General features: G+C 59.7%; 2 protein-coding genes across 4 annotated transcripts; one reads left to right on the forward strand and one right to left on the reverse strand.

Annotated features, from left to right (window-relative positions):
• Positions 1 to 2,235: 2,235 nt before the first annotated feature.
• On the reverse strand, positions 2,236 to 114,146 carry AGAP3 (ArfGAP with GTPase domain, ankyrin repeat and PH domain 3). 3 transcript variants are annotated; one of them, XM_058811518.1, is made up of 18 exons: positions 113,867 to 114,146; positions 72,804 to 72,862; positions 68,668 to 68,755; positions 68,406 to 68,491; positions 68,103 to 68,244; positions 66,631 to 66,765; positions 62,885 to 63,012; positions 55,093 to 55,248; positions 51,291 to 51,383; positions 44,770 to 44,874; positions 39,845 to 40,007; positions 21,334 to 21,507; positions 16,317 to 16,478; positions 5,296 to 5,450; positions 4,768 to 4,858; positions 4,217 to 4,439; positions 2,945 to 3,200; positions 2,236 to 2,702 (listed from the first exon to the last, which is right to left on the reverse strand). In XM_058811518.1, exons 1-18 carry the CDS (start codon positions 114,144 to 114,146, stop codon positions 2,487 to 2,489), a joined length of 2,712 nt encoding a protein of 903 aa, XP_058667501.1. In that variant the 3' UTR covers positions 2,236 to 2,486. The 3 variants fall into 3 exon arrangements, with proteins under 3 accessions (XP_058667501.1, XP_058667494.1, XP_058667509.1); XM_058811511.1 differs by lacking the exon at positions 113,867 to 114,146 and adding an exon at positions 79,969 to 80,779; XM_058811526.1 differs by lacking the exons at positions 2,236 to 2,702; positions 2,945 to 3,200; positions 4,217 to 4,439; ... (5 more) ...; positions 44,770 to 44,874; positions 51,291 to 51,383 and adding an exon at positions 51,737 to 52,782.
• Positions 114,147 to 114,197: 51 nt separating this feature from the next.
• On the forward strand, positions 114,198 to 116,867 carry LOC131564547 (collagen alpha-1(I) chain-like). The gene is made up of 4 exons (XM_058815008.1): positions 114,198 to 115,320; positions 115,749 to 115,869; positions 116,551 to 116,717; positions 116,812 to 116,867. The coding sequence occupies exons 1-4, from the start codon at positions 114,198 to 114,200 to the stop codon at positions 116,865 to 116,867; spliced, it is 1,467 nt and encodes a 488-aa protein (XP_058670991.1).
• Positions 116,868 to 121,634: the final 4,767 nt, after the last annotated feature.

Genomic DNA, 121,634 nt, shown 5'->3' on the forward strand with positions numbered 1-121,634 from the left:
CTGGGTTGTCCTGGCACCTCCCTTCCTGCAGCACTGCAGCACGGGCTTGGGGCCCAAGGGCAGTGCCCGCTCCCAGTGCAGCAGAGCCCGGCCCCAGCACAGCACAGGGACACTCCAGGCACACCTGGAACCCCAGAGTGCTGCTGTGGTGTGGCCTGGGCGCAGCCAGCCCAGCACTGGGGCCCTGCTGCACCCATGGCCACGAGAAGCAGGCCAAGGCAGGGCAGATACACGGCTCCCCGCACTGCTCGGGGTCTGATCCTGCAGCCTGCACTCCTGGCTCGTGTGGCAGCCCATCACTCCCTGCCCTCCCCAGGTCAGCTCCACATTGCCATCCTGGGCACAGGGACCAGCTGGCCCAGGTCCCTGCCCTGCATGTCCCCTCTCCAGCACAGCCCTCTGCTGTGCCCATCTCCCATCCCCAGAGCTGGGCATTCCTCTGGGGCCATGTTCTGGCACTGTCCCTCAGTGACCCAGGCTGGCACATCTCCCCTCCAACCTCAGCACTCTGCCTGGCCCAGGAGCCTGCTCTGGCACAGAACTGCTGTTATCAGAGCCTGAGCCCGAGGAGAAGAGGCTGAACGTTGGCCACTGTGGGCTGGAGAGTCACCAGAACCAGCTGCAAACCAGGGCTGCGTGGAGGCCCCAAAGGCAGCACACTGAGACACTGGCCTGGCAGGAGGTGGGTTGCTTTATTGGCTTTTATCTCCTTGGCTGCAGATAACACACACAGGGCAACTTATGGAAAAGAAACCGTATATACAGAGTGTCCATATAAATATTTCCAATGTACATTTTATACACAAGTGACAGAGACATTCCATAGCAGTGTCCAAAGCCTTGAGGTTCCAGCATTCAGCTAGAGGCTTGACCCCAATGCAGAGAGATGCTCCTCTCCTCTCCTCTTGCTCAGCTGGAGACCAGCCCCACCTGGGCAGCAGCGGGAGCCAGCGGGAGGCTCTGATGGAGACACTGTGTATGGCTTGGAGCTTTAACCTGGAAGGACAGTGACTCTACAGACAGACAGACAGAGCTGGGGATCCCAAGGTGACCATCCTCTTTCCCCTCTAGGTCAGCAGGGAGGCTGGGGAGGCCTTTGTCCAGGGGCAGTGCTGGGGAGGTGCCATCCTCGCATCAGCACACGGGGAGCAGTCTGGGTGTGTGCAGCCCTCCTGCACTGGCCAGAAGCAGAGGAGCTTTGGGGTGCAATGGAGAAACACGCACCTCCTGCTGCCCCCCACCTCAGCACTGCACTGGGGGTGTGGCAAGGCCAACACGGAGGGAGAGCAGGAGGGAAGCGACCACACTGACCTCCCTGAGGGAGCAGGCACAGCCATCAGCCTCCCTGGTGCTGCTGTGCAGGGGAGGCCACACAGCTGAGCTGTCCCCAGCCCCTGCTTTATCTACAGATGTGTGAGGGGAGCAGGAGACACTGCTCCCCATGCACGTACCGGTCACGAGAGCGGGCACCCTGGAGCCACCCCAGGATTGTGCAGGAGCCCTCACAAGCTGCCAGCACGGGCTCTGCACAGCGGCACGGCCAGAGGTGGCTGGAACCAGCGCAGGGGAGCAGACCTGGCTCCCAGCTGGCTCCCCGCCTCTCCTGGCTGGAGCGGGGCTCTGCTGGGGCAGGGACTGTGGGGCTCTCAGAGCCGCTCCTGCGGCCCTGCTCCGGGGCAGGGATGGAGGGCAGCTGTGCATGGCCAGAGGCTGTGCCAGGAACGGCACTGAGCTGCATGGGCACAATGGGGAGAGGGCCGTGCCAGGCTAGCCCGTGCTAGGGCCAGCACTGAGCTCCACGGGCACAGTCAGCAGAGGGCTGTGCCGGGCTAGCCCGTGCTGGGCTGGCACTGAGCTGCATGGGTGCGGTGAGCAGAGGGCAGTGCCGGGCTAGCCCGTGCTGGGGCTGGCACTGAGCTCCACGGGCACAGTGAGCAGAGGGCAGTGCCAGGCTAGCCCGGGCCAGTGCTGAGCTCCACGGGCACGGTGAGCAGAGGGCAGTGCCAGGCTAGCCCGTGCTGGGGCTGGCACTGAGCTCCACGGGCACAGTGAGCAGAGGGCAGTGCTGGGCTAGCCTGGGCCAGTGCTGAGCTCCACGGGCACGGTGAGCAGAGAGCAGTGTCGGGCTAGCCTGGGCCAGTGCTGAGCTCCACGGGCACGGTGAGCAGAGAGCAGTGCCAGGCTAGCCCGTGCTGGGGCTGGCACTGAGCTCCACGGGCACAGTGAGCAGAGGGCCGTGATGGGCCAGCCCGTGCTGGGGCTGGCACTGAGCTCCACGGGCACGGTGAGCAGAGGGCAGTGCTGGGCTAGCCCATGCTGGGGCTGGCACTGAGCTCCACGGGCACGGTGAGCAGAGGGCAGTGCTGGGCTAGCCTGTGCTGGGGCTGGCACTGAGCTCCATGGGCGCGGTGAGCAGAGGGCCGTGCCGGGCTAGTCCGTGCCAGGGCTGAGCTCCACGGGTGCAGTGAGCAGAGGGCAGTGCCGGGCTAGCCCGTGCCGGGGCTGGTGCTGAGCTCCACGGGCGTGGCGTTGTTGTTGGCGTTGGCGTTGCGGCGCGGCAGGCTGGGGGTCAGCGTGGCGGCGCTGTCGCTGGGGCAGCCGTGCTGCAGCAGGATGTCGATGCACTCCTGGCTGCCTGCTCGCCGGGCGTAGGCCAGTGGGGTCAGGCCCCGAGCGTCCCGGCTCTTCACATCCACTCCGTACTGCATGGGAGACAAGCAACTGGTCAATGCTACCTGGGAACCCTGTAGCCACGGGCATGGCAGCAGCAGGGGGCAGAGAGTGGGAGGGTGGGCATGGACAGGGCACCAAGAGAGTGGGGCAGGTCAGTTAAGTGGGCATGTGGGGAAACCACGGAAGCAGGATGGATAAAGGTAGCAGGGAGGTGGGGAAGCACTGGGATAGCACCAGAAGCACTGTGGTGGAGGTGCGGGTTCTGCCTTACCCAGATGAGCAGCTGTGTGAAGACCACATTGGCCATTGCGCAAGAGAGATGCAGCGCTGTGCGCCCGTCTCCGTCTCCGTAGGTCTCGTTCACTTCCTCCTTGGTGCCATGGGCCAGGAGTGTCACCACGAGCCGCAGGTCATCCTCCACCACAGCCCGCAGCAGCTGCTGCCCCAGCGGGATGTCAGACTGGGGCAGAGGAGCCAGAAAGAGCTTCTGCTCATACTTAGCCCGGATCCAGCGCTCCTTCTCCTCCCTGCCAGACAGGACATTGTCACAGTCACAGTTGAGACAGTTTGCCTGGGCCCCATGCACAAAAGGACACGAGTATCAGCACTGCCACGAGAATATACTTGTGTGAGCAGTGAACATCTGTCACACCCAGGTATGTTCTGCCTAGCCCCTGCCGTGCCCCTGTGCCCACAGCTGCCATCGAGGCTCTGTCATCCCACTCTGGACACCTTCTCGACACTCCGTGCCCCTCCTTCAGCTCCCTACGGACACGGTGTGCTTGCAGCCATGCCTGCACAGCAGCAGCAGTGTCCTGCAGCCAGCCCCGCAGCTGTCCGTGTGCAGCTCCGGCTGCAGCCCCTCACCCCCGGTGCTGTGGGCCCGTCTGGGGCAGCTCGGGGACCGTCCCTGCCCCAGGCCTGTGCACGGGCCACGGCCAGCAGCAGGAAAAGGCCAGCGCTGCACACGCCAGCCCAGTGCCACGGGAGACACCTTATCGCTGCCGCCGTCCCGGCTGGTGCAGACAAAGGCTGTGTCCGCGTCCGTCCCGCCGGGGCGGCGGATCGATGCGCGCCGGGCCCCGCTATCTGCTGCCATTCTCTCCATCTGCGGCGGGCGGGCGGCCATCAATGGCGCGGCGCGCATGCGCGCTGCCGGCGGGCCTGACCCGCGCCCCGGCGCTGATAAGCGCAGAATGGGCTCTTGTCGGCCTGAGTGACAGGAGAGCGGCGGCGATCGGCACAGACAAGGGCTGAAAGGGACAGGCCCTGGGGACCCGCACCACGCCGCCAAGCCATCTCTCTTAACCCCTTCGGCTTCGCAGCCGGCCTCAGCTCTCGGAGCCACGGCACGGCTGCCGTGGAGCCCCAGTGCCCCGCCAGGGTGGCAGGAGAGGGTGGCCAGTGCCTCACGGGCAGGCAGGAGCCCCACACTGGGGCATCTGAGGAATCCTGCCTGCCCCAATGGCTGCTCCCAACCCCTGCAGTGTCACCTTCTGTGCGGTTCCCAAGAAGCATCTCTGGGGTTCACCACCTCCCTTACCGACTGCTCTCAGGCGTGGGCTTGGGGTAGCCCTCCACCATTCCCTCCCAGACAGCGTTTGCGAGGGCGTTGCCGATGGCCGTCATGACCATGAGAAGCTCGCTAGGCCAGTCATCCAGGTCCAGGGAGCGCACACGGGACAGGTGGGTGCCCAGGTTGCGGTGGATCCCGGAGCACTCGATGCACATGAGAGCACCCAGGTTCAGGCTGGCCCAGTCCGGATCTGAGGGCAGCAGGATCAGTGTTAATAACCTGCCCAGACTCACCAGCCCGTCTCCTGCGGCTCAGACTCGTATCTGCAGGCACCAGCCCAGCAGAGTCCGTCCCAGCTGGGTGTCCCTGGAGAGGCCAGGCCCTCAGGCTGGCCCAGGAGGGGTCACAGGGTGGCAGTGAGGGCTGAACCCCACCCCGAGGAGCAGCTCCACTGCAGGACAGGGCAGGACAGACACACAGAGCAGGTGTCTCTGGGCTGAGACAGGGGGTGCCTGGTGCCTGGAGCCCCCTCCCCTCCCCTCCTGCGTGAGCCCCCCGCCCAGGGTGCCATCTCTTACTGGGAGCGTCGCAGTCCACGCAGAAGCTGTTCCCGCGCGCCGTGCGGACGGCCTGCATGGCCTGCGCGTCGCCCTGGCTGCCCAGCCGAGCCTGCAAAGAACCCCACACGGCCCTTCACTGCAGGCCAGCCCCCTTACCCGCACCCTGCACCCCTCCTGCCACGCCACACCACGCTCCAGCAGGCTGGCCAGCATGGCAGCTCTGACAACAGGCACTGGAGGGCCAGAGCAGCAGGGGACAGCGGGCCGAAGTGGGGAGGAAGGGCAGAAATGCCCAGGGAGGGAATGAACCATGCAGGATCCAGCCACATGGGCTGAAGAGTACTCTGTGGGCCAGAGCCAGGCAGGGAAGAGGTGACAAGAAACCCAAGGGAACTGCACAGTCCCAGGGACAGGACTGAACTCCCACTGGGAGGAGAGGGATCCCACAGGATTCCACATGGACAGACAGGCCAGTGTGGGACATGGAGGAATGTAGCAAAGCAGATGCCAGAGAAGACAGAACAGAAGCTGGCCAAGACCTCTTACCTTGTTTTTGCTGCTCTCACAGCCCTGCAGGCTGGCCAGGATCTGGCTCTCAATGGCCTGTACCCAGAGCTCCCGTTCCTCTGACGTTGACGCTTCAAAGAGCCATGTCTGGCCCGTCAGTGACACGATAATGAACTCAAATGGCTCATCTGGTTCTGGAAGAGAAAGGCGTGCCTAACGTGAGACTGGGAAGGAGGAGGTCTGCCATGGGACAGATCCTGCCATCGCACATGGCAGAGTTGAGGGAGCAGCAGAGCCCAGCAGGCTGGGACAGGCAAGTCCCGGTCTCCTCCTGCAGAGAAGAATGAAAGCTCTGTGCCAGCCCTGCACCTCACAGCTCCACTGGCTTGTGGAGCTCTCCCTGCCCTGTGTCCCACCCTCAGAGAAAGCTGCTAACCTCTGGAGCAGTGCAATCAGCTCCTCCACGGGGCCGGTGCCTGCAGCCAGCCCCAGTGCCAGGGCTCAGTGCCCGGCCTGGACGGGCCCTGCACACGGAGCGAGAGGCCAGGAAGAGGAGCCTGTGCAGCGGCTCGGCGGCAGCTCCTCACCAAGGCTTACGAGGTGTTCTGCCCTGCTGACACCTGCCAGCCTGGCTCTGCCTCACACGGCCCCCCACGGGCACAGTTCATGGGGTGTCGTGTCAGCCTCACACCCAGCACCAGCATTTACCTTTTATTGCCAACTTCAGTAGTTAGTGCAGTAAATGACTTAACTAAGCGGGGCCTGAATGGAATGACTAATAAACGTTATGTCACAGCACACGCTTCAGCTCATAGCAAAATGATTTGTAATTACCTAATTAGCGTTATGCAAATAACACCCTCATCTCCATAATGTGCCTTCCCAGCTCTCTATTAAAAGCAGGGAGTCAACTGCTCAGCTCCAGAGACAGCGCGGAGGCCGAGGGGCCTCTGGCCCACATCGAGGCAGAGCTGCGCTGGCCTCAAGCCTGGCAGGGCCTGTGCACACCGGGCATGACGTGGGGAGGTGAGCAGGGGAGTCTGGAGGGGTTTGAGGGGGATCCCCCTCCTCTCCCTGACTTCTCTGCCGCACAGAAGGCTCTCACTGCACAGGGGAGCAGCAGAAAGGCAGGCACTGAGGAGCTGCACAGCCCACAGTGACTGGCTGCAGAGGCCCCTGGCACGGGGGGTGAAGGGCACGGCTGAAGGGCACGGCCACCTTCAGCTACTGCGGGGCCTCCTGGGCCCACCTGAGCCAGGCTGTGTCCACAAACATCCCCAGAACACGGTGCAGCCCTGGGAAGCCTCCTCAGGAGAGCCAGGTCCGTTGGGCACGATGGGAGTGCACAGCCCTTGCTCCAGGCTCGTGGTCAGCACCTGCACGGACAAGCACCAGGCCTGGGGACCACCAGTGCTCGTGAACTGGTGCAGGAGCACAAGGCTGGGTCTCCACGCCATCCTGGCCTGGAGAGGATGGAATGACTCCAGCATGAGGGCTTGGCTTGTCCTTCCCAGATAGGAAGGCAAGGCTCTTTTACTCATTTCACCCTAAATCAGCCTGGGACTCCTCCTCTGGGGAAAGATGTCTGCAGCTGTGTGTGTCCTGCTGGAATGAGAGACTGAGCCCTCAGGAGGATGACAGACTGCAGGGAGGGGGTAGCTAGCCACGCTGCTGGACTCTCCCCTCTGTGATGCACAGATGTAACTGGGACATCCCACTTGTCCAACACTTTCCTCCAGCTCTCAGCCACAGGAGAGACCCCACAGACATCAAGTCCCAGCTCAAGAACAAGATTCTTGGAAAATATACAGCTGCCAGCCTGTGAATACTGGGAGAGGAAATAACCAGGCAACAGCCAGGCTAACAGGCATTGCCTCCTTTGCTTGCTGGCACCAGTCTCTGTGAGTGCTGCCAGAGCCCAGCACGGGCAGGGAGCCTCCAGAGGGCAGGGGAGCCAGGACCATCCCCCCCCAGCCCCAGGGCTGCTGAGCACTCCCAGCCCCAGCAATGAGCAGCAGCTCCCTGGACAGAGGCTGGCCAGGTGCTGCAGGGAGCATCTGCCGACAGCGCTCCTGGGGGACCCTGACACATCGCAACAGGCCCTGTTCTCAAACCTCGCCCTGCCTTGGTCTGAGCCCCTGTGGCTGCTGCTGTGCTGCTGAGCCTAAGCCAGCTGCCTGCACTGGGGAAGCACTGGGTGCACTTGGAGTCCTCCTCCTGCTGCTGAGCCACTCCTGCACAGCAGGACGAGGACATCACAGTCAGCAGGACACAGTGAGGGCTCCTGCTGAGGGCTCACACAGCTCCATCTTCCCTGTTCCTGTTTGCCCAGCACCTCCCCACCAAGCAGGCAGGCAGGAATCCCAGCCCCAGCCTTCCTGCACCTGTACACTTCCCAGGGAAGCAGATGTCAGCCCTGCCTGCCCAGGGCTCTGGTGCGGGGTCACTGCTGCTCCTTGAGGCACCACGCTCCCAGCACTCTGCTCAGGACATTCACAGCAGGGCAGGAGCTTCCCTCCTTCCGGGTGAGAGATTTCTGGGGCTCCAACCTGACTCAGACAGACTTTGCTGCTGTCACAGCTGAGGGACATTCCAGAGCCCTGGGGCTGCCCAGTGCCAGCCCTGGGAGCAGTCCCAGGCCAACCAAAGCCCTGGCACCAGCTCTGCAAGACGCAGGACCTCCGTTCCCCTCCTGCTTTGTGCCTCCTGGATTCCAGCTTCACGCCAAACAAAGGCCCTGTTGCTCTCGGAGCCCAGGAAGAGCTAACAAAGGACCACAGCTTTTCTGCTGTGCTGTGGCCAATTCCCCACCTCAGAGTGTAGGACAGCACTATGGGGCTGGATCTCTCTGGAGGCCTCAGCACAGCATGACTATGACAGAAGAGCGTGGCACTGCAGGGTCACACCCTGCAGGATTCACACAGGAGGACCAGCACAGTTGGGAAGGGAATCAAGGACTTGCAGCAGCTTTGAACACTGTGCACACCCACCTCCTGGGATGGTCTAGGACCAGTTCCCGAGCTCCTCGGGGCACCCATACAAGTTGAATCAGCTGTTTTAGGGAAAGCACTGGGTATTCTCAGCTTCTTCTGGGGAGAGGTACAGGTTTCCAATGTGGCAGGACCATTTCTGGCCGGATGACAGGGAGGCACCAAGCAGATGACATAAAAGAAGGGTTTAGACTACCCCTGCTGAAGCAGAACTGGCAGAACTCCCTCTCCTGCCCCATACATGGGCACAAGCTCCTTCCTGGAGGCCAGAGAAGTGCCAGCGCTTGCCAGCTCCAGCCTGACTGGGCTCAGACCTCAGAGGAAGCCACTCGTGCAGGAGCAGGGAGCCCTTCCCAGCTGCCTCTGAGTGAGCGGCTGCCCGGGGGCAGATGGCAGAGCCTGGCCCCCAGCCCTGGGATGGCAGAGCCCCCAGCCCCTCGATGGCAGAGCCCCCAGCCCTGCGATGGCAGAGCCCCCAGCCCCGGGATGGCAGAGCCCCCAGCCCCTCGATGGCAGAGCCCTCAGCCCCGCCATGGCAGAGCCCCTAACCCCGGGATGGCAGAGCCCCTAACCCCGGGATGGCAGAGCCCCCAGCCCCACCATGGCAGAGCCCCCAGCCCCATCATGGCAGAGCCCCCAGCCCTGCAATGGCAGAGCCCCCAGGATGGCAGAGCCCCCAGCCCTGCAGCTGCCCCAGTGTGCTGGTGGGAGCCCATTACACCAGATCCATTAGAATTAGTGGGCAGTGGAAATGAATGCGCTGCCTCTCTCTCTCTCTTGATGATTTTTTGATGATGTTTTAAAGACTGAGCTCCGTGAAGAGTTGCTGAGCAGAGTGGTGTGAGCCGGCTCTGCTAATGGGTGTTAACCCCACGACCCCCTCCCAACACTGCCCCAGAAGCAGGGCTCTGAGCAGGAGCGGGATTAGGAGGGCATGGCCGGACAGCAGGGCCCCGTGGCACCCAGAGCCCAGCGGCAGCCAGGAGCATGGGCAGGGCCGGCAGGGACAGGAGCAGCCCAGGGCAGGCTCCCTCCCTCTGCCAGTACCCCAGCCCTGGGGCAGCACCACGGGGCTGCCAAGAACGAGGGATGGAGACATCCTGTGCAAGACCAGAGGGACAGCAGGAGGGTATGCACTGCCCACCAGGATGCAAGGGAGCCTGCACCTGCTGCCCAAGGCAGCCCTGGGGCGAGGGTGCCCAGTGGAACAGCGTGTCCCACTGACACCTGTGGGATGCCAGAGAGGAAAAGGAAGGGGAGCTGCAGTGAAACAGAGTGCTGCCTTCACAGCTCATGCCAAGCCCCCTCTTTAAGCTCTGAGTGCGGGGAAGTACAGCTCGGAGCACAAGGGGTACACTGGGGAGCTAAAAACACCTCAGCTTCAATACGGGGCTGGGGCAGAGCTTGGTCCTGCTCTGCAAAGGGCGCTGGCTACACCCTGCACTGGTGCCCAGCCCAGAGAGCCTCCTGTAGGGACCCTGACGTGGAGCCATGGGAGCAGCAATTCCCACCTGCACTCCCACGGACACCCTGCTTCTCTGTGGGGTGCACGTAGGCAGCGTGGGACAGGCTGGGCCCATGCCTCCCCCCTACCCCAGATGCCCCCACACAGCTTGGGGCAGCACTCTCAGAGCACAGGCAGCAATAAGGGGGGCTGCTCCCCTGCCCCAGAAGCACCAGGATACGAAGCAGCTCTATGAGGACAGAGGACGGAGCAGTGTCCCTCTGGTCTGCATCAAGTGCAGCAGGACTGCGCTCCCAGCATTTGGACATGGCACAGCAATTCCCTTTCTACACAGGGCACTGGGGAGAGCTCCCCCACGCCAGCCCAAAGGCCCAGGGCAGCACTTTCTTCCCTCGTGGGAAGGGAGAGTTCAGCACAGGGGATGGCAGGAGCATCTCCATCCCAGCACACCAGGCAGAGAGCCTTCCACGCCAGACAGCTTCCCAGCAGGCTGCTTCCCGAGCAGATGGGGAGCAGGACAGTGCAGGACACCTTCCCTGCAACCCGACAGATCCAGCAGAGAGGAACAGGATTCCACTCAACATCAGCAACACAGGAAGCAGAGTTGCCACTGAGCCCCACTCCTGAAGCAGAAGTTTCCTCTGTCAGCTCTGCTCTTCACCATCTCCCAGTCACATCCAGCCTCTCCCTGCATGCCGTCCTTCTCCCACTCCCACCCCTTCTCCCGCTTTGTGCTGGCTCCCTGGAGGGAGGGGATGCAGGGAGGGGTGGGGGCACGCCTCCAGCATGTGGGGCACAAGGCAGGAACCAGGGCAGGTCCTGTCAGACATGCAGGGAGACCCTGGCCCGCAGCTCTGCTCTCTGGATGCCAAGCCTGTGGAAGGGTCCTGGAGCAGGGCAGCCGGCAGCCCCTGGCCTCGGGCGCTTGTTTGCAAGCTGCGACTGTACCATATCATTATGAGGTGTTTGGGATATCAACAAATTAGCAGGCGTCTGGGAAGAGAAGGATGCAGCACCATTCGTAAATGTCAGCTCGCTACCTCCTCATTTTGCAGATCATTAAACCCAATATTCCCAACCTGTATTAGTGCGACAGGGACAGGCCCTCCGCGGGGACAGGCGCCGGGAGAGCGCAGCAGGAGCAGCGCCGTGCAGAGCCCCCAGTGCCCTGTCCCGGCGCCCCCAGGGCCCAGAGTGCCCCAGGGATGGCGTGGGGCCGGGGGCGGCAGCAGCGGGGACGCGAGCGCAGAGGGGCACACTGAGCTGGGCCAGGAGGCATACGGTGGGGTCACAAACGTGTGCGGGGAAGGACAGTGTGTCAGGAGGAGCAGGTGCTCCCAAGGGACGCCACAGGTGCACAGGGGTGTGCAGGGGGTCACGCAAGGGTCCAACAGTGTCGTTTCTGTGTACGTGGCAGGGAGGATGCAATGTGGGGTGCAGTGTGTGCACAGGGGGGACAGGCCTGGGGGTGGCTGAAGGGCCGGGGGGTGTGTGCAGGTGTCAGGGAGGCAGGTCACAGGAGGGAGGGCACAGACAGCATGGGCTTCATGGTGTGAGCAGTGGCTTGTGGCAGGGTCAGGGGTGTGCACATGAGGGTCCCTCAGAGGGGAACACAGAGCTGTGTAAGGTCCCCAGGAACCACAGACTGAAGGGGTGGGACCTGATGGAGACAGGGGACCAGCTGAACGACAGAATGCCCAGCACAGGCTGCCTCCCTCCCGCCAGGACTGAGCAGGGAGCTCCAAGGTCCGTAATGAGCTGGAGTGCCTTGTTAGCACTGAATTAAGAGGCTTGGTGGAAGGAAGCTCGGGTGACAAAGCTGTGTGGGGCAGGCGGGAGCTGAGCGATAGCAGCTGGAATCCCCAGCAATCTGGTGAGCACGGCTCAGCCTCACACTCCTGCCTTGCCACGATGGGCCTCGACAGCCCCTGACAGTTGGCATTAATCACGCACATCGCCCCAACACAACTCTTTACTGGCCATCAATTTCCTGTGGGTTTTAAAACTAAAAAACAAAGACAAAACCGCGTCGTTTGGCCGCCACTGAGAAGCACATTAAGGGGCTGTCAGCTTCTCGCCATGCACCCTGCATCACTCTTTAAGCACATGAGAAGTTCATTATCCCCGGAGCTCTGGCAGCCATGGGGAGAGTGGAGCAGGGAGCGTCGCAAAGGTGCCGCTGCCCTCAGCCGTGTCTGCTGGCTCTTGGGCCCTCCCGGGAGCACCAACAGGGGCCCAGGGTCCAGGCAAACAGGAGAGGGGCTGCAGGGGGCTGTGGGCTGCTCCCCGCCAGGACAGGGCACTCCTGGCCACAGAGCCGTGCTGGGCTCTGATAAGAGCAGACTTTCCCAATGGTCCTTGCAGGACGACACTGCACCTACACCAGGGGATGAGCATCCCTGTCCCCTGACAGCCTGACACGCGTTTGCCAGCCTGTGGGTGCTCCCTGACAGCCCGAGCTGCACTCCCCAGCTCGGTGACATCTCCGGCAGCCCAATCCCACGCCTGCCATAGTTTGCGGATGCTCCCTGGCAGCCTGACACAGAGCTCTCTTTAACATGAGCCCATGTAAAAAAGCAACAGCTCGTTTGATTTATGATACTTCAGAACAACTAAGATTCAATTGCTCTGCACGTCCCTGGCTCTGATTACCTCCTAAATGAGATAAACTGATGGCAATTTATCCCCAGACCTCACCAACTTTCCCAGGATGCTAACCTGAGCTGCTCGTGCCTGGCTCCCGGCGTGGGGCGGGTGGAGGCAGGTGCAGGAAGCCCGAGCACAGCCCAAACGTGCTCCCTCCATAGCCCCAGGGCTGCTGCTGCCCACAGGGACCGCAGGGATGCTGTCACCGAGGCTGAGCCTGCCTGGCCCCTGCAGCTCCTGGAGGGTGGGGAGTTTGGGGGTGTCCCTCCACAGTACTCCCCACACCAGTACAGCCACACTGAGTGAGCTAACAGAAAGCAGGGCTGCTCACTGGGCTGTCCCCACGCTCCTGCCAGGACACCGAACCCTCCACAGAGGGACGAGCACCACGAGGGGACAGCAGCTCGGCCACACGGGATGGCAGCTCTGCCACAGGGCGCGACAGCCCGCTCCTGGCACAGCAATTTCACACTTTCACCATGCTGACTATGCAGAAGCAAAAACCTCAAATTACCCTGCTCTGAAAAAACTGCCATAACTGTTCAAAGCAGCTAAAAAAGATTCAAGGGCGTATCAGTCATACTTATGGACATCAGTCCACGACACAATCCACTGGCCATGCCCATGGTGTGGGACAATGCTCAGCCCAGGGTTCACAGCTGGACCATTCAGACATTGGCTCAGCATCTCCTCATGCTTGTTGCCAGGCTCTGATTGGCATGCAGGACAGTGACCCATCATGGGTGGCACCTGAACACCAGTCCCAGAGTCACTCACTCCTCTGCCTTTGCCCTGCTGGTCTTGCTGATGAGCTACCACAGTGTCCAGAGCTGCATCAGTTCTTGGAACAGTCCCGGAGCTCAGAGCAGGAGAGAGACCAACCACATCAATCCCAAAGGCACCAGGGCAGGAGCTGTGCAGCAGGCACGTGGCAGGGGGGAATGGAAAGGATGTGTGACCCAGCTCCATAATTCATACTGAGCACAGGGGTGCACATGGTCCTCTCTTGAGGATGTCCCCCTCATGCCAAAATGGGGCACACAGCTCATTGCTGCTGGCACTGGCCAAAACCAAGCTGGGAAGCTCAAAGTGCAGCAACAGTGGCTGCTCCCGTGGACTCAGAGCATGGTTCTGCTGGCACAGACGCTGCCCACAGCAGCAGGTCCTGTTGATGCAGGGCAAGCTGGGAGCACGACAGAACTGACCCAGCCTCTGGAGCTCCAATTTTGCAATTGGATCAATTTTCCAATATACTGGTTAAAAAAGAAATGTGAGTTCAGTTTGTCAATAGCTGACCAGAAGCCAGCCACCCACCCTGCAGCAGCCCATGGCAGCACTGTGGCCCAGCACAGGTCTGGGAGCAGCTGGTTGTGCCAGCTCTGCCCCAGCAGCACTGAGTGGGCAGGGGCTGCACCCACTCCCCTCTGGAGAAGGACACAGGGGCCTGGACAGCCTGGGTTCACACTGGAGACGTGGAGGATGGGCTGCCTGTGTGCCTGTGGGTTGTGCTGTGCTGTGCTCCCCTCACTCTGCCATGGTGTTTGCACTGCTCCTTCCACTGCAGCACTGGAGGACGGGCTGCCTGTGTGCCTGTGGGTCACGGGTGCCCCCTCTGCTGTGCTGTGCTCCCCTCACTCTGCCATGGTGTTTGCACTGCTCCTTCCACTGCAGCACTGGAGGACGGGCTGCCTGTGTGCCTGTGGGTCACGGGTGCCCCCTCAGCCCCAGAGCAGCTCAGCCGCCTGCTGCCAGCACTGTGGCACCAGCAGCACTGCAGAGCACACACTGGGGGCTCCTCCTGCTCCCAGTACTGGTGCCAGAGGTTCTGGCAGCACGAGGATCCACAGCGTGCAAGGTCTGTGCAGTGACAGATGAAGTTTGGCAACTGACACTGGTAAATGAAGTTCTGTGTTGAAAAATGCCGAGGAAGGCACGCTGTAGGAAAAAAGTTACATTGCTAAAACACCTGATAGGGCTCTAAATTAACTATATCAACCTGAGACACTTCAGGTAAGACAGACCTCTGCCCAGCTCACCACCACAGCCAAGGACCAGTGCAGGAAACAACAAAAATACTCTGATGCACTCATGCTTGCCCCATGTCTCCACCCCCATCACTCCACCTTCCAGGGATGCTGCCAAAGCAGGAAGGACAGAAAGAGCGACCATGTGTCTGAAGAAATATGCCGGTGAGATGATGGAAAACCTGGGATTGCTCAAAGACTCCTGTCCTGGGCACACAGGAAGGGTGACAGCCCTCCAGCCTGTGCATCTGGGAGCAGAGGGCTGGGAATTCTGCCAAGCACGCATGTGTTGTTCAACAGGAACTAATCAAATTTTAAGACTTCAAGCAGTGGTTAGTCCGTGTTACTGCTTCATAAAAGTGTTCCCACATTCAATTCCCTTTTCCACTAGGAAATGGCATCCCATTCTGTGTAAGGTCAGGTCCCAGCCTCTGCACCTCCCACACTCCATCAGCTGAGCGGCCGCAGGACCAGAGCTCCTCTGCAAGCACTGACACACCAGTCCTGTGCTTCCTGGCCTTTGCTGTGCTCAGGTGAGAGCCCTCATGTCCACATCACAAACCCAATCACCACAAAGGTCAGCTTTGGACCTCCTTTACAACTCCCTTGGCATTTTATTTACAGGGCAGGACACACTACTTCAGCACATGCTTTCTCAGTCTCACGTGTGGGGGTGCAAAACCATGCCCTCCTTCACTGCCCCACTATTCATACAAAGAATGAGCCTCTCCTCTTGCCCAGCACTGGGCTGAGAACTGCAAACCAATCTGGGCAGGGCAACAGTGGGTCTGAGGAGGTGACACACACACAGAGCCAAGAACAAAGTGCAAATACAGGCAACGTTTCTTGCTATCCATGGGACACCAGTTTGACAGACTCAAACGATGCTCAAGGTTCCTCAATCCACTACCACAGAGGGGAAGCCTGTCTTAGACTTGTGCATTTCAGATGCAGACAACTACAACAGTGAAAAAACCCAGCAGAGCTGCCCAACTCTGCACATCATCAGACGATGATCCCAAGAACAAGAACTTGAGCTGCTCTGCTATGGGACACCTGGCTGCTGGACTGCAGGCAGACCGGTGATTCGGAGCAAGGCGCCAGGACAGGTGCAGCACCTTCAGGTACAGACTAATATTTCCTGGATTGCTTTGCATCAATTGTTAGCTTCAAACACTTGTACTGAAACTTCCTTCCCTGTGAATTATATCTTTACTTTGGTTCACTGCAGAAGCTTATTGAGTGCTGTGGGACAGGATGACCAAGAATAAAGTCACATCTCACTTTTCCAGCAGCTATATCATGATGCAGGCTTTAGAGAACAGGACTGCCAGGCTCATCTCCACCTGGACAAATCTGGGGTCTTCCCCATGCCTTGCAGCCTCCCTGTCAAGCTTTGGGTCCCTCTTCAGCAAGCACAGACACCAGAATTTCCCAACACAAACCCCATCAGTTCTCTGAACATTGGGAAAGCAATGCACATGCCTTCAGGGGTCCCCTGAAGTAGACCAGCTCTTCCAAAAGACCCTTGGCTTGAGGCAGGTGCCCACCACAGGTCTTCTAAATCATAAAAGTCTGGACAATTTACAAGTCAATGGAATTAGGTCCCTGCAGTGGGAAGTGTCTGAGAGCACACCTTAACCATATGGTGTACTCTCAGGTCTGCTGCTACAGTTAGCAATTGTAATTACCAGTGACTGTCTGAGCACACACAGGCATGATGGTGGTTGTGCAGGACATGTGGGAAACGGAGGGAAAGGCAGATCAGAGAGGCTGGTAGCCCTTTCCTGCCCCAGCCCAAGCTGCTGGGACAAGGAGTGCTCTGAGCCCCAGGTCACCGCTGAGCCCTGCATGACGAGCACCCCAAGCCCCAGGCCCCAGAGAGCACCCAGGACCCTGTGAGCAGCAGAGCTGCCCCAGGCAGACCCTTCCTACCTTCTGCTGCCATGCTGGGGCCATCCAGCCGAGTTGTCCCTGTGCTCTTTTTCCGGCGATGCTTTTTCCTGTTGGCATGTGGTGACGGAGGCGGCTCCAGCTTTGGGCTGGCAGCACTGGAAATGTTTGGGCTGGAGCTGAGGGAGTCGGCAGTACCGTTAGCTGGGGAGAGAAATAAGGCAAGTCATGCACATGGGACAGTGACACTCCTCTCCCAGAGACACCAAAGCGCTCTGGAGCCAGCCCTGGTACTTGGCTGGCTCGACCCACACAACCCCATGAGACAGGCCAGGACCTGCAAAGCCCCATGGCACAGGGCCACTCCCACACCCACTGCAGCTGAGGGCTGGCAGATCCCACAGGGGCAGCCAGGCTGTACCCCCTTGGCACTGGGATCCGTGCAGAACGATCCCACAGGGCAGCCAGGCTGTACCCCCTTGGCACTGGAATCCATGCAGAACGATCGCCCAGGGCAGCCAGGCTGGGCCAGTCTGCACTGGGATCCGTGCAGAACGATCCCACAGGGGCAGCCCCAGCACCCGCGCAGCCGGACACGTGCAGCAGCACCCCTGCAGCAGCCCGGGGTCCCCAGCGCGTGCCCCTGGGGAAGCAGTGCCCTCGGGCAGTGCCCTCACAGGGCTGGGAGGCGTTTTGGGCAGGGACAGCCCAGGAGGTGGTGTGGCTCTCGGGGCAGAGCCGGGCCCCAGAGCCCGTGCAAAGCCCTGCCCTCCCAGCACTGCTCTGCCAGACGAGGTGACTGGGGCTGCCACACTCAGGAACCTGAGCGTGATGGGCTCAATAGGCTTCCGATACGGAGCTGAAGAAGCTGCATCCCCAGCAGCAACGCACCAAATTTATCCTCAATCATACTGTTCCTTACAATTAATAGCAGAATTAGAAACAATCAGGGAGCTGCCTAATTACTGTCAATTAGAGTGCGCTAATCAAGCTCCGATCACACACACACACGCTGCCGCTGCACTCACCATTAAATGTCAAATTTCATTAGAGACCAGCAACAAAATCAAAAGCCTGACATTCAATTTCAGCAGCACACACAGCGCAGGCTTCCAATCAGCATAAAAATGCAGACTCCGGGGAAGGCAACGAGGCGCAGGAGTCCTCGCTGCACTGTTAACCCTCTCCTAAATCCACTCCTGCCTCTCCAGTGTCCACCCAGCCCAGGGCACAGATGGCAGCTCCACGCCCAGGACCCCTGCCCTGGGCAGCTTGCTGTCCCCTCTGCCACAGCCCAGTGTCCCCCAGCAAGTCCTGACTTCCCATTTCCCCGTTGTGTGGCACCTGGAGTTAAGAAAGGAACCACAGCACTGCACAAGGGCAGCAGCTCCAGCAGTGGGATGGCAGGGACCTGCCAAGCCCTTCTCCCACCCCAGCCCATCCTCTGCTCCCTTGGCTCATCCTGGTTTGCTCAGACTGGTTTTTGGGGCTTGGTGGTCTCGACAAACACCAGAAGTGGGGTGGAGAGAGGCACAGAGGGTCAGAGGCAGCAGCTGCCCCAGCAGGGACCGAGGTGCAGCTGGTGTCCCCTCACACAGCTCAGAGAGGCCGCAGCCTTGGAGCTCTCCCAGCTCTGCTTTCTCCTCACTGACACACACCAGTAGGGTGTTTCTGCTGCTATTTATCCATGGGGAAATAGTGCACCCTTGACAATTAAGACAGATAAATCTAATAAAATCAGACTCCAGTTTTCTAAATATAAGTTACTGATCCTGCTACAGGACCGTGCTTAGAGCAGGTGTGAAGCACCTTCAGCTCCCAGCCATATGTCACAGGGGACCTGAACTTTCTCATGGCGCTACCATGCCACACGTGGTGCCTCCATCCTCCCTCTCCTGCCTACCTGCTCACCAGGATGCTGCCCGGGCCCAATCCCACACCTCGGGCACCCTGCCCCGCTCCAGGCTCAGTGACAGGGTTGCACATTTCTGCACTCCTCTCCTGTGGCCTGCTGAGAGCCTGGCAGCTCCTGAGGGAACCTCACCCACGTCCCTGCTCTCACTGCCCAGCAGCCAGCACAGAGCTGGGCACTTGCAGGGCCCCGTGGGACGGGGACAGGGGGGCAATGGCGTGGGGGCAGCACACGGAACACACTCTCTCTGTTAGATCAGGCATTGCTCACTCTGTCCTTCCCCAGGAGGGCAACTGAACCCCTCTGACCCACACAAAGACTTCCAGAGCCCCAGATCACCAAGGGAACCTCTCACAGGCACACCTGGGACCTGCTGGGCCCTTCTCCAAAGCAGTCAGCCTTAGGGGGGCCCTGGGACCCCACAGGTGGGCTGCAGAGCTCCCACACAAGGGACAGATACAGAATGTGCTGGAGCACGTTCGTATGACTGTCTGGCCCCATCCCACTGCTCCTCCATGTACTCTCCAGGACACAACCAGAGCAGGCAGCCTGTCCCCAGGAGCTGGGGAAAGCTCCTCACCTGCCCTGCCATGCGGAATGGAAGCACAGCAGAGAGCCTGGCCCTGGCAGAGCTGGGTTCAGCTGTGGGCAGGGCAGCCTCCCCCAACTCAGCTCAGTTCAGCTCAGCTCCTCCATGGAGGGAGGGCTGGCTGCTCTGCTCTGCTCTGCTCAGCTCAGCTATGTGGGAAGCACTGCCCCCACAAGTGCCCCCTCCCTCAGCACACTGAGAGCCCAGCTCTGCCAGCTGTGCTGTGGGAACACAGAGCAGGGATGGGGAATGCCTGGGGCCCCTCTGCTGTGCTGTGGGCCCTCCAGAGCAGCTGGCCCCGTGCCCAGTCTGTGCAGCACTGACAGGGCTTGGGTGGTGGCACCTGAGAGGGGTGAGCCGCCACCAGCAGGCAGGACAACAGTGAGCATGGGGATGACACCCCATCCCTCCAGGTCACTGGCAAGAGCAGCAGCACAGAATCACAGAATGGTTTGGGTGGGAAAGGACCAAAGCTCACCCAGTGCCACCATGGCAGGGACACCTTCCACTGCCTCAGGCTGCTCCAAGCCCTGTCCAACCTGGTCTGGGACACCGCCAGTGATCCAGGGGCAGTCACAGCTGCTCTGGGCACCCTGCTGCTTCACCACCCTCTCAATAAAACATCTCTTCCTCATATCTAGTCTAAACTCACCCACTTTCAGTTTAAAAACATTATTCCTTTTCCTGCTACAACAGACCATGCAGATCAGCTCTCATCTCAGTCTTCAGTTACTGTGCACAGAAGACGCAGATAGATCCAGGCGCTGTCAGCACAGACAGCTCCTCCATGGACAGGAACAGAAGGACAGGGGACAGAGGGATGGGGGCAGAAGGACAGGTGGCAGTGAGATGGGGGACAGAGGGATGGGGGCATGGGCTGGCTTGCTGTCCTGCGCCATCCAGGGAAGGACAGGGCAGGGCAGAACAACACGCAGCACGGCCACACCAGCCCCCAGGTCTGCAAAGGGAGGAAGGCTGAGACGTGCCAGGCAGCTCCGGGTGCAGGAGGGAACTGGGGCAAGGAGCTGCTCTCCAGAGGGCTCACGGCACAAAGCTGTGCCAAGGCAGTGCCCCGTGCGGCGCTGCATGAGCGCACCGGAGCTGCTGCTGCTGCCGAGCACGCCGGGCACGGAGCTCCCGCGGGCCGGGCCAGGCGCCGCCTGGGGGGACCCTGCCCAGCCTGGGGACCCTGCCCGGCCCGGGACAAGCCCCAGCCGTGCGCAACCCAGGGACCGTTCCCAGCCCGGGAAAAGCCCCAGCCGTGCCCAGCCCAGGGACCGTTCCCAGCCCGGGACAAGCCCCAGCCGTGCCCAGCCCAGGGACCGTTCCCAGCCCGGGACAAGCCCCAGCCGTGCGCAGCCCAGGGACCGTTCCCAGCCCGGGACAAGCCCCAGCCGTGCCCAGCCCAGGGACCGTTCCCAGCCCGGGACAAGCCCCAGCCGTGCCCAGCCCAGGGACCGTTCCCAGCCCGGGACAAGCCCCAGCCGTGCGCGGCCCAGGGACCGTTCCCAGCCCGGGACAAGCCCCAGCCGTGCGCGGCCCAGGGACCGTTCCCAGCCCGGGACAAGCCCCAGCCGTGCGCGGCCCTCGCAGCGCTGCCTCCGGCCGGCCCTGTCCGAGGCCGGGCTGCGGCACATCCCGCTCAGCGCTGCGCCCTTCCGCTCCCCGCGCCCGCGCTGCCCCATCAGCAGTAACAGTCTGATTAATTCGCTTCCAGCAGGGAGCTGATGGGGCCAATGATGGAGCCGCTGCATCAGGCGCGCTGAAATTGATAGTTTTTCACAGTTACAAATGAGGAGCCTCCTCAGCTGCAAATGGCGCCCGCACAGTCGGACTCCGGTAATGATCATAAAGAGGCTCCTTTAAACTGCGAAAGCCCCTGGGAGCGGGCGGGGGGGCGGCTGCCGCGCTAATGAGAACTACAAGGGGCGAGCAGGCATGGAAATGGCTCCTCCACTCTTGATGTGCATTTAACTGCTTTTTTAGTGCGGCGGCAGAGCCAGGAACGAAGGAGTGATGAATGCAGCACAAAAGCATTTATTTTCCAATTCGGCAAAGTGGCTACGTTGGGAAATGTATGAATTATTTTAATTCACTCAACTGTCCTGAAACATCACTGAGAGCGAGTGAGCGTGGGGGGAGGGGGTGGGCCGTGCTCGGTGTGTGCTCCAGAGACAGGAATCACTCCTATTCCTTCAACTGCCCCGAAATGTGGGACGGGGGGGTGCCAGCAAGGTGCAGCGATGGGGGAAAGCAGCGGCACGTACCCCAGCGCCCCAGCACGGAGCTCAGAGCAAGGTCAGAGCACAGGGCTCCGAGCCATCCTGCTGCAGAGCAGGGGCCCCTGGCTGGAGCTTCTGCATGCCTTGCAGGACAGCTTCCTCGCCGGTGGGACACTGCCAGCTGACCCGCACCGAGGGGACAGCCCAGCGAGGCCCGAGGCTGTGTCTGACACCCAGGAGCACACTGTGGGCTCACAGCCGCAGGGCAGAGCTCAGCCCGGCCCCACGGCTGTGGCTGAGGGGACAAGGCCAGAAGGGGCTGGGGCAGCTACTCACAGGGGTTGGGGCAGCTGCCGGGGACGGCCACGGCCTCGTTCCACTGGTCGGCACTGGAGACAGAGTAGGAGCGCTGGTGCATCCCGTCCGGCTTGGAGCTGAAACCCACCAGGTTGATGCCGCTGATGGAGCGCTCCGAGTGCAGGGACGTGCTGCTGGTCGAGTGGGGAGCACCTGCAGGAGAGACACGAGCACGGACTGACTGACTGACTGCTGCCAGGAGCACGGACAGACTGACTGACTGCTGCTTGGGACAGCCTGCTGCCCGGGAGCATGGACAGCCTGCTCCCTGGAGGCACTGGGGGAGAGAAGGCAAAGCTGTCCCGTACCTGATGTCACATTCCTTGGGTGGCTCCACACAAGGACAGGCTCTCCCTGGCTCTCCTCTCCCAAGGGGTGCTTGTGCATCACCCCAAAGGTGCTGATGGAAGAGCCCAGCACATCACACCTCCCAGAGGGAGCCCAGCTCAGTGGGCTGCAGTGCAGCACCCTGGGATGCACAGCTGGGATTCTGGCACACAGCTTCCCCACAGCTGGAACTCACAGTCATGATTTTCACTAGAGCCTCTGGCCCCTGGCAAACCCAAACCCAGCCCACAACCAGCACAGCCACTTTCTCCTCTCAGCTTCACTTTCCTGTGTGTCCCTGGCAGGAAATCCAGCTATGCTGAGGACACTGGGAGAGAGTGTGAAATCATATGGAGGGTGCAAAAGAAACCAGCAGATGTCTGTAAGGTGGGGGTGACAGGTGGAAGCTTCTTTTCCCACAAGCTCAAAACTGCTGCATCTGAGCCCAGAAACCTGAAGCCCATAGAAAGGAGTGATTTTGGGACTAGAGATTGTCACAGAGGACAAGATCACTCAGTGAGGCAAAATGGGTCAAGTGTTCCTGGATTACAGGAATACCCAAAATGCCCAGAATAGCCAACAAATGGTTCTGACAGTGAGCACACAGCCTCCCTCCCGTTCAGTCTGCAGGCAATGTGCCCCAGAGGACACTTGCCCGAGGGATCCCTCTGCACCTGCCCAGCACCAGCCCCCTCCCAGCTCCCCTCAGGCCATTCTGCTCCAGCCACTGCGCAGCCAGCGCTCTGGGAGCTCAGGGCTGAGAGAAGGGGCCCTGTCCCTGCTACAAAGCTCCTGCTCCTCCCTCCCTGCCCCGAGGCACCGACACTGAGCTGGGACTCTCAGTGCAGCCCACCTGGCCATGGCCCAGGGCAGGGCATGAACAGCTCCAGGTGCTGCACACCCACAGCTCCTGCAGCCAGGATGAGGCTGGGCTGTGAGGAACCACTGGTCTGATGGGGCTGCTGCAAGTGGGAGCCTTCCAGGGAAGCAGAGGAACACCTGTGGGAGCAGGTCCTCAGTGGGAGCTGCCACAGCCAGGACAGCTCACCTGCCTTCCTGTGGGAAACCACATGCACTTGGCTCCCATGGATCCCAGCATGGCTGAGGTGGAAGGGAGCCCTGGCATCATCCTGTACAGCCTGGGTCAAGTAGAGCCCCCCAGAGCCAGTGGCCCTGGACTGTTTCTGATGAGTGTGGAGCATCTCTAAGGAGGGAGATGCCATAACCTCCCTGGGCAACCTATCCCTGTGCTGTGCCACCCTCTACCAAGAGCAGAGCTCCACAGAACCCCACGTGAAGCCCCAGAGCTCATACATAAATGTATTTTCTGTCCTTACAGTTTCCATGAAAACCCAAGTGTTGCTATTTAGATATGTAGCATTGCCAGGGCTGCCAAGTGTCTGACAGGACAGCTCAAGAGTCCAAACACCCCTGGAAAGGTAAGTGCTGAAAGGAGGGGTGACGTGGCCACCAGCCCTGCACCAGGCATGGCTGCCACCCACCGTCACCACCACCATCACCATCATCATCACCACCACTCCTTCATCACAGCACGGCATGTACCTCCCACCCTCCTCTTCCCTGTGCTCATCCTGCACCAAAATGCACAGCCCTGCATGGCTCCCCTGTGAGCCCCCCTGCAGCCCCCACCTGCCAGCAGTGCTGATGGAGGTCGTGCTGGGACACGGCTCCCTGCACCTGAGCTGCCAGGACCCTGCAGTGGCCTGCACCCTGTGCTCCCCAAGCTGCCAGGACCCTGCACCCCAACGTGCCAGCCCTGTGGCCTGCACCCTGTGCTCCCCAAGCTGCCAGGACCCTGCACCCCAACGTGCCAGCCCTGTGGCCTGCACCCTGTGCTCCCCAAGCTGCCAGGACCCTGCACCCCAACGTGCCAGCCCTGTGGCCTGCACCCTGTGCTCCCCCAGCCTGCAGGGCCCTCCTCGCAGAGCCCCTCCACACTGCCTGCCTCCAGCCCGGCTGCTGCATGTTCCCCCTCCCTCCCTCCCCTTGTTCAGCGCCACAGAAACACGTGTAAAACCATGACACTGACTTTGCCTCTAATTAGCCCTTAATTTACAAGACACACTCGGAAGGGTAATTAGCTGGCGCTCCGCTCCTGACTGCTGCATCCATCTCCTCTCTGCCTCCTCGTGGGAGGGAGCCTGCTGCTGCTGAGGCAGGGACAACGCTGCTCTCCTGGGATGGGATCAGCTCGGGCCTGGGAATGGGGATGGGACGGGATGGGATAATGGGATGGGATAACAGGACGGGATAACGGGATGGGATGCTCAGAGCTCAGACAGTGTCTGCCAGCACCAAGCCCCAAGTGCCCCCAGCCCTGGTTATGGCCACAGCCACGGAGCAGAGGAAGGTTATTGGAATATGAATCCCAATATTACCAGTTGGATTGTGCCTGGGCCAGTCTGACCCTCGCTGCTGGGCCAAAGGCAGCAACTGCGGTGTATCACCCCAGAGATACCTTGGCTTGCTGGAGATTGCAGCTGGGCACTGAACAAGTCCAGGCTTGCCAGGAACTCCATTTAGCTCAGGAGGAATGGCTTCAGGTGATGGTGAAGAGAAAAAGGAGAGGATTCTGCTGGAGGGTTTAATGTCCAGAGTTTTATTCCATGGTTACAGAGGTCTGAACGTGGGCAACTGCTCCAACAGAATCCCAGCCGCATGGTCTCATTCACCTTTTAAGCTCAGGGACAGGGGGAGGGGGGGTACAGGTGAGCCACCAACCAGGTGAGAGGGGCAGGGTCTCAGGGGGGGATGACACCCAGTCAGGCCAATGACCTCTGGGCATAGGGGCATCCTTTGAACTTGACCAACCACACGACGCCTTGCTGGAATGATAAACCTGATTGACAGGACTCACTCAGCATGGGGGCAAGGGGGAAGGGAGAGAGGTATAGGCACACGTGGGGAAGTGACCTGGAAGTGTAAAATGGGACATTACAGCACACCACAACAAAGGTGAAGAAGGGAGAGCAGAACCAGAGGGCCTGGAAGAAGCTTCCCCTGCAGAGGGGAAAGTCCTGCAGGAGTCTGGGCAGTGCAGATGTGACCCCTGCTCCCTCCCCAAGCCAGGCCAGGAGCCCCAGCCCAGCAGGACATGCCCTTCCCTCACACTTCTGAGGAGCAGCACAGGCTGCCACGAATGCCAGGGTTCCATTTTGAAAGGAGCAGCTTCCACCAGCCCCTGCAGCCCCTCCAAGCTGCCTGGAGTCACCCAGCTTGGGGAGCTCCCTCTCAGCCCAGCCATGCTCGCTCACAGACCCTGTGCTGTGCAGCTCCTGCCTCTCCCAGGAGCTGCTGGGGGCTCCAGCAAGGCCAGAGCTTTCAGGATTGCATCCCTTTGAGGTGACAGCCTGGCAGCTGTGGGTGTGCTCCCTGTGCATGGGGTGAGGGACAGGGGACATGCAAACCCCTCCTGCCTCTGGGCCAGCGCTGCAGGACTGAACCCCAAACTGCTGACAGCTCCCCAAGCCCCTCTCCCCGTCAGTCTCCTCGGGACCCCAAAAGAGACTCACATGGCTCCCTGTGCTCTCACATGGTGCCTTTTCAGTACAGCCCAGCTGACAACGTGGCACTGGATGGAAAGCGACACAAAACCAGAATGGCATGACGTGTGGCAGCCCAAAGGCTTTGGGGAAACACCAGCCAGGACCCTGCACCCCAATGTGCCAGCCCAGCCCTGTGGCCTGAGCACAGCCCTGTGGCCTGAGCCCAGCCCTGTGGCCTGATCAGAGCAAACTGGGAATTCCTCATTAGGGTGAGGCTGCCCAGGGAACAGGATAAAGGGGAGTCAGCCAAAAGAGCACCACCAGTCAGGAAGGATACAATTTGCAGAGTCACTTGAGGATCTTTTTAGGATCTCTTTAATATTTTCAAGAGCAATTTGGCAAATAAAACACAGGGTCTGGTGATATTTCCTGGTGACATTAGGCTGAGTGCTGCTACCAGGCCCTTACAGTGTGGAGGAAACCAATTTTGGCACAGGGAAGGGGCTATGCTGAACTTTCAAGAGGCACCAGCTGGAGGGGGGCTCCCCCTGGGTTCAGGGCCAAGCACAGGGCAGGTGTGTCCCCTGGAGTGCCAGGCTGCTCCCTCACAGGCAGAGGGACCCTGCTGCTGCTGCACATGGGGCAGGGAACTGTCACTGTGTGGCTCAGGGTGGCCATGGAAGAGCTCCAGGATGGGTGAGGCCACCCTGGCATGGAGCAGACCCTGTGTTCTGTGGCACTGCAGAGGCCAACAGCACAGTGCAGATTAATGCCATTAACTGCCTGCCAAATGGTGTCCCAAGGAGTCATCAGTCACTCTGCCCCTCAGCCACTTGTTGCCAACCTGTCATCATCTATTCCCAATAAAAACCAGGATTATTGTGAGTCACCTCAGCACACTGGCTCCCCAGAGCCTGGCTGGAGCCTGCAGCTGAACAGGGCTCAGAGCCTCCCCAAAAGCTGCAGCAGCTCAGGACCCTGAGCAGGGCTGAACAAGCTCCAGCTCGTGGGACACCTCCTCTCCCAAAACCAGCAGGTCCTTGAAGGGAGGTGAGAGCCAAGGCAGAGCTGCCTGCCTGTGAACCCTGCTGCTGGGGAGACACAGCTCACCCCATGCCAAGGAGCCAGCAGCTGCAAGGTGACCGTCCTGGGAGCCCCTGTGGCTGCTGCTCCCAGAGCCTGCCCAGAGCCAGGAGCGCCGTCAGGCTGCTTTCTAAACAAAGCACTGCGTGCTGTCACCTGGACAGTGCCGTGTCCTCCCTCCTGAACACGAGCCCAAACACCCGGGCTGGCTCCCAGCACCCAGGAGCCCCAGGAGGCAGAGGTGCCATTTGAAAGACATCACCCCTGGGCTCTCCCTGGGAGCTGGTCCCCATGCTGAGCACCCACAGAGCTCCCAGGCGTGGGGGGCACGTTCTGGGGTGACAGACGGACAGACAGACGGACGGACAGACAGGTGTTCTTTGGGTGACATACAGACAGGTGTTCTTTGGTGACAGACAGACAGACAGGTATTCTTTGGTGACAGACAGACAGACAGGTATTCTTTGGGTGACAGATGGACAGGTGTTCTTTGGTGACAGACAGGTGTTCTTTGGGTGACACACAGACAGGTGTTCTTTGGATGACAGACAGACAGGTGTTCTTTGGGTGACAGACGGACAGGGGTTCTTTGGTGACAGACAGACAGACAGGTGTTCTTTGGTGACAGACAGGCAGACAGGTGTTCTTTGGGTGACAGACGGACAGGGGTTCTTTGGGTGACACACAGACAGGTATTCTTTGAGTGACAGACGGACAGGTGTTCTTTGGGTGACAGACAGACAGGTGTTCTTTGGGTGACAGACGGACAGGCGTTCTTTGGTGACAGACAGGCAGACAGGTGTTCTTTGGTGACAGACAGGTGTTCTTTGGGTGACAGACGGACAGGCGTTCTTTGGTGACAGACAGGTGTTCTTTGGGTGACAGACGGACAGGCGTTCTTTGGTGACAGACAGGCAGACAGGTGTTCCTCCCAGCTCTGCCAACACTGAAGGTCTGTGTGGAATCCCTGCTCCCAACTGGGACTGAGGATTCCCAGCCCCGCTCCGTGGCAGGGCCATCAGGATGTGCCAGCTTGCACACAGCAGGAGCCATTGCCCGCACTGGGCCTCACAGATGCTCTGGCACAGGGAATCTCCCTCCTCTCTCAGGGCTGCCCTTGCACAGCACGGCTCTGGACATCTGCACGTGCCAAGTGAGTGAGTGACACCCCAGCCCCAGCAGAGCTGACTGGTGTGGGTACAAACCACCAGGACAGGAAACTCTGCACGGTGCCAGTGTGTGAGGGACAGCTGAGAGCCCGGGCTGGCAGTGCCAGCAGCACGGGCAGGGCTGGCCAGGGCACCCCAACTCCCCAGGCAGAGCTCCACACACAGGATGAGCCAATGCCTCTCCAGCCAACACACCAATGCACCTCTGGTTTAGAGGGTGACCGAACCCCGTGCAGCCCTAGAGGGCCCAACAACTGGGGAGCCTGGCATTGGGCACCGCAGTGACGCTGCCCCCACATGCAGTACAGAGAGCACTGAGTGCCAGCCCGGGCACTGCTCAGCTCCTGTGCCTGTGTCCGGCCTGGGCCCTGCCCCAAGCCCCACACAGAGGCACCCCAGCACCGAGGAGCAGCTCCACGGGCAGGGCAGGGGAGCTCTGCAGGGAGAGGCAGCTCCTGGAACAGCAGGGGCACACCTGGAGCAGGGAGCAGCCAGAGGAGCCCCCACAGCCACAGCACAGGTCTGCCCCTCTGCCACTTCTGCCTCAGCAGTGACGGATCTGCCACAAAATCTGAGCCTGACTCGAATGCTGCCCGCGCCAGAGAGATCACAGTGCTGCTGGGTAAGGGTTCCAGTGGTTAATTGCCTTCACTGCTGAAATCTGGGCCTCATTTCTGGCCTGAGTTGTGTTCCTTCTGCCACTGTTACTGCATCCTGGTACATTTTATCTGATAAAGAGCTCTCTCACCAAATTTCTGTTCCAATACAGGTATTTACAGGTGGTGTTGAAATTACCTCTTAACCTTTTCTCCGGCAAGTTAAATATACTGAGCTCATTGAACCTTCCTACAAGGTGATTCTGAGAGCAGTTCCTGGTTTTTATGGCCTTTCCTGTCCATCATTTTTAGTCTCATCCTGTGGACACGTAAATCCATTAACCTGAGCTCTGTGGAAGTCCTCTCCACCCCAAAACTCACTGTTACCATCCTCACCTTGACCACATCTTCTACAACTCCTGAATTAAATAATTCAGCCTTCAGCCTTGCTGCTTCCAACATGTCCACATCTCCTACCTGCTGTTTAATTTGCTGCCTAATTACAGCTGGAATATGAAGAATTCATCATTCTGTGCTGAGATACATCATCTTGCCTCTTCCCAAACAACAATACAAGCGCTCACTGAACACTTTGCTTTTTTCCTTATTAACCATTCTATTATTCCCACACAGTAATGAAAGAACGCTGGGGTTAGGATTCATTAGTTCCTAATACACTTGAAGAAAGCCCTTTCACTGTCTGTCCTGTTCTGCATCCCCCCGTGCAGCCACGGCAGTGCAGGCTCCTGTGCCAGCCCAGGTGGAAGGTGGGCTGGGGAATGAGCTCCTGGGACTGGATCCATCACTTTAATCTGTGTGTTATATGGAAACCCCATGGAACATGAACAGCTGAGGATCAGAGACTTGGTGGGATACACGAGCAGTGACTGTTCTTGTGGCTCAGCCTGAACACTGGATCACAGGGTGACCCAGCACTGGGCAGAGATGAGTCTTTGGCATGGAATGGCGGTGAAGGAGACCAAGACAGAGAGTGCCAGGAGGACACGGGAGCTGCCCTGTGCTCAGCACCTGGAGCAGGAGCTGAGACACAGGAGCTGAGTGTTTACCAAGCAAAGCAGCTGTGAGAGTGATGAAAGAGAGGTTTTCCTCTGGGAGAAGGAACAGAAGTGAAGTGACAGGCTTGTGCAGATGTCCCCAGAATGGGGCAGGCAGTGTTAGTGTCCCCATCAGCTGGGACACCCCTGTCCCCACAGAGGAAGAGACGGGGGCTGTCCCCAGCAGTTGTGCTGTGCTGCTGCTCTCACTTCATCAAATCCCCCATCACCACCATTTGTGCAATGCTGTTTAACCTCCTCCCTAGATGTGGTGGGCACAGAGTGTGATGTGGGCAGTGCGAGGCTGCCCCGAGAGCCCAGAGCCGATGGTGGCACAGCCCTGGTGTGGCTGCAGCCAGGGAATCTGGGATGCAAGGAGCTGGAGCACTTCCCATGAAGGCAGGAGGGTCACTTTGAGGGCTGCTCACAATTCATCACTGCTGGACCAGGAGCGCTGGCACAGGAGCCTCCACCACAGCTCCAGCTGGCTGTGCCAGGCCACACCAGTGCCACAGCCTCCTCTGCTGCAGCTTCCAGCTCCTGCTCAGCACCTACACACTCCTTTATCAGGTTGCTGGTAATGCTATCACTTTTCAGACACACACACAGAGACAGCTGCACAAACCACTGCAGCACCAGCAGCCAGCTCCTTCTCTCTGCTCCTTCCCCTTCTCACTATTGGGACAGAGAACAAACAGCTCATATCTCCTCTCCACCAAGACTGACATATTTTCAAGCAGTTCAACCTTCCTTTTAACTTTCTGGTATCCAGTAAAATATTCTCTAAAAACTCCTAATTACGCTTCACTTTTTACTTCCCTGTTTAAATTCCTTCTCCCAAAAGATCTGGCACGTAATTGCTTCCAGCTTGGTGAAATTGGCTCAGACACATTTTTGTGTGCATGTGTCTGTGCATGTGTTTAATGCTCTATTTGTGATGTGAATTTTACTTGCCTGAACAGCAGCACAATGCAGCCAAGTCACCTTTCCATAAGGCACTACTGAATTTAGTTTGGTGACTGGCTGCAGTGAGGATAACAGTGGTGTTGTCCCTGGGAGCTGCTGTTTGGAACCAGCTTTCACAAAGTCCAGGGAAGCTTTAGTGCAACTTCATAAGGTCCCTCAGGGACTCTACTACATTAATATCATTTACTCTCCAACACGTTACAAAGAATTATCTAAGAGAATCAAGGTGCTGGGAATGAGCAGCAGAAGCAGGTGGAGGAAGCAGGGTCTGTGTTCCAGATCACTCTGCTGCTCTGTGGCTGTGAAGAGAGGTGTCCTTACAAACCTGGAACGACAAGCTGCAGGAAATGTGCAAGGAACACTGTCTAACACACAGCCCAGAGCAGATCCCTGAGATCCCTGTGGTGGTGGTGGCGGGAGAGGGACAGGCAGCACTGACATGGATCCCTGTCCCAGCAGGAACCTGCTCTGAGGCAGAGCTGCAGGAGGGAAGGAGCAGAGCCAGAACTTCTGGGCCTGCAGAGGAGAGTGGAGCTGGAGCAGCCCTGCAGTGACCGACCAAGAACAGCCCCTGTTCCTCTGCCCCAAGTGCAACGGGAAAAGGGCCACTGGGGAGGCTGGAATTGCTGCATTTCCTGCACAACTCCTGTTTCTAGAGCCATTCACTCACACAGGGCTTTATCCACCCCTGCCTGCTTTGGCCACAGAGGCTGCTTGGGGTGCAGCAGCACAAGCTCCTGGGGTGCATGAGTTCCAGAGGATGGAGCAGGCCCCGCTCTGTTTGGAGATGCCTGCTGGTGCTGAGCTCTCCCAGAGCTCTGGGACAGCTCCCTGTCCAGCAGCAGAGCAGGACTCTGTGGCCTGTGACCAGTCCCTCCCTGGCCCCTCTCCCTCCTGCAGCACAAGCCTGGGCTGCATGGATGGGAAAGCCTGGTTTGCTGGAGAAGGCTCCCAGTGCACCGGCCACCCCTCCAGCCCAGCCCTCCTGGCAGCACCAGGCTTACACTGACATTTTCACAGGTGGCCACTAATTACATCCTTGTAGCTTTTCCAGGTGCCCCATGCAAGGAACCCGAGCCAGATGTTCCAGGATTCAGGATGCTGGGAGATACAGCTGCAGCCCCAGGCCTGGCTATCTGCCCCATGCCCACCTGGCTGCCCTGGACACCTTGGCCAGCCCTGGGCAGGGCTCTGATCACCATGGCACTCTGCTGCCTTGTGCTTCTCCCTCCCTGCTCCTCTGCTCCTTCCCTTCTCCAAGGCCTTTTCCCTGCTCAGCCCTCACTGCATGGCTCCTTAGTGATCTGGTAAGGAATATCAACTCCCAGTAATTATCTCTAATTAGGGTTAGTGATTACACTGTTGGGTGGGAGAAAATCAGTCTCTGCTTTCCCACTGGGGAGGGCAGGTAGAGCTGGCTGTGCAGGGGGAAGCACCAGCAGCTCCCTCGTGCTCCCATGCCCTCCATGAGCCTGTCCCTGCCTGCACAGCTCTGGAGCTGCCTGCTCCGAGAGCAGGAGCCCTTCTGAGGCAGCAGGACCTGAACCTGGCCCTGCAGCCCTCTGTGCAGCACCAGAACCAGGCACCAAGCATTGCTGGTGCTGTCCTGCCTCGTGCCATCCCACCTGGCTGCAGCCACGCTCCTCCTCTTCCCACCGAGTCCTGACCATTTCCAACTTCCACTCAATGCAAAACTTTAAACCAGCAGCTCAAGCCTCACATTTGGATTCATCCTCCACCTTCAGACATGCAGATAAACATTCGTAAGAGGTTACTGTATGACTGCAATGGTGAATGTATAATATTTATAATATACATATGAATTTGCAGTATTTTATACATGATTCATGATGCAAAATATTAATTACAGATAAATTTTCCTAAATCTCTCATCTCAGCTTCGTCTTCAGACTACAAACAACCCTTTAACATATTATTGGGAAGGGCAGAAGTCCCACACTAAGGAACAGACAGACCCTCACCCTCTTCCTTTCAGCTCAGCATCCCCATGTCTGAGTTGCAGAACCCCAGTCAGGCTTGGGTCAGGAGTGACCTCAAAGATCCTCAGCCCGCAGCCCTGCCCGGGCCCTTGGCTGAGCACAGTGACCAACACTGGGCTCTCACAGGCAGGCTCTGCAGAAAGCCAGTGAGCACAGCTGGAGGGAGGGAGGGAGGGAGGGGTGTCCCCACAGCTGGCACAGAACCAGCTGTGCACGGGCACTGCCCCCACCCCAGCAGTCCCTCAGGCCGGGGGGCACTGGGGGCCCTGCTCTGGCTTTCCCTCTGCTGCCCAGCTCCCACATCCTCTGTGCTCACAACAAAGAGAACAGAGCATGGGACCCACCTCTGAGCAGAACACAGAGCACGGAACACGAAACACTGAACACAGAACACACAGAACAGAGAACACAGAACACAGAACACACAGAGCACAGAACACTGAACACAGAACACACAGCACAGAACACACAACACAGAACACAGAACACACAGAACACACACAACACAGAACACACAACACAACACAGAACACACAGAGCACAGAACACGAAACACCGAACACAACACAGAACACACAGAACAGAAAACACAGAGCACAGAACACACAGAACAAAGATTACAGAACACAAAACACACAGAACACACAGAACACACAGAACACACAGAACACAGAACAGAGAACACAGAATACAGAACACCAAACACAGAACACAGAACACACACAGCACAGAACACACAGAACACTGAACACAACACAGAGCACAAACACAGAGCACATAGAGCACAGAGCACACAGAACACAGAACAGAGAACACACAGAACACACAGAACACTGAACACAGAACACACAGAACACACAGAACACTGAACACAGAACACACAGAGCACAGAACAGAGAACATAGAAAACACACAGAACACACAGAGCACAGAACACACAGAACACTGAACACTGAACACAGAACACACAGAGCACAGAACACACAGAACACAGAACACTGAACACAGAACAGAGCACAGAACACACAGAACACTGAACACTGAACACAGAACACACAGAGCACAGAACACACAGAACACTGAACACAGAACACACAGAGCACAGAACAGAGAACATAGAAAACACACAGAACACACAGAGCACAGAACACACAGAACACAGAACACTGAACACAGAACACACAGAGCACAGAACACACAGAACACTGAACACAGAACACACAGAGCACAGAACACAGGCGGCAGCCGTGGAGCCACTCATGTGCAGGGAGCAGAGCGGCTGTGGAACCACGGGCCAGTCCCAGGGACACCAGAGCCCATCCAGCCTTCCCTGCCAAGCGTGGAGCACAGGCGTAACTTGGGATGCTCCTGACACACGCCAGGGCAGGGTGACCCCAGCTGCTGGTGGGAGGGGAAGCAAAACCAACTTTGTTTCAGAAGTCAGAGCTGAGCCTTCCCTCCCGAGTGTCCATTTCCATTCTTTTGTAGGAGATTAATGACCCTGCTCTGACCTGAAGAATCTGTTGTGCAGCCACAACCAGGAGAAAGGCAGGAGATTATCCAGCAGCCTCCTGTCTGCCATGACCTGCACCACCCTGCTCTCACTGCTCTTCTTCCCTCAATGTCATTGTCCCCCACGGCGAGCAGCGGTGTGCCAGGGAAACAGGTTTTCCCTTTTCTTTGTTAATTCTTCCCTCATTACATTTGAAATTCCACAATCAGTGTGCACTGTAATTGTCGAATTTGATGCTAATGATTAATGAATTAAACATGGATCCATCAATTAGTCCTCGGAGAATAATTCTGCATAAAGCAGCGGATAATGTAATTACAGTAACAAAGATAATGAGATGTTAACATCGACGGAGCCCGACGTGACATGATCACAGCAGGCTCAGCAACCCCGGCCTGGGGGAGCCAATCCCTCACTCTGCAGAGGAAGAGCATCGGGGGGCACGGGGCTGGCGGGGGGGCTGTGCCAGCGCGGCGCTCCCTGGCACCGGCACCGCGTGCCAACGCGCACGGCCACCCGCCCCAGGGGCCACCACGGAGCTGCCAGGCCCAGCAGGGACCCAGGGAGGACCCCGAGCTGCTGGGGACCCACACCGTGCCCTGCCATGCCGATGTTTGCAGGCCCTGAGGCAGCACGGGCTCCCTCCCGCCGCTTGCCGGCACAGAGGCCCAGGGACGGGCACGGTGCCACGCTCTGTGCACCCACAGCTCCCCGTGGAGCCAGGGGCGGGTGCCAGCACACGGAGCCCAGCCCAGGGGCAGCTGCACCCGCGTCACCTCAGAGCAAACAGGAGCACCAGCCCAGCCCTGCATCCCAGGCAGCGCCTCCCACCAGCGCACGCTCTGGGAAAGCTCTCCTGGAGGAGATGCAGCAGAGGTGCTGCAAAGCAGGAGGAGGAAGAGGACTCGCACTGGCACTGGCCCCAGCACACCTGCCAGACCATGCAGACTGTTCCTCGGGCTGAAGGGAGCTGACCAGCAGCAGTGCCCACCCAAAACCCTCTAGAGCTCGAGCTCCCAGCTCCGTGCTGAGTCTGACTGACCCGTCCTGCTCTGAGGACAAGGCTGCTGTCTGCCCTCTGGCACCACATCCCACGGGACACTCACCGACCTCAGCAAGCTGGAGAATCCCCTGTGAGCCCCCCAGAGTGGAGCAGAACTTTCCCCTTCAGCCTGCTCCCTTCACCCTAGCGCTCTGGTTCCCCCACATTTGTTTCCTTCAGTCTCATCTCTGTGTGCTGCTGGAAACATCTTCAATTGCTGCCTGCAACACAACCACCTCTGCACTGCTGCAGCCTCTTCCTGCACTTCACTTCCCCCTCCACACAGGCTTCCTGGTGCTCAGCTCTCAGAGTCTCTGCCATCCCCGAGCTGCAGAGCCAGCTGCTGTGCCCATGCATGGCTGTGCTCGTGCATGGCTGTGCCCATGCATGGCTGTGCTCTGAGTATGGCTGTGCCCATGCATGGCTGTGTTCGTGCATGGCTGTGCTCTGAGCATGGCTGTGCTCGTGCATGGCTGTGCTCGTGCATGGCTGTGCTCTGTGCATGGCTGTGTTCGTGCATGGCCATGCTCGTGTGCTCTGAGCATGGCTGTGCTCTGTGCATGGCTGTGCTCGTGCATGGCTGTGCTCGTGCATGGCTGTGCTCGTGTGCTCTGAGCATGGCCGTGCTCTGTGCATGGCTGTGCTCGTGTGCTCTGAGCATGGCTGTGCTCGTGCATGGCCGTGCTCGTGTGCTCTGTGCATGGCTGTGCTCGTGTGCTCTGAGCATGGCTGTGGTCGTGTGCCCTGTGCATGGCTGTGCTCGTGCATGGCTGTGCTCGTGTGCTCTGTGCATGGCTGTGCTCTGTGCATGGCTGTGTTCGTGCATGGCCGTGCTCGTGCATGGCTGTGCTCGTGTGCTCTGAGCATGGCTGTGCTCGTGCATGGCTGTGCTCTGTGCATGGCTGTGCTCGTGCATGGCTGTGTTCGTGCATGGCCATGCTCGTGTGCTCTGTGCATGGCTGTGCTCGTGCATGGCTGTGCTCGTGCATGGCTGTACTCTGTGCATGGCTGTGCTCGTGCATGGCTGTGCTCGTGCATGGCTGTGTTCGTGCATGGCCATGCTCGTGTGCTCTGTGCATGGCTGTGCTCTGTGCATGGCTGTGCTCTGTGCATGGCTGTGTTCGTGCATGGCTGTGCTCGTGTGCTCTGAGCATGGCTGTGCTCTGTGGCACCCACAAACTGTCACAGGTGTCACAGAGCACAGGTCCAGCAGCTCCCTGCCCAGCTCCCCTTTGCCAACCCTGGGGCAGGTTGCTACAAACCCCTGTGCAGCAAGAGCCCAGGGCTCAGCTGGGCTGAGGCTCTCCTGCTGACTGATGCTGTCTCTTGTGGCGCCATCTCTCCCCCTCACTGAAGCCCCTTTCCATTACGAGCTGCCCTGGTTCCTGGAGCCAGAAACATGATGCAGCACAGACAAGGCTGGGGGAACGTGAGGAACCAGAGCACGGATGCACCTGGGGGCCGTGAGGGAGAGGGCAAGAGCAGAGACATTCCAGCAGGAAGAGGAGCAGCAGGGATTGGAAGGAGACACAAAGGTGTGCAGTGCCACACCTCTAGTGAATACCTGCCCTCAGGCCACAGCACCTGTGAGCTCTGGAGATCTGCTCATCCCCTTCCTGCCCTCTCCAGCCCAACCACTGCAGTGCTGCCATTGCCAAGGACACCTTCTATGGGACCAGGCTGCTCCAAGACCTGCCCAAACCGGCCCTGGACGCTTCCAGCAATGGGGCAGCCACAGTTTCTCTGGCCAACCAGCGCCAGGACCTCACCACCCTCACATGGAAGAACTTCCTAATATCCAATCTCAACCTCCCCTCCTTCAGTATAACATCATTCGCCCTTGTGCCGTGACTCCAGGCCCTTGTCCAAGCTCCCTCTCCAGCTTCAGGCACTGAAGGGCTCTAAGGTCTCCCCTGGTTAACACCTCCAGCTCTCAGCCCATCTCTGGAGGAGAGGGCTCCAGCCCTTGGAGCATCTCCACGGCTTCCTCTGGACAACGAGAACTCATCCAACCCAAAATAAAACCAAGCTAACTACAGCAAAGTCACGTTTTTGCATGGTTTAAACACTGGGGCACAGAGCCTGCACTGGTCTCACAAACACAAGTCCCTTCCTCATTCCTGCTGTATTTAGCTGGAAGCTGTCTGTACCTGCTTTGGAGTTATTCTGAATCCTCACCAGAGCACTGCACTCATGTATTTCACCCACATACAGGGCAAGGTGAGACTTCAAATTTTTTTCTTCTCCTCCCCTCGATGTCCTTGGTCTTTCCTCACGCCAGGTAAGGACAGTGCAGTGGACATCAGCCAGCCCAGTCACTCACCTTTGCAGAGTTCAGGTGACAGAGGAACCACAGACACTGCTCTGGACTCTAACCACTGGCCACCTGGCTTTGCCCAGAGACTCCTGGGGCAGGACAGCAAATCCCTCCTGTCTCCAAAGTCTGTGTCCTCCTCAGATGAACCTGTGACTGACAAATAACTGCAAACCTTGAAGTGCTTCTTCTCCAGTTCCCAAAATATGTGTCAGATGAGAGATGCCCAGTGGATCCAGTAACAGTCTTATCCACAGTCCCAAAGGTGGCAAAACTGCGAGGTCACTGCTAATTTGAAGCCAGGCAGATTCTCTATCAACCCTAAATCCAGCCCTGGGCATTGCACAGGGGTAAGAGCACATCACCTCAGAGAGTCTGTGTCCCATCAGTGCCCCTGGTGACTGCATGCACTGCTACTGGGCTGGAGGCATCAGAGAGAGATTAAAAAATTGTCAGAAAAGCTTTTACTGATTGTGTACAAGACAAAAGCACCTCTGACACTGCAGGCACAGCCTGAGCCAGGCAGGACACACCTGGGTGTAAAGCTGCTATCCTGGTGTAGCTCTGCACGGACACACCTGGGTGTAAAGGGGCTGAGCCCTGCATGGACACACCTGGGTGTAAAGGGGCTGTGCTGGAGTGAGCCCTGCATGGACACACGTGGGTGTAAAGGGGCTGAGCCCTGCATGGACACACCTGGGTGTAAAGGGGCTGTGCTGGTGTGAGCTCTGCATGGACACACGTGGGTGTAAAGGGGCTGAGCCCTGCATGGACACACCTGGGTGTAAAGGGGCTGAGCCCTGCATGGACACACCTGGGTGTAAAGGGGCTGTGCTGGTGTGAGCCCTGCATGGACACACGTGGGTGTAAAGGGGCTGTGCTGGAGTGAGCTCTGCATGGACACACCTGGGTGTAAAGGGGCTGAGCCCTGCATGGACACACCTGGGTGTAAAGGGGCTGTGCTGGTGTGAGCCCTGCATGGACACACCTGCTCTGGGCAGCCCAGAGCACTGCTCTGCTCCAGGGCCAGGGCACAGAGCCAGCAGGGATCCCAGAGCCACAGACCCTGCATGGCAGTGACCACTGAACCACAGGGTCCCACCATGCACACACACCCAACAGCACCCCAAGCTGCACTAAAGCACAGCTCAGAACAGAAAACTGTCTCATTCTAAAGGCTCAGGCAGTGCTGAGTCCAACTGCTCTCCAGAAAAAGGATTCCAACATTCACTCCCCCCTGCCAGGAATTGCATCTCCTCTCCCGTGTCACTGCTCTAGCTGCAGCCCCACGCTCTGAGCCTGCCCCAGCCCCGTGGCCCAGACTGCAGGGACACTCACACCACACGGGCTCCTGGGCACTGGCTTTCCAGCAGCAGGGATCCAGGTACAGGTACATCCCAGGGACATCCCAGCCTGCTCCTGAGAGGGATGGCCAGCAGGGTCCATCCAGGTCTATCCCATGCTGCTCCTGAGCCCAGCAGGACTGAGAGCACAGCTGGAAGTAGGACACGGTGCTAAGTGAGCACCTGGTTTGACATCAGCAGGAGCTCCTCTGTGGTTTGAGTCCTTGCCCCAGCTCTGACACCTCTGCTAAGTCAGAGCTCAGACAGGCACCTCTGACAGGCAGGCAGAGAAGTGTCCCTGTGCAGAATCAGGAGCTGTCCCCTGCCGGGCAATGCTGAGCGTGGGTGGTGGTGAGAGTGTCAGTGCACAGTGCAGAGCCAAGGCAAGAACAGGCAGAGCTGCACAGCCCTGGTCAGAACTGACAGTTTATCCACACATGACTTCTGACATGCCAAGAACAGGAGTTTGGGTTTGGAGGGCTCACAATGTCCTCCTTGGCACCATGAGAGCAGTGATGTTACTGTGCTCCATTCCCTGTCCATGTCCCCGTGTGGGTGATGCCAAGGACTCCAGCAGCTCCTGCCCCTCAGCCCAGCTGCATCCCAGCTCCCCTCAGCCCCAGGACACTCTGAAGCACTGTGCTGGCAGCACCTGACCACGGGGCAGAGCCAGGGCACAGAGCAGGAGTGAACCAGATGGATGTGCCACCCAAGCTCACCCTGAGTACTGGACTTGGAGGGATTTCTGTGATCAGCAACACCACCAGCACGCCCTCAGCACCCCAAACAGAGCCTTCTCCATAACCTCTGCACCAGACTGTGCCAGCAGCTAGCTGGGAAAAAGGCAGGTGGGAGCTGCCCACCCTGGCAAGGACACCAGCCCCAAAGATGCAGTAAAGGCTCTGGGAAATGTGGGCAGGATGGTCCCAGTTCAACCCCTGGCAGGTGAGACCCTCCCATGGCGGCAGCAGTGAGCAGGAGCATGGCAGGGACTCTGTGAGAGGCGGAATGTGACAGAACCCTGTGAGAGGCCAGAGGGGCAGCCAGCCTCCAGTCTCACCTCACCACACTCTGGGGCAATCTTCAGTGAGCACACAGAGTGATGATCCCAAACCACATTTTCACCATTTCTCCAGGGAAAGGTAAGGAGGAAAGAGGGTCCCAGAACCAGAAAGAAACAGAACACAACTTGTCAGGAACCAAGAGCCTTGGGATTTCCTTTGGTTTAGGGAGCAGCAGCTTCCACCACGTGTAGCAGACCACCAGCCTCAACACTGTCCTCAGGGTGAGGAAATTCCTCAGGGGTTCACACCGCCAGTTAAACCCTTTGACGTTCTTGTGTCCTGGACACCAGCCAGCACAAAATCCTAACAGGATTACCTCTTACCTGTAAAATCCTGAAAGGATTACCCAGGGAGCTCACAGGGACCTGCACAGCAATGCTAGCACCCACCAAAGGGACTCCCCGAGGGTGGCGAAAGCAGGACACCCCAGAGGGGGCTCTGTTACCAGCCAAGGGCTGCTGGGGCGCTATGGAGGGACAGCTACTGCCCTGCGCCCCCACACCAGCTCCTACCTGTGCCTGCTGCCAGCTGGGAGCTGCTCCTGTCCTTGGGCAGCCCGTTGGCCTTGGGGCTGGCGCCGGGCGCGGCCGTGGCGCGGGGCAGCCGCTTGCCCGGCACCTTCACCGTGGTCCGCAGCAGGTCGATCTCCTTGCCGTGCACGTTCTGCATGTAGTCCTGCAGAGGGGCACAAGGGGGGAGCGTCAGCCCTGCCCTGCCACAGAACAGCTCCCCATCCCCAGAGCCAGCACCGAGCCCTGCTGGGCGCCAGGACCAGCCCGTGTGGGAAAGCATGGCCGGGGACCAGAGACCAGATGGAGCCACAGGGCACACAGGGGGCCAGCACTGCCTCCTCATCATCCCCCGCTCAATCTCAGCACTCAACTGCAACAGCATATGATATATGATATGATATGATATGATTTGATAGGATATGATATGATTGATAGAATAGAATAGAATAGAATAGAATAGAATAGAATAGAATTACAGCATAAGCAATGGGATACCTAAAAATTCTCTCTCAGGTCACAGCTGGGGTAAGAGAAACCCAAAACAACAGAACTCAGGTGATTCTGTTGCTCATTCACCTGCAGAGCTACCTGTTATTCAAAACTTGGTGCTTCCACCATTTCTTCTGGCAGACAATACATTATACAGCCAAAAGCCTGTGAGCAGACTGTAACTATCACTCTGATCTCAGCTTTCAGTCAGAATGAGGGTGCAGACTCCCAGTCTCTCCCCTTTCCCAGCATTGTGTCCCTTCCTGTGCCTCCCACCCTCCCTGCCCCTGGGGTCCCGTGGTTCTTCCCCAGCCCTCTGTGATGAGGCCAGCTCCTTCTTGGGCTTGTGCCCTCCAAAGGGGAAGGCCCAACCAATGTTACAGGGGGAACTGTGGGTCAGATCCTGAGGGAGCAGGGACCAACACTGGAGCTCAAGGCTCTGGGAGGAACAGGGAGCTGGGACCACATCCCTGGGTCCTCTGCTGCCATCAGGAGAGGAGCCACAGCTGTCCAGGGAGAGCTTGGGGCTGCTGTGGGCTGCTTGGGTTTACTCCAGTTCACAAGGAGGTCACCCAAAAGATTAACCCAGAGATGGTTCCTGTTTGTTTCCACATCCAGGAAGATAAACACAAGAACAAGCTCAGTTTAAGAGCAACAATCCTCCCATCCTGCACCCAAAAGCAGGTGACAGGGGCTGCACAGGCCCTGCTCTGTGCTCTCAGGTAGCTATTTGCAAGAATCATAGTGCCCCCACAGCACCTTCACACCCTGTCTGAACTCCTCTCTTCCCACTGCCCCCCTGCAGGCACCCTGCCCCAGAGCACCCCAGACCTGGGGCAGCACAGCCCCACGCCCCCAGGCAGCACAGCCCCACAGTCCTGACCCCAAACACCCCAAACCTGGGGCAGCACAGCCCCACGCTCCTGACCCCCATCCTGCCCCAGAGCACCCCAAACCCGGGGCAGCAGCACAGCCCCACGCTCCTGACCCCCATCCTGCCCCAGAGCACCCCAAACCCGGGGCAGCAGCACAGCCCCACGCTCCTGACCCCCATCCTGCCCCAGAGCACCCCAAACCCGGGGCAGCAGCACAGCCCCACGTCCCCGGGCAGCCTGGCCCCACACCCTGGCACTCCCAGCCCCACCCTGGCAGACTGGCACGGCCCGGGCACACAGCACCCGAGCTGCTCCCGGCTGGGGCCCGGCCGGTGCCAGCCCTGGGCAGGAGCCTGCGAGGGCTGGAGGATTTTCCCTCACTCAGCACAAGTGCCGCGGTCGCCGGCTGCCTGCCGGAGCGAGCGGTCACTGCCGCTCGCTTTTATTACCCACCATAAAACTGCAATTTCTTCCCAAGCCTCCTCGCTAATTACCCAGCCAGTTCTCTCATTTCATTTTATTACTGGAATTAACAACGAGTTCAAAGCGTGGAAAGCTATTAAGATGTGTGATTAAGCCACATTCAATTAGTTTCTACAAACAATTTAATTGATGTTGCAGATAGAATTAACAGAAGGTGATTGTGTGAATGGCTCCACTGGCTGCAAAATGGGAGCTGCTTCCCTGGCTCTGTGCAGCGCGGCCGGCGAGCCTGGGCTCAGCCACGCACCTTCCCAGCAGCACAATTCTCTCCAAGGCTTTGGGGAAGTGATGGGAAACTGCACCGGGCTCTTCACACAACTCCTTCTTCTCCTTTCACTGAACACACTCACAGAAAGGCAGAACAGAGATGCCACAAGGAAAGCCCTGCTGGACCCCGGGATCAGGCCCCCAGCACTCCTGCCCCCATGCCAGGCATCCTGCTAGTCCCTGGAACCATCAATGCTCTGGAGCAGAGGCAGAGGTGGCACCTCGGGGCAGGAACCCACCACTGCCCCACAGGTCCCAGGCATGAGTTCAGTCTGAGCTCAAGGCAGATTTGCTTCCCTCAGGGACGCAATTCAGGGCCAGGGCCAGCTCACCAGAGTGAAAACCCAGAGTTTACACCTGACTCCAGGGGAGGAAGCTTTCAAGTTGGGCTGGAGGTACCATGATCCAGATGCAGAAACAGGCTGAGTGATGAACTCCCAAAAGCAGATGAAGAGCTCCACCAGGAAGCTTTGGCTGGTAAAATCAGCACTGAGAGAGCCAGGCCCTGACCTCCATCCAATGGGGCATGGACACACCTGGCCAGATGTGCACTGGGCTGCTGATCTCTGAGGTCCCGACACCCACCCCAAGAGGGACAGGGAGAGAAGGTAACAGAGATGGAAGAGAAGACAAGCCAGGAACTGCCCTGACTCATGCCAGGGAACAGCCACTGGGAACACAAAAAGGGCACAAAAATGCTCTGGGGCATTGAGCATCCTGATGGACAGGGAACACTCTCTTCCTGCAAGGCTCAGTCTGCTCTCAGGGACCCCTTTGCTGCATCCAGAATTCCACCATCCCCAGACACAAGGCAGCACAGGCAGGGAAGAAGCTGGGACTGCCCATCAATGGCAAAAACTGGATGCTGCACATCTCCTTGGCTGCCATTCCATGGTTTGTTCAGGCCCACAGCTCCCCCACCCGTGCCAGCCAGCCTGGGATCTGCTGCTGCTGCCACTCTGAAGGGATTGAAGGGCACGTGCCCATCCCTGGAGCACAGCTCTGCTCCATCCCTAATGTGCTCTGCTTGTGTCACCCTGTGAAAGGACATGGGAGCTTTGCCTCGGGCCACAGGGTGCAAATCCATCCAGCACCTCCTGATTCCCTCTGGAGGATGGGGAGGAGCAGATGCACTGGGACACCCTCCTCCTCCTGGATGAACCCCTCCAAGCAGGCTGTACAGCAGTGCCAGAAGGAAAGGGAGGCAGGGGGGCTTTGTGGATCAAACTGCAGTGGGGCACCATGGTGGGTGCCAGGGTCCTTTCCCCAGCTCCTGGGCCGGTGGTGCCACAGGGCAGCACACCAGGACAGAACCCCAGCCTTGTGGCAGGCAGGCTGGGCAGCCCCTGCTCTGTGCCCACGAGTAATCCACCCTCGCTGTAGGCAAACACAGCCAGCAATCCAGCTCCTATCTCAGGGGCAAGGTTCAGAGCTCCTCCTGGAGCCAGGCACGAGAGGCCAGCTGGCATCACCCTCTGCAACGGGCTGGGGATCACCAGTGGCACCAGCTGGAAGCAAACCAGATCTTTTCCCAGGGCAACGCAGTAATGAAATGAAACACTGAAGTGCAGGATGGAAAGCAAGTGGCATCAATCTCCATCACCCCCTGAGGAAGGAATGGTGAAAAAGGAGAGAAACCTGGCGTGTGGCAGCAGCAGCATCTGAGAGTAGCTAAACAATAGCCCAGAAATTGCTCTCCCTCCAGAGCTGATGGTAATAGCATGGCAATTTCCACGGTGGAAATGTGATAAGCCCATACACAGGGGTGCACAGGTGAGCACACACACAGAGATGGCAGCAGCAGCCGCTCCCTCCTGGCTTGGTAAACTGAAGACCAAAATCTGGGGTTACAAACTTAGAGAACTGCACAGTACATCACAGTATGGGGACTAAGGGCTCTAAGAAAAAGCTCCAACAGATTAGGGAAAGGAAATGCAATGGTTGGGTCTCCAGCCCAAGGACAAGGAGGGTCCAGGGCCTCTGGAGCTGAATAACTGAGCAAGGTAACCCAGGAGTGATGGTGCAGGGTGAGCAATGAGGAGAAAGGCTCAGGACACTCCAACAGCCCACATCTGAGGAGATCAGGGACACTCTGAGGGCCTGAAAACATTCACAAGAGCTGCAGCACCTTGTTCTTCTGCTTGCAGCCCCTAAAGCACTGCGTGCCCCCAGCCACCATCCGTCTGTCTGTCCTGAGGCAGCACGGCCCTGGCAGAGGGGCTGGGCCTGTGTCACAGGTGTGTCTGTCCGTGCAGGCTGCTGCAGCAGCACACTGTGCTCACGAGGGAAGGGGAAGAAGCCATTAGCCCCACAGCGGGGAGGCGACAGAGACGGATGGGGCGGCAGCTGCGCGCCTGAGCCGAGCGCGATCAGCGGCTCCGAGGGCAGCGGGCTCTGCACAGACAGCCCCTCTCCATTACACAACACCCAGCAGCCAGGAAAATCCCTGCACACCCCATGGCACCGGCAGATACACTGCAAGGAGCTCTCTGCCTGCTCCTCACCCGGCTGCAGGGCAGGCCCTGCTCTAAAGGACTGAGCAGGCAAACAGGAGCGAACTGCAGCTCCTGGGGTAACCCTGCACAGAGCAAGCTTCCACCAGCCTGACACTGAACAGCCTGCAGGACAGAGGCTCCTCCAGGCCCTGGTGAAACCAGGTCTGCTGAAAATGCTGCCTGGAGCGGCCAGCACAGAGCTCCTGCACAGGGCAAAGCCCAGAACTTCCACCTGCGACCCAACCCTTCCCAGCCCCTCTGTGCATGGAGGACACTGCGCTGTCCCACCCTGCTCCCTGCTCAGCCCAGGACTCACGTGCAGGCTGGGGTGGTAGGTGAGAACCCCGTTGTCACACAGCGTCACGTACTTCTTCTTCCACTCCTTATTGAGGGACTTGCCGCTGCGTTTGAGGAGAATGCCCTGAAAGAGAAGAGTCAGAGTCTCGAGTGGTGTTTGATGCAGGCACCTCATGCTCACTCCAGCACTGCCCCTTGCAGACGGGTCTTTGAGCAGAAACAACGAGCAGGCTCAAGGAAACATCCTCCAGGCTGGCTTTCCCACATCCCCTGGGCTGCACTCTTTCCTTACCAGCCCCCAGGCCCACAGACAGCCCCTGCCTTTAGGGACAAGGATCTCCACATGTCAGTGACAGTGTTCAGGCCCTCTGAGGGACCCATCACGTTCTCTGGAGTCCCAAACCACCACTGTTCCCTTGCTGAAGGGTAGTGCCCACACGGGGCAGGAGCCAGCCTCCCCACCACAGACACATATTGCTCCCAGACCTTCTCCACCACCCAAAGAGCAGAGGGGTGGTCAAGGCAGGGAAAACTGGGCACAGGCAGGAGCTGATTGAGAAACAGCACTCCAAATACAGGTCTCTCCCAAGGGATGCACATTTCTTGCTTGCTTGTGATTCTGAGAGCTGTCAAACAGAGTAGGGATGTACACATCCCAGAGGGAGTGCAGGGCCTGGGCAGCTGAGAGTCAGGTCATCCCCTTTTCCCATCAGGATTTTACCTGGGAGCCACCCTGCTGTCCCTGGCACCACACTCCCAGGGCCAGGAAATGATGGCACTCAGATAACCCAGACCTAACACCATTGATCTGAACCAAAGCTCACAGCACGACCCTCATCCTCCTCTCCCCACTCATTTCTGCCTCCCCAAGAAATCCACCTGCAGCAGCACTTTATCCTGTACCAGGTAAGGACACAGGTGGAGAGGGAGAAGGAAGCTGGGGAGGACAGCAGGTACAAGGGCTCTGGAGCAGGGAGAGCACATCAGGCACTGTGTCAGCAGGGAGGGAAACACAGCATGGGGGACAAAAGCAGGAACGAGTAACAAAGTCTGGGAAAAAGCTGGCCCTACCAACTGCCAGGCCTGGCCCCTCTGCAAGCGCTGTCTGGACTGACACCCAGACTGCCTGCTCCTAACTTGGCAAAAACCTGGGCAGAAAGCCTCAGCCCTGCCAGCCCTGGCATGCTTGGGGGCCCTGTCCCAGCACCTGGAGACTGAGCTGCCGCTCCTGCAGGGTGCAAAGGCCCAGCACAAAGTGGAGGGGGGAGAGCACTGCCAGACAGGAGCGTGAAATCAGCAATAAATGGTGCACCGCAGGCAGAGCCCCCGTGAGCACTGCAGCTCAGTGCTCCCAGCAAACACGGGGACAAGGAACTACCCTCCACACAGGCAGGCATGGAACAGCAAAGCAGAGTGGCTGGGCAAAGCTCTGTGTGGGCAGGATCAGCTCCCTCGGCAGGATCAGAGCCCTCAGGAGCTCAGAGGACAAGAGCTGAAGGATCAGCAGAGCCAGAAGGTGCTGATGAGAACAGGGCATGGAATGTGGCAGCTGGCTGACAGCTCCTGCCCTGCCAAGGGGCAAGCAACAACCCTGGAATCACAGCTGGAGAGGAGAGGAGAGGAGAGGAGAGGAGAGGAGAGGAGAGGAGAGGAGAGGAGAGGAGAGGAGAGGAGAGGAGAGGAGAGGAGAGGAGAGGAGAGGAGAGGTGAAGCCAATGCCAGCTGGTGCGAACAGGGCATTAGAGGAGCCTGGTTCTCCCTTGGGTAAAACACACTCTCTGATGGCAGGAGTGACTGTGCTGACAAGTGTTTTTAGCTTTCTGTCAGGTCTTTAACTGAGCAACAACCCTCCTCAACACCAGTTGTACAAAACCCACAGAGCCAGTCATGAATGCAATGAGATCTAGCCAAGTGCAAGGTCTCAAAACACACCCATGTCTGAGAACAAGCATGGTTATAAAGGGCAAACCTGTGTCCAGCAGGACTTATAGAGGCCCAGCCAACCTGCATCTGATTCAGACTAGCTCCTCAACGTCTTGCTCAAATGAACTCCAAGAAAACATAAAGCCAGAAAACCAGTTTAACACCCACCAGCTCACCCAGGTAAACGGTGAATTCTCTGTAATTCAGAACATTTGTTTCTTATCTTTCAAACAAATCCTCTCCAGATCAGGCTGAAGTTACAGATCCCACTCAAAGTCACTGTGTGGAATTCTCTGGCTTCTGAGTGTGACAATTCCTCCTGGACACAGTGATCTCTTCTGGGCATGATGATCCCCCTTCTTGCCCTAAACCCAGCTCAGTTCCACTCCAACCCTGACCCTATAGCTCCTCTGCTCCCCTCGATGTGAGTCCAACCTGATGCCCCCTGATGCTACAGAACACTCACTCCAGCCCTGCCAGCCTGCCCCAAACTGCTCTGTGCCTGCAGAGAACAGCTTGCAGCCCTTGGGTCAGCCCCAAACCTGCAGCTTGGCCAGCCGTAGCACAACCAAAGTGAGAGCTGGAAGCAGGGCCCGGCACTACAGCCCCTTTGTGCAGGGGAACAGCCCAGGCCGAGCGCCCACGAGCCGCCGGGCAGGCTCCTCGTGCCCCAGAGCCCTGTGCTGGCACACGGTGCTTCCCTGTCACCCCTGGGAGGACCCCCGGGCAGGAACTCTGCCAGATCCCCTCCCCTGGCACACACACAGCGAGGGGAGCCCAGCACCGCTCCCCTCCCGGCACTGCTCGGGCGCTGCCGGGCCGGGCTGGGCTGCGCTCACTAAAAGCAGCAGCGGCAATATGCAGCGTAATGAAGCAGGGAGTGGTGATGGCCCCCAGAGGACTCGTTTACTCCACAAATCTCCCTTCCACTCACTTTTTGCTAAGAATTTTAACACCAAACTTAATTGTGAAGTCGCGTATTGATTGGAAAATGCAAATGGCAATTTAAATGTAATCTAAGCTCCCAGCATGATCCCGGCTCCCAAGGAGGAGGAGTTGCCCGCCCTGGGCCCCGCTGGAGCGCACGGCCCGAGCAGAGCCAGGCCAGGGGCCAGGGCAGCCTGGGGCTGCCAGCACGCCCCACGCAGCCTTCCCACAAAGAGCTGGAGATGTGCAATCAGGAGCTCATTCCTGCTAACACACAGCTGAGGAAGCTTCCTCTCCCGGCCTCATTAACCCAGATCTCAGACGCAAGTGTCCAGATACGAGGGAACCCTTCAGCCCTGCAGGACCGTCACCAAAAGGACACTCCAGCACACCGAGCTGAGTCCCTGGCACACAGCAGCCCTGGCAGAGGCACCAGCTGCCTGCAGGGTGCGTGGGTGCTGCTCCAGGTGCGGGGGCCCCAACACCCACGGTCTCACCTGTCCCCTTGGGGAGCTCCATCTTTTCCAGATGTGCACAAGGGAGACAGATCAGGTCACCCAGAGGTGCTGTGCTGCAGAAGGCAGTGACGAGTGACAACCAAGCACCCTGCAGTAGCAGCACACATCCCTCCTCAGCCAAGGCTCCCAGTGCTTCTGTTTTTCAGCTCCCAGCCGTGCCTGCTGCTCCCTGGCTCCACGCAAGCCCCAGACCCCACTGTGTGCTGTCAGTGCCTCCCAGTGCTTGTTCTGCGCTCACAGGGAGCAGGAAGGATCGTGGATCACAGGGATTGCAGCCCTGGGTGAGCCTGCTGCCCCCAGCACCTGCTGCCCTCAGCCCTGGGCTGGCAGTGTGAGCACAGCCCAGCCTCCTGGGCTGGCAGTGCCCAGCTCCTCTCCCTGCTGCCCTCAGCCCTGGCACTGTGAGCACAGCCCAGCTCCTCTCCCAGCTCTCCCCAGGTGACCTGCCAGCAGCCCCAGCACCAACCGTGCCAGCCCAGCCCAGCCCAGCGGTGCCCATGCCCAGGGAAGCCAGGGCTGGCCACAGAGCCGGGCAGCAGATCCTGCCCACGTATCACCCACTGCCCCAAACCCAACAGCTGCTCTGCTCCTAGGGCCTAGGACCAACGAGTGGTCTAAGAGGGAAACCAGCTAAAGGCCCCACTGCCCCACTGCCTCTCAGAGACAGCAAGCAGTGAGACCTCCACCATCCTCCAGAAGGGGCAGCTCCATACCAGAGCAACCGTGCCCTGTCCTGAATCTCTGATACAGAGCCACACCTCTGGAGAGTCTTTGCTCCCCTCCCTGTTGGTGGTACCAAGCCATCACTCCCTGTGGCCTAGGGTCACAGCAGGAATGTGCCAAACTGTAGTGCCGACCTCACTATGGACCCCCAACAACCCCTTCCCCACGAGCCACACGTTGGTATCTGCTGGAACAAGACAGTGTGCACCTGGCAAACACCATTTCCCCCATGTATGTTCCTGTAAAAACACTGCCAGGATCTCTGTGGAACCACCTCCAGCAACTCTGGCTAGAAAAGGTGCCAGTCCTGAGCCGAGCATGGACCTGGATGTCCCATGGGAACTCTGCTCCAGGCTCTCCTCGTGAGCTGCTGCTGCTGTGAACTGGTTCCTGTGATTATTCCTGAACCAGGCAGAGGTTTGGCATCTCCTCCTCCTTGCAAAGCCCAGAAAGGATGTACAGAGGTTGTGTTTGCAGCGCTGGGCCTCTGTCGGTCCCAATTCTCCCCATTTCACACAGGGACACCATGGAATGCCTTAATCCCACTAAGCCAACACAGCCTCCAGTGACCAGGCAAGGCCAGGCCCTGTCAGCAGCACGGAGACACAGGAGCAGGTGAAGAATCATCCTGCAGGTTAAGAATCATCCTGCCCTGCTGAGTGGATCCTGGAGAAAGGAACCCAGCAGTCCAGGCACAAGAGGCTGTCAGGCCCCTCTCAGGACCAGCCCTCGCAGGCAGCAGCAGGGGAGCCAAGCCAGGTCTGTCTCACTGAGGGCTCCAGCTGCTCTACCTCACCACAGAACAGCCACCCACCACTTCCCCTCTGCCCAGGATGGGCTGACCCCCATGGGCACTGCCACTGCACACCAACAACAACCCACTGCAATCAACAACCCACCTCATGCTAATGACCCCCACGCATGTAACGACCCACTACAAACAACGATCCAACAATGACTCACCACAAACAGCGATCCAGTGCACACCAACAACTGTTGTATTGCACTAAATACCAGTTCAACCTTACAAACAATGACCTACTGCACACCAACTGTTGTATTGCCCCAAATACCAGCTGAATCTCACAGAGACCCACCCCAAACAGAGACCCACTGCACACGCAGAGGCCGTGTGCTACAGGGAGCAGGGCATGGCCCAGCACGCAGCTGGGCTGCCTCTTGCTGCTGGGGCAGTGCCAAACCTGGGCCCCTCAGGAGCAGAGCCCCCAGGTGTGAGATCCCCCAGCCTCCACCCTGGCACTGCTTCTGCTGTCACTGCTCCCCTGGCTCCAGAGCCAGCCCTCCCAGGGCTGCCTTCCCAACACCAGCCTGCTTTCAGCACAGCCCTTTGCCTGGGGCACCAACAGCCCTGCACAAACCTGCCCCAGGTTTACTCCACGGCAGGGAAGGACAGGAGCTCTGGCAGCTCCAGCACTGAGCAGGGTCTCTCTCTTGTGACCCACCACTCCCCTCCCCAGCTAGCCTGGCTTCACTGCGCCCTTCCCCATGGAATCTCAGCCTGGAATCGTACCAGGCAGCCAGAACCTGGTGGGGATGGAGACTGTACTGTCCTGCCTCATGTCCAGCACTCCTGCAATGCAGGGACACAACTGGCCCTGTGCAACTCAGCCCTGGCAGGGCTGGGGGCCCATGGGGCACAGAGGGGCCAGCAGGAGGTAAATGAACCCACAACGGGGGCACAACATGCAAGGCAGGAGCACAACCAGGCACTGCCAGATCAGTCTTTCCTGTAATGCAAGGAAATCCAGACAGAAACACCATCCAGGCAATCCACACCACCTGGCTCGCTTGGACATCACCCACCACTGCTTGCCAGCGATGGACACAGTGATGGGCAGGCAGCACTCTGGGCTGGATCCCAGCAGTTCAAGCTTCCCTGGAAGCCAAGAGGCAGGAGCAGAATGCACTGCTGCAGGAAGCAGTGCCTCCCTTGGACTCCCAGTGGCTCACAGTGCGGGCACTGTGCTCACAGCTCTCTGTAGGAGCCCATGAACAGGGGAATCCTGAATCCCCTTCCTGTCCTGCCAGGAGCCGGAGCAGGAGTGGAAAGGAACAGGAGAGACTAGCAGCGGAGAGGAGCAGAGAGAGGAGCAGGGAGAGGCTGCGGCAGAGGCTGCGGCGGGCGTGGGGCATGGATGCCATCTGCTGGAACCACTCTGCAGCCGCTGCTGCAGCCCCGGGAGCATCCTGACACTGCCCCGGGAGGGCCCTGCCACTGCCACTGCCACAGCAGGGCCCTGCCACAGCCCCGGGAGCGTCCTGCCACAGCCCCCAGAGCCCACTGCACACCCACCCACCCACCCACGGCACAGAGGCCCCAGAGCACCCCCAGCACCCCTGGGGCGTGCAGCCCCCCGGGCAGGAGCCCCAGGCAGCCCCCCAGGCTCCCCGGAGCCTGCTCTGCCAGCGGGGTGAAGGAACACCGAACCTGCTTCATGGGGATGGCCCGCCCGCTGCCGATGCTGTCCGCCTTGCACTCGGGCACCTTCTTGTCACGCTCCGGGTCGGCGCCCTTGCGGGACTGGAAGAGAAGAGACACGGGCACGTTAAAGCGGGCACGGAGAGCACACCGCGGCCCCCTGTCCCGCAGCTCCAGCCAGAGCACTCTGCTCTCCCCCAGGCCAGCTCTCCCAGCACCTGGCCCCTCTAGGGACACTGGGGACGCTCCAGGCCAGCCCCCGGCAAGCTGTGCTCTCCTCTCCTCTCCTCTCCCCCCAGTGCAAGCAGAGCTGTCCTCCTCCTGGCAGAGCGGGGCTGCGTGGGCCCCCCCTCCCGTGGGGCACACAGGACATGGCGACAGACAGAAATGGCATGGGATGCAGGTGGAGCATGGATGGAAGCAGGAGAGGGTCAGGCAGTGAAGGAACTCACACCTCTACTAATCCAACAGATTTATTCTGGTAACACACTTGCACCATACAAAGTAGCACAGGTCACCGGGCAGATACCAGCCCCTTACAAAAGAGCATGGACAATAAATATCTACCACACGTCTAGAGCGGCGAGAGCGGGACCCACCAGCGCCCAAGGGCCGCAGGGAGAGCAAACTCTGATAAATACAATATGAAATTTACAGTCTGTTGAGCAGAACTCATTCAAAGTGCTTAGGACAGAGGGAAATACCAAGTCATACATGGCATGGAGCACAACCAATACATTCAGAATCACAACAATGGCAGGAGGCAGCGGCAGCGTCTCTCTGGAGCGTCCTACACACCCCCTCAGTCCAGGAGGGCCCCGTGTGCTTTGGATCAGAAAGGGATACGAGCCCCGCGCGCCTGGCACACCGATTCACCAGATTTTGGGCCCAGAACCAAACAAAGAGATCGAAAGAGAAGAAAACTAAAGAGACACAGATGGCTGCTCGGCTGCGAGGAGAAGAGGAGAAGGAGCAGGAGTCCATGCAGGCTGCAGAGGTGCAGGAGGGAAGAAGGAGCGGAGCGCTAGCGGCAGGCGCTGCAGCGGCTCCCGCAGGCAGCAGCAAAGCGTCTTTTGGCCCATCCAGCTCCATGCGCGGCTGTCGCCCGGTCCCGGTGCGTCTGCAGGTCTTCCCATCCCAGCAGGGTCGTCCGCCCGGCATCCCCGAGAAAGGGCAGTGCCTACACAGCATCCAGCAGGCCCAGAAATGTCCCAGCTTAAAGTGCAGGCGCAGGCCGTCTCAGCGCTTCCTAGACTTTACATTGGGGGGATTTAAAAGGCTCCTGCGTGTCTCCGAGAGGGGGACCCATGCTGGCTGGAGGGCGGGCGAGCCTCTAATCTTAGATCAATCCCAGTGCCCATCCCTTATCCGGCCCTGGAGAGGCAATGAAAAGTGAGAGAATTTGTACAGAGGTGCCGTGTGTAACCACCTGGATCTTCTAATTTGGAAGGAGTTGGAAAGGCCTTTTTGTTGATGAAAAGTTGGAAACAGTGGCACATATCTGCAAATATCGAAAGAATAAAGAGTTTGGCAAGTTATACTCAGAACACGGACACGAGTCTGTCAGTGATGGGTGCCAGCAGACAGCACGGACAGGCCACGGAGCGGGCGCCGGCGGCAGCAGCAGTCGGGGCTGGGGCGGGGGCAGGAGGGGCGCGTGGGCGCAGAGTCTGTGTCCACCTGGAGCTCTGGGGCACGCAGACCCCCGGGGGGAATGCGATCCACTGGGGGGCGGGAGGGGAGCAGGCAGGAGCCAGAGCAGGGGAGAGGAGAAGGAGAGTAGAAGAAGAGAGGAGGAGGAGGAGGAGGAGGAGGAGGAGGAGGAGGAGGAAGAGGAAGAGGAAGAGAGAGGAGGAGGAGGAAGAGAAGGAGGAGAGCGGGGAGGAGGGGGAGGAAAGGAAAAGGAGGAGAGGAGCAGAGGAGTCAGGCATAGCTCAGGACTGGGGCTGCAGCAGCTCCCAGAGCTGGGTCGAGCACTGCACCTCGGAAAGGCCTGTGCCCACCTGGGGACCCTGTAAGGACAGAGGCTGCTGGCTACCCCTGTGCTGCCGGCCTGGGAAAAGCTAGTGGCAGAAAACAGCCTGCCCTCTCCTTCCCTTCCCACCCCTCCTGGTCCTGCCCCACTGCGGGAGGTGTCGGGAGCTGCTGCTGCTGCCACGACCAGATGGGTGAAGACGTCAACGTGAGCCATGGATGTGCAGCAGCACAAGAGCAAGCAGGTGAGGTGAGCCCAGCGGTGAGGTGAGCGCGGTGAGCGCGCGGCGCAGAGCAAGTGTGAGCCGGATGAGCGAGCGGAGAGACCGCGGCCGCGCGTGATGACTCCACAGCGAACAAGAACAAGCGTAAGCCCCGCAGCAAGCTGCCCTCCTCCTCCTCCTCCCGCAGCGTGCCCACCCCATGGCACTCCGAGAGTGGGAAGGCGAGCCGGCGGCGAGTCCAGGGGCGTCGGGCAGCGTGGCTGGTTGCTGGCACAGCGCGAGGCCCGTGGCACGGCAGCAAGCACAGCGAGAGGGTGGCAGGGCCGGGCAGGCACCCGCCAGCGCTGCGTGCAGGGCACACGGAGGGGAAGGCAGTGAGGGAACAACCATGCGTGGGAGCAGGGACCTGCTGCGAGCCAGGGGCCGTGTGTGCTGGCAGGAGGGGCTGGGGAGCACAGTCCACCCACCAACAGCACACAGGCAGGGTGAGCGTGGGCCTGGGGGGCACAGAGAGCTGGGGGTGCGGGAGATGCAGCCCAGGGAATACGCAGAGTATTGGGGAGGTAAGCACAGAAACTGACAGGATGCCAGAAGCCAAGGGAGACGGGCACATCCCAGCACCAGGAGTGGGCAATCTGGGATGCCAATGGTGCAGTGAGAGGAATGGGGCACAGGACACTGAATTTGTGTGGTCTGGGCTCGGAGCAATAGCGGCTGGTCACAAGGGTGACACAGTGCAACAGGTACAAGTGCTTTGTTGTGGCTGGCTCCACAAACAGCAGACACAGTGTGCTGAGCAATGGTGGCTGGAAAGCACATTGAGATGGGCAGAGGATCGAGGCCGGAGCCTGCACATGTACACAGGGAACAGAAGCTACACCTGCACTAGACACAGGACAGGGACACGTGTGTGCTCACAGTGAGGGGACACTCATGGCTGTGCTCAGAGCAAGGGTGAGTGTGAGGGCAGAACTGGGCACACTGTGTGGACAGCGTGTGCATGGTGTGAGAGCGTGCAGAGAGGCAGGCTGCGAGGCAACCAGCACAGCTGAGGGCTGCAAATGTACCCTGCTCCACCTGGGGCCCAGAGCTGTCCTCCCTCCCTCCACACCCACGGCAGCTCCACGTGCGCTGCTCAAGTCGCGCAGGATTCAGGAACGGGAGTGAGTGGGGCCCCATGCCAGGTGCTGAGCTCTGCACAGCACCACTGGCACAGCATCACCAGCACCAAACAGGAGGCCCACGGACCTGGGGCTCTGTGCCACGCTCGGGGAATGCAGCCCCAAGGAGGAGATGAGCAGAGTCACTGGTGCTGTGCACGCACAGCTGCGCTCCCTGCAACGAGCAGGGGCTCACACACTACAGACCCCCACGAGTGCACCCCTGCACACTGCCACGTGTGTGAGCACCGTCCTGCTCCCAGATGCTCCCCATGCACGCACACCCTGCCTGAAGCAGCCTGCAGCACCGTGTCCCTGCACGCGCAGGTCCCTCCCTGCCAGCACAGCACGGCGGCCGTGCAGGAGAGCCCAAGGGCTCGGGCTGCCCTGACCCACTGCCTGCTCTCTCCTGTGCTGGAACCCCCCCGAGCTCCTGGGCCCCGTGCTGCTTACCGTGAAGATGTTGGAGCGCCGCTTGGACTGCTTGCGGATGGGGGTGGGCGTGTTGGAGGCAGCGATGGTCTCGATCCGCAGCTCCCGCTGGCTGATGCTCGGGGTGGAGGGCACGGACGACGAGTAGTCACTGAAGGCTCCTCCACCGTTGGTGGCCTGGGGAGGACATGGGTGGTCAGACAGGCCACCTGGAGGCACGGTGCAGGAACACCACCTGTCCCACATGTTCTCATGCCAGGGCAGGGCGTGCAGGACTGGGACTGGGTGACATCCAAACAACCATGGAATTGTTTCGGTTGGAAGGGACCTTAAAGACCATTTAGTTCCAACCCCCTGCCACGGGCAGGGACAACTTTCACTAGACCAGATTGCTCCAAGCCCATTCAACCTGGCCTTGAACACTTCCAGGGATGGGGAGCTCACAACCTCTCTGGGCAACCCAGAGACATTCAATGCCAGGCACTGCTCCTGCTCAACAGAGGGGCTTGGGAAGCCTTCCACCTCTTTCTGCTCTAGTGTTTTCACCAGTAAAATGTTCAAGTTCTGAAATCAAAGAGAAGGGCAGCAAATGGCCAGAGAAACCCAGGTGAAGCCCTTCCAAACACAGCTGTGGAACAAGGACTGAGGCAGCACGGTTCTACGGAGCTGTGCCCAGCAGAGGGGCACAGCTAGGGCACCTCCACTGCTCCCAGAACACAGGATCAGGGTCACTCTCCTTGGGCAGCCATTCCCTTCCTCTGAGCCCCTCAGACATGAGGCTGTGAGGCAGTCCAAAGCCTGCCAAGCCCCAGTCCCACTCATCCATTCCCTGTCTCTCCTGATGCCAGTGGGGATGCATGTCCCCAGGATTCCGCCTTCACCTGGCACAGAGTGCCACACGCCAAGCTCAGCCTCTGTGTGACACCCATCTCTGCTGCTGGTCTGGAGGTCCCTCTGAGCAGACCCCGAGGCTGGCACACCCCTCCCATGCCTGCAGACCCCCACAGCCATGGCTGCAGTGGCCTGTGCTGGGAACACAAGGGGCTTCACCAACCCCTCACTGGACTCCGCAAAAAGAGGAAGATCCAGCCATGCACCCACGTCACCAACACGTCTCTTCCAGACAAGGCTGCTCACTCCCACCCTGGCCAGTGTGGGCAGCCATGGGACAGGGCTTAGGGACACCCCAGGAGCAACACTGGAATGGAAGCATTTCAGGTCTGCAGCCCAGGACATCTCACCATGAGAGGCACGTGGCAGCCCCAGCTCCCTGGCAGCTGTGAACAGCATTTCAGAAACACGGGGAGGAGCTGCCCCTGGAAGGGCAGGGGAGCTCCAGCAGCCCACGAGGGCAGCCTGCCCCCTCCCAGCTCCACAGCCACAGAGTGGGGGCACCACTGGCCCAGTGACTTCTCCATGCTGCCCACTCTGAGCACGAGTGCAGCCCTTGCAGGGGTGACCTGCTGAAGGGGCTCCACGAGAAACCCCCATCCCCAGTGGGATCAGAGCCTTATCCTGAGACAAGCACTTCACAGTAGGGTGAGAGGGGCTGCACAGGCAGAGCAGTGACCAGGACCCACAGCCCAGCCTCAGACAGAGGTGCAACCTTCACCAAGCCCTCATCTTTAACCAAAGATATGGGAGAGGACACACAATAAGAACTTAGGAGAGGGAAAAGCCACCCAAGCAGCATTTCAGTTTCCTCCTCATGAAGGCAGAGCAAGGAAAAGAACTCCATGCTGCGAGCAGGTGTGTGGCTCAGACCATCCCGGCCTGTCTGGAAACAGGAACATTTCTGCAGTCCTGAAGCACAGAACAAGAGGGAACCTGGCCTGGTTGTGCTTTCCCACAAGTCCAAGAGGCTGGGAACTTGGTCTGGGAGCTCCTGTGCAGGGTGAGGAACCCTGTGCTGGACAAGAAGGTTCTGCAAGAAGGGGGGGACCACCAGGGACACAAAGGGGCAAAGCAACCTGTCACCTGCAGGGACTCCTGAGCACTCAACAGAGAGAGCAGAGCTGCTGCCAGGGCTGGCTCCAACACCCACACAGCAGTGCTGTGGTGAAGGAAGAGCTGCAGAGAGCCAGGGCCACCGAGGGCACACAGACAGTCTGTGCTTAACTGATTAACTGATTAACTGTTTCACTGATTCACCACATGTGAACTAGGGCAAAGAAAGTGAAACATTCCAAGGGCTAGGAAGAGTAGAAGGATGCAGCAGCACAGACAACCTGCCCCATGGAACAGGAGCTGGGCATGGCTGTCCCTTGCTGGCCATGCTTGGCATGCCTTGGTGGCCTTGGCTGCACGTTCAGGATGCTGTGACTGCGGGGAGGAGCCAGTTCCAAGGAGGCTGCAGAGTCTGAGCTCCTACCAGAGCAGCTGCAGTAAACCCTGTGGCTGCAGGTGATGGACACTGAAGCATCAAGGAAGAAATCAGTATGTTTTACTTACTCTCTGCAATCCTGTGTGTCATTTCTGTCTGGCAGAAAAACTTTCCTTAGCCTGAAAGTCTGTCTGGTGCTGGAGCCAAGGTTACTGTCCTTGAGTGATGAAGGACACTGGCCTTTGGGCCTCCCATGTCCCACAGACCAAACCTCAGGGAGGGCTCTGGGGCTGAAGGAAGGCTCACACCAGGCTATGAAGGCAAGCTGCCCTGAGTTTGGGGGCAGAGGAGAAAGTCCTCCAAAAACAGAGGTGGCTCAGGCAATCCTGAGCCAGTCCTGAGCTCTGCTGGAGCAGAGAGCTCCCTAACTTCCATGGGATCTAGGGACACAAATCCCAGGGACATGGGAGAACAGAGGGCAGGTCTGGGCTGGTCCTGCGTGTCTGCTATTGTCAGGCACTTTGCTGGTGGGCCTGAACAATCACCTGTGGCCACCACTGGAATCTGAGAGCACAGTGGGAACTGGGAACTTGGGAGGCACCTGTGGGACAAATCCTTCCCATGAGTGTGTGACTGGTAACATCAGCAGCGCCACGGGTGCCTGGGAAGGGCAGAACCCAGCTGAGCTCAGGGCAGGAATTCCTGCTGTAACAGGGCCTGGGGCAGAGCAGGGAGCTTGGGAAGGGCTCTGAGTGCAACGGACAAACAACAAACACCAGCCTGGTGTCTGTGGGAGGCAGGGAGAAGCCAGAGGAGCACAAGGACGATGGAAAGGGCACCATGAGCAGAGCAGGCAGAGGGACACGGCTTCCACGAGGAAATGCCAACGCAGCTCCTGAGCTCTGACAGAACAACGTGCCACAGCAGGCCAGTGAGTGCTGTTACAGCTCAGGCGAGCTGCCCTCGGGCCTTCATTTCACTTGCTAACTTTGACTTTCCACCTTTGCTCTGATCTCTCCCTGCAGTGTGGATGAGGAGGGCCCTGCCAGTGCCCCCCAGCCCGTGCAGGAAGGCAGATGGAGGCCATGGAGAGGAGCCACCATACTGGGCAGCCCAGAGCACAGCAGGGATGGCAGCAGCTCCCAGGGGGCACCCAGTTCCCTCCAGCAGCCTGCTGGGTACCTGCACGGGGTACCTGTGTGACCTCCTGCCAGCTGCTGGGAACAGCTGCCTGGCAGAAAGACAAACTGCCATCCCACAGCAAACACAGCACTGACTCACCCACAGCCTGGGGAACTCCCAAAGGCACCCAGAGGCCCTGAAGGGAGACTGAGAACGGGGCAGCAGAAGTGAGGAAATCAGGTAGAACAACTCTGCAGGTGCTGCAAGCACCCACTGGCCCCAGAACCTCCCATCCCATCCTGCAGGCAAGGGCAGGAGCTGCAGGAGGGAGCAAGGTGGGACTGAGGGCCAGGTGAGGAGTGGGACTCCCAAACCCAACCAGCCTGCCCACTCAGCAGTAGGTGTGGGCAAGGGACAGAGAGGAGAGCCCAAGGCAGCAGGCAGAGCTCTCCCTGGGCTGCTGGCTCTGGGGAATAGCAGGGGCAGACCACAGGGGCAGACCCACATCATCCCTCAAGCTGCTGGGAAGGCCAAAGGGGCACATCTGTGTCCCCAAGGGAGTGCAGGGCTCCAGGGAATGCTGGCCCTGGCTGTTCCAGACTGAGCCAGGGTCAGGGACCTGCTGAGCACACCTGGTGAGTCATGGGAGCTGTGGAAAACCCTGACCAGGACCAGGGCTGACCTGCTCCCACAGCTCCCCTTCCCTCCCCACGGATGGAGCAACATCCTCCAGGCACCACTGCAGAATAACAGAAAAACCACAAACTCCCAAAGGCAGAAATGGAGCCAGAGCCTTTGGCTGGTCCCCAAGAGCATCAGCACAGTGCAAGGAGGCTGGGACACATGCACAGCACCAGAGTGCCAGGAGAAGGGAATCCTGCACACAGGTGGGTAACAGGGAGTGCCTCCTCTCCCAGTACCCACGCTGCACTGCTCCAAATGACAGAGCAGACACGCAGTGGCCATGCCCACAAAAGGTTGGTTGGGCTCAGCCAGAAGTGTCAAGCTGCTTCCACAAGAGTTGTGCCCAGAACAAGAGAAGGGGCAGGGCTGGTCCCAGCTCCCACCTACCATAAGAAGCCCTTTGTGGGGGACTCCTTGTTCCCATTCCAAGAAAAGTGCCTTCTCAGCTGGCAGCTCTAGAGGACAGCACTGTCCCTGCAGTATGGGCCAGACCAGGCCGAGAGCAGTACTGCCAATCCCAGCTCTAGGGGCTCCTCCTGCCCCTAAATGCCAATCCTGGTGTTCCAGGGACTCCCCCTGACCCCCAGATGCATGTACCACTGCTCCAGGGACTCCTCCTACCCCTCAAGGCAGTACTGGAAGGGAAGGAGATCATTCTGTCCCAAGTGCATGTCTCACCTGTACACACCAATACCTGAGGCACAAGGCAAAGCTCCTAATTGTGTTTTTTGTCTGGCTTCTCTCCACCTCATCTCCATGTTAAGTCCTGTGCTCCTAAACTCTTCCTTGAGAGCCTTCTTCCTGTTTTCCCTGTGCCAATTACTCCTCCTTGACTTGCAAAAGCAAATGAGAAACCCTGGTGAGAGCCCTCGGGTATGACAGAGTTCAGCTCAGCTCCACAAACACCTGGTCACCCTCCCACTGTCCTCCCTGGCAGGGTGAGCCGGTGCCCCCCTCCCAGAGCTGCCCCACATGCACTCCCTGCGGGGCCAGGGGCAGGGGACAGACACCAGGGCACTGTCTGTGGGCACCCCCCGGGCATGGTGCCCTCCCACACCTGAGCGTGTGGGCTGCTCTGCCCTGCTCCCTGTCAGAACCATCATTATGGGTGAATTTGCTTCCCAAAGCCACTTGGATTTCCCTGAGGACAGGGGGAGCAGCTCCAGAACCTCAGTTCTGAGCCCATGCAAGAACAGGCAAATGCTTCACGGCACTTCAGGATCACTCACCATTGCTTCACTATTTTGGAGGTGTCCTCAGTAATGGGGAGAGCCGTGCAAACACCAGGGGCAAAGATTGCTGCAAGGGTCACTGGCACCAGCAGGGTTTGTGGGGGGACCTCACAGAACTCAAACTGGCTTTGGTGACCCCTGGGGGACCCAGAGGGCCGAGGGCAGGGGGCAGGGCCCAGAGCAGGCCTGGGGAGGAGGCACAGCCAGCAAGGCACAGCCCCTGTGAGCTGCCCTTGTTACTGCCCAGCACAGCTCCCTGTGTGCCTGCAGCTGAGCAGGAGCACAGCAAGGCACAGAGAGCAAAGGGCCGTCCCGAGCAGGCGGCCAGAGCTCACCCCTACACAGACTGCAGGCCGTGCTGACAGGGGCTCCGAGGGGAGGAGAGCACAGGAGAGCAGGGACCCTCTGAGCACATCCTCACACAGCTCGTGCCATGCACTTAGAAAATTCTCCCAAAATTTGCTTCCCACAGCCAGTCCTAAATCCACCCTTTAGTTCAGTGCTGCCTTTCCTGAAGGAGCTCTTTCATGTCACACTGTGTATTTCAGGTCAGGTTTGGCCAATCTCTGCACTCATTCCTCAGCTAAATCAGCCAAGTGCTCTCTTTCCTCCTGTGTCGGGGTTTATTCTCTCCCAGCTGTTTTTGCTACCCCTTCAGGCTCCATGCACAGTCACTGGAGTGGCTGGATTCCAGCTGGGGAGCCCGGGGCTCTGGCAGCCCCATCCCTCACACAGGAACACTTTCCAGCTTCACAGTAACACCCTGCCTGCCTGGCACAGCCAGGGCCCATGACACACCTCTATGGGGGCTCTTCTCATACTGTGGACATGGAAAAAAACCCTAAACAAGTGTTCAGCTCCCCTGAGAAATGCTGGTCTTGGCCATCAGCCTCTTGCTTCCCTTCCAGCACAGGTGGCCTCTTCCCAACCAGGCTCAAACTGTACACAATTTGCTCATAAAACCCTCAAATTGCCAGAGACACCCAAATCTATATTTCCTTGGGACTTTGCTCTCCACCTTGGATGTCTCCCACTGAACTCATCCCCAGCTCTCTGGACACAAGCACACTGACAGAACGTGGCTATGCAGCCCTCCCCAGCAGCCCACCCACCTGCACACAGACTTTACTGAGCTTGCTGGTGTCCAGGTGACCTGCAGCACAGGAAGCTGGCACAGGTCTCTGCAAACACCTGCACTCACCTACCTGCAGTGCAGCCTTAAAAGCCTCTGCAATCAGGCAGGCTGCAGATAGGGCGCAGGTGTGTGCAGGACAGGCTCCTGTGAGGGGCCCAGAGTCCTGCCAGGGCCGGGAGGCTCTGACACACGCAGGGCTCCAGAGGCAATCCCTCATGGCAAACCCACCAGCCACACGTGCTGTCCTCAGCGACAGGCAGGTTTCCTGCAGCCCTGTCACAGATCCCGTGAATCCACACGCCACTTGTGCAGAGATGGGATCTGCTGCCTTGGTGCCCTGGGGAGCAACGGAGCCCAGGACCTCTCCTTTCCTCCTCACCAGTCTCCCAGCCAGCGTTTCTGTGGGCACTGGGAATGCAGCAGAGCTTGAATGCAGTGAGGTGCCTGCCTGAAGGATTCCCCCTCCCATCCCCTCGCTCACCATCGGCCTGCCCTCCTCAGCTCTGCTCCAGGACCACAGCACATCCCCATCCTCCCACCTTGGCAAACCTCACCAACAGCACAGAGCCCTTCCTGGGGCACAAGGGAGGGAAGCTCCTCCCCTGCTCTGCTTCTCAGCTCACCACTGAGCTCACCTCTCCACAGGTACATGCCCTCAGACGCAGGGGCACATGGACCATCAGCTTCCTGAGCCGGGGGAAGCAGGAGCTGAGCAGCTGTGCCCGCCCAGCTGGGGCTGCCAGGGCAGCCCCTGTCACACAGCCTGGGCTGCCCAGGGCTCCCACACACTGCTCACAGCTCTGCTCTGGGCCTGCCAAGGCACACACAGCCCGGGGACACGAGCCACACCCAAGGGTGAGACATGGAACCTGACCTCAGGGCGAGCACCAAACTGTCACACAATCACAGAACCATGGGGTGCTCTTGCTTGGAAGGGACCTCCAGGGACATCTCACTGCACCCCTGCCTTGGGCAGGGACCCTTGCACAGACCTGGCTGCTCCAAGCCCTGGGACACTGCCACCTGGGCTGGGACACTCCCAGGGAGCCACAGCTGCTCGGGGCTATGGAAGAGGCCCCAGGGTGACACACTCTGCCCTTCCAGGAGCCAGCCAGAGCAGAGGTACCAGTCTGAGGCTGAGCTGAACTGCTGGCTACTGAGCTGGGCTATGGAAGAGGCCCCAGGGTGACACACTGCCCTTCCAGGAGCTAGCCCAGGGCAGCAGTACCAGTCTGAGGCTGAGCTGAACTGCTGGCTACCAGCCCAGGGTGTGGAGAGCACAGGAGGTGCCTGGCTTCCCCCGTGGCCATTCCCCACCTGGTTGATGTGCACAGAAGGAATGGAGGCTGCAGACACTGATGAGTGGCTGGGTGAGTTGGGCAGGGACTTGCAGGGGCCGATGGAGAGCTGGTGCTTCTTGCGGAGAGCCACCACCTTCTGAGCCACTGCAAAAGGGACAAAGGCACAGGGTCAGTGTTCAGAAAGCACTTTCCTCCCCACACAGATTTCTAGAGGGCTCCAGGGAGAGCCAGGCCCTTGCCCTGACTGGTGTGCTGCCTGCACTGCTCAGGCTGAGCCCCAGGGCCATCTGCCCACCTGGGCATCACACAGAACAGCAACTCCCCGTGGGCACCCTGTGAGCCTGGGCCTGCTGCAGGAGAACCCCTGGGCAGTCACCTCCCAGTCACCCTGGGCAGGAGAACCCCTGGGCGGTCCATCACCCTCAGTCACCCCTGTCACCCTCAGTCACCCCTGTCACCCTCAGTCACCCTGTCGTCCATCACCCTCAGTCACCCTGCCAGTCCATCACCCTCAGTCACCCTGCCAGTCCATCACCCCTAGGTCACCCTGTCAGTCCATCACCTGTCAGTCCATCACCCTCAGTCACCCCTGTCACCCTCAGTCACCCTGTCAGTCCATCACCCTCAGTCACCCTGCCAGTCCATCACCCCTAGGTCACCCTGTCAGTCCATCACCCTCAGTCACCCCTGTCACCCTCAGTCACCCTGTCAGTCCATCACTCTCAGTCACCCCTGTCAGTCCATCACCTGTCAGTCCATCACCCTCAGTCACCCTGTCAGTCCATCACCCTGTCAGTCCGTCACCCTCAGTCACCCCTGTCAGTCCATCACCCCATCAGTCACCCCTGTCAGTCCATCACCTGTCAGTCACCCCTGTCAGTCCATCACCTGTCAGTCACCCCTGTCAGTCCATCACCCTGTCAGTCCATCACCTTCAGTCACCCCTGTCAGTCCAACACCCTCAGTCACCCCTGTCACCCTCAGTCACCCTGTTAGTCCATCACTCTCAGTCACCCCTGTCAGTCCATCACCTGTCAGTCCATCACCCTCAGTCACCCTGTCAGTCCATTACCTGTCAGTCACCCTGTCAGTCCATCACTCTCAGTCACCCCTGTCACCCTCAGTCACCCCTGTCAGTCTATCACTCTCAGTCACCCCTGTCAGTCCATCACTCTCAGTCACCCCTGTCAGTCCATCACCTGTCAGTCACCCCTGTCAGTCCATCACCCTGTCAGTCCATCACTCTCAGTCACCCTCGGTCCATCACCCTCAGTCACCCACACAGCAGCTCCAGGAGCCAGGGACTGAACTGCCTCGCAAATAGCACCTCCACCAGTCTGGGCCTTGTGGTCTGTAAAGGAACATCCTGAGCGTGTAGAATCCCTGGTGGGTCACTAGGGACCTCTGCATGCTCTCCTCTGTCCAGACCTGCAGTGCTGGGTTTCTCTGAAACACAGAGTGATGCTCTGCTGCTGGTGTCACAGTGACATGGGCAGGGAGAGCTCAGCTCTGCAGGCAGGGCACATCTCACTGCTTGTACAGCACAGCTCCGTGTGGCAACCAGAGAAACCACAACAGACTGGTGTAAGGGATGGCAGAAACTATCCCAGAACACCTGGCTGATGGTCAGGAAGGAGAAGAGCCTGGGCCTGGCATGCAGGAAGGTGAAGGTCACCTCAAGGTGCCTCATTTCAGGACTGGGGAGATATTATCCCTCCAGTGTGGTCTCATGGTTAATTCCTCATTAGCAGTAGTGGTGTGGGATAACTGATGGGCAGAGCCTCTGCCAGGCTCCCTGCCCACAACAGCAGCAGCTGAGGGCTTTTTCTGGGTATTTCCAGAAATATATTCCCTGGGGAGCTGGAGCTCACAGTGTGCCCAGCTAGCACTGGCATGGGACATTCCCCTGGGCTGGGGCTCCCAGTGTGCCCAGCCAGCACTGGCATGGGGCATTCTCCTGGGCTGGGGCTCCAGAGCCTCCCTGGGAGCTCATGCTGAGCCTGGGCCTGCAGCCCTGTGTTTGAGGGGACAGTGGAGAGCAGCAATGCCACCAGCACCCCAGCCAAGGTCCTGGGCCATGGAGCTGCTGGCTGCCCCCTCCTGCCCTCTGCAGTGCTCAGGGCACAGGAAAGGCAGCACCATGCACTCGGAACATGCAGCAGAGCTGAAGCTCAAGATGTCACCCACAGCACAGCTGCTGTCCCTGCTGTGCCCTGCAGGACCAGGGCTGGCTCACTGCTCCTCCTGCACCCTGCAGGACCAGGGCTGGCTCACTGCTCCTCCTGCACCCTGCAGGACCAGGGCTGGCTCACTGCTCCTCATCCTCCCTGCAGGACCAGGTCTGGCTCACTGCTCCTCCTGCACCCTGCAGGACCAGGGCTGGCTCACTGCTCCTGCCAGGGCCACCTCCTGGCAGGACCTGGCAACACCAAGATCCCATCCTCTCACCACAGAAGTCCCTGTGACATCTGAGGACGTGGGAAGGATGGAGGAGCAGAGTTCCCACAGAGCCAGCAGCACCCCCAGGGGAATCCTGCCGGGACATGAGAAACCAGCAAGGAGGAAGGGACCCCATTCCCTGCCCCGTGTCCTTCTCACAGTGACCTGTGGCAGCCTGAGTGCCCAGACACAGCCACAAAACCCCAGCACATCAGGCACACCCAGCAATGTGCTCAGAGCAGACACAGCACAGCACAGCCAGAGCTCCAGGCCACTGACCAGACACCAGGGTCTGCTCTGAGAAACAGGGTCTGCTGCTCCTGCTGAGCTGTGCTGGCACTGCAGCCAGGGCCACCCAGCCCTTGGAGAATCCCTGGGGCAGTCTGTCTGTCCTGGAGCATCCCCACACTCTGCAGCACCGCGTGCACGTGTGTTTAGAGCTGTCTGTGAACACCATGGGGCAGGGTGCTCGCTCCCTCAAGCTCTCTGCCAGCACAGGGACCTGCTCCCGAGAAAGGTCAGCGGCCACTTGTGGTGGTCTGTGGAGACTGGTCAGTGGCCAGGCTGTGACCCAGGGCAGGGGCAGGGAAGGGCTCTCTACAAACAGAGGGGCAGCAGCACAGACTCCACCCAGCACGGGCAGGCAGGCAAGCTGGCCCTGAGAGCAGCTCCTGGTGCTCCTGCTGTGGGAACTGGACATCCTCCCCAGCCTGGCCAGGACAGCTCTGCTGCGATCCGGGGCGCAAGGAGTCATATAAAGGCAAGTCTGATGGAAACTGGGCTGGGGTGCAAGGAGTCATATAAAGGCAAGTCTGATGGAAACTGGGCTGGGGTGCAAGGAGTCATATAAAGGCAAGTCTGATGGAAACTGAACTGACATGTGAGGCAAGGTCCTCACAGAGTCTGTGACTGCCAGGGCTCCCCAAGATACCAAACCAGCTGCACCAGGAGATCCACCAGATCCCAAACCAGCTGCATCATGTCCCACCAGTGCTCACTAGGAAGAATTCTTACCCACTCCAGAAACACCTCATCCCATCAGCTCCAGGCCATTCCCCCTTGTCCCGTCACTGGAGGGACACACAGTCTCCTTTAGGGGAGTTAATTTAAGCAGACTGCAAACCCCCAGGAGATGGTTGCCTGTGCCCCTGAGCATCACTGAGCTGCAGCCCCCTGTCCAAGCCCAGGCAATGCTCTCTCACATGGCTGCCATGAGGAGCAGCTGTCCCACCCAGCTGTGCAGGGGCTGTTTCCTGCTCCCAGGGTAGCACAGAGCCCCCGGCCATGCCCCACCGCGCCCAGAGCCCGGGGGGCTGCAGTTACCATCCTGGAAGACCCTCTCCACGTTCAGGCCGTAGGTGGCACAGGTCTCGTAGTAGGTGCAGCGCTTCAGGTCATTGGAGAGCTTCCGTGCGCGGGAGTCGTCGATGACGCGCGGGTTGGTGGCACTGATGGCATCTGCAAAGCACAGGGACAGCGGGCTGGAGGGCAAGGGCCTGTCCCACCCACCCAGGGGCCCCAGCACACCTCTGGCCTTCCTCCCTTCGCCACACAGAGGAACCACCTCCACAGCACTGTGCCATAGATGCCTGTGATCACAGAGTCCCACGTTTGTACAAAAATGGATGAATCTCTGTAAATGAACCAAACTCAACTCCCCAAAGAACCCAGCCACCAACACTTCAGCAAGACAGAGGCACAACACCTCGGGGAGGTGTGGGGACCAAGGCCAGGCAGCCCAGCTGCCAAATAAAATTGATTTGTTGGTCTCCAACATTTTAGGGCTCATGGCCAAGCCCTACATGTTAAAGAATCCAAGGGAGAAAGCCTCCTGGTTTAACAAGAAAGTCAACTCTGCTGGGATGTCTCCACAGCCAAGGAATTCCTGGACAGCTCTAAAATACAGGCTCAATTTGTATCCCAGATATCCACCAAGTGCTTGCCTGTTTTGGAAAAACTTCCTCCCAAAGAGGAATCCAACTCCTTAAAGACAAGCCAGGGAGGGCTATGAACAAACCTCCTCAGGTGGGGTAGAACTGGGGCCTGCCCTGTGAGGACGCCCTCCTCCAGCCCTCCAGATGGTTGTGTGCCTGTACCAAGGCCAGGACCTCACCTGGTTCTGTCTCTGGGACAACAATGGCCACTACCCCTTACCTGTCCTGCATCTCCACAGTGCCTGCTGCCACCCCGTCCCTGAGCCAAGATCACTCAGTCCTAAAATTCATTCCAGGATCTCTAAATATCCAAACTTTAACAACTTTGTTCTGCTTTTAATATGGGGGTCTGGAGCAGACCACTGTGACTCCCTCCCACTGCTCCTGCCTGTTTTCCTGGCCTCAGAGCTTCTTCCTGGCCAAGAACTGGTCACACAGTGCTCAGGACAGTTCTTCCCTACATCCATGTCCTGCTCCTGCTCTCTACTGTCACACGAAAGCTCTTCACCCCAGGCTGCCTGCTGCCTGTGCTGGCAGAGCTGGGGGAGGCAGCACCAGGCTATCATGCCATTTCCAGAGGAAAGTGGCTCCATGGGATGAGGCAGCTCTCTGTGGGGAAGCTGAGATGGTGTGAGCAGCAACTCCCTCCTCAGGGCGCTGGGCTAGGGCCCCAGCATTGTCCCTCAGCCCCACAAAAGGCTCACAGACCAGGATGCCCTCTGTGCTCTGGGGCCAGCACCCCGTGCCCACAGGGCCAGCAGGACACTGCAGCAGCGCTCCCGCCCGCAGCTGGGCTAGGCTGGGCTGGGCTGGGCTGGGCTGGGCTGGGCTGGGCTGGGGGCAGCCGGGCGCCATCCTCACCCTGCGTGCCCACCAGCACCATGGGCACCTCGGCGGTGTTCCGGTAGCTGCAGAGCCGCAGGTAGTAGTTGTAGACGGTCTGGAAGCTGATCTCGTCCTCCAGGCTGAAGACAAACACCACTGCATCCACCCAGGCAGCAAACTGAAGGGACAGGGCAGGATTACAGCGTGGACGGACAGACAGACACCCGGGGGCAGCCAGCAAGGGCAGCCACAGCCCGGGCTCAGGCAGCACCACCTCCCCCAGCCACCCTCTCCACCAGGATGGGTGGGAAGGCAGCACAGGGAGGGCAGGTCGCCTACCTGGAGCTCAGGGGGGCCCCCTTCATCTCGAATCAGCAGCAAGTAGCTCTGGCCATCCACCACGATCTCCTTCTTGAACCGGCCACCTTGGGGAGCAAAGCTGCAGGTCAGTACGGGGGGCAAGCAGGGGACACCCCAAACGAGGGCCGGGGGGTGCAGAGCCCCATGGCAGGGGAGGAGGAGCAGGGGCTGGGGGCACCTGCTGCCCCACGGCGAGGAGTGACCCCAGCCCATGCCAGGCACCCTGGGAAGCAGAGCTTACCCTCTGGAGACTCCTCCTGCACGTAGGTGCCGGTCAGGTAGCGGTGCACCAGGGCTGACTTGCCACTGGACAGGTTCCCCACGATGCCCTGCAACAGATGCACGTGTCACCCGTGTCCCTGTACACAAGGCCACCCCCGTGGGGTGACAGCACCAGTGCTGGGGCACACTCTGGTGAGAGGCAGAGGTGTCCCTGAGAGAGAGGACACAGGGACACTGTCACCCAGCCCAGCATTCTGTGGGAGGCACGGGATGGACTGGACTCAGTCAGGCACAGAGCAGCTGAGACTGGGGCACAGCCACCTGGGCAGAGGGCTCTGAGCACTCCTGTCCTCCCCTGAACAGGCACAGCCCTGTCAGAGCCACACCAGCACTTCCAGAGCCCTTCTGCTCCTCAAGGAACACTTGCCATCCCAAGTCAATTCAGTTTTGGGGTGCTGAGCTCTGGACAGCAGCTGCCAGTGGCAGGGGAGCAGCCCCAGCTGGGAGCAGGCCCAGCCTGTGCTCCTGCCTGAGGCACCGGCAGCACTACGTGCACCTCCCAGGATGGGAGATGGTGCCACCCGCACAGAAACACCCAGCACCAATGTTCAATCAACACAGGAGAAAGCTGTGAGCACCCAGTAGAACTGGGTGGCAGCACATCTGACTGCAGCACCCTCAGACTGGCCATGGTGACCCAGGATGGGTCAGTCAGAGCCCTGCTTGGCTCATTGTCAGTGTCCTCCTGACCATCTAACGCTGCTTAATTGTGGGACCAGGTGTGTACTGGAGGATCTGGAGCACAACTCTGATGAGAACTGGCTGAGGGAGCAGGAGGGGCTCAGGCTGGAGAAAAGGAGGCTCAGGGGGAACCTTCTCATTCCACAACTCCCTGACAGGAGAGTGCAGCCAGGTGGGGATTGGGCTCTGCTCCCAAGTAACTAACGACAGGACAAGAGGGAACATCCTCAAATTGCATCAGGGAAGGTTTAGGTTGGATATCAGGTATTCCTTTTCCACAACAAGGGATAGGGTCACCTTCAGCTAAAGGTGAACCAAGTCACTATCCCTGGAAGGGCTGGAAGTGGCAGTTGAGGATATAGTTCAGTGGTGAACGTGGTGGTGGTGCTGGTTGATGGTTGGACTTGATAATCTCAGAGGGCTTCTCCAGCCTTAATGGTTCAGCTGCACTCACATGGCCACACCAGTGCCAAAGACAGGGGGTGAGGAGTGGCTACGAACACTAAAGCTGCCTCTGCCCCCGTGGAAGTTTACAGGCAAACTTTTTCAGGCCCAGGATGAGCCTGGCAGGTGAGTCACCACCGGGCAGGTTCTCCAGCTCACCCAAACGCTCCCGCTGCCCTGGGCCAGGCACGTGCTCCCTGTGAGAAGCAGAGAGGCAACAGCCCCATGGCCTGCGCGGCACAGACCGTGCTGGCAGAGCCCAGGACAGCACCCGTGTGCCAGCTCCTGTGCCAGCAGAGCCAGCACGGGGCACGAGCAGGGAGCACTGATCAATGGCTCTCACGGGCATGCTCTCACACTGCCCCATGTGCCACCCTTCAGAGCAGTGACAGACCCTGACACGGTGACAATGCAGAGAGCACGGGCTGGGCTGCAACCCTGCCCTGTCCCGCAACCCTGCCTTGTCCTGCAGCTGCCTCTCCAGAGCCACGCTGGGCAGGGGCTGCACCTCACTGTGCCCATCTCAGGGACAATGGAATGGAACTGCCCAGCCTCTGCCCGAGCCCTCCCTGCCACTGCACTCTGCCCAGCATAACCACACAACCATGGAATCCCAGAGGGGCTTCTCCTGGAAGGGACCCTCAGAATCATCCAGTTTCACTCCCTGCCATGGACAGGGACACCTCCCACTGCCCCAGGGTGCTCCAAGCCCCATCCAGCCTGGCCTTGGACACTGCCAGAGATCATGAGGCTGCTTCTCTGGGCAGCCAGTGCCAGGCTCTCACCACTCTCAGGGAGAAGAATGCTTTCCATCTCATCTAATTTTCCATCTAACCCTGCCCTCTGTCCATGGGAAGCCATTCCCCTTTGTCCTGTCACTCCAGGCTCTTGCCCCAAGTCCTCTCCCGCTTTCCTGGAGCCCCTCTGGGCACTAGAAGGGGCTCTAATGTCTCCAGAGCCTTCTCTTCTCCAGGCTAAACAGCCCCAGCTCTGCCAGCCTGGCTCCAGAGGGGTTTCAGCCCTCAGAGCATCTCCATGGCTCCTCTGGACGCACTCCAGGGCCATGTCTGTGTACTGCTGGGAGCCCTGACAGGGACACAGCACTCTGGGTGGGGTACCAGAGAAGGTCTCACAGCACAACTCTGCAGAGCCCAGCTGCAGGCAGGCAGCGCAGGCTGCAGTGCCAGGCTGCCCACGGCTCCTTGCCAAGGGAGCAGCTCCTGAGCTGCCCAGCAGCAAGGGTGCCACACCACGCCAAAGACAAACACTCCAGGGGCATTTAGCTCTGAAACTTGGGCAGAGGCTGCACTTACATTCTGTCTGCACATGGTACAAACCCCGAGCTGCATCTCACCAGAATCTTGCTGCTCTGCCGTGTTCTTGAGCTCACCTGGAGCTTCCAAGCAGCCACAGAAGTGACAATCCTGAGGACACACAGCCCCTGAGAGGCAGCAAACTGAACCAAACAAGGTCTGTAAGCCTGTGGGAGCCTCTGTTCCGGGATTTTTGGGAGAACGTGCTGGCACTGCCCAGTGCCAGGTGCCGGGGACAGGCCCTGCCAGGAGGCACCATCAGTGCCCCTCTGCAAGAACTGCCCAGCCACAGCTTCCTCCTGGCCTCCAGCACTGGGAGGGAGCTTCTGGGGGGAAACTGAGGGAGCAAAAACTGCTGAAGGTACATTCCCAAGTACATCAAAATACTCAAAGACCTTGGAGAAAGTATCCTGAATGCCTGGGAGCACAAGCAGGGAGAGCAGTGGGACCCTCAGCTCCTGTGGGAGACAGAGGACACAGAGCTGCTTGAGAATGGGAAGGAAGTGAAATCTGGCAACATTTCTTGCTGGGGTCAGTGTTGGGCCCCTCATGAAAAGAAAGACCTGGAGGGGCTGGAGTGTGTGCAGGGAAGGGAACGGAGCTGGGAAGGGGCTGGAGCCCCAGGAGAGGCTGAGGGAGCTGGGAAGGGGCTCACCTGGAGCAAAGGAGGCTCAGGGAGCCCTTGTGGCTCTGCACAGCTCCTGCCAGGAGGGCACAGCCGGGGGGAAAGGGCTGTGCTCCAGGGAACAGGGACAGGAGCAGAGGGAACGGCCTCAGGCTGGGCCAGGGCAGCTCGGGGTGGGCAGAGGGAAAATCCCTACCTGGAAAGGGCTGTGCAGCCCGGGCACAGCTGCCCAGGGCAGGGCTGAGTCCCCATCCCTGCAGGAATTCACAAGCTGTGCGGATGTTGCACCTGGGCACACAGCCAGTGACGGCCTTGGCAGCGCTGGGGAAGCAGCTGGACCCAAACATCTCCAGAGGCTTTTCCAACCCAACTCTAAACCAGGACTCTGAAAGGCCTCTGGGCTTTTAGAAGAGCTGCTTTGGCCAGATCAAATCCCAGAGCAACAGAGATCCCCAGAGGTCATGCAAAACCTGGGGAAATGGCTGTGCCACTGGAGGAAGAGCTGAGTGCTTTAGGATGGTTTATCTGGCAGCATGGCTCTGCAGCCTTGCAGAACCCCAACATCACGCAGCAACACCCAAACAGCTGTGAGAATGGTTTTAAAATGCATTTCACAGGTAAACTAACGAATATTTGAAGTTTGGTTTGATTCTCACTTAACTGCACATCGAGACGCTGTGGCAGGACAGTGCTGGAATGTTTTGCAAGAAGAATTTTGTTCTTTTGTTTCTTGGACTAACATTGAAAAACGTTAACCTTGCAAAAGCTGAAGGGAGACAGAACGAAGGGCAGACGCCAGGAGCCTGTAAGGAGAGCTGAGGGCTGGCACAGAGAGCACAGGAAGAGCAGAGGAGGAATCCATCACTGAAGCACCTGCAGCTTAACTGAGAAACATCAGCCCTTCCCTGCACAGCAGCAGCCCCAGCTCCCCTCTCCCTCCTGAGTGTTTCCACCTGGCCACACGAAAATGCAGGGTTTTCCTGAGGATTTGGGGATCCAGGGGTATCCCAGGCACACGCCACAAGTACTCACCACCTTCAGCTCAGGCACCGAGCGACTCAGGGTCCATTCCTGGCTGTTCACAAACGAATCTGCAGAGAGAGGGAAGAAATCATCAGGTTAGCCTCGAGATCCCAGCAAGGATGCTGCTGCACCCTCCCTGCAGGCAGATGTATGGCTCTTCCCAGAGACACAGAGCTGCAGGAGGAGCCAGCCTGAGTGTAGCCTGGAGGACAGCCTGAGTGCCAGGGGCAGCCAGCAGCCCCCCTGACAAACCCCAGGCCCCCACTCGCCTTGGCCAGGTCAGACCTTCCATCCAACAGCAGCTCCAGGGCAGGACCCACAGAGCAGCACCTCCTGCACGTGTATCACATACAAACAGAAAGGATTTTGGAGAGCAGCAATCTGCGGGAGCTCTGCGCCTTCAGGAGCCTCTAATAAACCTGCCAAATCTGTGGCCACAGACCATTGCAGGAACAGGAATGTCAGATGGCTCAGAAGGGAAGCAGCAAATCCACCAGACCCAAAAGTGGGCAGCAATCAAACACAGTGACCTGGGCACTGCCACTGCTCCAGTGTCACCCGAGGCCACAGGGAGGGTGGCTCAGATCCGCCCCAGCAGCCCCAACCCCACATCCACAACTCCTAGTGCTGCTCCAGCAGTACCCAAACCACCCTGCCAGGGAGCAATTCCTCATTCCCAATCTCCCATCCATCCCTGCCCTCTGGCACTGGGAGCCATTCCCTGTGTCCTGTCCCTCCATCCCTGTCCCCAGACCCTCTCCAGCTCTCCTGGAGCCCCTCCAGGCCCTGCCAGGGGCTCTGAGCTCTCCCTGGAGCCTTCTCCTCTCCAGGGGAACATTCCCAGCTCTCCAGCCTGGCTCCAGAGGGGCTCCAGCCCTGGAGCATCTGTCTTGTGTTGGGGCAGCACTGGGCCCCACAGCCCTGCCAGAGCCCCCCAGGGCCTGCCCTCAGCCCAGCTGCTGTTCCAGCCCTCCTAACTCCCATGGGGAGGCTGGGCACACAACAGCACCAGCTCTTCCTCCATCTCAGCTCTGCCACCTCGCTGGGCAGCCCACGGCCATGGGGAGAGCCCACTCCTGCTCCCACTGCCAGGGGGCAGGCTAGGCTGCTCTGAGAGCACCAGGCACCAAACCAGGACCTGGCACTGTGCCCTGCTCCCTGTTCCGGGTGCCACCAGCACCCACAACATCCACCCATCATGTTCGAGAAAGGTGTGCACATGGTGCTCCTGCCTGGAGTTTTACCTTCCATGGCTGACCTAGGAACACTCCTTTTCCAGGAGTTATTACAGACAAGTACTCCCCAGGCGTGCTGCAGGGACACCAGGTTATTTATAGCCTTCCTGAGGAATCATTTCTCTGCGGTGTCTTTCACCTGCCCTTTCCTTTTTTAGGCAGAGGTAATGTTTTTATTAGAACAATTCATCAGTCAGGAGGAAAATGATACATTTTTGAGCCCTTTCCAAAAGGTAACAGCACACCTGTATTTCCAACTGCATCACTGGCTCTAAAAATAGCTGTCACCTCCACTTGGGACTTGTGCCCTGCTCAGCCTCTTTGGCAGGTAATGTGGCAGATAAAGCCCCATGCAGGCCTGAAGGAGCAGGCAGCACACTCTCGTGCTGTTTCACTACACACAGCAGGCTTTTGGCAGGTTCTGACTGGAGCACAGGCCACACACACTCGGTGCCTGGCCTTGGGAAGGAGGAGAGGCAGGGAGAGCCCGGCACAGGGCTGGCTGGGCTCTGGATCTGCTCAAGGATGACAGGACACCCTGCCCCAACAACTGCCAGCTGCCTCCTGCACCAACCATCCCAACAGATCCTGGCCTGCTTTCTAACCCAGGTTCGAGAGCTTGCAACACTTTGGTTTTTGACGTGCTGAGAAGGCTCCTGAGTAAAGCTTAACACATATAAAAGCTGACAACACACGGCTGAGAGCACTGTACTCAGCCTCACAACACACCCCGTTCCTCACTCCAGTTAGCCCACCTTACCCGAGCACCAGGCACGCCTGGTCACTCTTCCTTCACCTTCTCTTTGTTACTAAATCACAGAGAGGGGAGCAGACTGTCCATGCAGCAGTTCAACACCTTCCCCAGGTGCACCTGACCTCCAAAACCAAAGCAGTGGGCTCAGGGAACCACTGTCATACCCAGAGCTTCTGCACAGCCCAACAGCATCCTTGGCTCCACAACACAACATACAAGAGGAGATCAGTCCAGACTGGCCTGGGAAAAGGAAACTCAGGACGATTCTGTTACTCCCCAGAAGCTTCTGTTGATGGAGGTTTCCTGGCACAGGCAGCTCTACTGCAGAAAGTGGAAATTTGGGATCTGGGGTGGGCAGAGCCCTGCCACGCACAAGAGCAGACAGGGACATAAAGGAGGCACTCTGTATCTGCTGTCCCTCGGTCAGCTGGCCATCCTGGACACGTTCAGGAGCTACAAACAGAGCCCACCTGTGGGACAGTGCACGGGGGAGGCAGGGTCAGCACCCTCCATCACAGAGCTCAGACACCGTGGCTCCCCATGCCCTGATGGCAGCTTGGAGGGGTTCAGCCACACACCCACAGCTCCTAGCACCCACAGGCCAGGGAGGCTGGCAGGAGAAAGGGGCTGGCCAGCCAAATGCAAATCCTCAGCCCAGCTGCTCGCTCCACGGATGAGGCGCAGCAGGTTCATCTACCCCGTGCTCCAGAAGCGCCAGTGCCAGACTCATCAGCCTCCCCACACAGCAACTAATAATTAACCAGCCCATCATCCAAGCCATGGTGCAGCTCCCTTGGACACTGCACCCCTGGACACTAAACCCAGCCTTGAAACCAGGTCAGAGGCTGTCTGTGCAAACACAGCAGAGGCCACACAAACCGAGGCCACCATGGCCACCACTGCGGCCACACCAATGGACCCACCTGACCACAGAGGGATCAAAGGGAGGCAGGGGCTGTGCAGGCACAGCCACCCCTCCCAGGCCAGGCTGATAAAGCCTGCACCCCGTAATGCTGGCACGAGGGGGATTTCTGCAGGTCAAGGACCAGCACAGGCATAGCCAGCTCCAGTCAGCACTGAGCCAGCACGGGCACCCACTGCAGGACATGGCCTTGGTGAGGATTCTCTCAGCAGAGCTTCAAACACTCTGCAGCCACAAAAGGAGACCATGCTGTGTCTCTCTGGGAAAGGGCACACTTAGGAACTGCCACCCTTGCATTGTCAGCATGCACAGGTGGCAGCAGCCAGTGTCACTGTGCTCTGAGGTCAGTGCAGACTCTGGAAGACCCAGAAACCTCTCAGCACTTGCTGCTCTCCAGCCCCCATCCAAACACTGCCAAAGACCCAGACCAAACCCTGCTGTGATGGTGGGACAGGGTCTGCTGGAAGGGAAAACCCAGCAGAGAGTGGCATGGAAAGAAGGTAACTCAGCCTCCCATCACAGCCCTCTGTGGGGATCTACCTCAGCAGCAAAAACCTGTTCCCAATGTGCCTGAGCTCAGGTGCAGCTGTGCAGCCCCACGAGCCCTGGCAGGGAACACTGAAGGCACAGGGCTCCCTCTCCCTAGGGCTGCCCGTGACTGCAGCCAGACACCTCTGCACACCCTCTGACCTTGTCCTGAGAACTGAGCCCTCCAGAGCACTGTCCCACAGCTCCCTCCCTGACACCCCCACAAGCCTCAGCTTTCCCAAAGTGCAGACACCAGGCTGGCCCCAGCATCTGAGGCATCTCTAACCCCACCACGACACCTCTGCCTCTCACCAACACTCCCAGCTCAACCAAGGCAAGTACCAACACGAGGTGATATTTATCATGACCTACCCAACTCACTATGCAAACTTCACCCAATCCATGAGAAAACAGCCCATGCTCTCTCAGAAGCCTTCCCTCACATGCCCTGCACATCAGTACTGCACACACCAGAGTAAAGGGAGGTACCTTAAAGAACACCAAAAAGCAGGCAGGACACCTCTCTGGGAGAGGGACGTGGCTGTGACCACAGAATCACAGATATCCCGGGATATCCCGAGCTGGAAGAGACCCACAAGGATCATTAAGTCTGATCCCTGGCCCTGCACAGACAGCCCAACAATCCCACCCTGTGCCTGAGAGCACTATGCAAATGCTCCCTGAGCTCTGGCAGCCTTGGGGCCATGACCGTTCCCTAGGGAGCCTGTTCAGAGCCCAGCCACCCTCAGGGGGAAGAACTCTTCCCTGATAGCCAACTAAACCTCCTTGACACAGCTCAGTGCTGTTCCCTCAGATGAGGGATGCCTCCTGAGCCATCAGAGGTGCTGTACCCATCACACAGCCCCTTCATGCACAGGGACAACTCCAATTCCAAAACAGTCCAGTCTTCCCAAGACCATAGCCTCCAGAGAGCCTCTGTGGAATGGCACCAGCCAACACCTGGATACCCAGAAATGCTCTGAACCACTGACCACGATCACCTGGGTCAGTCCAAGCTGGCTGGACTCTGTGTTGACTTTGCTCTCTAGTCCCAAGGGCTGTTGCCCTCCATTGCTCATTACACAAGGATCAGTTCTTTCTGTCTTTTCTGGGTAGCAAGCCCTGGAATCCCCCATCACCTCTGTGTGCGCTCAATGCCAGCCGAAGCCCTCCAGGGCTGGGAGCAGCACTTGGAGCAACCCCCTACCTTCTGTGGGTCTATCTGGATGCAGATGGTGGTGCAGGGTGGGTATCACAGCGTGCCATAAACAAACCACTCCAGGCTCTGGAAACACAGAGAGCGCTGGCTTGGCTCTCTGCCGGGACTCCTACACCCACCCAGCTTTTCCAAGGGCTGATAACCGCAGCTGCAGCTGCACCCCCAGGAGGGCAAGTTGGGGCTGCAACAGCAGCTTTCCCAGGGCAGGGTGGGCAGCGCCCACAAAGAGCATCAAAGTCTGTGGGACGTCAGGCAGGTGTATGGAACACCATGGGCCTGCAAGACTGGAACAGGAACGGGGCAGAGACCTCCTGAGCAGCAGCACTGAGGCTGAGCCCCTCCGGCCTGGCTCAGAGACCCACAGCTCCCATCGGAGGAGGCCCACGGACCAATGCTCTGAGCAGAGAGCAACGGGGAGATGGGGCACAAGAGAGAACAAACAGCAGCTACTTTACTGTGCAGGCTTCACCACTGCCTTTTCACACCTCACTGTCCCCAGGAGGACACAGGGCTGGTGGGTACAGGGACAGTGCAGGCACCAGGCAGGTAATGAATGGTGTTCTTGGTGTGACTGAACCCAGTGTGAGCTCTGCAGCGCCAGGGGCTCCTGCCAGGAGCCACAGTGCTGATGGCAGCCTGGAGAGGTCAATCCCTGCGCTTCTGCCTCCAGCATGAGCCACAGTGGCAAGCACTAATCCCTGTAACAAGCAATGGTCCTGCATGAGCTGGAGGGTATGTACATCCCACCGCTGCAGGGATCCCAAGCTGCCCACAGCACTCCGCACAGAGGCCTCAGCAGGGTCTCCCAAAGACTGATCCAAAGGGAGCTCCTACCTGTCTCATGGAGGAGCCAGGTGAGAGGCAAGGACGCCAGCCAAGTGCTCAGCCTGGGCCGCCTCTCTGGGAACGCTGCTGCTAGCGGCAGGGCCGGCTGCTGCTAGCGCAGCTCCCACTGGAAGCGGCAAGCAGCAACAGGCCCCGCTGCAGGGGCAGGGCCCGGCCCTCCCTGCCCGCATACACCCACATTCCGCAGCCATGAGCGCAGCCTCCTCTCGCCTGGGAACCTCCCGCCGCCCCGCCGGGGCGGCACACGGCCCGGGCTGCCCTGCCAGCACCGCAACCCCGGAGCCAGCAGCACCCGGCCTCGGCCTCACGGCACACGGGCATCCCTGGAGCCTCCAGAGCCTTCCCCTGCCTGGCGCCTCCAGAGCCTTCCCCTGGAGCCTCCAGAACACTCCTCTGGAGCACGGTGAGGGACAGAGGGGGCCAGAGGATGGGGCCCCTGGGCTCCCTGGGCAGCTGCAGAGCTGCTCCGTGCTGATCTCTGCGGCCCAGCACTCCTGGGGAACGTCCAGGCGCGATGCTGCCCTGCACAGCCGCTGCCTGAGGAGCAGCCAGGTTCCTCGGGAGCAGGCGGGCTCCCTGGAGAGCCTGCCAGCCCAAAGACATCCCTCTGGCTCATAAGCCGAGCACAGAGCTGCCTCCAAGCACCCAGATGCAGAGCAGAGCCATGCGCGCAGCGAGGCCCCGGAGCGGCGGCGGGGCTTGGCCCGGCCCCCAGCTCCGTGCGTTCCATGCCTTAAAAAGCTGTGGATGCTGCTGGGGATGCTGCTGTCGCCTCCCGGCCCGCTGGGACACAGGGCTCGCCTGCAGCTCCTTCACAGGGCCCGAGGGGGACAGGGACAGAGGCACAGCCAGCACAGCCCCAGCTGAGCCCCACAAAGCCCTGGTGCCAGGGAACTCCCCACCAACATCAGAGTCAAACCCGAGAGCTGCTGCAGCTGCCAGTGCCCGTTGAATGCCCGGCGCCGTGGGGACCTGTCCCCTGTCCCATCACCGGGAATGCCAGGCCTGCTCTCTGCAGGCTGCCCCATACCCGGGGAGAGTCCCTGTGCTCCCAAACACATGGAATCCGCTCAGCGCCAGGGCAGGACCTTAGCAGGGGTGGCTGGGGCCGAGCGTCCCCCAGACGAGGCCTGGCACCAGGGAGCCACTCACAAGAGGGGGGTACAGGCACATTTCTGGGCTCCCAACCCCCTGTGCTGTTCCACGCCTCTGCTCCAGCAACCTCCCAAACAGTCCCACCTGCCTGGCAGTCCAACTGCACTCCTCTCCCCATTCCACCAATGTTACGGGGCAAGGACAGGACAGCTTGGCCCATCCTGCCCGTGCTGGGACACCACCAGGGCAGGGAGGACATGTGACACACGTGCTTCACTCCGAGGTGTGTGGCCAGCAAGGGAGCCGGATGTCAGAGCACATCCTCCCAGGCAGCCCCAGCACGGCTGCTCCAGCACCACTGACCATGGCAGTGCCCAGGGCACTGCAGTATGACACGACCCCGTGAATGCTCAGCTCACTGCAGCCCAGTGCAAACCCTGCAGAGCACCGGGACAGAGCCAGGCGCCAGCACACAGCCCAGAACCTCGGCTGGGACAGGCCACAGCCCCCATCCCTGCAGGCGCCGTCGGCACAGGGGCTCTCACCAGCCCAGCACTGCTCCTGTGCTTACTCACCCAGAGCCCGCAGAGGACCCCCAGCCAGGAGGGCAGGCTCAATACTGCCATGGGCATCCTTGGGGCACACGCTGCCAGTGCTGCCACGCTCTCGCCTTCGGAAGCGGCTCGTGAGGAGCTTCCAGAGTCCCCCGGTCTGCACGGGATCGGTGTGCAGCCGGCCCCCGACCCTAGCCAGCTCGGGGTACAGCAGGTCCCGCTTGCTGGGGCAGGTGTGCAGGGAGCTGGCATCGCCCTCGCTCTTGGTGCGGAGGCGCGTGGGGCGCAGGAGCCCCCCGGACTCCGAGCGCCGCAGCTCGTGGCCCCGGCGCAGGCGGAAACTGAAGCTTTTCCGCAGGGAGCTGAAGTTCTTCCTGGGGCTGGAGCCGCTCCAGCCGCTGCCGCCGAAGATGTTCCAGCGGCGGCTGCCCCACAGGGAGCCCCCCCGGAGGAAGCCGGGGCTCTCGGCAGCGTGCGGCGGCCGGGCGCTGGGCAGGAAGGTCATGCTGCTGGGCCGCGGGCGCTGCGCCTCGTCGGGGCCGTCGCCCTCCGCCTCGGGGCTCTGCCTGCGGGGCGAGCGCAGCCGGAGCAGCTCCAGGAGGCGGCCGCGGGCGCGGGCGGGGGGCGGCGGCGGCAGCAGCGCCCCGGGCAGCCCGTTCCCCGCCGCGCAGAAGCTCTTGGGCCGCCGGCGCTGCTGCTGCGCGGCGCCGAGCGCGGCCTGGACGGCGGGGACGCCCTGCAAGTCCAGCGACTCGCAGACGCTGACGGCGCGGCGGGGGCTCGGCCGCGGGGCGCCCCGGCCCGGCCCGGCCCAGCGCCAGCCCTCGGCCATGGTCAGCGGCGGGGCTGCCCCATGCCCCCGCCGCTGTCCGCCGCCGGCGCGGGGCTCCCACGACGCGCCCGCATGTCCGGGCCGTGTTCGGCGCCGCCAGCGCGGGGCTGGGCCGGCCCGCCCCGGAACGGGCCGGGGCCGCGATGGGGATGGGGCGGGGGCCGGGGCCGCCCCGCCCGCCGCGCCCTCCGCGGGCACCGACGGCACCGAGTCCGGGGCACGGGCGGCGGCGGCGGCGGCGCCGTCCCGGGGCGGCGCGGGGCTGCGGCCCCGGGGCAGAGCAGCGCCGGTCCCTGTTAATACTCGGTGGCGCCCAGTGCCCGCGGTAGAGCCCGCACCAGGGAGCGGCGGCGCTGCCCGGCCGCCCGGACCCCGCCGTGGCGCTCACCGCGACCAGAACTGGCCCAGACCCTCTCGGAGCGGCGCCGAGCGCCGGGAGCAGAACCTGCCCGGGCCCCGCCGGGGCGTTCACCGGGAGCAGAACCGGCCCGGCCCCTGCAGGTACGGAGCGCCGGGCAGGGCCGGCAGCGGGGCCCCGGTGCGGCGCGGGGCCGGCCGTGTCCGCCAGGGGGCGCTGCGGCCCCGCTCGCCGCTGCTGCCCGCGGCACCGGCACCGGCAGCGGGACCCGGCGGGACCGGCTCGGCAGTGACAGCGGGATCGCGCCACCGCAAACACGCACATCCCTGCACCGGCAGCGGGACCCGGCGGGACCGGCTCGGCAGCGGCACCGGCATCCCAACACCGCAAAACACGCATCCCCCGGCTCGACCGGCCCCTGCGGCATCCCGCGCCCCGCGCTGCTCTCCCCGGCCGCAGGCCCGGCCCGGAGCTGCCCCTCTCCTGCCCGGACCCCCGGCCCAGGCCCTGCACCAGACCCAGCTGCCTTCTGCCTTCTCACCTTTCCCAAACCTGCGCCGGGGCATCGAACCCCCAACAGCCGCCCTGTGCTCAGGGACACGTGAAAACCCAAACCCAGGGGCCCGGGCAGCCCGGAGCACCCCCAGCCTGGAGCACACACCCCCAGAGCTCCCCCGAGCCAGAGGGCACCAGGTGAAGTGTGACCACCTCAGCCAGAGCTTCACTCCTGTCTTGTTCCAGGGCGGTCATTTCCTCTGACCAAAGCCACCATCACTAAGCACTGAGCCTCCTCCCGGGCCACTGTTGTCCTCACTGTGGTATCTCCTCCTCCACCTCTTCCCCAGCACCCCCATTGCTGCCTCAGTCCCTGTCTCCAGCATCACCCCAGGGCGCTCCTCCTTTTTCCTCCACACCTTTTCCCTCTCCCTGGCTTTCTTCCTTCACATTGCAAGTATGATCTGTGCTCCCTCTGGGGAGGGGAAAAAAAAGATGCCTGACTCCCCCTTAAACTATTTTTACCTTACTGAAAGCCCTGTCTGCTGAGCCAGCCCAGGTCTTCTCCTGCTTCTCCAGGCCTCTCCAGGGAACACCTTAACATCAAGCACCTCCCTTTCCCCCTCCTTATACAGGAGTCTTGACTCTGCTGCCTCGACTCTTCCAAACTCCCACCACCACCTTCTCAGACTGTGCCTTTTCTCTGAACCCTCATCCTCCTCCACAGCAGGCCTCATCCTTACTTCTCCAATATTCTGGATGCACCCAGGCCTTGGACACAGCCAAACCCCACCTAGAGCTCTTCCCCTCCCTACTGCACAGCCAACACCTCAGCCAAGCCCCTTCCCTCTCTGTTCTCCCTCCTCTCCCAAACCCACAGATGCCACCATCCACCTCCCGTCCCATCCCTGTCAGTAGCACAGATCCCATCACGGCATGCAGGAGCAGAGGTCCCACCCAGAGCCTCTCCTGGGGCTTCAGTCCTGCTCTTCCCTCAGGTGTGAGCCCCAGCCCTGTGCTGGTTCCCCTCCCCAGTACCCGCTGGCCAAGGCACGGAGCCGTGGCTCAGAGCCTGTCCCCACGCCACGGCCATGTCCCGTGGGCACACAGCGGGCACATCCCACTGCCCTCCCTCCCCAGACAACGGGCACCCGTGCCCGGGACGCAGCAGAAGGCGCCGTCAGCCCGCCGGAGCCGCGGCTCTGCCATCTGTGCCAAGGTCACAGGCACACAGAGCTGCCAGACTGGGTCCGACCCGCGCGCGGCATCTGCCAGCCCGTCTCAGCACCGCACTGCAGCCACCAGAGCAGCTCTGCAGGAAGCAATTACCAGGGAATGGCTTCCCACGTCCTCAGCACAGACAGGGCTGGCTGGGGGACAGGCTGTCAGAGCCGGCCTGTCAGGGGTACCACGGGCACCTGGCTCTGGGCACAACCAGGCCAGGACCCTTGCCAGCTCCTGCCCACCGTGCCTGGCACAGCTCTGTGCTCCAGGGATGGAAAGCCCTTCCTGTGGGGACACTGGACCGTCTACATCCATCTCTTTCCAAACCCTGCAACGGCACCAGATGGCTCCCCTTCCACATGAGTCTCAGCTTTTTAAAATATTCTGGCAGGTTCTGGCTGTGAGGTGTTGCTGAATCACAAACTGTCTGCTGGAGACATGATGCACCTTGTGCTGCCTGCTGAGGCAGGACTGGACATGCTGGATCCCCCGACACGGTCTGTCTGACCCATCCCTATGACCTCCTCAAGCCCCCTCCACCTGTGACCTCCTTCCTGCTCCAGCTCTTCCTCCTCCTGTGAGCCCACCCAAATTCTGATTAAACCTACTGGAAAACATGGAGAGGTCCCCTTAGCTGACAACATCCCTTCCCTGTCCTCCCAAGGACCATATTTTTAAAGCTATTAGTGTTTTTAAAGCATTCCCAATTCTCTCCAGTTTGTCTGCACCTTTCTTAAACACAGAGTCAGAACCTGGGCACAACACTTGACTGGAACCTCCAGCGGCCTAAGAAGAAATTCAGGCACAACACCCGTTCTACTGCATCCAGCAAGATACTGCTCTATACCACACCAACGGCCTAACACTATTCTGACCTAATTAGGCTGTTTCATGGCAAAGGTTTCCAAACGCTGTGTGCATTGATACATACATTGACATGATCCCCTCAACGCTATTCCAAAAGACATCTAAAATGGGCTAAAATGGAGCCTTAGACTCGAGTCCTGGGGTTGATGGCTGCAGGGCACCTGCACAGGTTGGGAATCTGTATCCCAGGGCAGGTTCAAAGCCCAACAGTCTTGGCAACACATGGGCTCCAGCTGCCTCAGCCCTCCACCAGCAGAGAAACTGCTCTGAGAATGAGACCAGAAACACCAGGGTTTGAGCAGAGCCATCACTGAAACTCCCCACGTGCCTTTAATGTCTCTTCTCTGGCAGCTCACACCATAACCATACTGGGTTGGACTGGAGCCGTGTCCATGTCTAATGCAGAGGTGACAGCTCACCTGTTCACAAGCTGCTGGTGGGCAGCAGCCTGGCCAGAGTCCCCAGGGCTATGCTGGGCTGCAGAAGCATCTCCCAGAGCTGGGAAGGAACAGGGCAATCTGACCCAGAGCAGGTGCCTGGGGACAGAAGCAAGCTGGTCCCTTACCAAGCCTTCTCTGAGTCACATGCATGGTACAAATGTTATGGCCATGAACATCTGGCTGAAATTAATATAATGCATGAGAGGCTTAACAACAGCTGCACAGGAAGAGTCCGAGAGCCAGGGAACATTCCAGTGCTGGTTGGCCCTGGTGTGACATTCAGGGTGGAGCCCCGAAAAGGGAAAGGAGTCTAAACATAGTCAGATGTTCCACTGTGCTCCCCAGACCCCATGGCACTGGTGTCACTGCTCTCCCTGTCCCACCGGCACTGGTAGCCCTGGGTTTCCCAGACACAGTGTCGCTGCTCCAGATCTGCAGACAGGGTGATTTTGTTGCCAGGGGGATGCCCTGGCAGCTGGGAGGATGGGACAGCTGCACTCTCCATCCCTCCTGGGTTCAAATGCTGTCACTCCGCAGAGGGCCTGACTCTGGGGCCCCCGCAGCCCCTCACATCCAGCCTGGATGGGGGACCAGTATTGCCTCGGCAGCCAGGGCAGGGATGAGGTTCCTAGCAGGGAACCCAACAGCTCCCAGTGCCCGCACAGAGGGCAGGCACAGCAGCACACCAGGAGCACGTGGAGAGCCCGCCCAGCCAGCTCCAGGCCCTGCGTGCCACCAGGGCAGTGAGTGCCCCCGGGTGCCACCCTGCACAGACCGTGCTGGCAGTGGGACTGCAGGCAGCAGAGCAGGCTAGGCACCACTGCCAGGGACAGCCAGGACAGGTGACAACACCTGTGCCAGGCTGTGGGGCACGCAGGGCCCCGGCACGTGCTGCCCAGCTGGAGCAGGAGGGCTCTGTGCAGTGCCAGGGACGGCAGCCAAGCCAAGCCAAGCCCGCCGCAGCTGCAGGAGCACCCCGAGCCCTGTGTCAGGACCACGCCGGAGCCGCCGGGCTCTGCAAACCAGCTGCAGCCAGCCCGGCCATGCAGCAGGAATACTGATGAGGCTCTCAGGGGCGCAGCTCGCCGGCCGGCCCTGGGGTGCAGCCCCACGTCACAGCCCGCGTCAGCAGCACCGTCACACGGAGGCGGCGCAGGGCCGGCCCGGCCTGCTGCCCTCACGGGGCCGGGACGCAGCCACAGACACCCTCGGCCCAAGCAGCAGGAGGGACAGGGAGACAGAGGCAGGGAGACAGGTCCCCTGACCCAGCACAGAGACACGTTCACGCTGAGTCCTGCCACAGGCTCAGCCTCTAGCACGGCACCACTGCACACCACACAGCTCCACTGTGGTAACCCCTTCTGGTCACCTCGGGCACGCCAACAACCCCTCCTGGTCACCCGAACCACCCTGGGCCCAAGAGACAATGTCCTCCTGCTCTCCACTAACAAACACCCACCCACCCCGCAGCCCCTGCACAGCCCCAGGGTGTCAGGACAGAGAGATGAGGCACTGCTCCAGGTCTGAGCTGCGACACAGACCCTCGCTGCCAGCTGGACAGTCCTGCCCTGTCCCTGTGCCCGTGCCCGCCCTGCAGAACAGAGCCCCGGGTCTGACACTTCAGGCTGGCTGACCTTCCCAGGCCTCTTGCCCAGAGAGGTGCCTCAAGGCAGGCTGTTCCCTACAGTTTCCATGGAGAGGAGGAGCAGGCCCAGCCAGCAGAGAGTTAACAGCAGCTGGGAACACAGTGACAGTCACAGGAGAGCCCGACTCCAGCTCAGCTCCCTCCCTCCTCCCACACTGCACACCCCCAGCTCGGGGCCTGCCGCACACCTCGAGCTGCTGATGAGGAAATTGCCACCTTCTCCCCCAGCCCGGGATGCAGCAGCGAGGCAAACGCCTCCCTCCCACACACGGGAGGGCAGGCCCAGGTCACCCAAACAGGGCACGGCACGCTCCTGTCCACCAAGGAGAGCAGCCGGGCACCAAACTGCTGCCAGCCTTTCATACTGGCCCTCTGGAGGTGGCCATGCTGCAGATCCTGCACCCACAGTGATGCAAGGCAGATGCAGAGATAACAGATGCAGGGATGATGCTTCCTAAGCTGGTCCAGACCCTGGTGCCTCAGGGAAGCCCTGGAAGATAATGGGATGTTACCCATAGGGTGTAATACTAGATCAAGGCAGCAGCAATCACTGCAGCTCCTCAAGCTACCTCGGGGCAGTTCTGCATGCAGAGCTGTCCATACCAGTACCATGACTAAACCTGCAGGTGGTGTGGTACCTGCACTGCAGGGCACGAGCAGCCCTGCCATGCTGCCAGCCATGCACAGGGCTGGCCCCAGGCACCGGGCTGCTCCAGGCACACAGGTGTTCCCAGCCTGTTTCCAGGCACACAGGTGTTCCCAGGGAACAGGGCTGTCTCCAGGCACACAGGTGTTCCCAGCCTGTTTCCAGGCACACAGGTGTTCCCAGGGAACAGGGCTGTCTCCAGGCACACAGGTGTTCCCAGGCTGTCTCCAGGCACACAGGTGTTCCCAGCCTGTTTCCAGGTACACAGGTGTTCCCAGGGAACAGGGCTGTCTCCAGGCACACAGGTGTTCCCAGGGAACAGGGCTGTCTCCAGGCACACAGGTGTTCCCAGGCTGTCTCCAGGCACACAGGCGTTCCCAGCCTGTTTCCAGGTACACAGGCGTTCCCAGGGAACAGGGCTGTCTCCATCCAGGCACCAGGATGTTCCCAATTCCCAAGCTCCCTGCTGGTGATGCAGGTATGAGCATCATCAGCATGATTAGGCCAGACATTGTGAAATCTCCTGGGGAGTTTGAAATCCAAAGACAAAAGGCCAGATGAAAATTTGGTTAGAGGACTAAAGAAAACCTCCTCAGGTCCTCAAGCCTCACTTTAATATCTCTCCCATAGCCATCACTTAAACAGTGAAAATCCTCCTGTTTAGTCCAAAAGCAGCAAACAAAAGAAGAAATGGCATGAAAAATAGCAACAACGGGGTGAAACTAAGAACTGAACAGTGCAGCAATGGGACTCAGAGGACATGAAAGTCCACATGGAAGTCAGGAGCAGAACATGGCAGGAGATGGAGGAGGCAGGAAAATCCCTCCTGCCTGGACAGAAAGGCAGAGACCCCACAGCAGCCTGCACAGGATGGTCACAGAGCTGTCCTTCAGTTGGACTGTGGAGCTCCTTCCCTGCGGTGACATTGCTGTGCCAGTGGAGGGAGGGCATGGCTGTGCCCAGCACACACAGGACATTGCTGTGCCAGTGGAGAGAGGGCATGGCTGTGCCCAGAGCACACAGGACATTGCTGTGCCAGTGGAGAGAGGGCATGGCTGTGCCCAGAGCACACAGGACATTGCTGTGCCAGTGGAGGGAGGGCATGGCTGTGCCCAGGGCACACAGGGCATTGCTGTGCCAGTGGAGAGAGGGCATGGCTGTGCCCAGAGCACACAGGACATTGCTGTGCCCAGTGGAGGGAGGGCATGGCTGTGCCCAGCACACACAGGACACTGCTGTGCCAGTGGAGAGAGGGCATGGCTGTGCCCAGAGCACACAGGACATTGCTGTGCCCAGTGGTGGGAGGGCATGGCTGTGCCCGGCACACACAGGACATTGCTGTGCCCAGCACACACACAGGACATTGCTGTGCCCGGCACACACAGGACATGGCTGTGCCTGGCACACACAGGACATGGCTGTGCCCGGCACACACAGGACATTGCTGTGCCCAGGGCACACACAGGACATGGCTGTGCCCAGGGCACACAGGACATTGCTGTGCCCAGGGCACACACAGGACATTGCTGTGCCTGGCGCACACAGGACATTGCTGTGCCCGGCACACACAGCACATTGCCGTGCCCAGCACATACAGGGCATTGCTGTGCCCAGCACACACAGCACATTGCCGTGCCCAGCACACACAGGACATGGCTGTGCCCAGGGCACACAGCACATTGCCGTGCCTGGCACATACAGGGCATTGCCGTGCCCAGCACACACAGGGCATTGCTGTGCCCCGCACACACAGCACATTGCCGTGCCCAGGGCACACAGCACATTGCCGTGCCCAGCACATACAGGGCATTGCCGTGCCCAGCACACACAGGACATTGCTGTGCCCAGCACACACAGGGCATTGCCGTGCCCAGCACACACAGCACATTGCCGTGCCCAGCACATACAGGGCATTGCCGTGCCCAGCACACACAGGACATGGCTGTGCCCAGCACACACAGGACATTGCCGTGCCCAGCACACACAGGGCATTGCTGTGCTCAGGGCACAAAGCACATTGCCGTGCCCAGCACATACAGGACATTGCCGTGCCCAGCACATACAGGGCATTGCTGTGCCCAGCACACACAGGACATGGCTGTGCCCAGGGCACACAGCACATTGCCGTGCCTGGCACATACAGGACATTGCCGTGCCCAGCACACACAGGGCATTGCTGTGCCCAGCACACACAGGGCATTGCTGTGCCCAGCACACACAGCACATTGCCGTGCCCAGCACATACAGGGCATTGCTGTGCCCAGCACACACAGCACATTGCTGTGCCCAGGGCACACAGCACATTGCCGTGCCCAGGGCACATACAGGGCATTGCCGTGCCCAGCACACACAGGGCATTGCTGTGCCCAGCACACACAGCACATTGCTGTGCCCAGGGCACACAGCACATTGCCGTGCCCAGGGCACATACAGGGCATTGCCGTGCCCAGCACACACAGGGCATTGCTGTGCCCAGCACACACAGCACATTGCCGTGCCCACAGGCAGAGCTCCCAGGCAGCTCAGCAGCAGAGGGAGCCTGGGCTCCCAGCCAGGCCTGGGCTGACCTGACACACCACCTGCCCTCACACCCCTTGGCTCTGCACATGTGGCATTGCAGACCCCAACACAAGGATCTTGGGAAGAGCCAGCCCTAGCAAAAGGTAGGACTGGAGGGTCATCAAGCTCCACAGAAAGGGGAGCAGCCCAGAATCCCAAAGGGATGTTCCCAAAGCTCTCCCTCCCTGGGAAACATGCAAAACAATTAAAGCCACGGAAAGGTCCCATCCTTCCCTGCTCCCAAAGGCACCTGCTCGGGAACAACAGAGCAGCCAAAGGAAGTATTTTCAAAACAACAGCAAAGAAGCTGCTGAGGCTGACAACAACACAGGATGCTGATGTGGGCCTGAGCACCCCAACAAACACCGTGTCACTGCTGCTCCCACCTCATCATGCTCTGAGGCGAGCACGGTGACTAACAGCATCTGCACACACACACACACACAGATTGTTGTGCAGCAAACAAGAGCCAGTTGTGAGCACAGCCTCAGGTGCACACACCTCAAGGTGCACAGCCCCAGACCCACGTAGAACTTTGATGCTTACAGGGAATGGACTTAGAGAAGGCAATATCAACTTCAGGATGGTAAAGAAGCAGATGTCACCTGGCACGTAAAACTCACCTTCACAACAAACACTCAGGCAACACTATCCATTTCAATGAAGCCACTCGTACCTCAGGTGCTGCCCCCATGTCCTGCAGATAAGCCAGAGGCAGCCCCAGCCTGAGGGTGCTGAGCCACAGACCCTGCTCCAGGCTGACCAAGGGTTTGATGTCTCCTGCTCCTGCTCTCACTTTGGCACGAGGGTCCCGGCTCTGACCCCTGGAGCAGCCCCTGCTGGAAGCAGCTCCCCACGCCAAGCATCTCCATCAGTGCTCCCCTTTACAGACCCCAGTGGCCCGAAGAGCCTACCTGTGTCTAACCCAGGCACTCGGGGTTCCTCCCCGAGGCCTCTGCACAGGGGCCAACCACCAACTACAGAGAGCAGAAACCCCAGGAACTGAAAGCCACAAGCCACAGCCGGAAGGTGGGACGGAAGGTGCAGGTCCTGCACCTGCTCCCACCATCCCCTGAGGCTCCCCTGCTGCAGCCACAGACACCTCAGCCTGCAGGCTCATCCTCCCAGCCGGGAATGGCTGCCACGAGTCACTCCAGGGCCCAGGAGGGACCAGTCCCTGCGTCACTGCCCAGCTCACAGCCTCGGCCTCAGCAACCCGCACCTCGCGGCTCCCAACAACACCGGGGCCAGCGGGGCCCGAGGGGTCCCGGCAGGGTCCGAGGGGTCCCAGCAGGGCCCGAGGGGTCCCGGCAGGACCCGAGGGGTCCCAGCACGGTCTGAGGGGTCCCAGCAGGGCCCGAGGGGTCCTGGCATGGTCCGAGGGGTCCCAGCACGGTCTGAGGGGTCCCAGCAGGGCCCGAGTGGTCCCAGCACGGTCCGAGGGGTCCCGGCACGGTCTGAGGGGTCCCAGCAGGGCCCGAGTGGTCCCAGCACGGTCTGAGGGGTCCCGGCAGGGCCCGAGGGGTCCCGGCATGGTCCGAGGGGTCCCGGCACGGTCTGAGGGGTCCCAGCAGGGCCCGAGTGGTCCCAGCACGGTCTGAGGGGTCCCAGCAGGGTCCGAGTGGTCCCAGCACGGTCTGAGGGGTCCCAGCACGGTCTGAGGGGTCCCGGCACGGTCTGAGGGGTCCCAGCAGGGCCCGAGTGGTCCCAGCACGGTCCGAGGGGTCCCGGCATGGTCCAAGGGGTCCCAGCACGGTCTGAGGGGTCCCAGCAGGGCCCGAGTGGTCCCAGCACGGTCTGAGGGGTCCCAGCAGGGTCCGAGGGGTCCCGGCAGGGCCCGAGTGGTCCCAGCACGGTCTGAGGGGTCCCGGCAGGGCCCGAGGGGTCCCGGCAGGGTCTGAGGGGTCGCGGCAGGGTCCGAGGGGTCCCGGCAGGGCCCGAGTGGTCCCAGCACGGTCTGAGGGGTCCCGGCACGGTCTGAGGGGTCCCGGCAGGGTCCGAGGGGTCCCAGCATGGTCTGAGGGGTCCCGGCAGGGTCCGAGGGGTCCCGGCAGGGTCTGAAGGATGACAGCTGCCTAACCAAGTCCCAGTAGGGTCCGAGGGGTCCCAGCATGGTCTGAGGGGTCCCAGATGCCTGACCAAGCCCCAGCAGGGTCCGAGGGGTCCCAGCAGGGTCCGAGGGGTCCCAGCTGCCTGAGTCACAGTGAGGCCCCTGCCTGAGGTGACCGCAGAGAGCAACAAGGCAGACCTCAAATCCCCCGGCACCAAAACCAACTTCCCATGTGGTCGGAGCAAAGGGGATGGCTTTGAGTGCCACACACCACCTGGAGTTTGGCAGGGAGAACCATTCTTGATGATTTTTCCAGGATCCAATACAGACACTAAATGCTCACAGGAAAGGAGGGATCCCCAGAAATGCCCCCCCAAACCTGTCTCAGCCCAGTTTGCATTCACAACTCCACACTGAGGGCCCCAGCTCTTAGGCTACTTCACACATCTCATGTTGACCATTGACTCTTCCAGTTTCTTCCTGAGGGCCACTCTGGACTAACCCAAATTCCACAGAGAAGCCTCAAGGTATTATTTAATCACTAACACCTTTCAGTAATCCCACTGCTCAGCAACTGTTCTCAATGTCATGGAAAGTAGATCCCATCAAACTACGTCACCCAGCACCCACTTCCCTCCCCTAATTCCCCACTAATTCGGATTATGTCAGGCACTCCACGGCTCTCTCAGGAATCAGTATCAGCCCAACTGTATCCTAAATACCTGAGTCATCCCCGGATCCTGCTGAAGGCTGGCAGAGCATTAGCCCACTGCAGCCTCGCTCATCTTGTCACAGCCAGCTCGCAGGGAGCTCTGCAGCAGCTCTGGGTGCCAGCTGCCCAAAGCTGGGCCTCTGAGAACACCTGGCTCTGCCAGCTGCTGCTCAGAACTGAGCAACCATTCCAGAGAAAGGATTACACCTCTCCAAGCAGGGATGGAGACGCTCACACTGCACAGCTCCCCACAGCCTGTGTTTCAGACAGTACAAACGTCACAGCTAAAAACACCCCTGTTCCCAATAAACCCCCCAGTTCCCGATAGGCGCTGACCAGCTGGAGGCCAATGGCTGCTTGTCCCACTTCTTTTGCTCACTCCCACTCCTGGTCTGTGCTCTGTAACACCAACTCTTCCTCTGTTTAGGACCAACCTGTGCCAGTCCTGCTGTTCGGATGCGCCACTGCTCCATGTGCCAGGCTGGCTGTTGGCACAGCCTCCCTCATTAATGGGGTTTTATGAGATTTGGGCACAAACATGACATTCTTTGGAACTGCTGCATTTGCTGCTCACGTTCTCTCAAGTCCTGTGGCTCTTTACTGTTTTTTTGGCTTTAGTGACACCACCCTCCAAAACCAAACAGCAAGGGGTGAGTTTTACCCAAACACCCTGCCCAGGAACAGCTCCACATTTACAGGGCATTATGGGGGCTGTGAGGGACAGGCAACATCCTTCCCCATCTGCAGGCAGTGTGGTACTGGGGAAAGGGCTGGGATGGCTCCCAAGAGATGACCCTGGTGGAGATGAAACTCCCTGGGGCTGCCCAGGGCTGGCACAGACCGGTACCACTGGTGACACCACGCCACCAGTGCCGGTAACTCCAGCACTCACCGCGTGCTGCTGCTCACCTCAAAGTCCACAGCACAACTGGGGCACTGTGCAGGGCCTGCAGCAAGCCCCGGGCAAGGCTGTGGGGCTCACACCTCCACGGGGCTCTCTGGATGCAGCTGGGTCTGTGCTGCACTGGGGAGGAGGTGGGGATGAACAGCACTGAGACATCAAGGCTAGAGGAAGGGCTACCAGGGAGCAAGTGCAGCCACTAGGGTAGGAGGACTGCCAGGGAGCATGGCATGCACCCCAGGGCCATGGTGTGTTCCCCAGGACCCATGCCTCCCTGGAGAGCTCTGCTTTGGGAGGACGTGGCTGCAAAGCTCTGCCATGCTGTACTGCTGGAAGGTCAGCAAACAGGAGACCTGCTCTGGCCAAGGCACACGGGGAACGTGGAGCCGGCTGGGCAGAGCCTGGGAGAAGGGACACAGCCAGCAGTGCTCTCAGCAAGGCTCAGCTCAAAGGAAAGCACAGCCAGGGGTGCTCTCAGCAAGGCTCAGCTCAAGGGGACAGAGCCAGCGGTGCTCTCAGCAAGGCTCAGCTCAAGGGAGCTCTGCCTTCATGCTGGACAGGTCACACAGCTCTCATAGGCAGTGCTGCCCCAGCCTGCAGCCCTGGAACTACAGGGGAGGAAGGTGCAGAACAACCATGGGGTGTGTGACAGGCACAGGGAGAACAATATGAAGCAAGGAAACCCCAGCAGCTCAAAGCATTACTCAGGGTGGCAGAAACAAAGGGAACGAGTGGCAAAAGGACCTTAAAATCCTGAATGTCCAGCTGCCACAACAGCAGGTGACTGATGAGAAGTGGAATCATCAGAAGCAAACAATTCTGATTTTACATCTGGAAAAGTAAGCTGCAAGTTCTCACCACTTAGATGAAATCCTGGGGTTATTCTCAACAACTCTATGAAAACATTTCCCACAGAAGCTGTGGCTACCCCATTCCTGGAAGTGTTCAAGGCGGGGTTAGATGGGGCTTGGAGCGACCTGGTCTAGTGGAGATGGGGTGAAGCTGGATGGGCTTTAAGGTCCCTGCAAACCCAAACCATTCCATGATTCTGTGAACATCAGTTCGCTGCTCAGCAGCAATCAAAGAGCAAAGAGGGAGCCAGCCATTAGTAGGTAAAGAATGGAGAACAAGAGAGGGAATATCCCAACACCCCCGTCCTGACCCACAGTCCCCACCAGGTACCAAGAGGGGCAGGAGATGATTGAGAGGACAGGAGCAGCTGCTGCACAGGGAGCCTGGAAAGGAAGATGGCAGAGAGGAATGAAGTTTTCCATGCTGGGAGAAGAAAGGAAGAGGCCACTGGGGAACAATTTGTTCACTGTGTCTTCCAAAGCAGGAACTTGGGGACATCACATCCAATTAAGCAGGTCCAAAGCAGGAGATTTTCTCACATAAAGCATCACTGTGAATGTCTCATCAGGGCTGCGGCGGTGTTCAGCGAACACGCGCTCAAAGGACGCTCGGCCGAATCCAAGGACAAAAGCTCCATGCCAGGCTACAGAGACACAAGAGGCGGCTCTGGGATCGGGAATGGCTTCCTGGGAGCAGGAAGGCACAGCCCAGGCTCAGCAGGGCAGCAGCTCACAGGGCAGGGCGCAGAGGAGCCCCTGGAGCCCCCTGGCAGCAGCAGAGGGGGTCCCCTGCCCCCTGTCCCTGCGAGCACACACTGAGCCCCAGCAGTGCCACGTGGGGCTGTCACACCGTCCCCACGGCCAGGCCCAGGCTGCCAAACCCACATTCCCACTGACATTTTCCATGCTCGCTCGCTGCATCGCAATGGTATTTATAGAAAGTTTCAGCAAAAGCAATTCAGACACTTCCCAAAAGCAGGCTGGGGAAAAACACGGCAGCTTGGCCAAAGCTGTACATTTTTCCAGCTTTGAGTGAGGGACTGAAGAGCTGATCAACCTCCCAGCTCCAGGCTGGAGCCCAGCACTCTCGACTTTGATCTGCCAAGCCACACCGAGCTCTGCTTGGGGCCCAGCAAGTGCTTCCTGCATCTCCAGTCCCAGCATTGCTCAGATGAAATCCTGGGGTTATTCTCAATAACTGCATGAAAACACTTCCCAGAGAAGCTGTGGCTAGCCCACCACCCCTGGAAGTATTCAAGACCAGGCTGGATGAGGCTTGGAGCAGCCTGCTCTAGTGGAAGGTGTCCCTGCTCATGGCAGGGGATGGGACAAGCTCTAAGATCCTGGGTTCAATGATCATGGTGACTGTGGGACTTCCCTCCAAGGCATTACCTGAGACAGGGAAGCAGGAGAAATGCCAAGGCCACTCAGCCAGATAAGAGTCTGGGGACCTGCACACCCCAGCTCCCCAGCCTTCCAAGAATGGATCTGCTCTGCAGAGCCCAGTTTGCCTGGGCAGCTCTGCAGGGAGAGGCTCTGCTGAGCCCCCCAGCCCCATGTCCCACTGGCACCACCACCCAGAATTAGAGTGGGTCCCACCACAACTCTTGCTCCTCCTCCTCCTCTCGAGCTGAACCCCAGCCATCTGTGGTTTACAGCTCCAGCTCTGATCCAGCACCCTCGGCTCTCCCACAGCATGCAGAGAAATCAGCACTGCTAGTGCCCAAGCCACCCAACCTACTTATCACTCCTACTTGAGCCCGAGGCCGCTGACGATGACGAGAGCCTGGGGGAGCACTCAGGTGATGTCACCTCCACCCCTGACACCCCATCAGCCAGCTCCCCCTCTCCTGGATCCCACCGTTTCCATAGAGGACAGCCCACTCAGCCGAGACAGAACGGCGACAGCGCTGCTCCGTGCACCTGAGGAGGCTCTGCAGGATCCCTGGGCAAGGCAGGGTCCTGGGCACCCTTCTGAAGGCAAGGACCCAGACTGCCGTGTAAGGGCAGCTCTGTGCCTCCCCTCAGAGAGACACACAATCCTGGGAGCAAACGAGGCCTGCAGCTCCCAAGGACCAGAGAGCTGCCACCTCAGCCTCACATCTTAATCACAAGATCGTTCTATTTCCATGGAAACGGCAGAATTAGAGACTTCGATTGCATGACAATTACCAGCACTGGGAATTTAACTGTTCAACCCGTCACACTCCATCCCCAGTGCCAGGAGAGGAGATGGCACTGACCCACAGCACTGCCTGCACTAGCCCCAGCAGCACAGCACGCCACGCTCAGCTGTTTGCTCCTGGCTCCTGCAGCAGCCATTGGGCTCCAGGGAGCCTCCCAGGGCAGCACACAGGGGATGGGAGCTCACAGGGGCTCAGTGCAGGGCCGACCTGTCCGTCAGCAGCCGATGCTGGAGCACACACAGGCATCCTGCTGACCAAGGCTTCCCCAGTGCCTGGGCAGCAGGAAAGGCTTTGTGCGCTGTGAGTCACTCAGGGATGGCTCCAGGCCCTTCCCCTGACACAGCAGAGCCCCACTGTGGCTCTGGTCAGCCCAGGACAGCGTGGAGCCGAGGTGCTAATTACCATCACTGGTACCACCCCACCGGGCAGCCGTGAGCCTTTCCTGACAGCAAAGCTGGGAAGGACCTGGCAGCACACCATGGAACTCCCCAGACTCATATCTTGGGTTTGCAAACACCACAATGTAAACTGCAGCCCTGGGAGCACCAGCAAAGCTGCTGAGGCAGAGCAGGGGAGCTCCCTGTGCCCAGGAAGCCCTCAGCTAACACAGACACATCTCCCAGAAGAGAAGAGCTGCCCCTGTGTCTTCTGGCCAGACAGGGGTCCACTTAGAGAGGTCACTGCCCAAATCCCCTCCACGTGCTCCATGCCTTGGCCCCACTGTGGTCAGCAAGACCATTACTGATGGGCCCAGGCCTCCCCTGGCTGTTACACCCAGCCCAAGGACTGAAATTGCCCAGCCCAGCTCTGGCCATGTACCACCACACAGACCAACAGTCCAACAGTGGCCAATGGGCTGTGGAGAGGAGTTTTCCATGGCATGTGCATGCCAGTGCCCTGCCCGTGCCTGGAGACAATGGACACCTGGCCATGAGCAACACTCCTGCCATGATTACAGACACACTCCCAAAGCCCTTCCTGCAGGTCTGCACACTGATGATCAACCTCAAGGAAAGCACCTTCCCACCCAAGAGCCCAGACCTGGGCAGCTGGAGGGATGTCACCTTGTACATCGGAGTCTGTGGGACACAGCAAGTGCCTGCTCCATCAGGAGCTCATGTGGAGCCACCCCACCCTCAGACTGGCACGGCTCCGGGGCTGAAAGTACTTCCCCAGCTGATCTGCCATGGAAGCAGGGTGTGCTCCAGGCCAGACTCTGCTGCAGCGTCTGGAAAGAACTCCCAGAGCACAGCTGCACACTGCCTGTGCAGACAGGAACCAGCAGGGCTGAGGCACTGTCACCTCTGATCCATCCTGAGACCACAGCACCTGAACCCTGCAGTCACCAACTGAGCCCCCTGAACCCTGCAGTCACCCACCCGCGCTCCTCGTGTGGCACAGGCAGCCACTGCTCCGTGTCACACATGGCACTGGGGGGCTGCTGAGGAGGGGACAGGCTGCAGGACACCTGGCCCTGAGGAGGGCACAGGCTGCAGGGCACCCGGCCCTGTCACTGCTCTGTGTCACACATGGCACTGGGGGGCTACTGTGCAGGGGACAGGCTGCAGGACACCCGGCCCTGAGTCATGGACAGACTGCAGGGCACTCAGCCCTGTGCAGGGGACAGGCTGCAGGACACCCGGCCCTGAGTCATGGACAGGCTGCAGGACACCCGGCCCTGAGGAGGGCACAGGCTGCAGGACACCCGGCCCTGAGTCATGGACAGACTGCAGGACACCCGGCCCTGCGCAGGGGACAGGCTGCAGGACACCCGGCCCTGAGTCATGGACAGACTGCAGGACACCCGGCCCTGAGGAGGGCACAGGCTGCAGGACACCCGGCCCTGAGGAGGGCACAGGCTGCAGGACACCCGGCCCTGAGTCATGGACAGACTGCAGGACACCCGGCCCTGAGGAGGGCACAGGCTGCAGGACACCCGGCCCTGAGTCATGGACAGACTGCAGGACCCCCTGCAGTCACCCAGGGCGCCGGGCTCTCCCCTGCCCGTGCTGGGACCCCCGGGCCCATCTCCAGCCGCGCTCCTGCTGTCCCTCCCGCCCTCGATGACTCAGGAGCGGAGCCGGGGCACAGCAGAGGCTGTGCTGAGTCACAGCGTGGCCGTGACTCACCCTGGCCACGCTGGGCCAGCACATGCAGCCACAGCAGCAGCTCCAGCTGCAGCATTGCTCACCCACTGCTGCTGCTGCTCCTGAGGGCAGTGGGCAGCGCACAGAGCTGGCAGTGCCATGGGCAGGGGCTCCCAGGGCTGCCCCAAGGACGCTGAGCAGGGGCACTGTGCCTGTCCCCAGACACGCTGGTGGCCCTGCTGTGGGGACCCTCATTGCTGTGCTCCAGGGGAGCCTCAGCCTGACCACAGCTGCCACTGCCCTGCTGGCTCTGATGCCCAGCCCAGGGCTCACCCCATGCCGCACACACCACTCACCAGCCTCAACATCCCCTGCCCTGGACATGGGGCAGCCCAAGGGCCAGGCTGTGCCAGAAGCACAGCTTGTCATGGACTCACACAATCACTGAGGCTGGAAAACACTCAGAGAACATAAAGATCAAGATTCCCCCAGCACTGCTAAGGCCACCACCACAATCCCAACTGCTGCATGCACATGGCCAGGGCACAGGGACACATCATTCAATGCAGGGGGACTGAGGGGGCCATACCTGCCCTGTCCCGCTGACCACTGCACCCTCCTCACCTGGAGAAAGCTGCTTAGCATCTACTTCCATAATAAAGTAACCCAAATCCTCAGTAACTGCTCTTGTTTTACTGTGCCACCTAAATCTGGCACTAAATGTGGCCTCTGGGACCAGCAGAAGTAGCTCAAGGAGAGGAAGGGACACTGCACTGGGGCCAGCACTGTGAGGAGCCCACAGACACAGCCATGGGCACAGGGGGAGCCAGGGACAATGGGGGAGCAGCAGCAGGACCCTGGAGACACCTGGAGAGGAAAGGACAGCAGGGCAGCCTGGTGCTCCCAGGGCAGCTGTGCCTGAACCATCTCTGCAAGTGCCCAAGACCAGGCTGGACACGGCTTGGAGCAACCTGGTCTGGTGGAAAGTGCCCCTGGCCATGGCAAGGGGGTAGGATGGAAGGGGCTGTAAGGTTCCTTCCAACCTAAACCATCCCAGGATTCTAAGCCCCAGATCGGGGCTTCCACTGTGGTTTGTGTTTTTACACTTCCATAATAATTGATCAGACAGTCCAAATGCCAACACTTTATAAAAACACCAGGTCAACAACTTGACTGAAACTCCCAAACCCTCCTGGAGGCAACTGACATCCAAACTGCCCAAAAAAGGGTAAAAAGTAGGAAGAAAGAGGAGGAAACAGATGTCAATAAGATCTCGGACACAGGAAGCCTCAATAAAGGTGTAGGAAGCTGAAGGCTTCAGGAAAAGGAGTCTGTAACAATGCTGAGAGCAGCAGGAAGCGGTGTGTGAGCACAGACCTGCACAGGAGCACGGCTGCTCCCCAGAGCAGGGCAGGACAGGGCTCTGCTGGGCCTCACACCACAGGGACAGCAAACACACACACGTGAAGAATGGCAAAACCACCGGCAGAAACAATTGTAAACATGGCATCAAAAACCATAACTTTAAATTAAAGGCACACGCAACCTGAATATGTTGGTGCAAGGAAGAGCAGGGAAGAGAGAGCTCACACTCCTGTTCATGTGGGTTTGTAATAAATATTGAACTAACAGAGATATTCAGGAAAGGCTGGAAGAGAGCAGAGTGACCTCGTATCGCCAGCAGTCCTTTCTGACACCAGAGCCTGTGGGAAGGGGAACCCCTGATCTCCCTTGCTGTCCCAGTGACTCCAGAGCCTGCGGGAAGGGGAACCCCTGATCTCTCTCCCTTGCTGTCCCAGTAACCCCAGTCCCCAGGAAGGGGAACCCCCCAAGCCCCCACTGACACCAGTCTCTGGGCAGGGCATGCAGTCAATGGAACTGGATGTTCTCAGACACCAATTCATGTTACAGCTGGTTGCACTCCTCCAGGTGGTTCAGGTGTTGCTGTTCAGGGTTTGACTGGACAGCCTTGGAGGTCCTTGCAGCCCAAAGTGATCCATGGTTCTTCCATGACACAAACAACTCTGCCCATGTTTCCATGATCATGTAACCCATTCCCATACAACACTCCCTCTACAAACCATCACTTTGCAAAGTCATTTACAACAAACACAGCGGGACCAGGCTCAGAAGAGCCAGAGATCCACATCAACAGGTAAGAGGATTCCTGGAGCCTTACCAGTGCTGCTGGGAAGCTTCAGACAACTGGGCAAACACTTCTGCTATGTCAGCCCTAAGAGAGGTGAAATGGCGAATGCCAGGACACTCAGATCCCCCGGCCCCAAAGCACAGACTGTGTCCTTTTGGGGCTGTTTCCAATTCAGGACAAAGGACTGGGAGACCAGGAACCACCAGTGTGGATCCACACCAGCCCACCAAGAAGCAGCAGATGGACACACTAATGCACACAGGCCACACATGACCTTTAAGGTTCCTCCCAACCCAAACTCTGGGATTTCATTAACAAGAGCAGCCAGCAGAGAAAGGAACTGGCTTTACAGTTCATCCAACTGTGGCTGGGTCAAGTGGGAGCACACTGCCTGTAATCTGATGATTTTCATTTTAAGAACACTGGATAAGGAAGAGCCATTAAAATTCTTTGAAGACCACACAAAATGAACTCATGAAGAGACTTCTAATGAGAGTTATGCAATTTACTTCCCAAAAAGAACATCAAGAGATAATTGATGATGAAGTAACAGTAAACTTTTCAGGGAACAATGTTCAGGCAACAAAGTGTTATTTAGTCTAATCTAAAGAAACAAGTGAGAAAATGAACTTTAAAACAGATGAATGTAAATTGAGAATTAAATGGGAACTATCATCAGCTGGAGGAATTAATGACTGGAACAACTGACTGCAGAAGCAGTGGTTGGGCTCCCTTCAGTTGCTGCCCCAGGAGGATGTGAAGACCTCCAGGAAAGGGGATCCAAGACCTTTCCAAAGGAAAAGCACTTCCCAACCTGGATGGCAAAGCTGTCAAACTGAACAGGGGGATGGCAGTACCACCTATCAGCTCATGATACATGGCCAGTAACACAACAGACGCTCCAGTGTCAAAGTTTGTGTTTGAAACCAAACCCCACAGAGCCTGCACACCATCTGACTAAGCCCAACACACATTTAGGCATTTTCTCCTCCAAGAGCAGTATCTCAGTCTCCTCACTCACCTCTTGTCACCAGAGCTCCCCAAACCCCTTGTGCAATGCCCTCCCCAGAAATCCCCTCCCAGGCCTGCAGAGGGGCTGGCACCTCCTGCCATGCCCATTTCTCACTCGTGCCAGGCCTTGTGAGTCATTCTGTCCCCAATTTTCACTTAGACTCTCCCCAAATCCATTTCCAGATCCATCAGAGCGCCCTTCAGCTGCCCCTCTGAGGGAAGCTGATGGGAGGAGAGGGGCAGGAAATTCTGCCCACAGGTTCTTACAGTCTGTGGGAGGAAGGACAAACTGCAGGGACTCTACCAAGGCAGCTACTGCCCAGAGAGGCTGTGGATCCCCACCTCTGGAAGTGCTCCAGGCCAGGCTGAAGGGACCTGGAGCAACCTGGTATTGCGGACAGTGTCCTTAGCCAGGACATGGAACTGGATGAGCTTTAAGGTCCCTTTCAACCCAACCCATTCTGGAACTCTATGATTACCATAGGCAAGATCTTATTGGAAGTAAATCCACCAGGAAAAAGAAAAAACAAAAAAAGGTTACAAAAAGCTGTTGGGCTCCTGAGGCAGCAGTGATGGCGCACACAGAAACCATCCCAGTGCAGAAGAAACCAGTGAGGTAGGAGATCAACTTGGCTCACCCAAGCTCCATACCGGGCTTGGCATGGGAAGGCACGCACAGGGAAACTGGAAATTAGGTCAGATTAATAAGGATAAATATAAAGGAGTGGCAGCAGCACCCTAGTCTGAGCCCAGAGCAGCCACACAAGGAGAGAGAGGTGACCAGTGACAAACAGCAAAAACTGGAGGCAAATCCCAGGCACATCAGGGACCAATGTAAGGACGCAGGAAAGCTTGGCCTGTTCCACTGGAGAGAGGGAAGACAGTGAGGAATGATGCTGAGGACAGGGGAGGTTTAAACCTCTTTGTGTAAGTTTCCACAACTAAGTGCAAAGAGGAGGCCAGCACAGGCAGACCCAAATAACTCACCAAAACCTCCAGTAAAAAATGCAATTTCAGATGTTTTACATGGGCAGATGGTGACAGACGAAGGGGTGATAGTTTTAAACTACAAGAGAAGATTTAGATTAGATACTAGGATTAAATTCTTCCCCATGGGGGTGGGCAGGCCCTGGCACAGGGTGCCCAGCGCAGCTGTGGCTGCTCCATCCCTGGCAGTGCCCAAGGCCAGGCTGGATGGGCTTGGAGCACCCTGGGACAGTGGAAGGTGCCCCAGCCTGTCCTGGTACAGCTGCAGGACCTTGGACCTGGCCTTGCTGCACTTTTTGAGGATCCCATGGGCCCACTCCTCTGCCAGTGTCCCTCTGGATGCCCTCCCTGTCCTCCAGCCTCTCACCTGCACCCCTCGGCTTGGTGTCACCTGTGAACACACCGAGGGTGCCCTCAGTGCCACCCTCTGTGCCATCAATAAAGACATTAACCACTACTGGTGCCAGTACAGACCTGGGGTGGACAGCACTCATTACTGGTTTCCATTTGGCCACTGACCGTAACCCTTTGGACGTGGCCATCTGTGCCACTCCTCAGGCACCCAGCAGTCCATCCACCCACCCCACCTGTCTCTGAATTCTCCCCAGCCTCCTGGGAAGGTGTCTGATGTCACTGACACGCCTTCATTCCCCTGGAGGACACACATCCCCACCTTGGGATCTCCACTGCCCTTTTCTGTCCCACCAGGGGACTGCACAAGGTTGTTTCTGCCTCACCTGCAGATTCTGAGCTCTTCTGGACCCTGAGGTTCCTCTCTCAGGAACCAAACTGGCCACAACACCTTGTCCTCATTGACCCCAGCAATCCTTTTATCCTCTTTGTTCTCCTCCTGGTTCTCTACAGCTTCCTTCAGCAGCCTCAGACAGACCACGCTCACTCTCCACCTCCAGTGATGCTGTTTTTTGGGTGTCTCACATGGCTCTGCCCATAGCACCTTCCCTTCTCCTTCCACGCTTCCTCCAGCCAGCCTTTAATTTAACGCCATCCCTCAGCTCTGTGTGATGATTCATAGTTCTGCTTTTCTATTCCTGGACTGTCTCCTGTCCAAAATGAAGTCTCAGCTTCTTTTCCCCTCCAGCATTCCAAGTGTGCACCCACAAGCCCAAGGCCCACATGATTAAAGAGAGCTGCTGCTAATCCCAGCTTTGTCCCACTCCCCAAGCCCTGGCTGCACAGGACGTCACTCAGTCCCTATCTGGGACTTGAGGACATGACTCAGACAGCCAGAGTTCATGGATTCTCCTTTTCCTCTCCTCACTTCTTATCACACAGGCTCCAGTCCCTGACACCTCCTTGTCCCCAGGCCACACGGCCAAAGGCCCACAGTGTCCACTCTGCACTGACCACTGCTGCTGCTTTTCCCAAAAAGTGCCTATAACCCACAAACCCTGCCTCATCCCTATTCAGCCACAGCATGCTGCTGCTGGAATGATTTCCCTGCCCTCCCTCCTCAGCTGCCTCCGAATCCTCCTCCGGGCCCTCCTCCTCTGTCACGTCAAGCGCGAGCTGCGCGTCTTCCCCCTCCAAACACTCATTCCATAACAACCAGCCTGCCTCCACTGCCTCCCTCCCAAAGCCTGGCAGGAGCTCCCCTTACAGCAAACACCTCCCTGCTTCCTCCTGTTTGTGCTTCATGCTGGAAAGGCTCTGTGCAAACCACCTGAAATGGCTTTATCCTCCTCTTTTAGAGAGCTCCTGGAAGCTCCCCCAAGCTCTGTGCCCACCAGGAACACCCAAATGACCCCAGGTGAGGTGGATGACCTGGGAGCTCCATGTCCTGACACAGCCCCCTCACATGCTCATCAGCACCCGCCTCTCACTTTTAAATTGGCTCCAGGCCCTCCATGGCAAAGCTGGCCCTGCGCTGTGCTCCCTACACAGGGCTGGACCTGTGAGGCTCCAAGGTGCCTGCAGTGAAAAACCAGGACCAGGAGCAGCTTCTGCCACTGAACCATTCCCCAGCAGAAGGGCCACGGTGCCATCAGCCCTGCAGCACCCACGTCCCACCAGGAGCAGCACTGGCCTCGGCCACCCCTCGCCATGAGCAGGAACACCTTCCCCTGTGCCAGGGCGCCCCAAGCCCTGTCCAACCTGCCCTGGGCACTGCCAGGGATGGGACAGCCATAACTGTTCTAAGCAACCTGTGCCAGGGCCTCCCCACCCTCACAGGGAAAATTTCTGCCCAATATCCCATCTAACCGTGCCTCTGTGCATGGGGAGCCGAGTTCCCCTTGCCTTGTCACTCAAGTCCCCTGTTCAAAGGGAGGCCTGACCCCCTTCTCCCTACCACAGGAGTCACTGCTGGGGTGAGTACCCAAAGCTGCCCAAAACCAGGAGCAGAAGCCAGCGAGCACTGAGCCCACTGCAGGAGCCAGGGCCAGCACCCACAGTGGGCACAGCAACCCGGAGTCAGCAGCTCCCACCCGGAGCCCCAGCACCAGCAGGACAGCAGCTGGGAGCGCGGCACAGAGCCCCAGGCTGCAGAGGATTTCATCACACAGATCACATGGCCAGAACCAGATCGCACACATGACCCCGGGCAGGAATTCCCCAGTGACTCAGACAGGGCTTACACAGTGGAGATGCAGCCACACACCCTGGACAGATGCAAACTGCCCTCTCCCTCCTGCATGCCTCGAGCTGGGGTGCCCTGCTCTGCCTGGAAAGCTATTTCCTAGGATCTGTGGGAACTCAGCAGCAGCTGGGTTTGGCTGTAACTGGACGGCAGGTCTGAAAGTTACCGAGGCAGGAGAGGTGAGCAGGCACGCAACAAGTCTTAATCACACAAACCTCCTTCTAGTCAGGAAGCAGCTAAAATTATCTTAATTTTTACCTTTCCCGCCTCAGGAGATTTCTTGCACTCACTACTTCACTTCAGGAAATGCACCTGAACAGGCACCCATGGGATCTGTGCTCCCAGAGCTGCGGGAGGCAGCAGGAGTGAGGGGACAGGTGTCTCTTCCACGAAGGGCACTGCTGGCAGGAACACAACAGACATGGATACCCAACCCTGCAGCTGCTGCACAGAGAGAGAACGACTTGCAGGAAGCCTTGGAGAACAATTTAAAAAAGAATCCAATGCCAAAGCAGGAAGGTGGGATCACAAGGAGAAGAGGCCTCCTCCTGACAGGGAGGGATGCACTAAGAGCATCATGGCACTGCTGAGATGCCCGCCAAGTTGCCAAGCTCTGATCACAGGCTGGGGCAGCTCTGGCACCCCTCAGTTCCCAGCAGCCAGGCTTCTGTGCCAGCTCTTCAGCCCACAGCTGCTCCTCCAGACCATGTGGTGCTGCCCACTCCCCCCACATCCACGCCAACTATGAGGGGATTTCAGCCCCAAGGCTGTACCCCATTGCCCCAGGCACCACAGCACCCAGCATTCCCCAGCACAGGACCCTCCCATGCCAGCCCAGCTGGAAACACAGCTTGGGACCACATCAGACATCATCCAGACCTAATTTGGCCACCCAAATTAAGCAAGCCCTATCACTAGCTCAGAACAACTAGCCTGGATGCAGCCACGCCTGACATTCCCATCTCAGTGGGGCTCCAGAGGAGGTGAGAGCCCCGTGGTGCCCAGCACTGGAAGGGGTCTCTGCAGGAAGGGGTGATGCTCTCTCAGGAGCTTTGGGAAAGCTCCTGAAAGGGAATGGCAGCTGAATGAGCCACAGTAACTGTGCAAAGGTGCCCCAGCCTCGCTGCTCCCACCAGGAACGCCCTTCTAGGCAGGGCCCAGAGCCCCAGCGCAGAGCAGCCCTGAACTGGAGAAGGCTCTGTGCACCAGGCTGTGAAACTCCTGAGCCTCGGGGGCTCATGCCGAGACAGGAGTTACATCAGGACTTCCCAAAATGGGTGTGTTGGGGAGCAGAGTCACCAGCACTGGCATCACACCGACCCACAGCGGGCACAGGGACAGCGGCAGCGCCCGGCCAAAGGCACAGAGCGTGCCCCAGAGGCTGCCAGCTGCTCCCAGCTACTGCCGGAGCACTGGCACGGCCACACTGGCACAGGGAGCCGTGGCACAGCCAGACTGGCACAGGGAGCTGTGGCACCGCCGTGGCACGGCCAGACTGGCACAGGGAGCTGTGGCACCACCGTGGCACGGCCAGACTGGCACAGGGAGCTGTGGCACCACCGTGGCACGGCCAGACTGGCACAGGGAGCTGTGGCATGGCCAGACTGGCACAGGGAGCTGTGGCACCGCCGTGGCACGGCCAGACTGGCACAGGGAGCCGTGGCACGGCCAGACTGGCACAGGGAGCTGTGGCACCACCGTGGCATGGCCAGACTGGCACAGGGAGCTGTGGCACCGCTGTGGCATGGCCAGACTGGCACAGGGAGCTGTGGCACCGCCGTGGCACGGCCAGACTGGCACAGGGAGCCGTGGCACGGCCAGACTGGCACAGGGAGCTGTGGCACCGCCGTGGCATGGCCAGACTGGCACAGGGAGCCGTGGCACGGCCAGACTGGCACAGGGAGCTGTGGCACCACCGTGGCACGGCCAGACTGGCACAGGGAGCTGTGGCATGGCCAGACTGGCACAGGGAGCCGTGGCACGGCCAGACTGGCACAGGGAGCTGTGGCACCGCCGTGGCACGGCCAGACTGGCACAGGGAGCCGTGGCACGGCCAGACTGGCACAGGGAGCTGTGGCACCACCGTGGCATGGCCAGACTGGCACAGGGAGCTGTGGCACCGCTGTGGCATGGCCAGACTGGCACAGGGAGCTGTGGCACCGCCGTGGCACGGCCAGACTGGCACAGGGAGCCGTGGCACGGCCAGACTGGCACAGGGAGCTGTGGCACCGCCGTGGCATGGCCAGACTGGCACAGGGAGCCGTGGCACGGCCAGACTGGCACAGGGAGCTGTGGCACCACCGTGGCACGGCCAGACTGGCACAGGGAGCTGTGGCATGGCCAGACTGGCACAGGGAGCCGTGGCACGGCCAGACTGGCACAGGGAGCTGTGGCACCGCCGTGGCACGGCCAGACTGGCACAGGGAGCTGTGGCACCGCCGTGGCATGGCCACACTGGCACAGGGAGCTGTGGCACTGCCGTGGCACGGCCAGACTGGCACAGGGAGCCGTGGCACGGCCAGACTGGCACAGGGAGCTGTGGCACTGCTGTGGCACGGCCAGACTGGCACAGGGAGCTGTGGCACTGCCGTGGCACGGCCAGACTGGCACAGGGAGCCGTGGCACGGCCAGACTGGCACAGGGAGCCGTGGCACGGCCAGACTGGCACAGGGAGCCGTGGCACCGCCGTGGCACGGCCAGACTGGCACAGGGAGCTGTGGCACCGCCGTGGCATGGCCACACTGGCACAGGGAGCCGTGGCACGGCCAGACTGGCACAGGGAGCTGTGGCACCACTGTGGCATGGCCAGACTGGCACAGGGAGCTGTGGCACTGCCGTGGCACGGCCAGACTGGCACAGGGAGCCGTGGCACCGCTGTCGCCCAGCTCAGAGCAGCAGCCAGGCCTGTGCCTCCCCCAGCCCCGAGCACGCTGCCCCCTCCTCGTGCTCACAGCAGCTGAGAGCTGACTGAACCGCGCCAACACCGGCCTGGCTCCTGGCAGAGCAGCTCCTGATCACAGGGATGGGGAGGAGGAGCTGCCAGCGGGCAGAGCTGCACTGTCCCTGCCCGTAGCAACCACGCTGGTATTGGATCAAGGGAACTGAAACTGCAGCCACAGAGATTCCCAATTCTCTCCTGACCCCACCTCCAATCCTGTTCTTCCCCTTCACATCCCAGTTTTCCTTCTTAGCCACAGTACTGAGTTCTTGCCCCCAGAGCACCAGGAACCTCCACTTCACCCAGCACAGCCCCTGCAACTCCATCCTGCTCAGCTCCCAGCCATCAGGACCATCCTCCAGCCTTCCTGCTGCAGTTCCACCATCTCTCCCAACTCCTATGAATCACCAAGGAATGGCCTTTTCTGATTCTTCCCCAAGACCAGATTCCCCATCTGCAAACTCAGAAAGGTGTGAGCTGCACCTGGTGAAGATGCCTCCAGATGACTCGGGCACACAAAACTCAATAAAAACAGGGGATGTATTGTTCAAGCGTGCTAAAGGCTCCTCCAGCTGCGCTTTGGCTCTTGCCCATCACTCCTGGGGGTCCAACGTCTCCCACTGCACCAGGATCTGCCCCAGGACTCCTTCCAGGCAGATCCTTTAGCTTGTGCTGCTCATGCCAGGCACTGGCACCATGAGAGGCTGAGCGGGGCCAGCCCTGCCAAGGACCTCAGCCAAGCCAGGACACAGGCAGGGTGGAGCAGCCAGGGCTCTCCCTTGCAGCAGGAAGGTAAGGCAGCCCAGGAAGCCTTTCCCAGTGCCCCTGGAGCCTCTCCTGGAGCTGGCCCTGAGACCAGAGCACCCTCACCCAAACACAGAGAGCAGGGCCAGAACAGGAGCTGCTCCGAGAGCTGGAGCCCCTCTGCTCCAGAGCCAGGCTGCGATGTTCACCTGGAGATGCTCAGCTGGAGAAGAAAAGGCTCCAGGGAGACCTTAGAGCTCCTTCCAGTGCCTGAAGAGGCTCCAGAAGAACTGCAGAGGGACTCGGGATAAGAGTGACAGGACAAGGGGGAATGGCTTCTCACGGACAAGAAGGCAGGGTTAGATGGGATACTGGGAAGGCACCTTTCCTTGTGAGGAAGCCCTGGCGCAGGCTGCCCACAGAACCAGTGGCTGCCCCATCCCTGGAAGTGTTCAAGGCCAGACTGGATGGAGCTTGGGGCAACCTGGGACAGTGGAAGGTGTCCCTCCCATGGCAGGGGGTGGAACAAGATGGTGTGTAACCCAAACCATTCTCTGGTTCTGTGATTTGCCCAACCTCTCATTTTGTGCTCTTTCAACCACCTTTGCACTAAACTTCCAGCAAATCTGGAGCCCCCAGTGCTAGAGTGGCCATTACCTGCATGCGGGGGTAATGCAGCAGAGCTGCCCAGAATGCCCAGGATGTGCCCATGGCTTCGGAGTGTGCAGCTCCCCCCACGGCACCCCAGCACCATGGCCTGTGGTTTCCCAGCCCTGGGGAACTCACAGGCACACACAAACAGGGCAGTTTCTGCAGAGGTCATGGAATTAGCAGGAAAAAGCTGGCTAAGCAGAACGCTCTCCTTCCCAAAGGGTGTAATTTACCCGAGGCTGATTCAGCAGAGCCAAGACATGGTGAGCCCTGAGTGCAGCCTGGCAGTGTGGGGCTCCCCCAGCACTGAGGAGGGTCCTCATCTTCCTCCAGGAGCTCCTGCAGCAGTGGCAGCTCCTGCCTCAGTCTGCTCTGTGAATCAGCACATCAGTTCCAAAAGATGTTGGGAAAGGATGGAGCATGGAGCAGGAGGACTCGTGCTGGAACTGAACAGAATGATGAACTTCAGCCAATTTAGTTCATGAGAAACAGAGACAGCAAAGTGGCCTCAGTAACTGGTGCAAGTGGCTTTAAACAGGAAAATGCCCAAAGTATCAAAGCAGTCCTTTCTAAGAGGGGAATCAGAAAATACCCAGGATGTTGGAGATGCCAGCTGGAAAAGACACAGCACTTACTGACAGCAAGACAGGTTATGATGGAATAAACTCCTGAGGCACAGGCCCAAGTCTGTTCCTGCAACAGGCCTCAGCCTGAGGCCTTGTTTTTAAGGCTAAAATCTTGGGATGGGCTGTTTACAGCAAGTGACCCAATGGTCCAGCCAACAGCCAGGCCCTGCAGTGAGGCACAGCCAGCAGTGGGGCAGCCCCTGCCTGGCACAGCAGGTGTGGAGCTCGTGGACATCCAGGCTGCTCCCAGCCACCACACACATTCTGCAGGGCTTCCCTCATCCCCAGCCTCTGCCAGAGCAGCAACAGCTGGAAACTGTAGAGGAGAGCTTGCCCAAACTAACCCTGCTTCTTAAACTGCAGAGAGGTTTAGTGGCAGGTGGGAGAGGTGAGGAAGGACAATTAAGGTTAAAAAACATGTGCTCCAGGTAAAGCTGACTACAGAGAGATTCCTGGTGCTGCTCCCTAGACACCAAGTCCTCACCATGGCTCAAACCTCCTCCAAGCTTTCCCAGAGAGCTGGGCTTTAGGTGGGCTGCAAGGCATGTGCACAACCACAAACGTCAGAAGAAAATTCTCATCATCTGGCAGAAGCTCTGTTGAGCGAATCTCACCTACTTCTTATCTCCCTTCTACCTCTCCTCCTGCCTTCACACCTTTGCACCCCCAGAAAACCTCTGTGTAACCATCTCCTTGGTGCCACACCATGATCTCTGGCTATTCCACCTTGCTGGGGCTGTGTCTCCCAGCTGCCCATGGGTCTGTGCTGGCTCCTGCAGCCCCCTGCTGCTGCAGCCTGTCCTGCATTCCCTCAGGTAACCCTCACACCAGAGACATGGCTTGTGCTCCTCAAACCCACGCTCTGGTCACTGCTCCAAGTTCACTTCTAGGAAAGGAATTAGGCACTGTGCAATTAGTGCTCTAATTACAAACTCTATTAACACGGTTCTGTCTGCAGCCTGTCCCAGAGTCACGACGTTGGAGGCCACATGTACTGCGAGCAGGGCTGCACCAGGTTGGTATGGTTCTGCTTTATGCAGATATGAAATCTTTTATAGAACTCAGCAGCTTGCAGCAGTCTCCACAATTTGGCAAGGAAAGCAGCCTGGGATGAGGGAATCGCTTTTTGCAAGCCCCCTGAAAATCTGTCCAAATTTGGTGGTTAGAAGCTACCAAAAGCCTCCAGGTCCTGCCTGTGATGCAGCTGATGCTGGCGACCAGCCCAGCGCGCCATCTCCCCAGCCCCAGTGCCCCTCAGCCCCCATGGCCTGCCAGTGCAGCTCCAGCTCCAGGAGGAGACCAAAACAGAGCACAGTTCCCTTTCCTCCGCAGCAGCACCATGGATCTGACCCATGAGCAGGCGCAGCTGCTCTCACCCCACCGTGGGCTGTGAACTTCCCAAGAAAGGCTCGTTCCCCAAGCCTGGGGCTGGCAGGGCTGCAGCAGCCCCCCAACATCCACCCCAGCCCCCCTGGCACAGCCACACTGTCACACACCCCCCGTCCATCCCCCAGCTTTGTACAGCTCTGCCAACGCCCCCAAATCCACTGGTGACACCCTTGCGGTGACACCCTTGCAGTGACACCCCTGCAGGGACACTGGTGGCCCTGGCCCGGGGGGGGCAGCTTGGACCCTCGGCCCCGCTGCAGCACAGTACTGTTCCCCTTCAAAAATGAGGGAATTACCTACAGGAAAGGAATCTGGCAGGAGGACATGAGCAAGTCCTGCAAGACCCAGCACTCAAGTTTTAGGAAATTGAATTTGGGGTTTCACTGGCAACTTCCGTCATGGATTTTCAGACCACGAACCATTGTTCCAGTCACCAACTCTGATCTTCAGATCAGGAACATCAACAAACAAAACGCTCTTTCAGACATTTCTGTATCAAGCCCCAAACCTGCAGTTTAAAAGGAAATTCCCTTCCAGACCAAGGCACTCCATGGAATGATAACATCTCCAGCAAGGCTCTTCCAGCCGTTAACTAACCCCTGTTAATTCACTCACACACACCTGGTAATGGGTCACAGGTAACTGTGTAAACACAGCACACATTTCACCGGGATCAGGACTCATCCCAGCGCCTGGCAGGTATTAAGGGAATGCAGACAACGAAATCTGTGGGATTCCTGCTACAAATCCACAGGGAAGGTTCAGAAGAGACAGGATGGGGCTATGGCTTGAGCAGGCAAAGCCCCCAAGGACACGCAGACTCTGGCACCATCCATGCCACAGCCCTGGACACGGGTGAGCCCAGTGGACGCAGGTGAGCAGGGCAGCCCTCAGCCCTCATTCTGGGGACACCGGGCATTTTGGGAAGCCCCGAGCAGCTCGGCAGCAGCCGGCAGGAGGCCGGTGAGTGCGTTCACACCTTGCCAGCAGCACAGGAACCACGCAGCAGAGGAGTTGCTAAGAGACGCGCGCCTCCCACCCGCGCCCAGCTCCCGCTGCGGGACACACAGCCCGCACCCGGGGCTCTGCAGGGGCACAGGGACAGGGGCACGCTGCCCGGGAGGGCTCTGCCCACAGCGGTGACCCTGGCAGCACGCCGGGCACAGCCCCGCCGCGTCCCAGCTGGCAGCTCCTCTGTCCCACAGCGCAGGAACCTCACTCACGGTAAGATCATGTCACAGTGATCTCGGGGCTCCCACCACAGCTGCCATCAGAGGCACAAAGCAGGGAGAGCTGCCATGGGAACGGGCACAGCACAGTCCTCTCCCACGTGCCCACTGTGACTCCCCCAGCTGGACTGGTGGGACCCCAACATTATCAGACTGAGCCACTGCCACCCGTCTCCATCCAGCCAGAGTCCCTTTGCTCTTCTCCTCCAGTTCCACCAACCCAGCAGCTTTCTGTGGCTGAAGACCTCCACAGATGTGGAAAGGCCCCTCCAGCCTCAGCACAGGGTTTTTACATCCTTCCTGTCTTAACCCCACTGAGTGTCCTTTGTCCTTGCACCACAAGGCCAATAAATACGTTCCTTCAACCCTTTTCTTTCTTACAGGCCTGACTGTTCTTTCAGGCCACGTTCCTTTCCTCCTTTCCACAGAAACCCAAAAGGACCACAGAGGGATGCAGGCCTCTGGAGAGGCAGCCAGACTGCTGCTCACATGCAGTATCACCATGGTGGCCAGCACCCCTATAGTGGGGTCACCACTCCCCAAAAGCACCTCGTGTGCCCCTGCAGTGACATTCCTGGCATGAGGCAGCAGGAACGGAGCTGAGCACACTGCCACCAAGCTGGGACAACAAAACCCACGGCAGGGAAACGGCAGCACCGGGCTGGACCCGGGCTGCTCACACAGCCAAAGGCACCCACAGCCCTGCCTTCCGTGCTGCGGGGCAGCTGCAGGAACTGCAGGGCAGAGGGACCCTTGGGCTGGGGGCTGCAGCAGCCTGCCGGCCCACGGTGGGCCTGAGCACAGCTCCATCAGCCTTCCCCTCCCCTCGGCTCCACCGCAGCCACTGGCCCATCCCGGCCTGCAGCTCCACCCCAGCCCCCTTCATCTCAGCCCGTCGGCTGCACCACGGACCCTCAGCTCCATCGCAGACCCCCGGCTGCATCCCTGTCCCCCAATTCCATGGCAGCCCCTCGGCTCCATCCCTGTCCCCCAATTCCATGGCAGCCCCTCGGCTGCATCCCTGTCCCCCAGTTCCACTGCAGCCCCAGCTCTATCCCTGTCCCTCAATTCCATCCCCATTCCTCAATTCCATTGCAGCCCCTGGGCTCCATCTCAGTCCCCCAGCTCCATCGCAGCCCCTCGGCTCCATTGCATTTCCTCAGCCGCTCTGCATTTGCTCGGCTCCATCTCTCCCCTGGCTGCCGGCTCCCGGGCCGCAGTGTTCTGCATTGCTAATGTTAACGGGCTCCGGCGGATCCGTTCCCGTCGACGCCGAGCACGAGCCCCCCCGCCCGCCGCCGGACCAGCGCCCGCCCCCGCCCGCCGCTGCCGGCAGAGGCCGCGGGCGGAGTCCCCGGCCCTGCGCAGGCCCGGCCGCGACCACCATCGCTGCGGGGCCGGCCGGGGCCGGGGCGGGGGCGGCTGACGAGCGCGTCCGCTCCGCTCGCTCCCTGCCTGCCGCCCGGCCCCCGCAGCCCCGCCGAGCCCGGGCCCGCTGCCGGCGGCGGGGGCGCAGCCCGTGAGCTCCGGCTCGCGCAGGCCGCGCCCGGCGCCCCGCGCCCCCGGCCCCGCCGCCGCAGGGCCCGGCGCGATCCCGGCGCCGCGGGCAGGGCCGGGCCGGGCCGGGCTCCGCCGGGCCCCGCGGGCGGCAGCGGGCGCAGGTGCAGCGGCGGCGGGGACAAAGGCGGCGGCGCGGGCGGGCCGCTCGGTGCCCGTTCCGGTGACCGCTCGGTGCCCGGTGCTCACCCTCGATGGAGATGACGTGCTCGCGGATCTGGCTCTGCAGCGCCAGGTCCTCCACGCGCTCGATGAGGTCGTAGATCGCGTAGATATTGGGATGCACGGACTCGAAGCGCCCGATTTCGGCGCGGATCGCGGCCGAGTTGGAGAGCCCGAACTGCGGCGGGGGCGGCCCGCCGGGCTGTGGCCCCGAGGGCCCGGGCACGGGCACCGGCACCGGCCCGCCCGGCGCCGCCAGGCTCTGCTGCTGCCCGGGGCTCTGCCCGGCGCCGCCCGGGAAGTTCATCGCGGCGGCGGCACGGCCGGTCAGCGGCGCGGCGCTCCGGGCAGCCGCTGCATGGCCGCAGCCGCGTCCGTCCGCGGGTCCCCGGGCTGCGCCGCTGCCCCCGCCCGCCTCCCGCCCGCTCCGCCCCGCCCCGCCCCGCCCCGCCCCGCTCGCGTCAGCGGGACCGGCCCCGCGGCGGGCGGGGAGCCGGCCGGGCAGAGCGGGGAGCGGAACGGAACCGGGAGGGGACCGGGGGGCACGGGCAGAGCGGGGAGCGCAGCGGCACCGGGAGGGGACCGGGGGGCACGGGCAGAGCGGGGAGCGGAACGGAACCGGGAGGGGACCGGGGGGCACGGGCAGAGCGGGGAGCGCAGCGGCACCGGGAGGGGACCGGGGGGCACGGGCAGAGCGGGGAGCGCAGCGGCACCGGGAGGGGACCGGGGGGCACGGGCAGAGCGGGGAGCGCAGCGGCACCGGGAGGGGACCGGGGGGCACGGGCAGAGCGGGGAGCGCAGCGGCACCGGGAGGGGACCGGGGGGCACGGGCAGAGCGGGGAGCGGAACGGAACCGGGAGGGGACCGGGGGGCACGGGCAGAGCGGGGAGCGGAACGGAACCGGGAGGGGACCGGGGGGCACGGGCAGAGCGGGGAGCGCAGCGGCGCCGGGAGGGGACCGGGGGGCACGGGCAGAGCGGGGAGCAGAACGGAACCGGGAGGGGACCGGGGGGCACGGGCAGAGCGGGGAGCGGAACGGAACCGGGAGGGGACCGGGGGGCACGGGCAGAGCGGGGAGCGCAGCGGCGCCGGGAGGGGACCGGGGGGCACGGGCAGAGCGGGGAGCGCAGCGGCACCGGGAGGGGACCGGGGGGCATGGGCATGGCGGGGAGCAGAACGGAACCGGGAGGGGACCGCCGCATGGGCAGGGCGGGGAGCGCAGCGGCACCAGGAGGGGACGGGGTCACGGACAGAGCGGGGAGCGGAACGGAACCGGGAGGGGACGGGGGCACGGGCAGCCCGAGGGGAGCGGGGGCAGCTGGCACCGGGAGCGCAGCGCTGTCGGTGCCGGTCCTGCCCGTCCCGCCGCGGCCCCTGCTCGCTCGGCACCCCGGTGGTGGGCATGGCCCCCTCCCCGGCCCCCGCCCGGCTACCAGTCCCCGCTGGCACAGTGATGGAGCTGCCCAGGGCGCCAGCTTGGTGTCAGTCCGGCCATCTCGGGGGATGCTGCTGGGCAGGGACTGGTTACACCCCTCCCGTTGTGCCCATCCCTAAATCAGCTGGCATGGGGTACCTGGGGCACAGCAAGGCTCTGGATGGGCACAGGGCTGGCAGCCCCTGGCAGCACCCTGGGGGCCAGGGAGCTCGCTGGGGCATGACAGCTGAAATCTTCCAAATGGCTGAGAAACGTTAAAAAAAAGGGCCCTGGCAGATTAAATAAAAAAGTGGAATTTGGAAGAGGAGAAGGAACAGAATCTGAGCGGCTGAGAGAACCAGGATTGCAATGGATTTCTCCCTCAGTCCCACTGGGACCAGTCACGGTGTGCAGCAATGCCCCAGTGCCAGGGGGCTCAGGGGGCAGCTGGGGCTGGTTCCCACCCTCTGCCCCTCTCTGGGTGGTGGTGGGAAGGGCTGGAGGAGGAGGAAGAGGACGGCAAGGCAGAAAGGAGGAGGAGAGATCCCTGGGAAGTTTCCAAATGCCTCCGGGCTCTGGAATCCTCTGTGACTCCTCAACAGTGGGTGCTGGATGTGTGGGTGGGAGAAGCACCTCCCTGCCCTCTTCCCCTCCTTCTTGTGCCCTTCCAGGATTCCTTGAGTGTGTCCCTACTGCCTCTGCCACGAGAAGGGGGTTGTTAGAAAACAGCTTTTATGAGGGTTTTTTGAAAGCATTTAGAAAATGTGTATCTGTTACAGCACCGGGCTCCCCTCGCCCTGCATGCTCCCTCACCCTGCGTGCTCTGCAAGGCTCCCAAAGGTCTTTGGAAGATCTGTCGGTCACAGCTCTGCTCAGTGGGAGCTTCCCTTTGAGTCTGAGAGGATTGCATCCCACCACCCCAAGACAGGCTGTGCAATGGCCTTTCTCAGCCTGTTTTTTGTTTGGGTGTCTTGGTCCTTGCTCATGGCCTTTTTCTCCATCTTCCATCATCACCAGCATCACCAGCACCATCCCAGGATGGTTGGGGGGGAAGGGACCTTAAAGCCCGTCCAGTTCCTCCCCTGCAGACAGGCACACCTTCCACCAGGCCAGGCTGCCCCACACCCCCTCCAACCCAGCCTTGAATTCTTCCAGGGATGGAGCAGCCACCGCTTCTCTGGGTGACCTGTGCCAGGGCCTCACCACCCTGACAGGGAAGAATTTCTCCCCAATACCCCACTGAACGCTGTCCCCAGTCAGTTATCACACAAACATTTGTGAATTGTCTCCATTCCAGCACCTTTGACTGCCCAGACACCCCAGGTGCAGCCTCCTCCGCCGCGGCACCCTCTCAGTCAGGGATTCCAGGATTTATCCCTGATGAAGGAAGAGACATCATCCCTCATCCCTCCCTCACCCTCAGTGATGCAGCCTGCACCAGTCGAGGTGGCTTTGCCCTGACAGGTGGGCTCTGGCCTCCCCACACCCCCTGACCCTGCTCCTTTGCCCCCTGCTCCTCCTCCCCCTTGTCTGGCTCTTCTCCCTCCTCCCCCGGCAGGGAGGAGCGGTGCCCGCCCTGCCCTGCAGCCCAGCTGCTCATACAGACTGCCCTGAGGTGACAGCTGGGGTGTCCTTGTGCCACCAGTGCCCCCAGCACTGACCCCAGGGTCCCACTGTCCCCCACAGCCAGCAGGGCACAGGACACAGGACATGGGACACAGGGCACACACAGGACACAGGGCACAGGACAGAGGGCACAGGGTGCAGGGCAGAGAGCACAGGACACAGGGTACACACAGGGCACAGAGCACAGGACGCAGGGCACAGGACACATGGCACAGGGTACAGGGATGGAGCATCACCCAGCCCCAGTGGGCACAGAGGGCCCTGTCCCTGCCAGCCCCGTGCACTGGGACCCCCAGGCAGCCCCGGGGCCAGCGCTCGGGAACTGGAGCCTGGAGTGCTGCAGAGGGAGCAGAGCAAACAGATGGAGCTGGGGCTGAGCAAAGGGATGGGAGAACCCGGGAGAGAAGCTCAGCATGCTGAAAAGGCAGGAGCGGGTGGGGACAAGCCGAGGCTTTCAGGAGCAAGCATTCCCTCAGGGATGGCCACCACCTGCCTCCTGCAGACACAGGCCTCTTGAGGATGTAAACTGCTTTTCAGGAGGGGTTTCACCCTCACATCCTGAACTTTCTCTGCTCCATCTGCAGCCCTCCCATCTGACGCTGCAGCTCGTGAGTGCCTCAAACCAGTGCTGCTGCCAAGAGGAGCTGCCTCCTCCTCCACTGCCTCCTCCTCCTCCTCTTCCTCCCCCTCCTTTTGCTGCCGCTGCTCCCACCCCTGGAGCAGCCACCCGGGTACCTGTGGTGCCCATGGCAGTGGGGTGGAACAGGATGGGTGTGAGGGTCCCTTCCCACCCAAACCTTCTTGTGACACCAGGCAGTGCCAGGGCCCATGGGGGCAGCAGGAGGGTCCCCACAGATGAATGCCAATGTTCACCACAGCAGGAGGGTCCCCACAGCTGAATCCCAGTGCCCACCCAGGATGTGGGGCTGGGAGCAGCACCCCCAGAACAGAGCTGAGGGGAGGCCAGGGCCCAGAGCTGAGCTTCAGTCGGTGTCAGAGCAAAAAGGGCAGAGAGGGGGGCCCGGCGTTCCCCAGGCCTTTATGGCTTCTCAGGCCCTGGGACACTGAGGAGTTTGATCCCCTCTGCAATAAAAACTGGGGCTTTCTCTCTGTGGGTACACCAATGTTGGGAGAGCTGAGAACACAGCTGGGGACCCTACTCCTCTTCCCAGACCAAGGGGAGCAGGAAACTCCATCCATCCCTGGGGGCTGGGGCAGCCCTGTGCCCCCACCAGAGCTGTGGCTCCTGCTCCCAAAGGCAGCGCTGCTGTGGGGACACCAGAGGCGTTGGATGTCACCCTCCATGGCAGGGGCTGTTCCCTGGGCAGGGATCAGCCAGCAGCTCTCCCGGAATGGCTGCAGCTCTCTGATCTCGCTCTGCAGCACCGAGGCTGCCCCGCTAATCGCCGCACGCGGCTGCCAGGGGGCAAGCTGGAATCCTCTGCTGTGCCCTGCCTGAGCTCTGGGGGAGCAGAGAGGGGCAGAGAGGGGCAGGGTCCCACCCAGAGTCACGTCCCTCGCTGGGCCAGGGACAACAGCACGGCTGCTGGCATCATGGGGTGGCCAGCATTATCCAAATCATTTGTCATCAATACACTTTCAATTAACTTTCCTCTATATTTCCTAGTATCAAAACCAATAACCGTCATCATCACTCCACAACCACCCCCAAACAAGCATAGAATTAAGCCCAGAACTAACCCCCCCCAAAAAAAAACAAAAATATGAACCATGATGATAAATCATCAACCCAAATTTTATGTTCTTGTAGCTTATAAAAAGCATGACACTGAAGATGTCAAGATTGCTGCTACACACACCCAAGGACAAAAGACTTAGTCCTAACTTTACTGTTATTTTTTTGCCAGGTATATGCAGGACCATGGCTGGCTGTGTCCCAGGGCTGGCTGCGTCCCAGAGCTGGCTGTGTCCCTGTGTCCCAGGGCTGGCTGTGTCCCTTGTTGTGACCCACCGCGATGCCACCGGCCACCTCATGCCACCCCGTGGATTTTGGGGACAGCAGGGAGCTGTGCCACTGCAGGCACCTTGAAGGGCTCTTCTGGGATGGGTGGGTGGCTCCCACCAGCGCTGCCTCTGCACAGACAGGGCCAGCACAGGGGGGACATCCCTGTCTGGCTGGTGTCCCAGTGTCCCCAGTGCCCCACCAGGCAGGATCCCTCTGTGCCCCTCTCTGGTCACAGCCCCGTGCAGCTGGGCTGCCCGATGGTGAGGGCTCTGGGAAGAGAGGCTGGAAATGGAACCAGGGGCATTAAACCCCCGGGGCTCGGTGGGGGCCTGAACAACAATCCCAGCAAGGCCTGTGGGACAGGAGGGCCCAGCCCAGTCATGGGGGACAAACAGGGAGAAGCACTGAGGGAAGGTGAAATGGCGAGTAAAGAGGAGCCAGGCAGAGGGGACCATGAACCCTGGCAGAAACACAATGGGGCAGCCCTTCTCACGAAAGCATTATCCCCAATATCCAACCTGAACCTCCTCTGGCACAACTTGGGGCCGTTCCCTCTGCTCCTGTCCCTGTTCCCTGGAGCACAGCCCAACCCTTCCCCATCTGTGCCCTCCTGGCAGGAGCTGTGCAGAGCCACGAGGGCCCCTGAGCCTCCTTTGCTCCAGGTGAGCCCCTGCCCAGCTCCTCAGGGATTCTGCAGCCCCTGCCCAGCTCCCTCAGGGATTCTGCAGCCCCTGCCCAGCTCCTCAGGGATTCTGCAGCCCCTGCCCAGCTCCTCAGGGATTCTGCAGCCCCTGCCCAGCTCCTCAGGGATTCTGCAGCCCCTGCCCAGCTCCCTCAGGGATTCTGCAGCCCCTGCCCAGCTCCTCAGGGATTCTGCAGCCCCTGCCCAGCTCCTCAGGGATTCTGCAGCCCCTGCCCAGCTCCTCAGGGATTCTCCATTCCCTTCCCAGCTCCTCAGGGATTCTGCAGCCCTTCCCAGCTCCCTCAGGGATTCTCCAGCCCTTCCCAGCTCCCTCAGGGATTCTGCAGCCCCTGCCCAGCTCCCTCAGGGATTCTGCAGCCCCTGCCCAGCTCCTCAGGGATTCTGCAGCCCCTGCCCAGCTCCTTCAGCCCCTCCTGGGCTCCAGACCCTTCCCAGCTCCATCCCTGGACACATTCCAGCCCTCCAGGAGCTGGGCACTGCCTGTTCCCCTGTGCCCCAGGAGGGCAGAGCTGCCATCACAGCCCAGCCGCAGCAGGGCAGAGCTGCAGGAAGGGGCTGGGACGCCTTTGGGTGTCACAGTCGGGGTGCCCACCCTGCTGAGCCCTGGGACCCCCCCAGAGCTGCCTGCAGGGCCCTGGCAGGGCAGGGCAGGGCAGGGCATTCCCACCTCCTGGACTAGCCACAGTTTAGAGAGCCAGGCTTCCAGGAGAGCATTGAAAAGTGCAAGGCATTGCGAGCATCCCTGGGCACGGCAGCACCAGCGCTCCCTGGCTCCTCTGCAGCAGAGTAAAGGAGCACAATCTGCTTTTTCCTGGCTGGCTGGATGGCACTGGGGAAGCGCTTTCAGGGAAATATTAAACAGCTTCTTAATCGGGGCGGGAAGGATGGAAAAGCCTCACTCTCTGGGAGCTGAAGCCAGACAAATCCACGGTGACAAGCAGACAGGGGATTTATCAGGGAGGGGATGAACCGCGGGATAAACGCTCAAATCTGAGCAGACACAGCCCCTCCAGCGGCGGATCCGGGCTCATTCCAGCGTCGGGAAGGGATAAATCCCGTTCTGTGCCTGCAGGGATCAGCCGTGCTTTAAATCTGCTGCTGTGTCACATCCGCTGCTCTGACAGCCCGGGATGCGCTGGGCTCCTCGGGAGCCGAGGCTCACACAGCTCTGCCTCACCTGGGGCGGGCATCCCTCACCTGCAGCTCCCCCCAGCATCCCTGCCTCACCTGGAGCGGGGATCCCTCACCTGGAGCGGGGATCCCGCACCTGCAGCTCCCTCCCAGAATCCCTGCACAGAAATCAGGGATTCCCTCCTGGGAGGGCCCCAGCCCCAGGTACCCTCAGCAGGAAGGGGCTGCCCTGGCTCGCTGATGCCTCCTGGCTTTGTCCTGATTTCATCCTGATTTTCCTCCCAGAAAAAATAATATGGAGGAGAAAATCCTCTTGATCTCATGCCAGGAAATATCAGTGCCACAGCAGCGAGGGACCTGAGGAGGTTGGTACCAGTCGACCCCAGTCACCACCCCTGGGGACAGGGGACATTGTTGCCCAGAATTTCCCCTCCACCCACAATTGTCCTTTATGGGAGAGTCAGTCTGTCCCCATCTCCCCCATCCCTGTTGCTGTGTTTCCATGGTTGGACCTCTTCACCTAAAAGTAAGATTTTTTAATATTAAACTAAGAACTTTTCACTTAAAATTAAGAATCTTTCACTTAAAATGAACAATTTCTAGCCTAAAATGAAGACATTTTCACCTAAAATTAACAATTTTTAACCTAAAACTAAGGATTTTTCATCTAATATAAAATATTTTAATCAGAGTCTGCAGGTGACTTTGGCCACTCCTGGGGATTCACAGCTCCAGAATCACTGAGGGTAGAAAACTCTCGGAGATGCCCAAGCCCACCACCCTCAGCATGGCCATGGCCACCACTGCCCATGTCCCCAAGTGGCACAGCCACAGGAATTTAAACCTGGGAGTGACTGGAGCCATACTGGGGGTGACTGGTAGCAACTGGAACTACACTGGGGACAAATGGTAGCATAGTGGGGCTAACTGGGTAAATTAGAATTACGCTAGGAGC

This window comes from Ammospiza caudacuta, chromosome 1, assembly GCF_027887145.1.
Source record: "Ammospiza caudacuta isolate bAmmCau1 chromosome 1, bAmmCau1.pri, whole genome shotgun sequence".
NCBI classification, from domain to species: Eukaryota; Metazoa; Chordata; class Aves; order Passeriformes; family Passerellidae; genus Ammospiza; species Ammospiza caudacuta.

Bases quoted from the DNA above. Each gene is read 5' to 3' on its own strand.
- AGAP3 (XM_058811511.1), bottom strand. From the start codon at position 80,779: ATGGCCGAGGGCTGGCGCTGGGCCGGGCCGGGCCGGGGCGCCCCGCGG. The intron at 51,384-55,092 runs GTAAGCAGCACG...CTTCTCTTCCAG, and splicing joins GGCGCTCCAACATCTTCACG to TCCCGCAAGGGCGCCGACCC. The intron at 2,703-2,944 runs GTAAGGCAGAAC...TCTCCCATGCAG, and splicing joins TCACACAGCTGCTCATCTGG to TACGGAGTGGATGTGAAGAG.
- LOC131564547 (XM_058815008.1), top strand. From the start codon at position 114,198: ATGGCCGCAGCCGCGTCCGTCCGCGGGTCCCCGGGCTGCGCCGCTGCC. The intron at 115,321-115,748 runs GTCAGTCCGGCC...GGTGGTGGGAAG, and splicing joins GCCCAGGGCGCCAGCTTGGT to GGCTGGAGGAGGAGGAAGAG. The intron at 115,870-116,550 runs GTGGGTGGGAGA...TCTCCATTCCAG, and splicing joins CAACAGTGGGTGCTGGATGT to CACCTTTGACTGCCCAGACA.